This window comes from Embiotoca jacksoni, unplaced genomic scaffold (genome assembly GCF_022577435.1).
Source record: "Embiotoca jacksoni isolate LCO1_2020_lvr unplaced genomic scaffold, fEmbJac1.0.p SCAF_11, whole genome shotgun sequence".
Lineage (NCBI taxonomy): Eukaryota > Metazoa > Chordata > Actinopteri > Embiotocidae > Embiotoca > Embiotoca jacksoni.
Window position 1 is genome coordinate 10,623,810 of NW_027185241.1, and position 116,002 is coordinate 10,739,811.

Below are 116,002 nucleotides of genomic sequence, written 5' to 3' on the forward strand. Positions count from 1 at the left end.
TAATTAGAAGAGCTTGTCAAATGCCATTGTACTCTAAAACAAAGAAGTTGTAGGCCAAACTTGGCCCGCTCTGCTTTAACTCCTCGGACCTCATGTCTTCCTCCATCTCTCTTACACCCCTCAAGCCTTATGTATAGCAAGACAATTATTCATTCAAAAGCAAACTGCAGACATAAATATTATTCTCCATGTGACATCTTTGAATGACATTCATGTCTGTCAACAAGGCGGAAAGTATTTGTAGTGTCAAAGGTTCGGACACCCTGGGGTCGGGGACTGTGGCTCCATGACAGGAAGATGTGGGCGGAGCTTTTACCATGACATCACGGGAGAGAGGAGCAGTATAAAAAAAAGTAACCGAGTTCAAGCAGCTCCAGAAAACACCACAGTGGCAGCACATTAAAAACGCAACCGTACTGCTACCGATTGTAATCTCTGCAGCGCTCCATTCACCGGCGATCAACAATGTCTACTCATCGCAGCATTTTTCTCCTCGTCACTTTTTGGGCTTCAATGCAGGAGGGTAAGTCTATTTCTTAAAATACATCCTAAAAAAATATTCTTGCTCTAGTGTTATGTGCAGGACATGGAATGGAAGTTCATCAACAACTAAAATCATAATTAATATGCAAAAAGAGAATTACTAGAAACACTTTTGTTTTTGTGAGACAGCAGTGTGGACTGTGACTCCCATATGTACACCGGCATTAATGTCAGTCACACTGAGCACGTAGAAGGAATAGTCATCACTGCATGCTGGTGTACATACATGTTTTAGCAAGTTGAAGCATGTAAAATATAATGGGATCCACACAAATGCTTATTTCACCTTTCAAGAGGATTTTTTTTTTTCCTGTTGCCAAATGACATGTTGACATACAGTTTGTGATGGAAAAGTAGTAGCCGTGGAGAAGTGTTTTTCTAATGTTTTGCAGGGTTTAAAAAAATTGTAAAACCAAAAAGAAAAAGAAAAGGGGTTTGTTTGTGAGCCTTTAGGATTCAACCTTTTTTTTTTTACTGTTTCCTTTATCATTTTATTGCCTAAGAATATAATTCAGGAAATGAGTTTGTTGACTTTTAAAGAGCAAGACGTTTTTTTTAGAAAAGAGGTGGAATTTGTTAACAATATCCAAATACAAATAAAATAGATTAAAAAATTCCATGCATGAAGCACTAACGATGTAACATCCACCTGTATTGTTATTTTGAAACACCACGGAGTAGTAAATGATAAAGGGAGACAGGGCAGCTGACAGGTGGTTTAACTTGGATGGAGTTGAGGCTGTGTTTGGTTCACTGTCACAGAATGGCTCTTTGTCTATCTGACTAGGTTTGGGTCTTCCTGTGATGAAACAGCTGGAAGTGGAGGACAATGATGTCCCAACACACCATGTGAGGACCAAGCGCTGCGCCTGCAGTAATCTGCTGGACTCTGAGTGCCACTACTTCTGCCACCTGGATATCGTCTGGGTCAATACACCCAGGTGAGCATGAAGGACACACTACATAGATACATAGTGATTAAAATTCAGCACATCTTGGGCAGAAAGATTTGAATTGTAGCACAAAAGTCAGTGGCCTTCACTGAGCCCAGAAGCCGCTATCATAATTACTGTATAATTACATGGGCAGTGACAAAGTATCAAAGAGCAAAGTCTGCAGAGTGTTTATGTGATGAGTGTGACAGTGAGTCTGTCCTTCTGTCTACAGTAAGACAACAGTTTATGGTCTTGGCGGTGCTTTGTCTCGACGCAGAAGGTCAACTGGCCGCTGCACCTGCGCTAACCACGACGATCAAACCTGCACTCACTTCTGCCATCCCAGGTGAGTCGGAGCCCGAGCATCTCATAAAAGCCCAAAGCCACACTGTAAAGCATCAGTTAAAGGCTCTTATTAACTAAGAATGTTTGTTTGGAAAAGCAGGAATTACTGCCCTTTAAGTAGGACAGGGAGTGTTGGAGTATGAGGGAGTAACTCTTACTATTATTAGTCTAAATGTGTTATTATTGTGTCCTGTACTTGTCCAAGGGTGTGTCAAAACAATACAGCTGAGGCTTGAGGGAGTAGAAAAATGTCAGTGGACAAATTTCAGTTTTTTTTTAAAATTTGTTTTTGGCTCTGAGGACTAAGGAGTGACGTGTGTAGGGGTATATAATGTCACCACCTAAAACTAGTGGAGACAGTGAGTGACAAGTCAAAGACAGGAGACACCATGTGAGGTAGACAAGGCTTTGAGCAGTGACATTTTAAAACCGTCACAGAAATGATAACTTTTAAACCAGTGACTGTTTTATAGTCAAATATTTTGTGAGCCTGTAAAGATAAGACTTTTTTAAGGTTACTAAGAGTGTTACAAAGAAATAGCGCTGAATGCATGAATGCAAGTGGGATGTTCTTTAACTGCAACAGTATAGATAAACCATTTAATGTGACAGTAACTATATTTGAAAAGGTAACTTTATCTCCTTCTGCGCAGCCCTGAAATCAAATCTGTGAAGAGACATCAACTCCACATACTTGGCCTCCTGTGATGAGCTATAAAACACATGATAAATAAAAAAACATGATAAACACAACTTACAACTTCACTTACATTTTGATTATATTTAGCTAATGACGGACTTCTTCTCCCACAGAGCTGTGGCCAGCAGGCCAAAGACAGTTTGGGATGCACAGGACTCAGACAGAGACAAGTCTTCTCGGAAAACCACTCGTTAAACAATGAGTCTGCTGAGGCTCACTGAAAGAGAAAGAGAGCAGCGAGCACCTGAACAAATGACACTCCTTTGATAGAGAGTGGCTAACTGAAGGGCTGCTGACACGTGTCCAACGCAGGAAGGCCAAAGTGCCACAAAGACCTCTGTTTTTATCTGCAAATACGATGTGGAAAATGTGATGGAGGTCTGCTGACACATCATGGAAACAGATAGAGAGGATTGATAGTAGCTACTATCAGGTTAAGTTTAACGATAGTTGTCAAGTCTGTAAGAGCTGCAGCGATTGTCTTTGTATCACTGACAGACAGGCCAGTCCAGCAGTGACTCGGAAGAATTTAACTGAGAGAAAGGGGCGTGCATGCTGTACTAGCAAGTACAGGAATTTCTGACATTCATGTCATATTTTTGCTCATTTTGCAAATTTATAATCCATTTATTTCCTATACTGTAGACATTAACAGATATATTATTTTACAGTTCATAAAGTTACCTCTATCATGGGATATCTAAAGCATCTTGACGTTGGGGATATAATATAATTAAGATTGTAAGATGCTAAAAGTTATGTGTCTAATGTATCAATAACTATTGCGTGCAAAAGCAAATACTTTATATTATATTATATTGAATCAAGCCAGATATTTTTGAGTCTGTCAACTATTTTGAATGTAATGATTATTACAGTTAAAAAAAAAAAAAAAAAAAAAAAACATTTTAACTGAACTTGTTTTTGTCTCATATTTTGTAATTTATTGCCTTCTCTGTTTGCTTCAGGAATGTAAATAAAGTAATAACTAAAAGGAAGTCATCCAAATCTTATTGGGCAGCATGTGTGATGAAATTATGTGACGAGCAAACACATTTCTGAGTTCCAGAGGGGGCCTGACATGGATGAATGATTCAGGAATTCACAACTCACATCAATAATAAGTCTACCTGCTATTCAAAGGCAGTGCTGCCGGTGTTATCATATGGATCTATGGAAAGAATGCAACGTTTTGAAACTCGAGGGTGAGAGAGGTACAAAATGCCACATCAGCCCATGGTCCTCTCTGACTGCTTGCGCATTTGAAGCAGGCAAGGGTTGGAGCCGCAGAAAATAATTGCTAGAGTGGATTCATGTGTCAGGCGGTGCAGTGGTTAGCATTGTCGCCTCACAGCAAAAAGGTTCCTAGTTCGAATCCGGGTCTGGGCCTTTCTGCGTGGAGTTTGCATGTTCTCTATGTGCCTGCGTGGGTTCTCTCCGGGTACTCCGGCTTCCTCCCACCGTCCAAAAACATGCACATCAGGTTAATTGATGATTCTACAAATTGCCCATAGGGGTGAATAGTCTTTGTTTCCGTTTGTCTATAAGTGTTGGCCCTGTGATGGACTGGTGACCTGTCCAGAGTGAACCCAAAGTGAGCTGTGATAGGCTCCAGCCTCCCCCCCCCCTCCCCCCCCCCCCCCCCCGTGACCCTGTTCAGGATAAAGCGGGTATAGATAATGGATGGATGGTTCATGTGTCAACTGATTGCTTAAGCTGTCTGATGAAATAAAACTGACAATAACACCCAAGTGATGATGTGCCTCTAATTTCTGGGGAAGGTTTTCCTGCTTGACTGCATTTCATTTCATTCCTGTCAATCTCCTCCTTCAACATTTTCTGAAGAGACCCCCCTGCAGCCATCCCTCACACTATATCACAAAAAATAGGCTTTCTTCATTGACAGAGAAGACACTTTCAGACACAGCTTTACAATACTTTAGACAGTTATCCAGCATGCTCAACATCACTTGTATGTTATGTGTTTCATTCTTGTCTCTACTAACTTATTTTATCTTCTTTAGCACTCAACCATCATCTGCACAACAACATGGTAAACATGCTCTTCCAAAATTGGTATATTTTACTCAACATACAAATGCTGATTAATGATTAACTGATACGGGGAAATTTTACTTTCTCTGCTCAGCATTGAGAAACCGCAAAATACTGTACAGAAGCAAAGTAACGAAACGCAAGTCACAGTGAAGATTTCATCAAGTTAATAATATGCATATTAAGTATACATGTCGGTGAACAACATTCATTGATAGATCCGATACAAAACCGAGGACGTTCCCTCTGCAGGAGAGTCGTTACGTGACTGAAATACAAAATAAAACACTGCATCAGTGGCAGAACTCTGTCCATGGTGCTGAAACAGAAGCAACACCAGTGAACTATTTCACTTTTGTCAACACAGATGAAGTTAACTGGTTTCCAGCAAGGCTTTTGTTTCACCTTTTGTTGCCAGCTGAGTGAGTGAGTCTTTTTATAAAACTAAGCTAGGCCTATTCTAATGAACAAAACCAATTACATGGAGGTAAAAATAATAATTCTTAGTTTTTCTAATTGCTTTGGTATAGTACATTAAATTAATAAACATTCCAAAAAATAATATAGTGAAAATGCAGCGCAAGTTTCAAATTTTTTTTTAAAAGATTAATTTCCTGTCTCTTTGCTACTTTAATCTTATCATGAGATTTTGATATTACAGACAGTGCACCTGAGTCATAACTGAATATCTAATCAGAATAAATGTTTCAGTGAGTAACATGTCTGGCGTTGACGGTAAGTCTTCTACTGCAGGTACAGAATGCACTGCGGGTAAAAATTGTGTACTTTGTAAAGCAGAGGTCTCCAACCAGTAGATCGCAATCTACCCAGTAGATCAAAAGAGCTATCAGATGGAAAATAGGTTGGAGACCCCTGCTCTGGGTTCTGGTGTAAGTGCTCTACAGCTATCACTAACGTGGTTCGATGAGTTCCAACTTGCAGCTCTCCAAACATCAGTTATGTAATTGATAGATTTGTATGCACTGTGGTTCGCTCCATGCATGTGTAACAAACACAGACTGAATTATTTTATGCCTGCATGTATATTTTTTTATTGAGGGGAGTCACCGTGGTCTAAATGACATCTGTTTCCCCAAATCAGATGTCAATTATGCCCAGCAGAGTATGCCCAAACAATTTCTCCGAAGTTTACGAATGCGTAATGTTATGTATTCATATTGTGAGTTTGATGCAGTTAAAACCTCTAAATGACTCATTTACCGTAGCAGCAATTACCCCTGCGGTATATTAAGCGTCAAATGGTAACATTACATAAGACATGTACAACCTGTACTGATTCAATACCCTGTGTAAACATTCTTTGAATGCTTCAGTGCACTGCATTCGGATTTAATCAAAAGGCATTTTTTTGGGTCAACGCCAGCTGGCATTGATCATGATTGGTAACAGCATGTTCTTTCACTTAAAATAGCCTGCTGTATCATACATCTTTTCAGCTGAGGGAACTGAGTAAATGCTCTGCAATAAATCAAAGAAATGCTGCTCATGTTAAAGTAGTTGCTTTAAAATCAGAAATGTGCCTTCAAGGATCACTTTGTCTTCTTTGTATCCAGTGTAAGTTAGAGGTCCCCTGCCACTGTACTTATGAGTGTTTGGTATGATAAAGGAGTGTAACCTATTAAGCATCCATGTAGATCCATAAGCACCCATTCATCAGCATCTCAGCCAACGAGGACATGTCAGAGTAGAGACGGGGATCTGCTGTAAAACAACCCTGATGAGATCAAATACTCCACAGCTGTTGCCCGAGAATGTGTACCGTTGCAGTAGTCTCACTCACCTACAGTACAGACCCAAAACACATGTAGTGTACACTCAAAGTCACACATGCACACAGTTGTTGTTGGAGATGTATTATGGGGGTTGCTTTCCAGAAAGACTCTTTCCAGATCTTACGGTAAAAAACATAAACTAACCTTTAAAGCAAAAAAAGAAAAGTGTTTGTTTTCCCCTCCACTTTGCATTGCAATGATTCTTTACCACCAGGGCACAAGATCATGTTACTCTATGTGGGCTGAAACAGCTGCCTGCTCTGTTAATGTCAACATCGGGACCACTAAATCCACACAGGAACAATTTCATACTGTGCAACACTGTCATTCCCCTTAAACCAAGTTAAAAACAGCAAGGTACCAAACAGAGTAGGACATAGGGCCGAATGCAATGACTTCCTTTTAAGGAGTGATGATATAATCCTTGATGGTGATGGATCCGTCACTGAAATCAAACTGTATTCAAGTTGTCACTCCCTTGAGGAGGTGTCATAAAAATAGGTTAGTCATCAGTGTGGGGTGATAATTAAGTAATTCCAAGGAAACTTCTTCAGTGATCAATTTATGATCTGTTCATCAGGTATCTGTTTTACTCACAGATAGCAGCCAAACCTTCACAACATCAGCTGACCAAGATAAGAATATACTCAAAAGATATTTCAAAGTGAAAAATGATATCCAAATTTGAGCATTACAAAATGTGGCATTTCATAATCACCTTACTGTTGAGAGGCTTTATTAGTGCAGATACTCAATCAGTACATTTATTTTACAAGGTACATGTGTGAGCTAAAGCAATCAAATATATCTACATTAAGGGTGTCCGCACTGTTCAGTTTTTGACGATGCATTAAGGTAACTATAGTCTCAGAAATAAACACAAGTAAATTTATGTATTTGTGACAACGTAAACAAAAACAAATTATTAAGAACTTCAAATATAGAATTTGTGGCTCAGCTTGTCTGAAATAAATTCAGTAGAACTGAATAAAAATTGTCAGTCCATTTCAGAAGAACATAATGCGTATAATAAAAGTAATAATATGAATTGGCCCAAAATTTCAAGCCTCCCCTCCTCTCATTCAAGTTATGGTTTGTCTTTTCATGTTAACCAAAGGAAGTGTTTTTTCGAATTTAACTGATATGATACAATGGGGATTTTACGCTCAAGTGAAAACTGTGTTTCTGTGTTCTCTTTGAAACAAGTGGAGATGCTTTCACTACAGTTGGCCAGTAGATGGCCTCTGGCTACCATTAACGGAGACTATAGGATTATTTCACTTCAACCTTAAATTGCCTGATAATTGCTGGAAATTCAGGAGTTGCTTGATTGCTCTGTAATAGGTTTGTCATTTCTCTTACATACGCTAAGAATGCTTTTAGAGCCATTATCACAATTACAGTTACAGTATTTGAAAAGGAGAATATCTACAACTGTACAAGTTGCATTATATCTATGTGATGTGTGATCGATGTGTGGATCATGGGATTATTTTCTCTGAATTGTTCCTAAAACAAAAACCTTTTCAGTAGCTTTTTCACAGCATTGCAATGCATTCATAGGCATACAAATTATGAAATGAAAAAAGTAAATATAAATGCCAAATATATACAGAGAAAGAACATTTCCATTATATGAAGAGGGGAAGTAAGACAAGTTTATTTATGTAGCACCATTCAGAAAAATGGCAATCCAAAAGTCCTTTACAGAAGCAAAGAAATACATTAAAAATAGGGTATTAAAAAATAGGAATTTCACAAAAAACAGTATAGAGGCTGATATTAACAATACATTTAAGATAATTAAAACCATGCCTTTGAAAGTTTGTTATACTGGCAAGCAGTACAAGATGACAATTGCATTTTTTGTTTGGTAAAAATGTAGCATCAGCAAACAAAGTTATATGCTTTAATTTATGTAATGATGTCATAAGGGAAAGAAGCGGAAGGCTCACCTATCAGCTCTCCTGCTGTTGGTTGTGAATGAGTTTTGTAACCAACTATTCAGCAAAGAGTGTGTACCCGAGTGCCAATGTTAAGCATATCTAGAGCATATAAGCGAGTAGCAATTAGTTTTACAGTTTTTTTACAGTTGCCATCATGTAATTTTTAAAAGTGGGAAGGGCCAACAGTTTCACTGGAAGGGACTCTAACATAGTCGCACAGCTGGACCACCAACCAAAAACAGAACAGAGACAGTTGGATTTAAACACAGAGGGAGTTGGACTTCATTCTGTAGTTAGGATGTCATTACTTCAGTTTCTTTGCGCAGAAAAAAGAGAAACCTTTAAGACACCACTGGGTCACAGAGGCATTGACATTCATGAGGGCACAGCACAGCTTGGCCACCTTCTTCACAGTAACCCAGGACGCAACTTCTGAGCGGCAGCATCATTTTCCTCTCGTAGTGTGGGAAACTCATGAATCCACTGAGGATACCATCTACATCCATGATGGGGATCCCAGATGAAGGCTTTTGCGTCCTGCAAATATTCTGTGAAATAGAGTGCACCAACTATGCATGGTAAATCAAATATTTGTAGCTTCAGTATTGGCTTGCTACAGACGGTGCTTCTCTATCGAAACTAGAGAAAACTTCCTCATGTCCACCGCCAGCATCATCCTGAGGCAAATCATAAAGCAATTTGTCAATACATGCAATATTTCAACAAGACATACACAAAGCTAGTCACTGTCACCTGTGGGTACATGGTACCGCGGAGCTTTATCATGAGTCAGCCCACAATATAATGTAGCCATTTCAGATTGGTCAAGAGCAACAGTGATAGTAGCAAGTTGTTTAATAGTTTAAACATGTTACACTTTGTGTTGTATTGTCATCACTGCTGTCATTGTCATCACCACTAGAAAGAAAAATAATTGAATATACCCAAATTTGGTGTCCGGTCGCTTTTTCAGAGTCAATGGAGCTATCAGAGGTGTCTACCTGCCAAATTAAGTCACAACCTCCACAATGAACTGTGGAAGGCTGTCAAGCTGCAGCTATACAAATAGCAGTTCAGTCACCTGTCAGGACCATGTACACACACATTAACTAACACAACATCAGTATGTGTACCCACTTTATTCAGTATAGGTTCAGAGAGCAGACCATAAGTAGAATCACAGGGCTAACACAGAGACTCTGGAAAAACCCATGCAACATACAAACTCCACTCAGAAAGGCCAGAGCTGACCAGTAGGTTTGAACCATAGACTGTGTATATAAAATGTTTGAACCCAGAACCATTTTGCCATGAGGCAACAGGGCTAACCATTGCACCACTGTGCTGCCCACTAACACAAATATATATTTAATATGGCCTATTAAAGTAGTGTTTAGTCACATTTAACACCAGTTTCTTGGAATACAATATGCCTTCTCCATCAAATCCTGCCTCACAGCGCCTCAACACAGAAGGCTACTTGCTCACACAGGAAAGGATTAATGTGCCTGGCTCTCTTTAGTGATGTAACAATAACACGATAGGAAAAACAATTAAAAAAAAAAAATCATAGATTTATACAGTGATTTTTAAATCTCTTGGCTCTATTTATGAAGTTAACCCCGTTAAACAGTATCATAACTTTTTAATGTGATAAGGTGTCATAAGGCGGCTAAAATGACAGCAGGCTCTGTCAGTGTGTGGAAGCTGTCTTTATTTTATTTATTTATTTCGTGGTAGGAATAGGAAATCTACACACCACACTTACACTTATTATAGTAAGAAATTAAGCTGTATAATATAACGGTATGCTCCTCCACCCCTTTCCCAAACCGGATCAGTGCACTGCAATGCTTGGTGGGTATTGGAGTCTTCACGACACAAAGAGGAGCCGTTTCTGCAACGCTAATCAGCGAGCTGCAGCCTCCGCCGAGAACTACCAGTACCAAGATACCCAAACGGGATGGTTTCCGGTAAGTGCATAAAAATGCTTGGACCGGGCACTGGAAGAGGGGGAAAGTGTGAGGTGAGGGAAATGACCGGGCTGCTATTTTTAAATCGTCTGTAACTCATTTTAAAGGAGGAGGAGGAGGAGGAGGAGGAGAAAGCGGAGGAGGAGAGTGAGCCGGGAGAGGGATGCGCGAGTGCTCATCCTGGAAGAACAAATCGACCACGGTGAGTTTGGAGGGAATGTATTCCCGCAGACAATAACCTGCAAGTTGCGCTCCAACTTGGCCGACACGAAACAAGCAACACATCGCGAGTAAAAAAAAAAAAAAAAAAAAAACCTACGTCCGTAATGCAATGCTGCGCGAGGACGTGTTGGTTTTCTGCAGATGGCGAGTGTCGCAGCGTCAATGTTTGCCTCCTCCGTCTGAAGCTCCATTTTCCACTGATGGTCTCTGCGCTGGCGTCCATGCACAACAAAGGATGCGTGTGATCAGCAGGATGTAGATGGTGTGTGTGTCCGTGGTTGCAGTCGGGTGATTTTTTTTTTCTTTTTTTTTTTTTAGTGGGATGCACCTTCAGGTCCGTACGCCGGTTTCTACGCTGCACTGCGCGTTGTGTTAGGTACAAATATAATCCTCTGAAATGCTTCTTCCTGCGCGATGTCTTTTCGATAAGGATGCTGCATGTATATCACTTATGAAGTGCTGGGCTTTGTGCATCGCTGTAGCCTACATTTAACGAGCAAAAACCTCTACTCAGAAATAATTAGCCTATTACCGTCAATTTGTGTTTCCTGTTTGTCTGTAAAAAAAAAAAAAGCAAAATGTGGTCAAAATGTCAATAACAACGACACGTCTATGCGTAACAAATCACACGTATTTGGCTTTGCATTTTATTGTTGTGTTTTGTCCAAAAAGGTTGCAAAATCCTTTCTTTGTCGGTGCTTTTATTTTGAAGTGCAGGACCGGAAGTGGCTGTTTCTGCTGTGGCTGACTTGACTCCGGTCTCCCATTCACTCATCAGCATCTTGAGCCCACTGGCGCGAGATCCGCCACTCGCGGAGAGAGAGAAAGAGCGAGGGAGATAGAGAGAGGCAGGTTGGTGTTGAAAGCCTTCACACACCAACACAGGGCTCCGTTTTCTCCTCCTCTCGGCAGTCACAGCTGCTTTCATTTGATGCTTTTGACACGACAGACCGAGTCCACCTCTCAGGTAATTTATCTTTTGCCTCAGGACAGGAACCGGTTAAATTATCAGTGCAATCTCGGTGATGCAATTAGAAAGCAGCCTCCATTTAGATCTAATTAGGACGTGGATTGTTAGGGCAAAAATGGAAGACATGATACACTTGGCTCCTCATCTTCACTGTGAGGAAGACTGGGCTTGCCTGGCTCTGATATTAAAGTATAAATGGAGAAATGGTAGTCAGGTAAAGCTTTTTTTTTTTTCTTTTTTTTTTTAATTCCTTGAAGCCTATTATGGACCTTAGAATATATATATTTTTTTCCCCCTTCAAGGACATTGTAAGATATTGCCACAAGGAAGATAGAGTAAATTATTCAGATTACAAGTGTCAGTAGAAGCGCAGGCGCATTTTCTCAAAATGGAAAAGCATCAAAAGTGTGCTCACAATTCAAAAAAATGTTGTCCGTACATCTCTGATTATTGTATTGATGTTGAATTGATGGATGCGAGACCTTTTTAATGCCCTGATCAGGTGCCTCCTCTCCTTCTTGAACCTGCCGCTCCTCTGCAGTAACATGCATTTCCTTTGGCTTCATCTGCCCTGTGGTGAAAAAGCTCCAGAACTTCATTTGCTCGTCCGAGGAAGAGGGGAAAAAAAATGCTGCCTCACGGCTCGTGTTGTAGCTCTTTCCACTTCCCTCTTTAATGGGCCATTACGAGGCAACCACGATGTTTAAGCTGTCATCTGGCCCTTGATTGATTCGGTTAGACCACAGATGAGGTTGATCTGTGCATGAGATTCCTCCAAAGCTCTCTGCTTAATGCCCCCCCCCCCCCCCCCCCACACACACACACACACACACACACACCTTCCCATCTTCCTTTAGTCAGCAGCTGCTGGCAGGGAGCAGAGGTGGACAGCCTGGATTGAAGCATGGGGCTGCAGAATTTGAAACAACACACGTGTGGACCGTGCTGCTCTTTGTGTTTCATCAATTGACTTCTGTTGCATGGTGATAAGTTCGGCTCGGTCCACCCTGCAGTGCAGCCTACACGCAGGTGGAGGGACACTGTAGAAGAAAAGTTTAGCATTTCGGGCTCCTTGTAAAAGTGGGCCACCGGTCCCTGTGGTGAGTGGTTCTTTTCTGGGGCAGGCTCGGCGATGACGCTCACCCAGTCCGGATTGGGAACAGACACCCTCGTCCATCCGTTTCGGAGAGACGTGTGGAAACAGTGTGGCTCGGGCACGCACTGCAGAAAAGGTCCAAGCAGCTCTGTCACTTTTTACCATCTGCAGATCTATCGCTGATTCCTCTCTGGAGCGGGACTGTAAGTATGCTTCAGCTCCGTCCACCTGTCTCGGGTAGTAACAGGTATTTAGTCAGCTATTCACCTTTTTTCTGTTCATAAGACGGTACTTGTAAGGATGTAGACAAAGGTCTTAAGTGTGAATGTGATGATTTTTCTTCCACTGACTCGGCGTCTTTTTTGTGCCCAAACCCGAGCCCCGGAGTGAGAAGCAAATTGCTATTTAAAGATGGCATAACCTAGCCAGCTGCTGCTGTTTCCGCTCCCATCGTAATTGAATCGGCACTAGTGGAGTGCGCCAGTGAGGGTGTGTGCACTCCACAGAAGATTACACAGTTGGGACTTCTAGGCGGTCTGTAACGGCTACTTTCACATACCTGATTGGTGGCTCCTATTCCTGGTGAGTTTGTGGTACGGAAGCTGGGAAGAGGACAAATGCATGTTTTCAGACTAGATGGTTCACCCTGATGGTACAGAGTTATAGTCACTTAGCACGAATAGTGGTCGAGGAGGTGTGGAGGTAAGATTGTCTCATTTATTTCCTCTTCTGCCAGAATGATTAAGCTCTAAAAGGGAGTCTGAGTCATGAATTGTTTGTGTGCATCATGTTTTCTTTGATCTGTTTGCCCAACACAGCGAAGGGACAGCCAGAGGCCTCGGATAATGTGTCTTTCATGATGGTGAAGACGCTTGAGTGACAGAGTTCCTGCTCAGTTTGGATAGACTCATCACTTTCATATTGATCTGCTGTGTACAGTGGAGGGCAGGGAGAGGGTTAACAACTCAAAAGGGAACTAGGGCATCAACATCCCTTTTTTATGGGCACATTCTGTGACTGGCTGTGAGCGTGACAGAAACAGCAAGTGAGACAGAACAATATTTAATTGTGGAATGTATCTGCTCAAGCCAGTTCTTTCTTTTTTATTTTGAAGGGCCGTTGTTGTAGTTCACATGCAGCGATTCAGGCGAGGGTTATTCATTTTTCTCGCATGAGGCTGTGGCTGAATTGCGAGGAAAAGGTCTACCCCCTCACTGCCTTTAATCCACTCTCACTTTTCAGACTGTTTTCTCTTTCCGTGGAACATTCAGCACTCGGCTCGATTATTTTGAGTCATCCAGCCAGGGCTGTGGCACTGGGCGGGAGTGTAAAAAATGTAATCTCCGACCACGAATGCATCTGCCTCGTCTCAGTGGTGTTAGGGTTCTCCTCCAGTCTGTTTGTATGGCTGCACTATGAAAACTATAGTGCTGTGAAGCCCATTTCCTGCGCTTTCAGGTCTGTTGCATTTCTACTTGTTGTTACTCGGGCTTCTTTTTTTTGACAGAGAAGTTCACCTTTGACCATGCCAGTAAATTGGCCTGGAAGAGGACTAACACAGAAGAAAAAAAAAATTGAAAAACGTTTCTGAGTTTTACATATCTGATTTGTGGATGTTCACTTCATGGTAGGACAGTGATCATTGATTATAGTGATGCTCTTATGAAAGGACCTCCTGAGCCATCAGCCTGGACACGGTCACAGAGTCCAAAAGGACTTTTCCTCTTATCTCGCCATTCGGTGAAGATAAAATCAGCCCACAAGGCAGCGAGGCCACAGTTTGTGTAGACCAGTAATTCACTCTAATGTAAGATGATATGGACCACCAGAGGGTTACTTGGCAATGAAATATTGACAGAAATGTTGAGAGAGAAACTGAAGGAATTTTGCAGGCCCATTTAGGGTTGGGGTTGTGGTTGCTTTTTTTTTTTTTGCTGACAGTTACAACCAGTAAAAAAAAAAAATTCTCATTATATTGCTTTTTGGGTTCTCAGGCAAAGCAAATATTTGTGCTTGTTTTTTCTGCTGCCCCCAAAAATGTGGCTTCCATAGTATTGCAGCTATTTCATTGCAAAGAATGAATCATTTGTACTCCACAGTGTAATGACACTGGAATGTCTTTTTCTGCCACTAATGATTATTTTAATTTATTTTAATCGCACAGTTAAAAAATAAACATTTATGTTTTTTTTAAAATCTGCAAATATAAACTGAAAAGTTACATAAATGCAGCAGATTGTCACTTTGAGAAGCTGCAACCAGTGAAAGTTTGGATTTTTACTTTATAAGCAGCTTAACTGATTAATCAACCCACAAAAAAGTTGCCTTGATCAATTAATCAAATAATGGTTCCATCTCAGGCTATAACTCATGATTATTTTAAATATTGATGAATACAGTGTTAATTCCTTTAATAATTTATTATCTATAAAACATCAGAAAATGGTGAAATAATCCCTTACAACGCATGTTGGGTCACATGTCTTGTTTAAGTGTCCAAAACATAGTTTAGTATTGTAAGACAGTAAATAGTATGACAAAGAATAGCATCAAATGCTCACATTTGAGAGTCCATACATTTTTGCCTTTTTAAAAAAAAAAAAAAAACAATGAAGAAAATTTGTTAACTATCAAAATAAGGCCAGTTCATTGTGTCTGCGTCCACACACGGTTCCACTCACGCTACAGCAGTCTGCATCACAGACACCAGCTGGAGTTTCTTTACCTCACTGTCCACCAACTGCAGTTTGCGGACACGGCACAGGAATTGTGAAGACTTTGGAACTTGCCACTGTGTTTCAGCTCCATTGATGGAAGGCATAAACAAATCAAAGCTCCTCCAAAGTCCAGCAGTGACTACTTCAAGTATAAATGGACCTCATCTGTTGCTCTCATGGCTGCATGTGATGCACATCACCGCTTCACAGTGGTGGACGAGGAGACCTACGGTTGTGACAGTGATAGTGGAGTATTTAAGGAGAGTGGTTTTGGCAGAAGTGTAATGCTGTCTGCGTGTCTTTTTTAATGATGAGTTATAAAAGTGTGGAACGGCAAATCTCCTCGCAAAGCCTCTCTTCAAAATATACACCCATTTTGTTTTCCTGGTGCATGTGCAGTGGGTGTGTTTGCTGAAATGGGCAGATTGGTCCACATGGACTAATCTTTTCAGAAAAACTTTTTTTTATCATCTTTGTGTCCGTCTCATCTCGCTGCCACCGTAGATCTCATCTACATGAACTGCCAAGTTGTAGATCTTTCCATTCTCAACAAACAGACATATTCAACATGTGCAGCAGTTGCAGAAAAGTAAATCTTTCTCAGTATGTCAGTTTCTTTTATGATAAACCTTTGTGATTCCATGGACTGGGAATTTTTGTTCCTAACAGCATCTGTCTTGTGATGCCAAACTCCCTCTCTTCTCTGAGTTGAGTCAAATCACGCCGACTGCTCTGCTGTATTTTGACGCTACATTTCTGTCCAACTCCACAAACAGGAAGGTCCTCCAAGGCCTCCAATTTAACCGACATGCTGAGCTATCCGTAAACGTACATATTTGTAAGGACCATGCAGTTCGGGTTCTGCAACATGTTCTCGAACAAGTTATCTATCTTTAATCCCAAATAAAACTGATTCACCAGTAACATACTTCAAATCCCCAACATGCTGTTGTTTTATGTAGCATCGGTTGCATAAAAGGAGGAGGCACAAAAAAACATGTGGAGAAGCAGGAGTCTTGCAGACTGTAGTCCTGCAAAGCTCAGTGAGGTGTGCTGCACCAGCTTTACTTTTAGAGACCTGGTATCAGCAGGATAATGGTGTCATTTCACAATTTATTGTGAAGGAAAGGGATCTTAGCCGTCTTCCATATTACATCTTTACATCTACTTTTCTAAAATTATTAAACCCCATTTATTTCGAATTTGTCTTGCCATCTCAGTAACTAGAATACTCAACAGACAAATATTTTTTTTGCCATAAGTGACCCACTTCAGTTACATGAAAGTGTTAAGTCTGTAGCTATGAAGTGATGCCCTCGGCCAGCAGAAGTGTGTAATTGCATAACGGAAGGGTTTTTATGACAGTGTTTTGACTTTTTACACGTGAATTGAGCAGCGTCCAGGTGGAACTAAAAGTCTGAGTGTGTGCCAGCAAAACCATTGTCCTACTACCATTAGCGTGACATAACAGACGCGAAGTCACACTTCAGTCCTCCATTTCTGAGGATCACTGCAGATCGCTGTTCTTTTTTAGTTGACTGGAGTAGTATTCGGCAGTAGCCCAGAGCTGTTCTTGCACACCGAGCTTCTGAGGGCCTTTGTTGTTTTTCCTGCTTCCCTTTTTGTCTTTGTCTACCGCTCGTTCGAATACACTTCTTTAAGTGTCATGTTGCACGTAGCACCAAATTTGTTTCATCCACGCAGACATATATCTTTCTTTTGTCTGCCCTTTATTGTCGTAGAAAAATATATGATCACGGCTCTAAAAATAAGAAGCAAACATGTTCGTGTTGGTTCCCGAGATGTAATATTGTCCGTCTGGCTCTAACTTATATTCACAGTGTTCCTGTGTTTTCAGGCACGGACACTCTGGTTTAATATGTTGTCATGTCATGTTAGCAATACATACACGTTTCTGGGAATCTGTGGAGCCCCATTAATTTTTCACACCTTCTTGGCTCTGGTTTTTGTTTATGAATAACCGTGATGTCATCTTTTTGTTTTGTCTCTGTCAGAGGGGTTAAGATGGGTGGAGCTGCCGTCATCAGCATGCTGGAGACCTGAAGAAATACTGCTACACTGCTGCTGAGGACTTCGACCACCCTCACCCCACCCATGACTTTCTATAGTGTACGTTTACACCTCTTTGATGCTGAAGTCATTCACAATGAGTATGCACATACAAAAATAAGCCATTCGGTTTTGGAGGATTAAACATAAAGCTGAAAGATTCCCATCATAGAAAAGCTATGAAAGCATAGTAAATGGTAAAATATTTAGTTGTTTGACACTTTTTTTAAAAGATTTAAAAGAAATCCAGACCTAATAATGAATATAGTGTATCTAAATTTTATTCCTTCAGCCAAATAGAATTGACTACATATGTTTTTTTTAATTTTTTTTTTTATTGATATTTAATTTAATTTGGTATTAAATCAAATAAATTTACGATTTGGTTTATCCTTCCCCAGATCAGTCTGTTTTCAATGCTTCAGGTATATTTATACTGGAGATTAATTAAGGCTGTTGGGTATGTAGTGCTAGCTCATAAATCCTAAACTAAATTGTTTGGAAATGCACATGTAACAAAGTTTTAAAGAAAAAAAATAATATTTCTCCACCTACTTTAACTGAAAGTGTCTCGGCTCACATCTTAAACTTAACGTTAATGCTCAAACTTTTGTTTTTCAGAAACCGTTGACTGGTGTGCCTCAACCTCTGTAATGGAAAATCGTGGTGAGTATCACATTACTCATTGTTGTTTGTTAAGTGCAGTGTTAATGCTGTGGAGAGAGCTGTAGATCCACACATCTCACTGTACATCCACTGTGTTTATGGGGTGTGTCTAGCCTCTGCACATTTTGTGAGCCACTCAGGACTACCGCCATACATCCTCTCAACATCAAGGCCCAGCTGAGGACCTGTTTCCCCTCGCAAAGCTCTGTTTTTCAGGGGTTTTCCTTGGTTGACGTGGGTGTGATGTGTGAGCTGTGTTGCAGAAATGTTTCAGTTGATTATCTATTGTGTCACTATTGTGTCAGGATTAGTTTTTTTCTTTGAGAATGTGAGTTGCTTTGTATTCAAATTAGTTGCTTGTTTTGTTCTGCTGTTAAGTGCCTTCAAACGCTTGTGTGGCCTCACTGATCTTTATTTGTCCTGTAAACCTAGCAGACGGGCAAGAAAAGGAAGTGCCAACTTTGATTGTTTGTACTGGTGAGTTTTTGGTTGAGCATCACCTGTAGTTCCTCAGTTAAGCAGTTCCCTAAACTAACCGTCCCAAAAAGCAGTTAAAAACGTCTGAATGTGCTATAGTGACTGTCAGTCGGGACTTCCTGTGGCTACTACAATAAAAGCCATGTTGAATTCATGACAAGACTGAAAAACATCTAGCAGTGTGGTGCAAAAGTTTTAAATTTGCATTAAGGACTAATGTGTTAATTATTGGCATCCTTACCGAGAGTTAGGTGAAAACATTTACCCCACATCTGGCCATCAAATATGAAGCTATTGCCAGCAGCACATTAGCCTAGCGCAACAGTTAACATTGTTCCGTCCAGAGATGACAAAATGTGCCTACTTGCACCTCTAAAGCTCACTAACTAATATCAAATTTAAATGTATTTATTTGTTTAATCTCCAATCCATCTACTGAGCCAGCGTGCTGATTAAAAATAAGTTCACTCTCTTGGCTTTACTCATTAGATTTTTTTCTGTTCAATTAATCTTTTTAACTTACTTTTTGTGCAATCAAAAAATAAACTTCTATTTATACTTACATAAGCAGTTCAGGCCCTTTCATATGTTAAAACATTAAAAAAAAAAAAAAAAAAAAAAAAAAAAAAAAAAGCTTTATATGATGTCCTTTATATTCCCGTCATGTTGGACACGGCTCGGTGCGTGTATGTACAGTATGTACCGTATGTGCGTACCTGACTCGGTCTGCTTGCCTGCTGAATTAGCCTGGCCCAGTCTGTTATCCAGGTCAGGCCAACAGGTTCTGGGCTCATGCGGATTGGCTCAGTTCTCTCTGGAAGCCGGCCCGGTGTGGAGACTGTATTTGGGGCACAGGGAGAGAAAAGGAACGCTGCCGAACACACTAGTTCTCCATCTTTAGAAACAGCCCGAGATGCAGCCAAACGCTCAGAAAACTCTGATCTATCCAGGCATAATGACACAGCTCAGTGCACTGGATTCCTCTGAGGCACAGACAGACAAAGTTTTCTGAAGACACTCAAACCTCAAAAGGAATCAAAGCACTAATTCAGGGGGTCTAGTCTGCACTCCTCCCTTTCTTCTAGTTTATAGAAAGTGATCCGTTTTTTCTTTTCTTTTTTGTGCTGCCTCTCTATATTCAACCTCCAAACAGCACAGCTCTCCTTGGCAAACATGTTTCAAAGTCATGCTAATGCCTCCAAGTCTGTTCAAAATGTGATAAGAGACTCTGAGATGTGTATAAAATGCTTTCTGGAGGCATAATGGGAGGCGAGTGGCATGATAAACACCCTCTGCCACCACAACATCAGTAACCTCATATTAGCGTGCATACCAGATACAGAAACGGCAGCAAATATCTGATCAACACATCTGATTGACTTGTCGGCTCAATTGGCATTCCTCCTTCATGGCTGCTGTTCATGTTCAAATGCTGAGAGGGAGCTGCAGCTCTGGCACACTTGACCTTTACACCGCTCACACAAAAAGTCATGTCTGATCGTGTGTAACATTTGCCCTGATTGTGAGTATTGATTGAAACTTCTCCGGTTTCTTTTCCCTCCATCCATCACATCAGACTAAATTAATGTTACTATTTTAATATTGTGTATACAGTTACTACATATATCTTCTGTTCGCTTTCTGTCATCTCGGCTCTAGAAAGGCGCACATACTGACACTTGTGTGTCAGAAGGATCATTATTTTGTGAGCATGCAGTTTGGTCAGAGCTCTGTGATTTCTAGTCTAGTTTCTTCTGTGTTGGTTGAATCTTTTTATCGTACAGTTTGGCCTGAGTCATGCAAGTTTTCATTCTCTTGTGAGACCCGCAACACTACATACTTCAAATTGTGCATTAATGGATGCACACATTGCACCACATACCGCAGCACACACGTCGAATTGAAAACATAACTCGTCTTTCTCCCTGGAATGGTAGGCATCTTTCACTGAATGCTGACCTGTGCTGTGAGCCAAGGAGGGAGGGTCAGTGAGTGTGTGTGTGTGTGTGTGTGTGGGGGGGGGGGGTGTCCAGCTCCAGGAGGGAGGGAAGGTCTTAAGAAGATTGTAAGAGGGAGGGACGGGGGAAGGACTAAAGTAAAAGGCGTAGAAGGGTGAGAGAGACACAGAAGAAGAAGAAAAGATCTGAGAGACCGGGGGACTTTGTTGAGGAAGAACGAAAGCAGGTGCAGCTGCTGATCTGTCCAGGGAAGAGCGCACGTTTCTGGGTGCAGGACAGGTAGAGGCCCCTCGGGGGCTGGATCATGGGACAGAGTCTTCGTGTGGAGATCCCAGCACAAGAACCACAACAAGACGACAATGGCGGTCAGTTTCTGTGCTCACTTATACACTCTGTGTACTTTAAACAGTTGTGTTTTCCAAAACCCCGAACATGCATGGCATAAATTGTTTTCCTATTTCATAGTTTTTGAAGAAATGAAAGCTTGGAGGAGAGATGAGGGTTTTAGATTGTGTAATCAATGTTGCAGTCTCCTCTCTCTCTCTCTCTCTGCCCCTCCTTCACTTTCACCACTGCAAGGAATGTTAAATCACCAAGATCACGTGGAAGAACCAACTGTGTTTTTACACACTCATGCAGGTGTTGCGCACTTTCATTTTCTTATCTTAAAATGTATTCACTCAGCATAATTTTATCATAATTGTTGTCTAGTTGAGATGTTTTACATAACTGGATTACCCTGATTATTGCCGTTTTTTCTACTTCAGACAAAATTATTAACTATAAAGTTTTGAGTTTCACAAAGTAGCGAGTAAGTTGTAGAACTCAGTAAAACATAGCATGCTCTAATGGTGTTTATCAGACATACTGTTCCTACGCTATTGGGTTTTAAATGGTTTAAGTGGTCTGAATGGCTCAGCTCGCACACTCAGTGAAGGCAGAGGTTCTTTAAAACACCAATCTGCTTTAACCACATGCTCACCTGACTAGCCCTGCCATGACTCATTTGAATCATGAGGTTAGAGGAAAATCAGGCTTCTCAATGAGATGTTTGAGAGAGTAGTGGGCGGGGCTTCGGGATGGGGCTACGTCAGGGGAACACACACACACACACACACACACACACACACACACACACACACACACACACACACACACACAGTCACACACCCCCGTGTTTCCTGACTGGTATGCCTTATCTTGGCAGTGCTGATTACAGAGCATTTCCACTGGAGTTCTGTTTTTGGCCATGTTATGAATGGCAGCATGTTTTATATCATCATTCATTAGTTTCTCTGTTGTCACTGTACCTTGAAGCACTGTTTCCACCAGCTGTCTGGTGGACTGTGTTATTGAATATGAGGGGAAGAGGCTGTCTTTGTTCTCAGGGAGGAAATGGCACTCCACCCTGATTCTGTGACTGTTTCCAGCCCCCCCGCCACATAGCGTCTATAGTTTTTCTGCCTTTGGACCTCTTTTTTTTTTTTTTTTTTCTACCCTTTACTCCCATTCCCAAACCCACAGCCCTGCACAGCTGTAGTGCCACCACACACCAGACCTCTTCTCACTGCAGCTGAAACAATGAAATGTTGGAGAGTTTTTCTCTGTATCTGTGAAGAATAATTTTGAGTGAAATCACAGCTTTCTTGAACGTGATAATTGAGTTGGATGTTCTGTACTTTTTCTCTCCGGTTTTTTTTTTATTTTTATTTTTTACTTTTTTCTGACAATGGAATGACACATTTGATCATCAGGGTTCATTGGCAAATGTACAAGTCTCTTAAAGATACGGTCAGTCATCTTTTTTAAACGGACGCCTGCTGCATGGGCTGAGTCCTCTGCGATCGTCATCTCTGCAGTGCTTTGGAGTGTGCAGGCCTGGCACAGCCAGCTCCTATCGTGCTTCACTGGCTTCAGCTGAGCCACTGTATCAGAGGCTTCTCTGACAGAGCAGTCTGCTCTGTGTGAGTGAGAACCTCAGTTGTGGATCACAGAGACGCTGCCTTAAGCAATGCTTAATCTGGATGTTATGGCAGCTGGTCTGAATCCTCCGATTTCTACTTCGCCAAGATAAACTGGATTTCCATGGTGTGGACATGTCCCTTGAACCCGGACCCTCTCTGCTGTAGTTTCGAGCAGCTTTCTGCAACTTTCTCTTCTGCATTTTCTGCGTCTACGGCTGGGATATACACAGGATAGTTGAGTTTTTGGGGTTGCTGAATGCTCCCTGCTTCCCCATGGCATGCTGTTTCAAGTCCCACCGCCATGGAAGCTGGACACTTGACACCCCTCTTCCAGGTAGATTAGTGTCTATTTTCTGAACGGCTTGTCAAAAATTTACTTTTGAAACTGGCAGCAGGGAATGAGTGTGAAGAATTTAGATTTGAACCGTTTTACAGTCCGTCAGGTGACTAAACTCTGTGTAAGCATTCAGTTCAAATTTTACCCTGCCAGCAGAGTGGAGCAGCGGTTAAAGAGTCTGTCCTTCAGCTGCAAAAATGGGTTTGAGTCCTGTGTCAGCAACCATCCACCATGCTAAAATGTCCCTTAGCAAGATACTGAAACCCTGCCAGCTCCAGAGGTGCTGGTCCGTTGCGAGCTAACCCTGACTTGCAGTGTGTTTTCCAAATGAAGATTGAGTTCCTATTCAGGAAAAAAAATTATATTGTTATTATTGTGTGGCCTGTGTTGTTTATGGATGACAAACTAAAAGTATTGTGTGTGAGCATACTTTTGTGGGAATCAGACTGCAAGACATTACTGTCGCCAAGACATCCTGTGTGCACATAAGACTGGATGTTGTAGATCAGGCTGTGTTCCTTCTCCCCTGGTAAATATTATGTCTGCTGAATACAGCAGCTGCAGCCTTTACAGAGAGCTAACATTTGAAACTCTCCTCGAGCTCAGCACTCTGTCAGCCTGTCAATCACGTAGCCAAGAATCTTTAGCCATTACTGCAATATGCCATTTAATGGGTGTGCTTCAAGCCTCAGCGACATCTCATAATGATCAGCGTTCTTTAAAAAGGTTTCGCCTCCTGACTCTTTGCTGTATGTATGTATGTGTTTATCATGATTGACAGTCTTTTTCTGCTACGTATGGCTGCCTCCGTGTGTGCCCCTCGTCTCCACAGTGGCAGCGAGGGCTGAAAGGCTGATAAGGCACTACTCTCCATCCAGCTAAGGAATGTGAGCACTTGACAGTGAAAAATTGTGGCTGAACGCCAATGTCAGACCTCTCCTGTTAACTGTGGATATGTGGAGGAGTCCATGAGCTCTCAGCATCACCCTGCCAAAGCACACTCAGTCCCCGAGAACTAACAGCTTAAGATAATAACAGCCGTAATGAGCCTGGCCCTCACAAAGGCAGCAGATGAGCTCGGTTAGAATAGAAAGCTCGACTGTGAGAAGATTGAGCCTACGGATCTATAATCTTGTTTTCCATGTTCTTGTTTCTTGTTTTAAAATCTTGCTAATGCCTTAAAACTTTTGGATTCGTATTAAATCACTGACTTCTGTTCTAGATGATGAAGCTGAGCAGCATCACAGCACAATGGTGGGAGAGGGGGGCAGCACGGAGGACAGCACCCCGACCCCGAAGCGTAAAGGCAAGTTCTCTACCCTCGGCAAGATCTTCAAGCCGTGGAAGTGGCGGAAGAAGAAAAGCAGCGAGAAGTTCCAGGAAGCTTCCGAAGGTTTGTGTTGTAAACTCATTGTGTTGTGTAGCTCGAGTGAACCCCCCCCCCCCTTTCCTTTTTTCACCAGCCGTATCAGTTACATTCAACTTTCATCAAAATTCCTCAGTGCTTGTGTTCCTGCCTCAAATGTTACAGGCCTGTTTGGCTCCTCTGATGTTTTCACAGAAGACAATTAGCTGCTAACAAAATATCCTGTGAAGTAATGACGTCTAAACTTGCATTACTTAAACTCAGGAACATGGGTTCAATGCATTACTGTTTTATCTTTGAGATCTTGGTGTGTAACATAAACTGTGTTTGTTGTTGTCAGAACTGGAGAGAAAGATGTCGACGAGGCGTACGCGACAAGAGCTGATCGAACAGGGAGTGCTGAAGGAGGTCCCGGACAACGGTAAGAGGGCTTCTGTGATTCATTTGATCTCTTTGCACACCGGTGTCTGTTTCTGACAGCAGCAGCCTTGAGGCTATCACACCCACACAGACAGTACAGTTAAGTCATCAGTACAGTATGGCAGAAACAGTGTCCGCCCATCCAGCAGGTGTCTGAGACATATTTAAAAAAAGACGCAAATTTACTTTCACCTTGCTGTTTTTCAAAGTAATGCAATATCTGTTTAAAATTACATGCTTCTCTCCAGAGCTGAGCAAAAGTGGAACGAATTGTGCCCTGCAGCAAAATAGCTCTGAGAGGGCTGTGTGCAAGCGCTATGCCAGCCCCACTGTTGCAGAAGCCCATTTATTAAACCTACAGCTGCTCCTTCATCACACCAGCAAACACTGACTCTGTCTATGGGGCTTGGGTTAAAGGCACCTAACTTTCTTTTATTTTTACTGTGGAATAGGGCTGAAACTGTCATTTTGATCATTTTAAAGTCTTAAAATATCAGGACATAAAACAAAAAGAAGAAGAAAGGAGCCAATCATGACATTTGAGAAGCTAGAAACAGCAGCTGTTTGATAATCTAATGGAGAAATTGTTGAATTATTAAGTTTTATTGGGTTTATTCTACAATTTCAGTATGTCACACTAGACTCTTTCTGTGTATCAAGTATTTAGTATTTTACTTTTTGTGATGCACTTGCTTGTTGGCTCAATAAAATTGGGTCTTCCCATTTTTAACACTGATTATTTTTGCCAGATGGAAATGCACAAAACATGAAGCAGTCCTACGTGAAGAATGGCCACACTCTGCCTGTCGGGGTCGGAGAAGGAGGAGGAGGAGGAGTCCTCAGCGGTGGCAGGAGCCCATGTAACCAGGGCAAACTCCCATCAGAGTCCGATTTTAGGATGAACCCTGCGTGGCTCACCCAGCCAGACGACCGAAGGGGTCGCTCTCCTTCGGACGGAGACCGCCGCGGAGTTCTGGGCTCCAGGGGCACAGGACTGCATGAAGACGGACGGAGAAGTGGAGGGACGGGGCCGCGTGCACACGGGGAGGGCGAGTGGAAGTCCAACATGGCCTGGCAGGGCCAGATTCACGGCCAGATGGAGGAGGGCAGACGTGGGGTCAGGCTTCACCCCGAGGATGGACAGAAGAGACCAGGGCTGCAGAAGGCCCCGTCGGAGGACGGCAGGAGGAGTCGGCCTGCAGAAGCAGAATGGAAGCCCACACTCCCTCGACATGCATCTGCTGAGGAGGGAAGGGCCCGCAGAGGTGCGTCATTTCCTGTGTTTCCTCCCTGCCATCTGAGTTTTTCCACCAATTTTCCTGTGGAGTTTTTGCCACAGCAGGACAGTCAAACACAATGCGCACATTTTACAATTTGACCTCCTTTATACATGTTTGAAGACAGTAGGTGATTCTTCAGTCCGTGTATTCTTTTTCTCCTCCCTCTTGCTGTCACTCTCCTGCTTATGTGCTGTCCTCCTAGATATAGACAGGATCCTGTCGGCTCCCAGGAGACCTGCTCCAGCTCCGCTTCTTATTTAGCAACATGAGGGAATAGCTCGTCCTCTCTTCTCCACTCCTAATTAATATGGCACAATCACTACCCATTATTGCCCTTTAACGCTAACACTGTCAGCTCAGTGATAATTGGTGAAGAGCCCCAGCTAATTGATTTCCCTGAAAATGAAAATAAATTGAGAAATAATGGTGTTTTGTGCTGTTTTTAGACCTCGTTTGTCCACTTATCACTCGTCTGACTCCTTGAACCCTTTTAATTTTACATTGTAAATTTTGCACGCGTGTAAAAAATATGTCAATAAGATGAAATCTGAATGAACCAGAACTGAAAAGTATAAAGATGATACAATGAGTCGCATCGAAAACAATTCAGAACTGCCATACAAAAAGAGAGAACTCTTTCTATTGACCGATTTGTAGGCTAGCAGATTTTTTTTTCTCCTACTTTCCTTCATGTGTCCCTGCTCGGCTCTCTTCTCCATCTCACCTTGTAGTTTCCTTTTTTTTTTCTTTCTTTCTTTCTCTCTCTGATACTGCTTTCTCTCCCACTCTCTTTCTATCTTTATCACATCATGCTTTTGTCCTTCTTTTCTCTCTCTCTCTCCTCTGTTCTTCATTCTCTCTTCCTGCTTTCCTCTGAATTATTTCCTCTTCTGCTGCATGATGTCACAGTGATAAAGGTTCATCTGTAAATAAATAACCCTGAACTTCAGAGCTGCAGCTTTGAGGAATGGCGTGGGAGCAGCAGCAGCAGCAGCAGCGCAGCAGCAGCAGCAGCAGCAGCAGCAGCAGCAGCAGCCACAACGTGGGGGCTGCTTTGGGGTTGCGCTGGGGCGGGCAGAGGGAGGTGGGTTTGTGGTGGTAATTGCAGCCGCCTACTCTGTTTATCTTCACAGCTGATCCCTAGATAATGCAATGTTCAAACAAGTGCTATCACAGAGAGCGCTTTGAGTGGTGAAGCAGCAGAAAAAAGTCCACTGCTCAGTCTGTGAGCTGAAACATTTATAGATATGCAGAGAGGTGTTTTATGAGATGCTGCTAATTCAATAATGGAAAATCTGAAATTATTCTTTATAAGTTCCTGCCATGTATTGGCTGTCATGTGCGGAGTTTGTAATCAGATCGCAGGTTTATTATGTAACATATCCCCTGTGCTACTTTGTTTTTTATAGAGTCAGACAGCCATTTCGTCCCTGACCCGGAGGCCCTGCGGGACACCCTGCGTGAACCTCTGCCTCCTAAACAGTCGATCATGCCTCCAAAATGGCTGATGAGTTCCACCCCTGAACCTGGCAGCGAGGGCCCACCTCGGACACCGTCCAACCACCCCACGTGCCAGTACCCTTCCCCCTCCGCTGTGACGTCCAAACCGGTTCGGTCTGTGTCTTCTGCGGGTGCCAACACTCAGCAGTCTTCAGTCCTGACCTCCACCTCTCAGGCCACCAAGCAGCCCCCTTTGCCTCCACCCAAGCCTGTGAACAGGCCCAACGCAGCCATGCTGGGTAAGAATAGAGCCTCCTTCTCCTCAGAGATGATGGAGGGAAGGGTATTCCTCTCTTTCAACCTACATCAACAGTCACAAATGTGCATTATGAACACTGAAATGTCTGCTCACTTAGCATGTAGTTTTCCCACTGGCGTCTACAATATGTACATTTATGAGTCAGTGCACAACTGATGGTAAAGAGACGTCTTGAACACAACTAGCCAGACACACACACACACACACACACACACACACACACACAAACATTCGTGTAATGATGTTATCTGAACAGCTTGAGCAGCTTTCCCCCAGCTAATTACTTATTACGCCTGGGCTGTTTTAGCTGCAACTTTTCCAGCATTTTACACTCTGAAGATAACAGGGACTCTTGTGCCTGTGGGCCGCCGCTCCCACAGATGGAGTGTAGTGGTTGTTGTTGTTGTTGTTTGCTGTGAATTTGTCCCACCTGGGATCTCGCCTTAAATCCCACTTGAGCAAGGCTGTCTACTTTGATTCATTTTTATCTTTTCTGCTCATCTGATGGTTTTGCTGCCTTTATAAACAGGTGCACTTCTTGTCGTGTGTTCAGCTGCATCTGTGTGATTAAATACTGCAGTTATGATACGCTGAGAGGCGTTTTCTTTTCCTTATGATTATCGATAGTGGCAGAAATTGAATTCAATGTCGCTCAATTGGACACTAACAGCATTTTTAGGTTTACAAAATTTAGACTACCAAAAGTACAACCGTTAAACCAGAAATCTAATTTAAAGAACTAAAATCTCAAAGTACACTTGTTGAGTATCAGTTTGATTCCTTCAAATACGAAGCTGGAGCCTCGAGACAGTTTGCCTTTTTTTTGTTTTTATGCCCAAGTTTTCATACACATTAAACAAATGAGACACAACCTGTTAATAAAAGCTCTAGAGGGGCAGGTAGGTGGATTTTGTTACATTTGGACAGAGCCAGCTTTTTCTCTTTCCTTCCTGTGCTGTAGCATCATATTTAAAGACAACAATCACAAGGATGGTAACAATCTTCTCATTTAAGTCTTGTCAAAAAAACTAGCAGGTGCACAACTGTACATATATATATGTGGTGCTACTCCTTTGACAGGGTAAAACAATAGTAATCACCTTTCCTTTAATGAATGAACATTTAGGGCAAGAACACCCTGCCTCATAGTGCACTCGATCTATATGACGACCTAATGAACAACTTATACAGTAGCACCATGTAGCTGCATTCATGAAACACTCCAGCTGAAGGCTTCCGTCTCCTCCCTGTTAGTCTCCGCCCTGCAGGGGGGAGAAAACGCTCAGCTTCCGCTCTACTGGTCCTGCTGGAAGCGAGAGTGCGACTATGATGTCTACCTGTCCCTACCTGTCTACCTGTGCCGGCGGGCCGGAGGCCTGCGCTCAGGTAAAAGGATGCCATCTGGTATCTCTTTTGACCAAGGTGCCAGTGTCTGGAATGTCCCCTTCGGAGTCTGCGTCGTGTCGCATCCCTTCTAGCTGCCAAAATATTTTCTCCCCAATGCCTTTAACCTGTTGATGGGCCATGATTGCTTTCCGTTGGATGTGGTATATAAGAGCCGCATGCACATAATGAGCTAATAATGAGTGTGCTTTGTGTGTAGAGAGACAACTTGACTGTTTTTAAAGCTGTACTCTGTGATTTGGCATGTGAATGAGTGAGAGCCTTTAGCGGGTTCCAGCTGTGGCCTGCAATGCATCAAATTAATTTTATAGCTATAAACCACTCAGCCTCCGCTCAACTGGGATGGATGGGTGGACATGTATGGAGGGGCAAAAGGGTTCAAACAGGACTTGACTTAATTTAGAGAGGAAGATGTAATCCATTACAGCGTAGTCTACTGCATGTTTTAAGTCTGTCAGCACTACTATGCCTCTGTAGCACGGCTATGCTTTTACCACTGGTTCTGCTTTTAAGCTGTTCTACTGGGTTTAAGAACCACATAGAAAATAAACACCTGTGCATGCAAATAACTGGAAGATTTGCATTTGAGCTTTTTGTTTAGGAGCTTTTTATGCTATCCTCTGCTAATAAATAAGGTTTGGTGGCAGGGTTAGTATATGGCTGTAAAGAGCATGTAGGCTGTGTGCTTCTCCTTTGTCTCTGTGACCTGGGGCATGCGCTCCACACTGGCCTTTTAGGGCAGTGTGCATTTATGGAACAGTCATGTGATCCGACTTACTGTATTTGTGCAGTAAAGCTCAGTCAGACTAATGATGTAATCCCAGTAATTGTTCATGTGTATTCTGCCATGTTGGGTACATTTATACATGTATGACTGATGGTTGTGCATTCATGTCACAGTGGCAAACTGGACTGAAAAATAAAGCACTTGCTAGCAACTCACTGTCATGCCTGAGTTGTAGCGAGTTCGCTCCATTGGATATGATTGGATGAACTGTTTTTCCATTTGCAGGTGACTTCACCCACGCCCCGGGCGGTGCCAGTCTTGTGCCAGCCAAGCCCTCTCCTCCAATGCCTCCTAAGAGGACCACCCCTGTCACCAAACGCAACACAGAGGACTCAAGCCATCCCATCAACCCCTCACCACTTTCTCTGGAGGACCACAGCAGCCTCCCTGTGGGCTTCCAGCTGCCTCCCCCTCCTCCCTCCCCGCCCCTGCCGACTCACATACCGCCTTCTCCACCTCGCCAACACATACACACCCACCACCTCCACCATCAGCACTCGTACCCGCACCCACTTCCCCAACCCATACCGATGCTGTTTGACCCACCGAGCCCGACCAACGAGTCTCCCCAGCGCCCAGCTCCCATACCGCTGCACATCATGATCCAGAGAGCCCTGTCCAGTCCCGGCCCCGCTCTGCCACATCCAGACGGGTCACAGCGGGCACACGCGCTGCTTTTCGAAACCCCTCTAGAGTACCAAGGAGATCGTGGTCGCCCCCTGCCAGTTAGCATCCAACCCCTAAAACTGTGAGTTTCTCTCTATATAATGAGATATTTTTCTGTAGAGCAAGGCTGTATATAAGACAAAGTCACAAGTCAGTGTGAGCACATACAAGGTTACCTAACAAAGAGGGAGCAGCAGAAATATGTAGTCTTTGTGCTGTATTTCTCTCTGCATGACATCCAGCTTTGCATGTGACCTTGAGCAGCCTCCACAACCATTTTCAAAGCTTTGTACACTCTGTTCCATTTAGAGGTGGAGAAAAGTTGAGCCTGATCATTGTTAGCTCAGGTAGAGTCAGAAGGCTGAGGGTGGGATACGTTTCCTGGTCAGAGTAAAGGTTGGCTACACATATTTTTTATTCAGTAAAAAACTAGTTTCAATTGTGTCAGTCTTGTTTAAGTGCAAAAGTGCGAATCATCGAAATCAGTTGAATAAAACAAAAGCTTTATCTGTATCCATAATGCTCATGTATACATTTATTTTGCCTTTCTGTTAGATCTGAAGATGACTACTCAGAGGAGGACGAGGAAGAGGAGGAAGATGACGAGGAAGATGAGGAGTATGATGGTGAGATCCCCCAGCCAGAGCTGGAGCCACGGAGTCGCCGGTGTTTGATCGGTGACGCCGGCATTTGTGTCATACCAGGGGGAAACAGCAGCGAGGAGGAGGATGAAGACGAGGAAGAGGATGAGGAAGAAGAACATGACATGCATGGGGAGGACAGTGACTCAGATGGTCCTGTGCTTCATAAAGATGAAGACTCGGATGAGGATGACGAGGATGAGCCCCCACAGAGTAAGTATGACTGGGGTTTTTTTTAATAAATGATTTTAAAGTGATTTATTGTGTTTTCATTTGTAAACATGTGCGGCATTTTGTCGCTCCTTCACAGCTGACTGCATCTCTCTGCTTGGCTTTTTTCCAGGTGCCCTGGCCAACAGGGTCAGGAGGAAGGACACCCTGGCTCTGAAGCTGAGCAGCCGTCCCTTTGCCCCTGACAGAGACAGGTTCACCCAGGAGAGGTGCAGCCGAGATGACCAGCCGCCAGGACAGACTGGCCTCACCTGGCAGAGCAGGGAGCAGTGGGAGGCCATTCGCACACAGATCGGCACTGCACTCACGAGGTAAAAACACAGTTTGCCATTATTCCTCTTCCTCTGTACCACTGAAACTGACAATAGTGAATGTGCATTTCCTGAAACAATTAGGAGCTCATTTCTTAGATCTTTGTCCTACTTATTGCCTGAATTACAAAGTGATGAAACTGTGTAAAAATAGTGCTACTTTTTTCTTTTTTTTCACTTCAGGCGACTCAGCCAGAGGCCCACTGCTGAGGAGCTTGAGCAAAGAAACATCCTTCAGCGTCAGTATTAACCCTTTATTTCCTTTTCATTTTTTTGACGTTTTTTTTTATACTTCATTATTTCTAAATCAAAGACTGGTGATTGGTTTAGACTAATTAGTTTCTTGGTTTTAACAGAATCATTCTTCACTCCTTCTTGGTCTGATGCTTTTGTCTTTGAATTGGTCTTTTTTATTCTAGCTCTGTCTCTGCATTCATTACAAAGTAATTTTCACATGCATTTTTCCCATCAGAACGTCATTTGAAACACTGATTACAGTTTAGAGATCTAATTTTGGAAACTGCTTTTTACTGTGCCTCTCCTGCACATCAAACCGAGCTTTCATACCTTAGTCTAAAATAAGCTCTGTTTCTCTTTCCTTGTCCTTTTTTATTTCCTCAGCCAAAAATCAGGCTGATAGACAAGCTGAGGTTCGAGAGATCAAGCGACGGCTGACCAGAAAGGTGAAGCAAAACATCGACTACAAACATCCAAATGTCAAACCATGTATTTGCCAGATATTAAATTACTTTAAAACTCTCTGTTGTATTGTAGCTGAGTCAAAGACCCACAGTTGCAGAATTGCAGGCAAGAAAAATATTGCGATTCCACGAGTATGTGGAGGTCACTGATGCCCAAGACTATGACAGGAGGGCAGAAAAGCCGTGGACCAAGCTGACTCCAGCTGACAAGGTAAAATAGTTTAATTCAAATGGCTTTATTGGTATAACCATATTCAGATACAGTATTGCCAAAAGCACTGTAAGAATACTGACTTTACTTGATATTCCAAACGTTGAAAAAGAGAAAACAAACAAACAAAAAAATGAATAATAATCTCCAGCAATGATTTGACAAACCTGAAGAAAGCACCCAACAAATTTCCCTGCAGGTTCGACTTAATATCAGCACCAACTGTGATGTTTGTCACGTTTACTTTTAAGCTGCCATTTAACCGAAATGTTGTTTCGTCTAGGCGGCCATTCGGAAGGAGCTCAACGATTATAAGAGCACTGAAATGGAGGTTCATGAAGAAAGCAGAATTTACACGAGGTACACTTTCATCGGCTTAATCTTATAATCCTTCAAATTACTGTCCATTTTGTCACCATGGTAACAAAAGGGGAGTTGGTTGTCTTGCTAAGAAGTTGACACTCTTCATATCAGTAACGTGGCTGTTTACCTTAATTCCTTTACTGTCTGCAATAATTTCAAAAATGCAGACAAAATATGCAGTGACGTGTTTTGTTTTGTAGAAAGTAATCTGTCAGTGCTCCTTGACATTGTATTTTTTGAGTGCTTCACAATGAAAGCCATCCTGTGTTTCACCTAAACACCTTTTAAGGTAAAATAGCAGCAGTAGAGTAGTGGTTTGCATTAGCAGTGACTTACTACAGTTTTGATGCAGTTGGGAGACGGATCAGTAAACAGTGAAGCTAATATTAGTCAGAAAGTTAAAAAAAAACCGTAACGATGCTTACATTCGGTCGTCGTTTCCTTTGAATTCTTAGTGCATGTGAAGGCAATTTGAATCATGTGCTAGAATGACTGACTGTGTCACTAATAAAGAAAACTACTACAGTATATAGAGATGTAATTGCAAAAATATAAATACACTGAATGCCTGGAGAAATGGGTCCCATAAATAGTATCAAAATGGGATTTGCTTTAATGAAAAGCTTAAGGATTATGAATGTTTGTTCATGCCTCATGAGATGTCTTTGTTTTGTTCAGGTTTCATCGGCCTTAGCGTCTCTGCTCACGGATAATGAAGCACTTAAGATCTCTGTGGCAAGAAGCTGCTCCCTGTGGGGACAGAGTGCCGTCTTAATGTTTCCAGAATGTACTGTGCAGTTTATCAGGGAAAAGCCTGGAATTGACTCGAAACAAGAATGCTTCTCGCTTGCCCTCCATCCATCGCCGTCTCACTGCATTGCTTTCACTAAACCGAGGTGGTGGTGGGTGAGGACCAGATGTAGTATCTCTCCCAGACGACAGGGGGAACCACGTGCCAATCAGAAGTGGCAGAGGACCTACAAGGCTGACTCTCTCTGCTGTTGAGTGGTACCCTTCAGGGACTCGGATCTAGTTACAGCCTTTAATGCGGCCTCATTCTGTGTTGCCTTTTTAATTCTTATGTATATGGAAAAGCTAACTCATCTTGTTAACGTAATGACATACAATAATAATAATGATGACCTATAATAGTTCAGACAGTAATAACAGATAATAGGGACAAACGGCTGCGTCAAGAGCGAACTGGAGGATGAAGACTGGGATATTCTGTTTTAGGACTGGACTCTCTGGGATAATGTGTTTTATAAATGTGTACAGACTGCTATTGTGATACCTTCGAACGAACCTGGGAAAGAACTAATTACAAACTATTCTGTAATGCACAAGATATTTTATATTGTAATTTTGATCACATGAGTAGTGACAGCTTTTCTTTGAGCCTTTTTTATTATTATTTGGCTTGCCTGTATTTGTGGTTGTGATGTGAGGTGGCCATTTAAGCGTCGAACTAGTTATAGAAAAAGTTGCAAGTCAGGAGGCTGTTGGTGTTTTTTATGTGTGCCAACATACCCGATGCCTAAAGGACTATAGGAAACTGTTTTTCATATCACTGATTTCTGCAATCCACTGCATGAGCCAATACTGAATCCAGCGCCGTTGGATCTTCATTTATACTTTTTTATGAGTTTTTGTACTTCCCTTTAAAGATCGAACACACAATGCATTCTGTAGCCATTTCGAATAAGGTCTTACTGATAGTGTCTATACTAAGAGTTAAATGTATTTTGCTGTGAGTGCAGATCAGGGATTTATCAAAAAATCTGAAAATGTATAAACGGTCAACAGGGAGTCCATTTGGCAGAAACCTTTTGAAACTGCAGAAGCGTTTTCTCTTGTATTGTTGTCTGGCCAGTAGCTTACAGGGTTCTCTATGCTATGTACAGGTTGATATAGGTTTAACTGATGCTTCTGTATATCTTGTCTTCCTTTCATTTGAAAAGAAATTTTAAATATAAAAGTATTATAGGTTGCTATTTTTTTAAGCACAGAATATTAGTTTATGATTAAATGCTACAAGAATGGGAATATGAAAGTGTACCTTTTCTGTAAAAACTAATTGAATGTGGAATTGTATGAGCTGACAGTTTTCTTTTTAATTGTAAATAGGCACATCTGGATCCAATTAAAAATCCTATAATTCCTTGAAACTTCTGTGAAATGACTCTGCACCTGGCTCTTTATTCTATTGATCTGTCTAATGAGTGGGCTGAGGTGGCGGTTTGTTGGGAGGATTTAAAAGTGGATTTCTAATTGAAGAATATGGGTTTGCAGCAACACCTGGTGGCAGATAGATTTTTTTTTGTTATCAATAAGAGTTAAACCTGGAGATGGGTTTAAGATGCTTTAGAATCATGATGGCGGCTATAAGAAGATTGGAATACATTTGGTATTTTTAGTGTACAACGTAGAGGTTTAAAGCAGTGTATTTTGTAAACGGTAAAACTACATTTTTATCTGTGGCTGTATTTGATGAGGTGATGCTGTAAGGTGAGGATGTTGTGCTATTACAGCAGCAGAATAAAGGCCAAAATAAATGTATAATATATCCAAACATAGGCCTATCTACAGATTGTTAAACAATGCTAAAATGTAGATTAAATGAGGAAATTCAGAATCTCCTGATAGCTAAACAAAGAATGTGAGCAAAATTTTATTATACAAAAAAAACCAACTCTTTATACTATCCTATTTATGTTTTTGAACAAATGCACTGATACCCCATATATGACTGACACAAACTCCTGAAATATAATACGTTAAGTTAAAGTTAAGTCTAAATACAACTATAGGTAGTAGAAATATATAGCACACTGTAGATAGAAATATCCATTCCTTGAGTTAGAAAATAATTAAATTTCTTCACTGTAATTAAAATTATGTATCAATATGTTTACTTTTGCATATTTTTTTTGATAATAATCAAAATAATTCATTTTACACTGTTGTATTTCACATTGTGTCGTTAGGCCTTTTGTCGTTTTATTTCAATAAGTTATTAAATGCAGTATTTTTCATTCATTTCCATATTACTTCTTTTAATGGTCTGTGTATTGTTCCACCACCGGGTACAAGTACTTTTACACAGGAAAAAAAAAAAAGATCGCGGGACATCTTGATGTTACTGTCTCTTTAAGGACACGCGCGTTCCAAAGGGTCCGAAGAACGTAACGCGTCACGTGCACGTCTCGAGACCGGGAACAGTCTGCGCATGCTCACTTTGTAGGCAAACTCCAAAACTTCCAGACATCACAGGTCAGTAAATTATCAGCTCCTTACGCTGTCGATTCAGAAACCCGAGCGACATTAAACACTCTGCTGCTGGTTCGTCCCGCATGTGATGAAATAAACGTCGTTACTGCGGTTCGTTCATTCATTCATTCACCGCCGAATATCGGGCTAACCACCGCTAGCTTAGCCGGCTAGCGCTGGTTAGCAAACAGTTAGCCGGTCTCAGTCAGAAAAAAAAAAAAAAAAAGCTTTAATGCCAGTTAATTAATTAACATCGATACAGCTGCACGAACATGTGTTTTACGTCTCGCTCTCTGAACTGTGTCGGTAGCTGATCGTGTCATTAGTTATTCACTGTCCAGAATCGAGCGGAAGCTCAGACATGTAACTGGATGTTAGCCAGGGCACATGGACGCTGACATCGGTGGATCACGCAACAAGTTGTTAGTATATATTATATATTATATATATAATATATATATATATGTATATATATATGTTGTGACTGAGAGTTCAGCTCGACTCCAGTTGAAGTTGTTGAACTCCTCGTGTCTTTGTGTTGAGGACGTTTGGTTTCACACCAACATGTGAGCAGCTGTCTGAAACAACCTGACTCTGTTCCTGCCATTCAAATGAGCCTCTCGACAGCTCGCGGTTCATATTACGACTAAAATAAAGGCTTGTTATTGACCGACGGGTCCAATTGGATTATCTGTAACCAGCAGTCAAGATATCCCTCAAACCTGTTCATCAAAAACCATCAACTCTGTAAGAGTTCATGTTTAAATGACAGTTATGGTAAATGTTGTTATTATTATTATTATTATAATTATTATAATACAGTGTAGGCCACACTGTACCTGTAATATCCCCTCAAATGCCCTGAGTGTCACGTGACCAGTAGCTCCTCAGACTATTATCGGTCTGATTCATGACACGTCTTGTGATTTTTCTCCTGTTGTCAACTGTTTAACATGTAAAAATTAGATAGGAGTTTAGATGATAGACCTCATGCAGGGTTTTCCCAAACATCCTTTAGTGCACCGCTGAAGCCAAAGGAACATGACATCCCTGTGTGACCTTTTCACGAAGGTTTTGCCTTTATGCTTTGCGGGTATTGTTTTATTTACAACTCACTCGAGCTTTCCCATTTAAAAAAACAACAACAACAAAAATGTACACGGTAACGGTTATATTAAAGGTCTAAAATTAAGAGTAATGGCATATTTCTAATTGAAAAATTTGATATTTTCTTGGAGGAGGACCTCCAAACCAAACGCTAATGTGAAATATTTTAGATTTGTTCAATCACATTAAATCATGTCTCCTTGTTTGTTGTTGTGTTGGCTTTTGTTTAAACTGGTCCAGAGTTTGTGGTCCATTATGTTGTAATTTACACACTTCTGTGGCATTTAACACTTATCCTGTTTTGTTTTTTTTATCTGTCTCATTCTCTAAATTCTTAGTCTCAAATGTCATACGTTAAACAGCGGTCATTCATTGCTAAAGCGGCCTAATTTGAGGTGAAGATATTTACTCGTCTCCTCTTGTGTTTTGCACAAAGTCCGCAAGTGTTGCTGTCATGCCTGCTAAGAGGACCACCACCAAGAGGAAGTCTGAGGCAATTGTGGAGGAAAGTAATGACTCCAAGAAAGTAAAAGGTAAATCCCTGCATATTTTATTTCATGTTACAATCAAGTTCGTGCCTGTAAGACGAATAATAATTATAATAATAATAGATCAAACTGGTGTGAGAAGACGTTTTGTGTGCTTGTGTACCAGTTTCCCACAGGAGCCATTGCAAGGAGGCGGGTCAGGTTCTTGTGTTGGGCCAGGGAGATGTCGGACAGTTGGGTTTAGGCGAGGTTACCATTGAGAGGAAGAAGCCGGCTCTTCTGTCCCTACCAGAGAAAACTGTGCAGGTGATAGCTGGAGGCATGCACACAGTTTGCCTGAGTGACTCCGGCAATGTAAGTGAACGTCGTGTCATATTTCTGTAATTGCAAGAATAATTCTCTGCTAACATTTGAAGGAAGAAGTCCTAAGTTTCTTACATAAACTGTTGTTTTTTGTTTAGGTCTACACGTTTGGCTGTAACGATGAAGGGGCCCTCGGTCGGGACACAACAGAGGAGGGATCCGAGATGGTTCCAGGGAAGGTGGCACTGGATGTGAAGGTGGTCCAGGTGTCAGCAGGGGACAGTCACACAGCTGCACTCACGGACGAAGGATTGGTTTACATCTGGGGCTCCTTCAGGGTTAGTTAGCTGCTGTTTTCAACCACCTTGTCCTGTACCTGGAAAGTGTGCATATTCGTATGTGTCCAAAATTTGTGAAGTAATCTTTTTTTTTTTTTTTTTTTTTTTTTTTTTTTTTTTTTCTAATACCTTCCTCCATATTAATCTTATTCATTTTTTTTAGTTTTTGTTCTATCTCAGCAATATTTGAAGTGTTTTTTCCTTTCAGTCCCGTAAATGGTCTTTACTGGAACTTGAACAAATGACAGAATATGCTGCTGACTATTTGGTTGAAACACTTTTTAGCACATTGACACAGAATATGTTGACGCTTTCCAGGCCTTTCTCTATCTGTATTCATATTTCAGCACTGAGAAAGCATGTGCTGTGTTCAGAAAAATATTCAGACGCCTTTACTTTTCACACTTTAAATGACTAAAATCTTTTACGAAGGTATTCAGACCCACTTTCTTAGTAGCATACACATCTTCATCTGACTGGCTCACCTGTATTCGGATCTAAACCCTAAATCCTCTCATATAGGGAGTCCTCTATCCCCACTATCGTTTGCTATTTTTTTTTTTATCATTTTTTTTTTTAATGTTTTCTGTATGTGTATCAGAGGAAATATGGCAATTCATGTGTTTCTAATTGCATCATCATTCCTGCTGAATTCACCCTGTTCGTGTTTGTAGCCTGCCTGTCTGTATCAGCCATATTTCCTCCTTCACCGTCCAGTCCTTTCCGCTGCAGTCATCTCTCTCAAGTCGGCTCACTTTCAACACGCGAAACCTTTTTTTTGCAGGATAACAACGGTGTTATTGGTCTTTTGGAGCCCATGAAAACGTCTCCTGCTCCAGCCAAAGTCCCCATGACAGAACCGGTTGTGAAAATTGCTTCAGGTGAGAAACCGTTGGTGTCGCTGTCATATTTTTGCATTTGTTCACTATATGTGAAGTTTCAACAACGTTTGCGTTTAAATCCTCTCGGATGCTTCACTAGGCAACGATCACGTGGTACTGGTGACACTGGGGGGACATCTTTACACATCAGGCACAGCAGAGCAGGGGCAGCTGGGAAGAGTTCCTGAGCATTTTTCGAACAGAGGAGGCAGGAAAGGCCTCGGTAAGTAACGCGCGCCTTTCTCTCTTTGGCAGAGCAGAAGGCAAAAAGATTTTACATCTGCATTAATCTCTCATTATTTCCGATTATCGACGATTCTTTCTCGTATGCGGTCTGTAATGTGTTTCACTGCGGCTTTCCTCACTGCGTGTCCTGTGATTTCAGAGCGGCTGCTGGTGCCACAGGTGGTGAAAGTCAAAGGGAAAGTTCACTTCATTGATGCCTTCTGCGGGGCCTACTTTACCTTTGCTGTGTCAAAAGACGGACACGTGTATGGATTCGGCCTCTCTAACTATCACCAGCTCGGTCAGTGTTCAGTTGTTATAGTGCTAATCGAATTTGCTTTATAACTCTAACTGTACTGCTGTGTGGTGTGGTTTTTTTTTTTCTAGTGTTGAGCTGTATTCATCCTCACACCTTTTTTAAAAAAAAAAATTCATCTGTTCAGGCACAAAAAGCACCAAGATGTGTTTTGTCCCTGTAAAACTGACGTGCTTTAAGAACTCCACCACCTCCTGGGTGAACTTCTCTGGAGGACAACACCACACAATCTGCCTTGATGCTGAAGGTAAGCAGACCGCGTCTAATTGAGATTTAACCCCCTTTTAAACAACCCCGTTGAAGGCGGGGACGTTGTTCTGAATGTTCGGAAACGTCTGCACGCTGTAAACCAACGCGTTGTACCTAACGGGGTCTTCTTTGTCCCCATCCCCACATACCCCGCCATCCCCCCTCACCTGTAGGGCAGGTATACAGCCTGGGCAGAGCAGAGTATGGCCGTCTCGGTCTGGGCCAAGGAGCTGAAGAGAAGAGTGAGCCCACACCCGTGATGGGGATGGAGCTGGCTAGAGAAGTGACGTGTGGGGCGTCTGTCAGCTACGCGGTCACCAGAGAAGGTGATCAACAAAGAAAATACAACGCAGGATTCAGACTTCCACTTCCGAGTCTTGTTTCATAGAAGCAGTTTATCGCTTGTGTTGAAGGCAGTCAAGTGCAATTCATCCTCGTACCATAATAATCTAATCAGTTCTTTTTTTTTTTACATTGCCTTCTTCCTATCTCGCATAACTTTTCTCGTCAACCATCACTGCGGCTTAGCAAAGGAAATTGGTATTATTTTTTAACAATACACACGTATAACCTTGGACATGGACACGGTGTTCTTTGTCAATGTCACACTCTTTGTATGCATCACCATCATCCACTCGGCACTTCCTCCCACCAGGTTTTATGACAATGAAATTACAGCTTTCTTGTTCTGCGTGTGCACTTCACAGAGGATTATTACTATTTTCTCAATTGCAACAGGACTGGAGAACACAGGCACTGACCTACTTAGGTACCGCTGGATACACTGTAAATATCCCTTATTGCATTGCGATAGAGACCCCTTTATCTTGTGCGATTAAAGTTTAACAATTTAAAGTTAAAAAAAAAAAAAAAAAAGGTCAAATCTTCGGCCGACAATCTAAATCGACGGGTCTAGAATTGCACCGAGACACTTTCAGCAACAACTCATTTGGAGCTTTTTGTGTCCAAAGACAGCCTGCAGCAAAATGGCAGTCAGTTATTTTGGATCAAATTGTCATCATGTGACTGCTACTGTGACCCACGTCTACAAACCAACCAGAATTCAACAGGAAATGACCTAAAATACACGGACTTGTTTTCAAAATGTCTCTTTTGTGTAAAGTTTGGGGGGTGGGGGAATCTCCACACGCTCCTCCTCCTTTTTTTTTATGGTTCTTAGTGGCAACACTACGGTCATCCCACACAGCGTGACAAATAGTAAACATCCACAATTGTTGTTGTTTTTGCACCTCTTAAAAAAAAAAAAAAAAGTGTCTCCCTCTTCTTACTGTTGGCTGTGATTCGTCCTGCACACTTCAGGAGCGGTGTATGCCTGGGGCATGGGCACCAACCTGCAGCTCGGCACCGGAGAGGAAGACGATGAGTGGAGCCCCGTGAAGATGACCGGCAAGCAGCTGGAGAACCGTACAGTACTGATGGCCTCCAGCGGAGGGCAGCACACAGTCCTTTTGGTCAAAGACAAGCAGGAGAGCTGATGCCCTTCTCAGACAGAGAGATGAGGACAGAGCTTGATCCGTTTCAAGGTGAGGACTTGTTCAGGGTGCCTAAATCGGGGAGGGGGTGAATCTATATGACTTCCTGTGCTGAGCGGAGCGGAGCGGAGATGCGAGGTTTGGCCTCTTTTACGAGAACTCTCCTGTTCTTAGTGTGGGGGAAATGTTCATGGAAGCTTTTGGTAGATCATGACAAATGAGAGACTATTTTTTTAAAACTAGTTTTTGATGTTCCTTTGGATCCTTTTCATTAAAGTCACTTGTATGACTGTAAGATGGTATATGTGGTGTTTGTGAATGTGACTGTGCATGTACATAAAGGAAGGTTTGTTCCCCAAAACAATAGTCTTTTTAATGTTTTCCTTAAAGCAATAAGTAGGTTGACTGGTTCAGACAGGGGAAGTTATACTCAGTGAGTGTAACATGTGTGACTACTGTTCATTTTACCCGGCGTGACTATTTTAGTAACAAATTAAACTGTAATTTGCATTTTATTGCTTTTCTTGTTTAAAAATAAAGATTTTTTTTTTTTTTTTTTTTTTTTTTTTTTTTTTTTTTTTTTTACATTTAAGCCTTTTCCTTTCATATGCAGCAATAATATTGCGACTATTTTGAGAAATGAGTGATAATAATTCATAGAAAATATTCCCAACAATTCATATGAACCTGTGCTGCTTCTTTTTTTTTTTGGCCCGTATGGTACTAAAATGAATATATATTGTGTCGAGACTGTTGTTCATATGAAACTTTTAGCTGTGGAATACTAAATGGCATTTTTGACCGTTTGTACAGAAACAAAACAATTGATTTAATCAACAAAATAGAAGTACAGTACAGAAGGCAATGTTCAGGTTTGCACGTTTGACTCTACAGTAACTGTTTATGTGCCCACAAGGGCATATCCACTCCCAAGAAATTATTCCCAATTAAGTCTGAAATATCATTCAGTCAGTATGGAAGACATTTTTCAATAAATGCAGTAAAACTGATTTCATTTTAAATTGAATAAAAAGGAAACTACTGGACTCTAGTCATTTTCATTGTAACCCGTGTTGAGCATATTTTGTAGTTAATGCTTTGAAGGAATAACTTTCAAGTTCCCTCTTAATGTTGACGTCTTCGCTATAAGAAGAGCGGAAACACAGCATTGTTGCCATTCAGTCAAATGTGATTTTGATGAGGGGCCCTTCATCTTTGTAATAACATTACACTGGAGTTATCATCAGTCATTTTTAGCCATTTAAAAAAAAAAAAAAATCAGCTTTCCCAGCGTAAGGGCTCAGCCATTGCACCCCAGTTGCTTTAACTCCTAATATGAATGCAAACAAAGCATTCTGTACGCATAGAGTCTTGAATACAAATCAGAAACACTTAAGGACGCAAATGACGGTGCAAGTCCATACATCAAAGCTGCACGCTTTTTTTTTTTTTTTTATGTTGGTGTGAAACGCACGGGGTCCTTGCTCTTCTCATTTTCCTTTCATCTGACCAAAAGGACTGAAGATGAAGTGTCAAAAGCTTTGAAAAGCTCGAGTATCTTTCAAAAGCAGCTATTTGATCAGAGTGAACCCCTGTACTTTTTTAAAACTGGAGTTTTAACAAAAACAGTTTGTTCTGTGACAATGAAGAAGAAATGTCAGGAGTACATTCGGGGCCACAGTTTACTGCTGATGGTGATAGCCGTGTGGCTGCAGGAGTCTCAAAAACAACAATGGCAGGACAGTTGATCTTAACTGTTTCTTATATTTTATATAAAACATCTGAAATTATTCTTGGTTTTTAAAGGAAATGCAGCCTGGTACACTCACCACAAATATAAAAGCAGTATTTTTCAGATATGTAGCATTCCTCTCCACCCAAACACTTAGGCTATGGTTTTTTTTCAGATGAAATGACCTTCAGATACTTGCAGATTTGTGTATTTCATAATTTATTCACGTTTTTTTGGTCACGCACTGTTCTCACACTTTTAAGTCTCGAGTATTTTTTTTTTGTTTGTATTTTGGACAGTTATAAACCTCCAGTCCGCAGAAGATTTCTTAAACCTGTCAAAATATAGAGAAGCTGTTGCACTGATGGCACCTCCACGACCTTCAACTATTTTAAACGCTTACATAAAATTTTTAAAAAAAACAGCCATTCACTGTGCAGACAGCGGTAGATGTGTTTGTGCTGTGACGTTAAGAAAGGTTGCCAACGGATGTCAAGGGTGGATGCTTTTATCAGACTTCTACGTGTTGATAATACTCTTAAAACCTTCTCGTACGCCCCCAGCACTAAGAGAGACGTTCATACAGGATCGTGCGGTGACATCCTGCGATTAGTTCCTTTCACTTATAGAAAGTAAAACGGGATTATTTTTTTTAAATAACGCATGTGGGCTCTAATCTTCTTCTCGTCAAACTAACCACAGAGGAGAGCGAGGAGTCTCGGGCGCCTGCCATGCGGCATATTCACTCTTAATAACGAAGGGAACCCAAATTTATCTCAAGAGTTGCACACACGGCTCTCGTAAGCTTTTGTTGCAACGGCCTCTGCGTGTGACGGGCTCGTCACACAACGCACGACGCGTTCGTGAGCCGCCGCGTCGTGCTGTTCAAATCACAACCTAACACCTTACCCGTCATTTAGCTCCGCATTGATTGAGATCTGGCAGCTCCTGAGACACTCTGCGGCTTTTTTTTTTTAATGAACTTAATTAACTCAGTTCAAATTGTATCGAGTGCTGTTTCTCAAGGGTGTCTTAATCAAGGAACCCAAAGTTTCTTGATGGCTTTGGAGAGGCTTTTCATCAATGGTTCCATCTCAGTGGCAATCTGTTGAACGTGGTGCAACAGGCAGCTGTTATCCAAATCATTCCCTCCGGCTTCACGCTTGCACAGTTTGGATGAAACGTTTTGAAATCCGTATTTGGTGTTTTTAGGATGTAAAAAAAAAAAGTCTCAAAGACGTCACGACACTAACCGAACAATTCAAAAAGCAGCGGTGTCCGTGTGTGCGTGTGTGTTTATTCAGCCCGCAGTTCTCAGGCTGCTTCTCATGCTGATTAAACACTTTAAAGACTGTACGAGAGGCTCATCCGTCGCATCTAATGAATCCTGATCTCTGAGGATATGTACAGTCACAAACCCTTCAAACATTGAATGTACACATTACCTGGCAGATCATTGACGTAACTACTGTCACCCTTTCTGTTTAGTGTTGTATTAAAACAAGAACAAGTGCCCCTGCTGTCACTAATGCATTATAACGTACTAGATGTATGAAGTACTCTACTGTTTCCACAGCAGATGTTTTTTTTTTTTTTTTTTGTGCTTGAGCGTGCGCACCGGAAACCAAACAGGGTATCATTAGAGGAAGAATATCTCCCTTGCTGTTAAGCTGCCGGTGCTCCATGCCTGCGGGTCGTACTTGTAATTACTGGCGATTGCCTTGATAGATTGGACTCCCCGTCCGGTGGGTTGAGCGCTTCCGGTGAGGCCCGCAGCATGAGGACCACCAAACAGCTGAGCGAGGACTTGAAAAGAAGACGGCCGATCCGTTGACGTTGTAGATGTTTACAGATCTGTTATGTTGACCGGACAACGCCAAGCGATTAACCCTGCTAATGAAGCACCACGGTGTGTGTGACTCATCCCTTCGCTGGATCTCCATATCTCTGTCATATTGATTGTGTTCGAATTACTTTTAGAGGCCCGTTTTGATTATGATGTATAAATCGCCTCTTAAGGATGGCAGCTTAGCAAAAAAAAAAGAAAAAGAAAGGAGCTGTGGCGTAAGCTGCTGTGAGATACAGCTGATGCACACAAACAAAAGATGGAGTGAAGGAAGTGGGTTAGCCTGGACTCTTATTGACTCGATGAAAATGAATATGAGGCAGTGAAGAGGCAGAACAAGGAGCTGGTATTGTAAATTGTTTCATTTATCACAGGATGATAATGGAGAACTCAAAAAATGAGCGCCTGGTTCATTTGATCACGTCTGATTTAAGACCGTCGTGACTGTTGGTGAGGAGTCATGAGCAACAAGTCTCATCCTTAAATGACAAGGACAAATCTTAATGTTTGCTCCATCAGACGTTTGACCTTCACTGAGGTACAGTCTGATGATCAATACATTTTCAGTTTGAATCCTTTGTCAAGATGCCATCAATGCATGCTGGCACTCGTGATCTCTGATAAACAACAGTGGGAGGAAACAACCTTTTGCTCTCTCATTGATTATCTCATTATCTTGAGATAATAAAGCTTGTTCTCTCAAGATAACAGGATTAAAGAAATAATTGCAAGCATGGCCATTCCTGGCTTCCGTATATTAATCTGGTGGCAGCTGATGTATCCTCGGACTACTCACCTCAAGCAGGGATGAAGAGTGAGCTCCAGCCGTCCCTTTGGCTCACTTTTTTCAACTCCGCACCCCCGGTTAGTTGATTTTTTTTTTTTTTTTTTTTTTTTTTTCAAACTTGAGTCCCAATGAATGCTGATTTAAGTAACATCACTTGAGGCATGCACCAGATTTTAAACCACAAAAGAATGATTTAACCCTTTAAATATGTATGTATATTAGTAGTTTCAAATGAGATGTTTAATAAAAGTATAAAGATGTAAAACAAGGTAGGCTACATGATTTAAAAAGATAGATTGTTTTGTGATGTTGTGGGGAGGAATTTTTTTTTATAAATCAGGAGAGATGCAACACCCTGGCAGAGTTTTTGCTTTCTTTTCTGAAATATAAAGTTCAGCCCGCTCACAAACTGCAAAACTTTTCGTGCTGTCCATTATGACTGCTGGCAGATGGCACCCAGTTTCAATCCCCGTCTCAGCTCTTCAGCAAAAAAAAAATATTTATATACAGACACAGTATTTGTGGCCCTGGGAAACGTCAAGATAAAGCAGCTTCACAGCTTTTGGTGACTCTGGCGTTTTGTAAACATTTCATGCAAGGTCTCACGGTCTGACGATCCGTCATCTATCACACAAAGCATCCAGCCAAATCGTCAAATCCATTTTCCAGAATCTCAGCATAATCATCATCTTCCTTTTGGGCGCATCTTCGGTTTTGGTTTACATGGCAGGTTGTGCACCGTCAGCCAAGATGAGGTCCGTGTTGCGTGAAAAGCCTGATTTACAATATGTAGGAGTCTTAACGCCAGCTGCATTGAGACGTCTGCTGTGTCTTTTATGTTAAAAGATGAATGTGGCTGCGGTGTGGTGGAGCTGTTCTGAATGCTTTACCAAGACTCCCTCTGTTCTCATTTGCCTCCTGTTAATTTCAGAGCAATGGGAACCATTAGTTGGGATCAAAAGATAAAAGCATTTCATCCTGCGTGTGCCACGCTGCAGCTTGGCTACAGTATGGGGGACTGTATTTTGTAGTAAATGATAAAGCTGTCAGAAAACAAACAAAAATCAATCCCCAAAACCCCAGAATAAAGCTGTTCCTGCAGGGAAAATGCCACAGCTGAGTTAACATACAGTGCTCTGGATCCGATTGCTCTGTCGAATAAATCACCTTGGTATTTAACATTTCATAAAGGTCAACATCCAGTCCAGCCATGTCAGGAGCAAGTTCACGGTGTTTGACTAAATTATTCATTTTGTTACTTTGTCTTTTAAACAGAACAGTGAACATATAGGCAGAGCCATGTATATTTCATAGTGAACATACTGCAGTGTTTGCTCTGCAGCCCAGAGGAAATCTTCAGCAAGCGCTGCCCCCCCCCCACTCACCCTCCCCATCACAAATGTCACAGCGAGAGAGAGAGAGAGAGAGACTGATGCTATCTAATCAAGGTTTCTATTCTAGCAGAGAGTGATTTCAGTCGTTTGAAGTGAGCGAGAAATTGAATAAAAGACCATTTGAACACATCATCCATCAGCCATAGCGAAAAAAAACAGTTACGAATTTGTCATGTTCAACACATCTTCCGTGGGCCTCCCTGGCATTTACACTAAACATGTCTCATCTAAGTGTTAACTGCATCTGTAATAATTGTCTTGTGGGTATGGCCCAGTCACGATATGTTTTCTTCTGCGTGTTGTCATTCTAGTGTGAACCGTGCAGCGCGGTGTACAACGGCCTCAATGAGAATCTCAAGGAGCGTAAAAAGACAATGCAGTGATCAGTTTGATTCTCTCACTCTCCGAGGAGAGTCATTGATGATTGAAGTGGTAGTCTGAATGATGCTTTTCTATATTTTATAGTTTTATTGTCCGCAAACTGTATGAAAAAAAACAATCTAACAAACCTGATAGGACTGTGGAGAACTATTGTCCAAAACGTATTAAAAACACACTATAATTGGTTAAATGCTCTTTTATTATCAAAAAAAAAAATCATTGTTTCTTTTGATTCAAACCACATACAATGTCCTGTTGTTGTAAAACACCAAATGTGCCACTAAAAAGTCCACAATAATTATACATCTCACTCCCATTTGACGAATGGTGAGTAACAAAGCAACAAAACAAAATAATGGTTTCACATCCTATCTGTCGAGCTGGGATGCGGAATTATTATTGTGATTTAATTAATTCATTAAGTCATCAGAGACCGACGTTGTTGTTGCTCTTCTCATGGGATTTGTTGATAAAAACATACAGAATATCATCGGCCTCATCCTTTAATTGATACGTAAACTGGGCTAATACCAGAAATCCTAGAATCCTCCCTGACTTATTGCATATTGAGCTTTCACTCATTTACACACACATACACACACACACTTTAGATGCGTCATATTCACCCCTGTGACCGTGGCCCCCTGGGTGCTGCCTATATTGACCCGATTGGTAATCCATTCTTGAGTCTACCAACTAATTACATGTTAAACTCCCACAAAGCCTGCATGTGTTAACAGTATCCGCAATAATGATCACAGAAAACCAATATCGGATTAACATTGAAAATAATCGACAACAATATTTCAAAATAAATGCATGAGATGCAACGCATGGCCTTCTATATGACGGCGCCATTAATGTATTCAAAAGACAAAATCCAATATTATATTTAAACAATAAGGTACTTTAATATATCATTTCTAACAAGATCAAGCACATGTTTTCCTCTACAAAACAATTCACTGTTTGCAAAAAGAAGTAAATACAAAGCTCAATAAGGCATTCAGTACATATTTTCATTCAGCTGAACATACTGCCAGCCACATCGCAGGACGTTTACAAATGCTTTTCTTACACTGAAGTAAACAAAAACAAAAAAAGTCAGTGATGGTATAGACAGGTGACAGGAAAATTCTTTTTTTTTCAAGATATGAAATGCTTTGCCTGATGTTCATAGTAATTGCTGTAAATAGTTATATAACATTGGATTTTACTGGTTGGTTACAAATGAAGCTTAATGGTACAACGGCTTGACGGCACATTGAAATCAAATTAATCACACTATCACTTAATATGCTGTCACAGAACAATATTATCTTTACATTTGATACAGTATGTACGGTACATGCTTATTTAAACCAATCTGCGGTGGCAGAATCTGAGGCATTGATTTGACTGTTCTCTAAAATTGTGCAACAGATGCCTCCTCTTCGACCAACTCTCCCCCCTTCTCGGTGTCCAGCAATCATCAGTAGAAGATTGTACATTAGCGTTAACATGTATAGGAGGATTCTGACTAGTTGCTAATGCGTGCGATCGCATTCAAACCTCCCTCCGTGCCATTTTGAGGTCATTCAGTCACCTCCCTGAGTTGAAACAGCAGTGCCACTTTCCGCCTCAGCTCCTCCCCTTACTGTCAGCTGAATATTTTGTTTGAGCAAAGACAGAGCAGCCCAACTGCTGGAGGAGAGGAAACATGGAGTCAGGCTGAGCACAGATGAGCAGTCATCACTGCTTACTCACGAAGGCCATATTTTCATGTATTATGAGTCGTCTTTCACAAGTGTATTTCTCGATGTATTGGTTCAATAAAAGTAGACAAAATAACAGAAACATGGCACTGTGGTCATACAGAATAGTATCTCCTTGATAATGTTTTTTAATTATATGTGTGGCCTTTGTCTGGAATCATATCTCCTCTTCTCATCGCAAGGACAAGCATGAAACTCAACTCAACTCAACAGCAGTTTAAGAAAAAAAAATGGAGCCTTCACCAGCTTAAAAGCCTGATATTTTTCTAAAAGGTTGCTGGAGACCAAAACAGAGAATAAATATCAATTACAATTACAATTGCAAGAAAATTGCAAGAGAAGCAGCTCTAAATGTTTGAATTTGATGGATTTGTATGGCCTTCGTCATATCAACTTCAAAAGGTGAAAATATATTGGTGTTGTGTGCCAGTAAAGTGGTGACCTCAGCTTTAACCTGAAGGTGTCAGATCAACAGTGTAGGATTTAAATGATCCCACGATTTTAGGGATTAGAAAGTAATTGTAGATGCTAAAATATACCTAAATAAAGTCCTCACGTGTTCTGGTGTCAGATTGTTTGCGTCGCACAGACATGAACAGACAGCAGTATCTTTCCCGCTGCTCCTCTGCCAGAAATGTGCGGCAGCGATCATCACTTCTCTCTGCCACAGTCAGAGTCAGTCTGGTCTTCATCAAGTAAAACAATCTGCTGGATTGTGGTCAGGTGACCGACTCGGCCAATCATAAATTGGCCACTGCTTGCCCATAAAAAGACACCTTGGCAGCACTGTGCTTAGAATCAATGTTTGCCTGACAATAAGATCATTAGGGGACCATGTACACGTCGATTGTTCTCCAAATATGGATGTGAGAACGTATAAATATTTCTGTAGCTCCTATTTCTTGTTTAACTGAACCGTCGGAGGGCCGAAACCATGAAAAACATCACGTTCCCAATACTTGACTCCGCCATGCGTGTTTGTTCATATAGGTGCATTTTGTGTGTGTTTTTTATGCTCCTATGTACATTTGTATAATTGTTTTATGCCCGGGCACACACAGGCATGTTTGAGATCATCCTGTTTCACAAACCCGGTGGGACACAGAGGTTTCAATGTGTGAAACCAAAAACACAATCGACCAGCAGGTTGTAGGTCAAAAGCCTACATCTGTGGACTCAGACTCCCGTGGTGGAGAACTGTGTGACCTCCGTCTGGAGGTCATCCTGGACTGTTCTGACCCCCGATTGATCCACGCCTAGTCAGACAGGCGGCCTCTCTCTTCCCGCGGGAGCGCAAACAGATGCGGGCTCTCGTGTGCTGTTGCGTGTCCTGGAGAAGCTGTTCTTCTCCAGGCGGGAGCGATAGGGCAGGCAGAAATCCCTGAAGCACCTCTTGAAGTTCTCATCCAGGAAGGCGTACAACACCGGGTTCAGGCTGCTGTTGGTGTAGCCCAGAGCGATGCACAGATGCCAGCTGGCACTCACCAGGAGGTTCTTCTTGTTAATATCCACCATGGTCGCGACGATGATGAAGATGTGAATGGGAGTCCAGCAGATGATGAAAGCCGCCACGACCACCAGGACCATGCGGGTGATCCGCCGCATGTTCTTGTCCTTCTCTTTGGAGCCAGAGAGCAGACGAACACTCTTCAGCCGCAGGATCATCAGACCGTAGCAGATAGTAATAATGAGGACGGGCACCACGAAAGCAAAGATGAAGACGGAGATCTTCATCAATGTGTCCCAGTACCATTCCGGTGCAGGAAAGCTGAGTGTGCAGGCAGTCTTTCCTGGGGAGTTAAAGCAATTAGAGGTTAATAGAGGGCCATGTGGAGAAGCTAATTTAAGTTAATAACCCAGCTCAAATGTATTCTCTTTTACTACGTGATTACTCCCTGAAATCATCACTTGCCTCTGAAAGTGCAAAAACCTCAGTGTGGAGAGGTGATGTTCTCACATGATCATGGTAAAAGCAAAAGTCCCTGACCTTTATCTGTCACCTTGGTAACAGCCATCACCATCACAGGCACCCCAACAGCAGAGGCGAGGATCCAGATACAGACGTTGATGAGCTTGGCTTTGGCGGGCGTGCGGAAGTCCAGGGCCTTCACTGGATGACATACAGCGATGTAGCGGTCCACACTCATCATGGTGAGTGTGAAGATGCTGGTGAACATGTTGTAGTAGTCAATGGCGATAATTACTTTACACAAGAGCTCCCCAAAGGGCCATGTTGTCATCAGATACTTAGCACTCTGGAAGGGGAGGGTGCTGGTGGCGAGAGCGTCGGCCAGAGCCAGGTTGAAGATGTAGATGTTGGTGGCCGTCTTCATCTTGGTGTACCTGGTTGATAGGAAGAGAAGTGCCGAGCACGTTTAAATAGATTCAAGCTCACAGTCAAAGAGATTGCTTGTTAGTTGGAGGAGATAGAATTTTTTTTTTTTTTTTTTTTTTTTTTTTTCAAGGTCTGCCTACTGCTGTGTCGCAAAGATGGCGCATGTGGTTGACTCACAAATCTATTTAAGTGTTTCAAGGTTTGGATCCAATTTACTGTTCGATTTAATCCATTCTTTCTCTCAAAATCACTGGGATCTGCTATTTTCCCTCAGAACATATTAAATTAAGCCAAATAAGAGATTTTTAGGTGCATAATAGTGTAATGGCAGTACACTAAATGAGCCTGCAAGCCTCCATTAACCAACATTTCAATGTAATGATTCGATTTCAGCTGAATAAAACATACTTTAAGAATCAGACTCAGTATTTTTTTCTTTGACCAGCGTGTTTTGTCTGAATGTCAACTGAGCAGTTGTCTGATGGATTCCCCCACATGACAGTAGCTGGATTACATTTAATTAGATTGTGTTTCCGAATGCTTTTGCTGTCCAACTTTACAAAGTATAAAGCTCTAAAAGGATAAAGGAAGACAGAGCGATGTCTTACCTTTTATATTATTCCCACATGTAAAGAGATGTATTACATTACACACCATCACTGACCTCTTTCTGAATGTAATTGCTTTGCAAGGGGATGAGTGTTGTTATTTGTATTTGTATATATATTTGTATATATGTCTCTGTAATATATTTGTAATATTTAATCTTCCACATATTTCTCAGGGAATTTAACAAGCAGTTTGTAAAATTATTGATTGAAGCTGGAGGCTCAACATCACATCATTGTTGCTCTTTTAAGTTGTTTAACAACAACTGACAAAAATCATCAGAATCACGCAGAGACAAATTTGTAAGACACAGTCGTTGCTTTGATGGTCCGACATACTTGTTTCCCCTTTCAGATTCATCATCCGAGTTCAACAACACAGTTCTTGACAGGAATAATTGGTGCAATGAAGTCATTTCAACGCTAAGGTGTATCTCAGTCCTCCTCCCCTCCCCTGGACCTCCTCCCCTCCCCTCTCTCTGGTGTGTAGGAGGAGTGTGTGTGTGTGTGTGTGTGTGTGTGTGTGTGTGTGTGTGTGGGTGGGTGGGTGGGTGGGTGTGTGTGTGTGTGTGGGTGGTGGTGGTGGTGTTGGGAATGTGGCTCATAGACACATTGGAAATGTGGGCAGTTACAAGGGACCATTACACATCAAGTCATACGGCAGTAAAAATGTATTTTCATGCAGATTCATATTCTTTAAGATTACTAGAATTGTCCCAACCAATTAAATATTCTAATACGTGAGTTTATAGAGCACTTTGATATATATATTTTAAAAAAAAGACATTCATAATTTAACTGTCTGGCTTTTACAGGCATTTCACTCATCAGTCAACCGAATATCAAATAGCCTAATTTGGCTTCTATTCAATATATATCTTTTTTTTTTTTTACTAATTGGTTTATGGCTCTCATATATTTCTTAGCGTACCTGACCACCCCGTACATGACAAGCACGTTTCCCAGCAGTCCCACCACACAGATGAGAGAGTAGAGAGCCGTGATGCAAACCGCAATGATGAGACTTGAGGTGTCCCTAGTTGTAAACCTGCTGGTCTCGTTGCTTCTTGAAGGCAAAAGCAGCAGATCTTCGGAGAGCGTAACATTGTAAGGAGTTGCGGAGACCGAGTAGCGCTCGATAAAGTCATCGGAAAGAAGAGTTGGGGACTCCATTTCAACAAGTCAGGTGAGATTTCAGTGCGCGGTGAAAGTCGGAGGTATCCAAAAGCAGGTGCACAGGAGCGCACGAAAACTGGACGGCGATTTAGTGATGAGGCGCTCAGAAGACGTTTAGAGCTTTTTTCTCTCTGTCTCCCTCCCTTTCTCTCTCTCTCTCTCTTTCGCTCGCTTCGTGTGTGTGTGTGTGTGTGTGTGTGCGCGCGCGTCTCTGCGCGCACCCTTTTGAAAAACGCACTGGTGCACAAAAGGAGACGTGAGGAGTCTGTTTTCCTGCTGAACTCTTGCCATGCCAGAAGGGATACCATTTTTCAAAGTGCTTTAATTAGATCTGGCATGTAATAATGCTTCATCACATCCGTTTTCGGATTCCCCCTCCCCAAAGTAACAACCTCTTGTTCCACCTGCCACCCAACAGCTCATCAAACAATGTCAGTCATAACCAATATGAACGTCTCTCATTGCTGTAGCTTTACAGCCCAATTAAACACATCTTTATTGAGCTATTCCTCTTATTGCTGCTGTGTTTTCATCCCTGACTTACTTCTTCCACTCTTCGGGGCCTGATCTGCGTAAGGGGAGCTCCATTAGAGGGCTGGCTGTTCTGACAGGCAGTCACCTTTGTGAAATGAAACCACAGAAGTGATGAAATTACCTGTACTTAGGCTGATGAAATATTTAAGTATCATTTTGATAGCAGCAGTCAAGTGTGTGGATTTTGAAGGGAGTTCCTACATAGTATCATGCATGCACTGCCCAGCTGTTGGTATCAATTATAGCTGTATGAGCAAACACATAAATGCAGTACAAACATGCAGAAACATTCATTTGAGTGCTCAGTATTTAGTCAGTGGAGGTTATGTTTAAAATATATTTTTATATCTTTGATGGTATTGCATCTGGAACATTTCTCATCCCATATTGGTAAAATGTTGACGTGATTTTTGGGATTACATTTATTGAAGCATTCAGTGTTTATTAATGTGGCTCAACGTGTCCACCATGAGCGCAGCACCACATGGGAACAGTGAGAAGAATAAAACCAGCGTGGAGAACAAAAGCTCTGAAGCCTCCCTTTCTATTGTTCCCTCTAAATATAGATCATGAGTATCTCCCTAAGACTAAGCGCAGTAATTGAAACGAATGGGTTCATTTATTTGAGTTCTCAAGATCATTTCTTTTTCATTTAATGAGGATCTCTTTTGTAAAATGTTTGTGGCTTTCAGGTGATATGGTTCACAAGAGGACTTTTGAAGATTAACTATTTTTGCACACTAAAAACATGGTTCTCTGGACGGCAATGCTGATCTGTCAGTTGTACAGTTGGTCCACCACTTTGGTGAAATATCCCAATAGTCTTTTTATTGCTATAAAATTTCACAGCGCTGTTCAGAGGATACTTCTATTCTGGTGCTATGTCCAATTACCCCCTTTTCTCATTTACTCCCAACTCCCAATATAGCGGACACAATGATAGCTAGAAATAGCAAACAATAATTTGCTCCACAGAGAGCAGAACATGTAGATTTTGGACGCTCATCATCATTACTTTGTGTCATTGTTATCAGTACGTTTTTTTTTTTTTTGCAGTTATACATATTTTTTGTATTCAACACATTTTAAGATCTTACTTCAGAACAGAGTTATAGGCAGTCAAATAGCTATTGTGAACTCGTGTCACTGGAAATTGCAAGAAATAAACCTTTGACAAATACAAATTCAAGATTTATTTTTCAATAACAAAAAGTTTGAACTAAAACAGCTGGAGAATAATCTCAAACAAACAGAACCATATCTGATTCAGATTCAAGGTCAGAAATGAAGTTAGAGCACACATAAGTTGTCTCGTCTGGGGGACACTTTACCTTTGTCGGGGTTGGTTGTTGGTTGGCACTGGCATCGCTGGGAAAGGGTGACGTGGTGCTAATCGGCACCGTGGCTGGGTCACCACTGGGATGTGGCAAGGCTTTATTGATAGCTGCCTGACTTTTTTTTTTTATTATTTTTTTTTTTATCTCATCTGCTTTTATCTTTGTTCAGTATCAGGCCAGGGTACGGTAGTTAGGCTAATATTAAAATCCTGGGCTGTACTACTGATAAGTTTCTTTTCACACTTCACTTGCCTCACTGCCCTTAACATGAGGACGTCAGGTGGTGTGCTGCCATTTTCTTTTTTTCTTTAATAATTCCTGACCATCTCTTGACTCTTCCTTCTGTCCTATTTTCTTTCTTCCTTCATTCTAAAAACATATTAACCCACTTATATGTTAAATATCGTTAAACAAACTGCTGATTGGCCAACATTACCTAAATTGAGTGTTGGAAATAAAAGCACTGTGACAACAAGCCCCAGTCTCCCCTTTACACACTCATGTTGTGGGACATTCACATAAAATGGCCAAGAATAAATGTAGTGTAATATATAAGTGGGGAGTGATTTCAGACAATCTTGATTTTTATAGCCAGATATAAATTATTGGTAGTTTGGAGTAACTTACAACTTAAAAAGTATAGTGTCGAGTGTGTTTTTTTTGTTACAGAAATCGGAGAGGTTTTTAAAAGAATTGTGAGTTGACGTAAAAGCAGATTTTTGAGGGTGAGCAGTGAGTTTTAGTTCTGTGCTGTCCTGTGCAGCACTATGGTCCTGGAGGAACATTGTCTTGTCTCACTGTGTACTCGCTATAAATGGTTGAAATGACAATAAAGCCACTCTTGTCTTGGCTCTCTTGACGATGTGAGGGGGTCAGTGGGGGCGGAGAGGTCACAGGGGTTATCAGCATGTGTTTCATTGGGTTCTTGTCCAGGACACCTCCAGAGGGTTGGGCAGTAAATTCTGGCCTCGCAGTTACCCAGCCTGTGTACCTCCACAACACTGACACTGAAGCTCTGATCACAACAGATAATATCAACAACAATAGTCCAACTGGGACAGCTCAGCTCACTAGCGTGAAATGACTTACACAGCAGTTCAGAAAGTAAATGGAATCAGTTTAATTTCTGTTGCAGCTGGGTGGGAGAACAATGTCTGCCACCTGTTTCTGCTGCAGGAAATATGATGATGTGCAGGGCTGCTTTTGAGGACCATCTATCCCAGTAATGAAGAGGACTAAAAAAATACTATAATGAATGAGTGCAAGGTAGGTGCTCTCTGTAATGGCAGCAAGCTGAGTATATATGATGAGCCGCAGCTTTCCCTGTACAACATTTTGGGAGCTGGTGGAAAATGTGTGGTAAAAGAGAGACAAATAGGTCCGTGCTACAGTAGCCAGCAGTAGTATAAATGCTACTGTTGCTGGTGTTGTATTTATATTTTCTGCTCTACGCTCAGGAACAATCACTCATGATTAGTCTGTACAGACAGCATGATTACCCGCATCACTCATCAGCCCAATGGAAACCTTGGGAAGCATTTTGCTGCTTCTCCTGAAAACATCACATTCATGGCAGTGAGTACAGAGTGTAGACAGTTTAAAGTGGAGTTGTTATTGTGTTTTTGTAACAGGACGCAGTGATGATGATGATGCATGTTTGACTCTTTCGCACGAGATAAGAATCAGCTGCTTATGATTGATTTAATCGTTAATATATTGATTCATTGGCTTCTATTAATTGTATTGTCATTTATATATAGTTATATGTTGCTGCTGTTACAAGTGTATGTGTTTTACATCTTCTGTCGAGTTGCAATAATATCAGCCAGGAAAATTCACCACTCCTGAAAGGTCAGACAATAAAGGAAGACATAGTGAGTTTTATCTTGACATTTTACTTCCCGCATCTTTCCATGTATATACAGTATTACACAGATGAGAAACTACGAGGAAACAGGTTTGCTCAAGCATGTTTTAAGTTATCTGTTTGTTCTGCAGCTGTCAGGGCTGAAACGTAGTGTAGAGCTGAGCCTCTGCTAGCTGTCACATTGCATCAATATTTAACAATCACACAGATATATATCAGTCTGCCCCGTTCAATCTTTAATTCCTGTTATCGTCAGACTCATTGAAAGACAAAGACTTCTATAAATACATTAGAGCATTTTCTGTGTGGTCTATCATGTTATTGTTTCACCACAGCGATGTCTCGTTGTTGGTCAACAGCTGTGTGAGGGTGACCTTTCACTGTTATTGATGCTCCTCTGTAGGACAGACAAAATAAGTGTCAGTGACAGAGAACTAGTAAATCAATAGAAGGAAAAGACTGAAGCAGATGAAGACAGAAGGCTGCCTTTCTTTCACAGCACTGAGACTGTACCGACAGCAACCTGCGTTATTTTGGACTTTGGGATAAAGTCAGGATTTTGTAAACCAAATATGGTGTGGCAAATGAAAACTGAATGTGGGAAGTGTCAACAGAGCACAGTCAGTAACTGCTGCAGTGACAGAACCACTTAGACATAAACAAAAGCGCCATGTCATGTTGTCGTTGCCTTATTTCATGTTTTACATTTGTCAGCAAAAAAAAAAAGCTATTTTCTTGTGACACTATGTACAATTAAGCGTTATTAATTTGTGGCGAAGTCACCGATGCCCCGCTGTGGTATTATGCAGTCATGGTGCACAACTGAGCGGCCCATGCTGTGGCCTGAAAATCTGTGTCACCACCGAGATGTCTGCTCACTTGTAGAGAAACACACATCAAAACTGAATAATTATTTTAAAGAATAATTAAGGTTGAGAGAGATATGGATAACTGCAGCACGTTTACATCATACCAGACTGTTCAAGTCGTGGATATAAATAATCAATACACTGTTGGTATAATATTTGCAATAAAGATTAATTACCCCAGAGGTATGTTTAAAAGTGAGGATTCAGGGGCAGGAATATGGAAATTCTTTCTGGGGTGAAGTCATTACAGTGCTCATGTCCATCAGGACCATGAGAGAAGGCCTTGGTGCCTATATTTCCATTGTTGGCATAAATATATCATTTTGCGACCCTGTGTCCTAGAAATAGAATTGAATTATTTTCCCCACATACATTATGGTGCCCAGAGGCAACTTTTTTAAGTACTTTTGTTAAGGCTAGAAAAGATGGTGGTTTCACAACAACACAAACAGACTGAATTCCTAACAATCATGTGGTTAAACTAAACCAAAAAAAAACCTATTATTTTTATTTCCACCTGAAACAATACCCAAATTCAGTCAGCAACAATTGGAAGGCCAAATTGAAAAACCTTGCAGTCCATGGATAAGCAGCACTTGTGAGAATTTTGAAATACAAAAAGGTCCCTCGTCCCCAAGCTGATATTTGAAAAACACCAGTAAAAATGGAAAATTCACTTCCACCTACTCAAAATTCAAGAGACTCTAGTCAACTCTAATGCTGTTGAATCTGTTCTGCAATTCAACAACAACAACAACCAAATTTGATGCAAAAGAAATGAAGGACAACGATGCTACACCCATTTTAATCACGGTAGTATTAAGGAACCTCTCCATTGAGTGTGCCAATCTTCTCTACATGATGGGGGGTTGTGATTTTATATCAGATAATACGACCTGGACCAGTGCAGTGCAGTGACTGCCAGGGTGGGAAGGGTTAATAATGCTGGAGTAGATATAAGCCAGTAATGCAATACTGGATGGTTAATATTGACAAAACACAAAATGAATACATTATCAGTGAACATTTTTCTGATATGTTCACAGCATTTTCTCAGTATGTTAATAGAAAATAAATCTGGTCAGCATTACATTTCCTTCAGAACATTTTTGCTGTTGGAGAGTAGTCTTCTGTTTATAAAGATATTTTTTTCATCAGCATTGAGGGTATTTTTTTTAAGTCAGAGAGGGTCCAGTGACAATATAAATAATGCTGTGAAGTGCCATCCCTTTTATTAACTAATATTTAATATTCAGCCTTCTCCGTGCCTCAATCATTTTCATAGAGACCCTGTTGAGAATAAGATTCACGCATACTTTAGTCACACTGCTGCCATTTTTCCTCTGCACAAGGTTTTTGTGCTAATAATTGAACTGTGGAAAAGAGAGAATATACAATTTCAGGAAACCACAAAGACCTGGTTATCAGGCTTTTGATAAGTCTGCAAACTTGCTGTCAGCACAGCCTGGCAATCATTTCAATTATTTGTGTAGTGCCACAGTGTCGTTGGAGAGGTGTAGGCTTCCACTGCACTTTGTGTTTGTAGCTTTTTTTACCTCATAAGAAGTGAACAGACATAAATACAGACCTTAGACGTGAGTGATATTTAAATGTAAAAAATATACGTAGAGTCGGTTGACTGGTTAATGGGAAAATTAATTAGTCACACTAATAGGGGTTATCACTTTGCCTCTGATTGCAAAGCTACTGATGCTTGCCAAACCCATTTAGCATTTTCTTTTTTTTCCTTTCTTCACATTATTGAGGTAATAAATCCTTGTGCAAACTAAACTCTTCACAGAAGACCTGCCCTGCTATGATAGCTGTGACTGTCAGGTCTGTAGCTGCTAAATCAAAATCTGAGATGTTATTTTCCTGTTTTTTTTTCTTTTTCTTTTTTTTCACAGCAGTACTCTGCAGTAATGGGTGGAGGTTCAGCAGTTTCAGCTGACAATTAGTTATGCAACAGCAATTTATCTGAGCCTTGGACTTGATTAGTTTTCTGATTTCCGTCTGGCGGAGGCAGCCAGCACAGTTTCTGATATGACAAGACAGAGGCAGCATGCACTGATTGAAAATATAACTAACACACATTGTGTCAGTCATTAAATAAACAGACTTTTCCAGACAGCTGCCTTTAGAAATAAGGCAAGGGTAAAGCGAACACGCTTTATTCATTGTTTCTGTTCGAGGGGAAATGATGTCATGGGATGATGACTGGATGGAGGCAACAAAGGTCTACATCTACTCTTTAAATATTTCATTTTGTAAGTTTCTTCTCCCCAGCCAATTTTTAGGCAGCTCATTTTATGAGAGTGCAGTTACTCATCGCTGTCATCCACTGAAGGGTTATGTGTGATGGCAGAGCCTCTGTCCTTGACCCATACAAAGCCAAATTGTCTCACTGTTTTCTGTCTGTTACTGCCAAGAATGCTACTTATACATGATAAATAATTGGCTGTGCAGAGCTGAGATGAGCACTGATGCAGCAAGCCGATATTCATATTCAGTCTGTGTTGTCCATCCATCCATTATCTATACCCACTTTATCCTGAACAGCGGTCATGGGGGAGGGGGGCTGGAGCCTCTCCCAGCTCACTTTGGGCAAAGGCAGGGTACACCCTGGACAGGTCGCCAGTCTATCACAGGGCCAACACTTATAGACAGATGGAAACAGGCAATTTGTAGAATCACCAATTAACTTGAGGTGCATGTTTTTGGATGGTGGGAGGAAGCTGGAGTACCTGGAGAGAACCCATGCAGGCACATGGAGAACATGCAAACTCCACACAGAAAGGCCCAGACCCAGATATGAACTTGGAACCTTTTCACTGTAAGGCGACAATACTAACCACTGCACCACTGTGCCCCCTTAGTCTGTATTGTATTGATTAAAAAAAAAAGGCTTGAGGGGAAAAAAAAGAGAGGGTATAAGTGAATACACAGTGTGAAATGAAGATTTATGTTTTCAACACAAAAAGAAGATTGTAATTGCTGCAGCCTGCAGTACATACAATAATTCAAGGCTGCCAGCAGGTGGTTGTAGTCTGGTTTGAAAAAGTCAGTCTGGTTGTAAATACATTCTAAATGTCTGTCTAATTAGTCAGATGTTTTGTTATTGGACAACTATTAATTTAATACACTTTATCTTTAACACAGGTAATTCAGGTGTGCTGCACGTTCAGATAACAGAGAAAATCTTTATGTAAATCTTTGTGCTGCCACCTGTAGGTTTTTACAGCGTGTTTGTCCTCAACATTCAGGACTCCACGCACACAGGTTCATCTCACTAACACAGCGACTGCCCTTATTATTGTTACTGTCACTGCACAATCTCCTTGAGGGTCACCAGATGTCTGCACTAATTCAAAGTGAAGGTGTGGTATAGGGGTGGGCGTCAGATAGGTGTGAAATGAGATGGAAGAGAGTACAATGTATTTGAGCACTGTTGGTTGACGATTCTCAAACACATACACACAAACACAGACACTCACAAACATGTACAAAACGCAGTTATTACCTGAAAAAATACAACTCGCACGATAGAACATGTGCGGAGGGAAAGGCTTAAGTAACACGGCAAAGATCTCATCTGAATATACACACACAACTGTGGCAGATGATCATCAGCTTTCTCTGTGACTCATTAAAACCTGCCAAAAGAGTGAAAATGGATCTGACTTTCATCTGTCCTGATGCCGATGCACCAGCACCAACTTTTAAAAGTTTTATAATTTAATACAAGAAGTGTTCAAGAATCTGTTAAAGTTGAAGTGTAGAGACATTTTTTGAAGCTTTTTTGTCTGATATAAACTTAAAGCCATAACATGAGCTAACGTACATCTTATTTAACATATTTCTGGATTTTTGGAAATGGAGATGGAATTTTTAACACTGTTATTGATATAACAAGTGACTATTACTGCAATATTTTTCATAAAAATATTTAATAAAATATTGATAGTGGAATTGTGAATGTTCAGGTTTACTCTCTGTTTGAGTGGGTGTTGTCAAATTTGGATTTAACCTTTTATTCTTAAGTGTAATCCTAAATTCCTGATACTGTTTTAAAACATCCCCGCACTGAGATTTCTTCAGTTGGTGGGCGGTATGTCCTCTGCAGTTGACCCATTTTAACATGTACTTAATTGGTTAATTGGTTGTAAAAATAAAAGTACTACAGTTTGGCCTCTAACCAGTTTGTAAATGTGGAGTCATTAAAAATTAGTGACATTCGGAAATTGTTGTCTTTTTGTGATGTTTGTGGAGGAGCAAATATTTGATCCCTTTTGAAAGAGTGCCTACAGATAGAGTAAGAACACCTGTTTTCAATCAGTTATCCAACAAAAATATGAATAGATGTAATATCTTTCTGTGGAAAAATTAACTACACCCTTACTATTGTTTTTTATAATTATGCACCGGACCCTTACTTTGGCTCAGAAATTTCTGACCAGTCTTTTATGTAAAGTTGCTTCAGCGTGTTCAATGTATCAAGTTCCACTGAATTGAGGAGTGAAATATGGAGATGAATCAAGGCAACAAAGGAGAAATATTGATCAGGCCAACTGGCAGAAACAAAAAGATAATGACTTCAGGATAACAAAAGGCTGAGAGAAGAAATAGAGGCAAAGACTATGAGGTGATGAACAGCAGCAGCTAGAGATGAATTTGAGTTCAGATTTTTAAAGAAGATTGACAGAAAAGTGCATTTACACTCGGTGGAAAGGAGAGAATAGACTGTAGGATTGTAAGGACCTCACTTATTGTGACAAAAAAAAAAAATCTAAATTGGTCAAACGTGGTTGTCAAGGAAACAGTGGCTAATCTTCATATGAAATCCCCCTGAATGGGTACAGCACTCCTATAATTCTGTTGTCTCCTGGGAGGTCTGCTGCTTTCACTGTGACATCTGGAGGATAAGGACACACGCTGAGATGTTTACTTCAGCATTCAGCCAGCAGGGACACTGCATGGTGAATGTGTGGAGATGAAAGCTATTATTTAGCTGAAACCCACCTGAAAGCTTTCTCAACAAAATGATGAAATTAAATAAAAGGTTGTCTGTAGCCCACAGGGGCACTTTGCTTTTAGGCAAGGCAAGACATGGCAAGTTTATTTGTATAGCACATTTCAACAACAAGGCGATTCAGAGTGCTTCACATAAAGCCATTAAAAGCATCAAAACATCAGGCAAAAGAAAAGGACATTTAAAAACAATTAAGAACATTGATTAAAACATTAAAAACAGTCATTAAAACATTAAGCAAGCTAAAAAAAAAAAAAAAAAAAAAATAGGATAAAAGTTACAGTGCAGGTTACAGATATCACGTTCACAAGAATGTAATGGACTGATGGGACAGATTTGAGGTCACACTGACCTTTGACCCCTAAAATCTAATCAGTTCACCTTTGGGACCAAGTTAATGTTTTTGCCAAATTTTAAGAAATCCCTTCAAGACTTTCCTGAGATATTCTATTCTATTCTATTCTATTCTATTCTATTCTATTCATAAGGTAGGAGGGAAAAACTCCTCTTTCAGGGAGAAAAACCTCCAGCAGAGGGAAGGAAAAACTCCCTCTTAACAGGAAGAAACCTCCAGCAGAACCAAGGTCAGAGGTGGGCGGCCATCTGCCTCGACCGGTTGGGGTGAGAGGGGAGCAGAGAGAGAAAAGGACAGCATAGAGATACAAGAGAAGAACTGTTGGTGGAGTCGACAATTGCAGAGCAGAGACATGTAGCTCCATGACGGGACATCTCCAAAAGAAAGAATAGAAACCACGCGAGCGAGGGAACTGAATGGAGACAACAGACAATAAGCAAAAACTATGGGAGAGAAAAAGATGGTGAGGTATGAGTCTATCGAGAGTTAAAAAGTAGGAGGAAAGAAAAGAAGCTCAGCGCGTAACGAGGTCCCCCAGCAGCCTCGGCCTATAACAGCATAACTAAGGGTTGGTTCAGGTCCACCCGAGCCAGCCCTAGCTATAAGCTTTATCAAAAAGGATATCATGTTTCTGAGAATGGGACAGACAACCTGGAAATCATAAAGCCTGTCATCAGCATGGAGGCATGAAGTAAAGACAACAAAATTTGCAGCATGGACAGGACAGAAGGGTTGATGTTACAGCTGCTCCACCATGTTAACAATATTCCCTGGTGTAAAAAAAATTAGTTGGACAGAATTCAAATTGAGTCACAGCTCACACCTATAATCAACTGAAACTAAGCCAGTGAGCTGAAGAAGAAGCAGTGGCCTTCACCAGTTAGGAGGGCAGTTGAAGGTAGAGGACGTCAAGAAAGCAGAAGATGAGAAATAGATAACGACTCAAGGGGAAGCTAGATATACGGAGGAGATTCAACTATATAAATAAAATACATTTTAGAGAGGAATTGTCGTCGAGACCTTCACTGTCCATGCAGAAAGCTTCAGGTCCTTACGTCATTATAATTACATTCGTGTCGCCTCTGATGGTTACTGACATTTGCGGCTGATTAAATGCCAGGGTGCCATTCAGCCTCAACAATGTCTCCTTATTAACACAGAGCAGGCTCAGTACGCAAATTGGTACTGTACTGGCTGGTACTGTTGCACAGGTTTGTCAGCAGTCCCATTCTGCCTCCATCTTAAGCTACATCGTTGGCACACCTCAATAATTCAACCTTTTTTTTTTAGATAATTTCAAACTGGGAGGAATAGGTCTGGTTCTAGAGTCATTGGTCTCTCAATCAGAGAGCTTGATTACAACCAAACGGTCTAAAACAGGATGGGGGAAATACAGAGCGCAGGAAGCAGTTCCCAAGACCGGAGTGACATATAGCTGGGTTAAACTCTGGAGAGAGGAGAGGGGATTGTGTGATCGAGTTTCTGCAAATCTAGGATTGACAGAATGTGCCAGAACAATAAACATAAAATGATAAGATGAAACTTTGATGATGAATGCGGAGAAACTGGGTTGATGCAGTATCAGATAGTGACATGGAACAGACAAGAGAAAAATAACATTAATATTTTATTCCAGCAATGTCAACAGCACAATAAGTGCATGAATAAAACAAGATAAATAATTGGTGGCTTGAAAATGTACCAACATATTAATTCTGTGCTAGAAGCAAAAGAAGAAATAAATTATCACCTAAGATTTGATGTGAAAGTTATGGAGGATATACAGTGCCTTGCACTGGTATTGACCCCCCTTGGCGTATTTCTTTTTTTGTTGCCTTACAACCTGGAATTAAAATTGATTTTTGGGGGGTTTGTATCATTTGATTTACACAACATGCCTACCACTTTGAAGACGCAAAATATGTTTCATTGTGAAACAAACAAGAAATAAAACAAAAAAAACAGAAAACTTGAGCGTGCATAACTATTCACCCCCCCAAAGTTAATACTTTGTAGAGTCCCCTTTTGCAGCAATTACAGCTGCAAGTCTCTTGGGGTATGTATCTATAAGCTTGGCACATCTAGCCACTGGGATTTTTGCCCATTCTTCAAGGCAAAACTGCTCCAGCTCCTTCAAGTTGGATGGGTTCCGCTGGTGTACAGCAATCTTTAAGTCATACCACAGATTCTCAATTGGATTGAGGTCTGGGCTTTGACTAGGCCATTCCAAGACATTTAAATGTTTCCCCTTAAACCACTCGAGTGTTGCTTTAGCAGTATGCTTAGGGTCATTGTCCTGCTGGAAGGTGAACCTCCGTCCCAGTCTCAAATCTCTGGAAGACTGAAACAGGTTTCCCTCAAGAATTTCCCTGTATTTAGCGCCATCCATCATTCCTTCAATTCTGACCAGTTTCCCAGTCCCTGCCGATGAAAAACATCCCCACAGCATGATGCTGCCACCACCATGCTTCACTGTGGGGATGGTGTTCTCGGGGTGATGAGAGGTGTTGGGTTTGCGCCAGACATAGTGTTTTCCTTGATGGCCAAAAAGCTCAATTTAACTAATTACGTGACTTCTGAAGGTAATTAGTTGCACCAGATCTTATTTAGAGGCTTAATAGCAAAGGGGGTGAATACATATGCACGCACCACTTTTCCGTTATTTATTTTTTCGAATTTTTTTGAAACAGGTTATTTTTTTCATTTCACTTCACCAATTTGGACTATTTTGTGTATGTCCATTACATGAAATCCAAATAAAGATCAATTTTAATTCCAAGTTGTAAGGCAACAAAATAGGAAAAACGCCAAGGAGGGTCAATACTTTTGCAAGGCACTGTAGAAGCATCATGTACTATAATATATTATCAGTGTGCAGAGAAGGTCACTATTGACTATTGAATGAGGGAAGATTTAACTGCAGCCAGTACAGCAGCTGATTGCAAGCTGCCTGTTTTCCTTCAAAAAACAATGTTGAAGGTAAAGTGTTGGATGGGAGAAGGACGGCAGAAATTAAAGCCCTCATTAGATCCCTATTGAGTGACAACTGACGGCGTTTGGGAGAAACAATGCAGCTAGATTAGTTAGCCAATAGAACAGAAGTGAGGATGAACACCTCCTCTCACCCGGCTCCTCTGCAATAACAGAGGACCAAGAGGAACATTGAAAACATTGTCTTCCCGTTAGCAACCAGGCTCTAATCTACCTGCAACCAGATATTGTTGGCTCTACATAGATGAGATGTATCATCTGATTGTAGGGACTGAGTTTTAAACAAGGTTGTGTCACGAGGATCCATTAATAGTCCTTGTGTCATCAGAAACCATGTCACATTAAGAACATCTTCTCTCTTGTGAAAGGAGACACAGACATCCCAACGTGTGTAATAAACCTGACTTGTGAGGACGTGCAAAGAAAAGTGAGACTGACTGATGTGCTGAATTTCTGTAAAAATCTGAAATCATAATGGCAAACACATACAGCTAAAGGCACATTTTTATGTTAATATTGACATCTAACTTAAACCGCTGGCTGCAGTTCTTTCCCTTTTCCTGCTCTTGTGAAAAGTCTGTCAGTGTTTCACCTTCTCAATGCTCAATGACTCCTTGTCAACAGGAAGAGGAGAGGGGAGAAAGATTTCCATGACAATGGCTTCAGCCTCATTATAATTGATAATAGTGGTGTTGAGCACTGTGAAATGGGAATGACATGTTGGCCATCATTCAGCAGCATTTGTACATTTAAATTTGGGTTGTTTGTATTTAAAGGTCTCATTTAATTTTCTTAACCAAACAGCTGCAACTGGAAAAGGTGACTTCATAGGCAGACTTATTTTTTTGTCTATTTAAAATTCGTACGTTAGATGTGATGACAATGTTTCTGTTGGATTGATCACCATGAAATTCGGCACAAATATGATGATCTTCCCCCCTCCGGGGTCAACCCTATAGACTTTGATGATTTTAGACCCCATCAAATGTTGGCATGCGCACAAATTTTTCAATTAATCCATGTGTTGTTCTGGAAAAGGGTCGGTAACGCAACAGTGAAAGAGGGACCAGCATGGGGATTGGCCATTAATAGAAAAAGAAAAAAAAAAGAAAATGACGACCAAAAAAAAATAAAATAAAAACATAGCACACAAACACCTGCCCTCCCCAATTTCTCCTGAGTGAAGTAAACCGGTCTGCTGTCTTCCAAAACCTTTTATACCCTGTCACCTGCTGGGTGTGGCCAATCAGAGAGGGCACTTTGAGCCAGGTGGAATCAATCTGTCCTTGTTTAGAGCCAATCTGGAGGCACTCGAATACATCTACCTTCACAGGAGACATAATCAGAACATAAGTATTGTTGAGGAAATTGCTAAACAAATAAATATGTCCTTCTTTGGAAATAAGTAACATTACAGCAGAAAAAAACAATCCCCCATAAAGACATTTTAAAGGCTAGTTGATTTCTTACATGAGGTCAGGTAATTAAATTCCTCCAGAAAACCTGTGTGAGCAGAGAGACAAAAAAAAAAGTGAACAAACATTTGACTGTCCCCAGCTCATATAAATGTTGATCAAATGAGGGAGAGGAATGTTTGCCTTCCTTTCAGCATTTACTAAAAAAAAGTGAAGGAAATTACACGAGGAATGTAGAAAATAGGCTTCATGACAACATGTGTCTAAAGTCTGACTGTGTTTTCAAATTTCTTGCATCAGATTTTATTGATGTCTTGTATTGTTTTGTGTCTACTGCTTCTTTCTCTCCTGTCTAGTGAATGGTTTAGTTCTTTATTTACTGCCCTCAGATAGTTCCTGATTGTCTTTATGTTTTAAGTCCTCAGTCATTAGATAAACATGTATTTCCACTAATGTATCTTGACAAACTGCTCGCCTGAAGGCCCTATCTCTTTGATGAAGTGGAAATGAGTTTTTCCCACACCCTGGACCTGTTGCACAGTTGTAGAGAAAACAGACAGATCTCAAATGTGCCTTGTAAGCATTAAAGATATCTAATTTTAACTTGTGCATCTCTGTGGGCTCTGTTGGTTAAAAACAGACAATATGAAGTTGATGCAGCAGGTTCTCTATTCTACTTTACATGAGGGAACATTATGATTTGCAGGACTTTATGGAGCTCAGTTATTTAAGGCAGCCCCAATAATAAATAATTTAAAAAAAAAAGCCAGCATAATGAACATAATGAAGAAAATGCAAAGACACAATGACAGAGCAAGAAAATCGGGCCACGTCTGGAACATCAACATTTTCCTCAGACGCATAATTTAAGATATGATGGAAAAACTCTACATGACTAATATTACAATATTATTCCAATGAAAATTTAACTTCTATAGCCTCTGCCATTTCAATAAACGACATCAATCACGTCACAATTAATGAACTCGGGGCTTACTGAAAATTTTGAGTTCCGGCATTGCAAATACCACAAGAGTTGGTAGGCAGTTGGTGGGCTTAGACTTTGCATTCACTAAATAAATGAATTCTCGAGCAAAGAAGTCAGGTGTATATTCAAGAAATAAAAATCCCATCAGAGTCTGACAGTTCTCAACATCAAATGCATTTCATACCACGTCTCATTAGCAAAGACAGTGAGACAGATGTGTTTATTTGAAAGTGGGGGACTGAGAACGAGGCAGTCAGCTCCACGTGTCCAGACGTATAGATCAGTCATTCCCTCTCTTCCTCAGCACTGTTTCCTTACAGTTTAAGGCGTCTTTCAGCCGAGATGCTTTCATCAGCCTCAACAGCGATTAAGAAGAACATTTAACATTTTACGCCAACTCACAAGGTTGTTAACAAGACTGGAAACACTAAGTATTGAAATTACTGAAATGCTCCTAATTTCTATTGCTACATGTTTATGTCCCTTTATTTTTAACAATGCGAGGAGCAGATTTAGTTTTAGTTTAAAATTGAGCAAAGGGGATGCAACTAATGCAGTAAAAATGTTCAAACATTTTGTTTTTTGGATGTTTTTTTTAATTGGGCACTATCTTCTGAAGAAAATGATCTAATGCAGCCTACAAAAAACAGTCACTCACTTTGTTATAGTTTAATTTAAGAGCATCAGAAGCTTTTCAGAAGATAAGACAGTCACAGAGGAGAAAAAAAAACCAGCAGGTGCCCAGAATTCAGGATGGCACAGTTTCAAAGGGTGAAGACAGTTTGGATGCTTTAGAGACGGTAGACGTTAAAAATTTAAAAAAAAAACTTCACAGGGAGATTATCTTTCCTTGCAGCAGGTTGGCACCACTGCTTTTAAGAGGCAATGTAAGAAAGAAATAAGATTATAGGGCTCAAAGTCGAGGCCTTTGCCTGCATGAGCGCTTGCTATATTCACTAAGTTCTACAAACTGGGGAAAAAAAGAGTCACAACAGTCTGCAGCAGATCTTCCTACAAGTGGATGCTGTTTATCTCAGAATTTAAGAAATATTGTATGATATTTTAAATGGCTTGTTATTGTGTGTTTGTTCTCTAAAAACTTTGACTTTTAGCTCTCTTTGTGAACTAGTGTAGAAAAGCCTATATGTACAATTTTAAGGTACTTTCCTTTTTCATTGTACTTTATACTTCTACTACAGTAGTCCAGGGGGAACATACTGCTTCTACACTGCATCCATATGACAGAAATCGTGAGTAACCAGCTTGCGTAATATGATGTATTGTTATTGATTGACTACCCCATTATGAATTACAAAAGAGTTTACTTCATGTTACTTTTATGAGTTTAATGAGTTTATTGTCCAGAGGGAGACTGGAACCTCCCGCAGGCCACTGCAAAGTGAGCAGCTGGTGTTGAGGAGAAAACCAGTGACTGGGTCACGTGGCCAGGAACAGAGTCCGGGTTGAGGTCTGAGACCAAAGTTCTGGGTGCCACAGGAGCGTATGTGGGCTTGGCCCAGAGTCTTTAGGTGAGGAGGAGACGGATCTTCTGTGGTGGCGAACTGGCGAGAGAGCGTGTCAGGCTTTATGTTTTTGGAGTCTGGGTGGTAGGTGATGATGAAATCTAATCGCCCGAAAAACAGAGCCCATTGGGCCTGGCGGGAATTCAACCTTTTGGCCGTCTGGATAAACTGCAGGTTCTTGTGATCAGTCCAAACTACCAAAGGATGAGACTTAAGCCAGTGTCACCACTCTTCTAGGGGTAGCTTGACGGCTGGGAGCTTATCCCCACATCGTAGTTTACTGCTGTTTGAATGTTATAACTCAGTCATTGATCCGTATGACTGAGCACAAACTGCCCACAAATGTTATATAACGTTTGCGCTACAATTTTAGGCTTTCTTTTGCCACACTAGTGTCTTCATGACAATGTTGCTCTGTCGCTTGGTTGAGATTCCCATCTGTGGTCAATGCTTTGTGCCGATACAAACGTTAGTGTGCGCACATTAAACTCAGGTGACAACACCAGCATGTTGCTTTGTCATTTTCCTTTATCTTAAAAATAAATATTTACACTATATTGTTGTATTAAGTTTGAGTTCTGATCTTAATACTGTTCCAAGCACATTTGTATTTCCAGGGTGAACATTAAATTGTGATTATGTTAGGGGACACTGTATGTCTACCAAGTCTCATTTATTTCTGTTTATAGAGAGGCTGCGTGCAGCCGCAAGAGACACAGATTACAAACTCTTCATAATACTGCACACCAGGAAGACTTCTACAAGTAAACAAGGAAATAAGCTTTCAAGGACACAATCAGTATGAGCCATGTAGGCCACATCATTACAAGAGGTATGAATATATTAACAGTATCAGAGGCTCTCCCGTGTAAGCTTTCAATTTAAAGCCTTTTGTGTATCATGCACCATTTAACCTATCATTAACACAAGACTGAAACATTGTTTAGAGTGTGAATATTGAAACATTCCAGCAATGTCTGTTTTCCTCCAAATATTGTGCAGTGCAGTGAAATAAATTCAACCTGACTGACAGTCACTTTAACTCCTGAGGTCTGGTTGTTTTGAAGCGCACAGAGTTATCTGATTGGTTGATGCCTGTATATGGCCGACAGAAATGGATTGGCAGAAATGTTCCCAGGAGAGATTGTAACATTTATACATCACAGAGTGACTTTGATTTACTTGACATGCGATGCGGGGCTGCACACAGCCAAAACCCTCATGTATCGTTTCTGTCTGAGTAAAAGCACATACTGTACAGTATAATAAAGGTGAGCAAAACTTCACCACAGCTGTCTCAGAAAAGAATAAGCTGAATTTACACAATGTAATCTCATCATCAGTTTTTTTAAAGCAACTTGATGCACATTTTGTGACGTAAATAAAACTTTAGGTGAATAAAATAGACAGTTTGCCCATCAAAACTAGACTCAATAAGATATAATGCCAAAATGAAGACATAGGTCTAAGTCTGGGCTGCCTGGGTCACTGAAGGACAATCAGAGATCTTTACTACAGTCTCAGGTCGCTAAACTCTTGAGCTGGTTGGTGATTTCAATTTTTTTCCATTTTACAATTACCGAGGCCACTGTCCTCCTGGGAACATTCAGAGCTTTAGAAATGGCTTCATACCACCTTTTAGGTCTTTTAGGTCTGCAGAGACACACAAAGTGTGAATTGTGAAACCTTAAATTCCTAAGTGTTTGTCTTTCTAAACTTGGTCCAATTCATAAAATGTTCCCAAGGTGTATTCAAATGACGTTCAAGGCGAGGATTATTGAAGCCAACAGCAGGCACCTGACTGAAATTTGGAGCCTTTTTCCATATCTAAACAAATTGGGAAAAAAAATTCTAAAATGTTTGAACTTTGTTGGTTATTCCCTTACAGAAGAATCACATGAATTTCACATGAGCAAAAACTAATGTGACCACATGACACATTTGACTGTGAACATGTGGATCCCATTTCGATTCACGTTTTGTTATCACGTTATATGTTATCATATATTGCAACATGTGGTAAATGTGGGAAACTGGATTTTCTTTTTTTATCTAAGGGTTGAGAGTCATGATTTGAAAAATGGCAATTTTAACCTTTGAAAATTAAAGCTGATACTAAATCTGAAGCCCCTGCAATATTGCATCATATTGCAGACATTGGTGGTATTGAGTGCACCAGCTGTATACCTTATGTTTATACCAACTTGCACTGATGAATTTAAAAGGAGAACACAATTACTTTGATTTTCAGACGTCACAAATTTTTGGGATCATATGTGTACTGTACTGTATTTCGTAATAACCTGTATACATTGCTTTAACAGTTCTCTTTAAATCTACAGCATAATGGACTTACTAGTTTCTTTTCATTTTTAGACAGCTTTTTGAAGGACATCTTTATGATGGCATTAAATATTTAGCACTAAAAACTAAATTGAATGTAAATTTAAGGTTGAGGTACTTGTGAGCTTTATTCATTTGAAAAACAGTTTGGAGATTGTTTCAACAGTTTGTTTTTTTTCCCCTCAAAATTTACCAACTGTTGGGGGACTCAGAGGTTGCAGAGCCGAGCAGCTGCCACTAAATGAGAATATGGGGAATTATGTAGCGGAATCCAATTAACCAATTATAGTGAAAATTTGGGTTTTGCACAGATTATTAATCTTTACGTGCTTGTGTGATCATTTCCAGAATGAAGTGCAGGTTAATGCACCATTCATTTTTTTAATTTTTTTATTTCCTGTTTATCTGTTAAGTTTAGGTTGAAGTTCAGGTGACATTTTCCTGCTTTGGTGTAACTTTAAGCTCAGAGACGGATGTTAACAAACCAGAGTAACACAGTCAGTGGTTATGCTTTCCGAGCGCTGCCTGAGCATCACCAGAGGACTTTTAATGGTGGAAATGATGCAGAAGAAGAAAATTAATGCGGTTTAAACTCCAGATGGTAGATACCCAGCCAGAGGGCAGCGGGGAAGATTTTGTCTCTCTTTCTTCTCAACCGAAATAAAGACAGTGTCTCTGTCATCAGAAGCGAATTTTACACATTAGCTGTATGTGGGAATTTGTTCAGATACATCAGATTAATGGAGTGTCATTTAAGATATTGTTCATCACAAAATAGACTTCTTTTCTGATTATATATACAGTTGAATGGCTTTAATATTGTCACATTAAGACTTCAGTAGCACCTCTGTTCTACTTCACCAATCTTTTAGAGCAGCACTTACAAGCAAGCTTCTAATTTGTGGTCAGTAACCTCTGAAGAAAAAAAATGTAATCGTGGGAACTGAGCTTTGAGTTCTGATGAACTGCTGCCATCTACTGTCTGTTCTCAGTGGTGCAACAAAAAAAGCTCCTGTTACACTTTTCTCATTTTAAATGTGTTAAATTTATCTGTGCATAAAAGGTACAAAGGATTAATACCACATACTAACAGTCAGTATCATGTCTGTTCGATGTTGCATCTCAGCCCTCGTGATATTTTAGAGGACTGAACATACGATGCAACTATTGAACAATTGCTCAGCTTATAATTTTCTTGCTGCAGTAATGTGCCTAAATACAAAGAATGAAATCTTAATTAATATTATTTGTAAATAAATCATGTTTTGAACTAAATAATATTATATAATAATAGGATGATAATAATAATAAAAGTGTAAGAAGTGACTGAATGTTCTTATCAAAAAGTTTAAAAGGCAATCATTTTGATTATTTATGCGTTTTATTGGAATTAGATATATACAAAGTTAACAGCTGCAATGTGACATAGCATGATAAATGCATTATGAGTCTCTCCATCGTGACAGCACCATGATCATTATTGATGAGTTACAACTGGGTTGATTTAATGACTCAGTCTTCAAACTGACATTCATCCTCAAATTGTCAAATAAGGCAAACTCTGATTAGCACATGCGTATAAATCTCTAAATTTCAAGTAAAAATTGTAAATACACCTTTTTCGGTTTAAATCACTAGCTGCAATCATTTATAAACTCCCTTCCCTCTCATTATAGAAAATAAGCAGTTCAGTGGGCACAAAAAAAAGTGGTTTCACCTCAAAGGCATCAGCAGAACTGAAATTTAGAAAAAAACAAAAGCATTAAAAATGGTTCAACAAAGTATAAAAGATTGTAAGAGATGAGTTGTTGAGAGCAAGACGTACCTTCCAGCGGTTACCACACTCATTGCACAGAACGAACGTGGTCATTGGCTCATCAGCACTACGTGTCTGCACCTAAAATAAACATAGAGGAGGTTTTCACCTAAATCAGACTTTACGCTGAAAAGAAGCAATTTACACCATCCAGAGAAGTCAATGAAGCTGAAACGCATTACTCTCTTCATTCTAATTAGTTTGGAGTATTTCCACCAGTGCAGCACAGGCTTCTCATAACTGCACCCACAAACTACCAGTTATTAACAGGCTCAGCGTGGGTCTGTAACACTGTGTGTAACAATAATTGATTTTTCATTATTATTGTAACAGCTGGAGAAACGCTGTTCTGAGACTGTGAAAAAGGTCATTAAAATCACCATCTGCTTTACTTTAATATAACACACACACACACACACACACACACACACATACACACATCGTAATGTGAAAATGTATTCCTCTCCCTTGCTGGTTTTCCTCTACGTTTTTGTGTTCTGTCATTAAATATTTTGAAATTGCACCTCAGTCTGAAGTTGAAGGTACAGTAGGATGGAAGCACGACATAAATGCGGGCACAGAAGCAATAACCTACACACCTCTGTTGCACACACTCACTTCGACAGCCCCATTAAAGCTAAACTTCATTTCACTTGAGTCTGTGGAATTTGTCTTTAGTAGAGCATGTGAGGTTTGGTTCACATGTACTTCGAACTGGTACATACTGTACGTGCCGGTCTGTTTACCTGGTTGTAGGTGCAGTTCCTCTTCTTGCACTTGCCGCACTGCAGCAGGTCAGTGGAGGTGCCCCCAGTTTTGGCCATCTGGTGCTCCCTGATGGCCTCCTGGGTGAGAACGTTCCTCAGCTGTTTCAGCTCGTCGCTGGCCATTTCCTAAATAAAGTTGATGTGTCGCAGGAGCAGAATGGGACAATGTGAAGTAAAGAGAGGAAGAGACGAAACAGGTAGGTGCGTGAGACACAGAGCTATGCATGAACTAGTAACGTGCATAAAAACAAATCAGAGCATCACAAGAGTTCATTAATGAGTAAAAGTGAAGTCGCAGCACTCTGTACCTCGGCCGACATGGTGGCGATGCGCCTTAAGTCAATGCTTCCAGCGAGTACATTTCTGCGAAGCCCGGGGTTCTTGGGGTCCTTCAGGTTGCTGATGCGGCTCCGCACTCTGTTCTTATATTTCATGTCAGTGGCCCTTATCTCCTGGTAGATATGTGCGGTCACACAGTCAAGGAAGAATTAATTCCACTGTGGCACATATCTGGTGATGTTTATAATGTCAAACGGGATGCTTTCCAATTGGTCCATCACTGAATAAACTATAGATAAGTCAAACTGGCCATAATGGTAAATAATTAGCTCAACTGAAGGATATGATCTTCAATCTCTGCTGCCATGCCATCACAGTTAGATCCAAAATCTTTGTAGTCATCTGTGAAGACCGGGAAATATAATTCATCTTAAATCAACATACTGCATGCATATTTCAGTGTGTTTCTCCTGCAGCCATTTGGTGCTAAATGGCACTTTGCAGTCTGTTTCACTATGTATATCAAGACATAAGCTGCTGCAGAGTATACTGTTGATGGTAAAGTGTAATCTTAGCCTCACTGTCTGTGCGCAGGGCAGCTGCCAGCATCCCAATGCACTTGTCTCTGACGGATTCTCCGGTGGCCAGGTGAGGGGACAGCGGCGCCCCAGGTGAACTGAAGCTGGGTGACATGGGGCTGGTCGGGGTGGTGGGAGTTTTTGGGGCTTCAGTTTTGCCCTTTCTGTAGAAAAAAAAACACAGAAGTATGTTTTAAGTGTCTGCGTTTTCCTAAAGCTGGTTCAACTTTATTATGGATTATTTAGAACATTTAATCAATCACAACGCTGCACCCACTCACATAAATGAGGCTTTAACCTTTATCTACAATTATTTATTAACTTTCATTATATAAAGCACTCGTCAGAAAATTGTATCAACAAAGCTGTTGTTGTTGTTGTTGTTGTTGTTGTTAAAGAAGCCACATTAATTTCTATTGTTTATTTTGAGTTGTTTCTTGCCATCCACTGAAAGTTACCGCCAGCTACAAGCTAACTTTTTCCTGTGTGTCTTTTTTCACCAAAGACAGCTGCATGCTGCTGCTGAAATCCAGACTGACAGGAGCATGAAAACTGACACAAACAGTTCAAGGCTATAAAAATTTTTTTTTTTTTTTAAATAACTACAAGGTGCTAAAATACTCAGTACAGCTGAAGGAAAACTGCATAGTTGTATTATAGTTCATGGTTTCTGCAAACTCAACTCAACTCAGTTGAATTTTTATAGCACTTGATCTCCTCTTCACTTTATGTTATATTTAGCTGGAATGATTATAAAATAATGGTGACGATCTGCAGTATTAATTGTAATGAACCTACAATGACTTGAATATTGTGAAAAGGATGATATTGAAATACCTCTCCATGCTGTCAATAGAGGGCTTCCTCTGTGGTGGTCCAGGCTGAGCAGGCTTGGAGCTCTGAGACTCTCTCCTTTGATGCAAAGTCAAAGTCATTTATGTCATTTCCACTTTGACAAAGAAAATCATTTACGCATGATCAGTCATTTATAGTGAAATGGAAGTGAATCAGCACCTTTCAGCTGTTAGCTTCTTTGCTGGTGGTGGGCTGCTCTTCTTTGAATCAGTGGATTCCCATCTAAGTAAAGAGACACTTTCAGTAAATCTGAGTTCAATCGAGATTTGATGTTTCACTTCAAAGTATGACTGAGGTTTTCGGTGCATCTCACTCGTACCCGTCAGGTTTGGAGTCAGTTGAATGGCGTTTCACGGGTTGGCCGGACTTCGAGTCAGAGGAATCCTTCCTGCAAGAAAAGAGAGACAGTTGTGACACAAATATCACATACAGTGTAAAAAGTACACACTTGGCTTTATGTTGTACTGTGGAAGTTATTTCCTGGCTCCTGCAAACCTGTGTTTTTCTTTTTGACCATCTTTTTTGACCTCCAAACTGGGCTTTTTAGGAAGAGGGGGTTTAGAGTCAGATGAATCTTTCCTGACAAAAGGAAACATTTGTGGATGATTTTGAGCCAAATCCAGCCATTAAAAGTAAAATAAACTCATATCCTCATGTGCAGAAAACCAACACAGATCACATAGAATGTGACACCCACAGTTTAACAGGCATTTTCACACACATGACTTGCCAACCTTTCTCTCTTGGCTTCATCTGAGTGTTTTTTAGACACTTTGCTCTCCACTGAGTCTTTCCTGCAAAAAGAAAAACGTTTTGAACAGGCTTTAACGTCAAGTGCCAATGGCTAGGGGGCTCCCAATAACATGTCACAATACTAATCCAACACAGCTCTGTTTTATGTAAAACCAATGAAAAACAGAGATGACAGTGTGAGGTCACTGATCCTCCAGAGGCAACAGCAAACTTATTTTTCAAGGATGACTGAGACAGAACAATTTCCAGATCCTAGACCTTTCTTTTTTCACGTGCTCTGACGTCTTTTTCTGTGGAGGAGGCTTTGAGTCTGTTGACATCTTCCTGCTGCAGCAAACAAAACAACGCAGAAGAAGAAAACTCCAAATGAAATTCTAGGATTTTTTTTTTTTCCCCAAATATTCCCTCTGACACTTCCAGGCAGGACCGCATGCAGGCTGTAATGACAACTCAAACCTGTCTCTCTCCTTTTTCCCATCCAGCTTCGGAGGAGGAGGAGGAGGGTGAAGGTGAAGAGGGAGTGGAGGAAGAGGAGCATTGGGATCCGGAGGCTCTTTTCTAAATGGGAGGACACCTGTAAGCTGAGGTGACTCGTTTCAAAATGAGAATAAGTAATAGCAGCAGATATCACTGTGATGCAATGCAAGTCAGCATGAGCCTGACCTCAGTGGTGGAGGATGAAGGTGAAGAGGAAGAGGAGCAATAGGAGCATTTGGGTCCGGCGGAACTTTCCTGAGGTGAAAATCAGCATCTGCATGAGTTTTGCTGAAAATCTCTTTTTTCATCTCATCTTACAAACATGCACCAAAGCACGCCTGACCTCTCTTTCTTTACTTCCACTGACGGTCGCTTGGCCTGCGGAGAGGCGGGCCGGGGGACGTGAGGGTGAGGATGTCGGGAGGAAGAGTCTTTACTGTCCTTCCTGAGCACAAGTCACAACAATACAGATCAGAGCAAGACTCCGCGACGATATAGTAAGCTGTTCAGGCACATTAACACACACCTGACAGATTCATCACAGCATGCACCATGCACAGACACCATCCTGTTCGGCCGTGTGTCCAGCCATACAACTGTGGGGAAAAGTGTCGGTGCATATGAGTAACTCAGACCCTCATGCAGTAGCAGCAGCAAAACTTCTAGTGCTCTTTAGCTCAGGCAGCATCAGAGACCTGACCTGTCTTTTTTCACTACCAAAGCCGGACGTTTGATCAGAGGAGGAGGCCGCGCCCGTCGAGGAGGAGAGGGGAATTTGGTGGGATACAGAATAGTGCCGTCCAACACTCCTCTCCTGAAATAAATCATTCACACTGAACCTCTGCTGGACCTTCATGATGTGTAATGATCAGTTTTCAAGCCACCACCTTCTCACCTTTCAAACATTGGTTTGTGAACATCCGCAGGTTTCTCTCTCTGTGGTTCACTCAGCGGTCTGTCTCGCGTGATGGTCGGCCTCTCGTGTCGGCTTTCTTCTCTGTGTCTGTCCTTCTTCATGTCATCTGCACAGCTGTGCTTCTTCAGCTCCTCAGGGTGTTTCCCTTTTTTGATCTCTTCCACGTGTCTCATCATTTTTGGTTCTTCCAACAGTCTTTCTTTCCTTGGTTCTGATTTGTGTTTGTCACTCTGTGGATCGTGTACAGACTTCTGTGTCTTGTTATCCATGTCCAGTTTGGGATTTTCTGCCGGTGTTTGTTTCTCCTTTCTGCTTTCTTGTGGCTGTTTCTCATTTTGGAGGTTATCTAAATGCTTTTCATCCCTGGGGTCATCTGCGTGTCTCTTTTTGTGTTTGTCATTTTGCGTTTCTTTTGCGTGTTTTTTGTCTGGCTCTGACTTATGTTTCGGTTTGACATCCAGTCTCCTGTCACTAACGGAAACAAAATGAAGTGTCATTTTTACTTCTGTTGAAAAGCCAAAAATGTACTTGGTTTTGGTTGTAATGCAACCTTGGCCCCATTCAGAGAGGATTAATATTAAGGGTTGAGATGGGTAAAAAACAAAAAACAACCAACAATCAGACAAATTCACTTGTATAGGATTTAAATCTCTGAATAGTACTATTTAAATCAGCACACCTCCACCTCAAATGTGAATGGGGAATTGGAAAACATTCAGTGGTTTAGTTAAAAACTGTTCATGCAAAAATTAAAACATTGAAGAATAACACTACTTTCATGGCTTTTGATCTATAAACACACTTGTAAACATGACTGCCTTGAAAATGACTTTGAGAATCTGTCAAATTACTGCCTTATATATTTCATATCAGGTTTTGGTTTATGGGAGGCTGTAGCTCAGTCGGTTGAGTGGGTTGCACACTAATCAGAAGGTTGGTGGTTTAATCCCAGCTCCTCCTATCCACATGTCTAAGTGTCCTTGAGCAAAACACTGAACCCTAAAATTGATTGGTGTTGTAAGTCACTTTGGATAAAAGCATCAGCTAAATGAAATGTGAAGTTTTGTAAATGATTTCTGTATTGTATAATCTGTTACAAATCTCTAACATGAAATAAGGCCTCATTTATGTTTATAGTATACATCAGACCATTCCTACATTTTTGTATCTATGAAATGTTCTCATTTAATATTTATTTTTTTACCAACAGGTATGAATGAAATCAGTCCATCTGGAGCTGAAAAAAAAATGATGATGCAACACCACTTAAATGACAAAGATGTGAAGACACGGTGGTTTAAAAGCCACCATTGTTAAGAAGCAAACTTCTTTATTTAAAGTTTTGTATCATCTTTAAACGATCAATAATTTAAAGTGGATAAGATGCTAGATTGTGGCCTGCAAGCAGCAAACTGCCTCGACACTTTTCTATTCTATGGTTTGGGCCATTTTTCAAAGCAAATAAGAAAATGCAGAAATAGTGTAGGCCAATTGTAATGTCAAGTCACACTCGTCACTCTGGGTGCGACAGGTGTTGCCGATCTCCATTTCACCCTAATGTGTGAGGTCCTTGTTAAATGTCATGTGAACTGCACCTGCATATGTGATGTCTGTGCAACAGCTGTGAACCAACTGACCTGCTGTGTGTCTCGGAGGGGGAGCTGTGGGGAGACGCTGCTGTTTTGCTGGAGTCCAAACCGTTCTTCAGTTCAGCCGGTTTCTCAGAGTGAGGATGGCCAGAGTCTGTGTGAGTGTATGTGGGGGGAGGGGGGGGAATCATATCAGCAAATCATTCTGTCTGTGAATGTATTCATTGCACAAACAATTAATTAACTGCCTTGTAAATTGTGTGTATGTAAATCCGTGTGACAATGTCAGTACCCAGAAGTCTTTTCCAGTCTTTAATGAGGACCTTTGCCAGGGCAATGACTTCTTCATCTGTGCAGTGCTTCCTGATACCGTTCACAGACATGCCGATTCTCGTTTCCTAAAAATAAACATGCACACAAAAAGTCCACCGTGAGCTTTAACTATCATGGATTTAATCTGTCAAATTGGTGCAGGACTTTGTGTAGAATGGAAATGATAAATCTGTACTCTGGAACACACCTGGAGAAGATTGAGTGTCATATTGAAGCCTTTCAGTTCCTTCAGAAGGTCCATGGCACCCTCCTGTACACATGAAATAATGACAGTCAATGTTATTGTTGTTTTTGACTTGTAATTCTTGTTCATTTAGAAATATATAATAACGATGTAAAATACAGATTTGAAAAATATGAACATAAAAAAACTCAAATCTGCGGAGTAAGCAGTAACAGTTTCACTTCTGTATTGTGTTTTCAAAAGCATTCAAGACATACAAACTAATGGCACAGCCTACATTTAAAATATGCACGACACTGGGCATTAAATAAGCTTTCCTGCTGGCTCTGATCACAGGCTGGAAGTTACTACAGCGTTATAGTCTGCAGCCCTCTGTGTACGAGCGCCATGAAACAATGTCGTGTTTGCACATTCAGTCACAACACACGCACGACCTTCCCTGCAGGCCGCGTTGTTTACTTTCTGTTGCACACTTTGATTACCATTAAACACGACAAACAGCGGAAGATTTGCATAAAGCTGTCGACAAACAGGCAAAAGTTGAGCCACAAACTGCGGAGCTGAATCGTCTTACAGGAGAAATGTAAGCAAACACCTGTTGATCATTTGTTACAATACAGTCAGGCTCGTGTTACACGAGTGCAGACTTCTCAAATGGAGAAGAAATCAAACTCATTTTCAACGTAAACCGACGTAGTGGAAACCATTTCACGAGAGCTATTGACGGGCCTTCAGCGCTGCACGAGGTGGCAGGACAACGCGCCACCTGTGGGTGTCAAAATAGAGTCTCACCGTGTTATTTCTAGACACCATCTTGTCCAGTTTTTTTGCAATCCGGATGAGATCTTCCTCTCGAGTCATTGCTGCATTTAGTCGACCATAAACCAATCAGTAATGTCGACTGGATATCGATTTAAAAACTCTTTCAAAATAGGAAAGTTTTGATCCGCTGCAGGTCGGACTTCACGCACGGCGCACTCCATTCAGCCCCAGAGGCGTGTCTTGCTGCAGGACCCCAGCTGACCAGCACTGCATATGACAACAACTAAATATAAACGTTGTAGTAAACGCATGGACAACTGAAATAACTACGAGGCAATTCAATTCAAGTACATAAACTCTAAAAAAAAATACTTCCTCATTTCGTCCCTTCAAGTAGAAAATCAATTCTTTTAATTTCAGTCGTCTCTACGGTCCTTCATTTTATTGTTTTCTTTATTATTTTTTTTTTTTTTAGCTAATTCTTCATATTGTGGCCGAATTATATCACTTGTTGATTTGTGCTTCAGATTCTCCACTCAAACGAGTTCATTGTGTAATGATTAATCTTTCCAAATTGAAGGCAGGACACAGTGTGCACTCCAGTTATTTGCACGCATGCTACTGTGCCAAAGAGGAACGTGACACTGAATCACAGTTTACCCCCAAAATGATTATCTCACACACTACTTCAGCACGCTACAGATACCAAGTTTACTTTGGCACACTATTATTTTGTTTACATTTATACGTTTAGATTAACCGTTCTTGATTTGTTTCTACGTGTTTTCCACCAGAGGGGGCTGTCGTGTAAGTAAACTAGACATGACTAATTCATGAGAATTATCTTACCTTATGTGTGCTTCTATTTGGTTTTGCAGTGCAGGACCTCTCAAGACTTAACACATAATTTGATCCCATATTCAGATTTGGTATAGATTACGTTTTTTCAACAATATGTTCTTCTTCTTTTCAAGAAACCTGATTGCTGAAACATTTAGGGTTTGACAATGTACAGTTTTCCAAGAAATCAAGAGACACCTTGTGATACTATGATATCCTACTATTGATCTAAAAATGTATTATTTAAAACGTCTTGAGCCTGTAATTGCATCCGTGTGTGCTGCTCACGGTCATCCTCTGAGTCCTGCAGTATACATAGTGAAATTGCTGAGTTCAGTTACACAAAAATTCAGGGAACAAAATGACTTGAGATGACTTGAGCAAGTGCTTTCCACAAGGTCCTTTGTATCCTTGTAAAAGTGTGTTTGTATCTCATCTCTGACAACTTCTTGGAAGCGCTCAACTACAGACTGTTTTCATAGGAAATCTCTTCCAAAGGGAAACACGCTCCCAGAATTTAAAGGCATCTCGGTTTACTCCCACAGTCTACCGGGAACCGAGCCCCGGTACAGTCCAGATATTAGAGACGTCCCTGCTGCTCGATTTTCCAACTGTTGTGGGGAGCGAGAGCATTTCACAAGTTTCTGCAGTTTGTTTTTCATGTTACACCAAATATCAGCGGGATGAAGAGACTAAATTGGTTTAGATCTCTCTTTCTCTTGTCTGTAACAGTTTATGGACACAGTAGTACTCTGACTTAATTGTATATCATTACAGAACAGTATTGGTTGGAAAGGTTAAATGCCTGCCCTAAAGGTAAAGTTCAGGATTTGTTATATGTTGAAAGCCCAAAATATGAAAGGCCCATTCATCTGAAAGCAAACTGTGACACGCTTGTTTGTAGTGCAGGGATTTGAAGATAACTGTGTTAATGACGACAGGTGAAAGTACCGGCTAAGAGCTTGTCTTGAGCAAAGCGCATTATCTCTTTACACCGCTCTTACACAACAGGTACAACCCACCCCTGCCTCTGCCACAAGACAGCATTATGTCTGGCAAGTACAGGTAGAGGCAGAGGCGACCAACTCGAGAAGTGGGACAGCTAAAGAGAGGAAGCAGACCAAGAGGAAGAACCAGCAATCAAGATCAACCTGCCACATCCTTTAACTCCTAAACAGTGCGGCTTGGGATTGTGGAAATGATGAAGAAGGAGAGGGAGAAGACATTTTTTTTACAGCCCTTCTGCAACCTCTGACCCCTTTCCCAGGCGCTCAGACAAAATAAACTGTCTGATCTCTCCAGCAGCCTTGTTCTCAAACCTTAGATCTTACGTTATCCCAAATGTTTCCAACAATGTTCAATCCAGAGAAGAACTATTTTAATCAAGATAACTGTCTGCTTCATTAGGTCGCCTGTTAATGGCGTCATATCCACTTTACACCTGCTTTCTATAACTTGGGAAAGACCAGATGATACATCAGAGAGTGAGGAAGGGACTCAACAACTAACGAAAGCCACTCCTATCACACTGTTGTTTGTGTTGCTCACAAGTGATATAGCACGATTATTCAATGCTATTTGCTGCGCGTGAATATAAGTTTAATGAATAAATTTGCCTTTGTCTGTCATGAGTGACGTCAAATCCCTTTCTTTCGGCAATGGTGGTTGTTTAACAATAACAACAACTCCCAAAATCCCACACTGTGAGATCATCAAACGCTGTCTTTTATTACCGTTTAGACACTTAGTAGCAGAAATGATGTACTGTGTGTTTAAAGCAACAAGTCGATACCACTCTTATATCTGTCCTTTAACCCTTTGCACTCAGGAGGTCCCCGTACCAGTACCAGGCTGTATTTTGTATTATTTTTCAAAGGCTGGCGAGCTTTGCTCATTCATTGAAGAGGCCAAGTGTTAATACGATTTAAACGGATTTGGTGGTTGCAAATTTGTAGTTGAGACTTTTTATTAAAGGTTGAATAACACCGGCACATACTCACTCATTGTTACAAGGCCGGTATATAGTCTCTCATTTACAGTTTCGATTAGATGAAATAAAAAAAAAATGAATAGAGTCTTTTATATGTCACTCTATAAAGAGTCTGTAAAGAGGCCTGGTGATGGGGACACAGAGATGTATTGTTTTTGAAAATTATCCCTGTATCTTGTCTCCATAGCACTCTTTATTTTGACTTTAAAGGTAAGCTGTTACTGCATTTGGGGATATTTCTTTCCAAGTGGAAGTTTGAAAAATTAGCCAGGCTTAAATGGGTTAATTATGAAGCTTCAGCCGTTAGCAGCTCAGCACAAGGGTAAAGTTAGCCTGGCTCTTCCTGAAAGTCCAAAGCAAGAAACAGCCGGCACATAACATCCAACCAAACCACAGCATGCCATTTTTACAGTTTGGTAACCTATTAAACAAACAATATAATTTACTCATGCAGTGAGCATCAGAGTTTTTCAGTCTCTGCTTTGCTAACTGGCTGTTCGCTGTAACTTCATGATTAATGGACGAATTCTCATTCAGCTCTCAATGAGAGAACAAGTAAGCAGTACAGTTTTTTTTCCATAACTATGCATTGCACAGTGGAGCACTAAGAAGAGCATCTGAATACTTTATCCACCTCTGCATAGGAGAAACATGTACAGAAAATCCTACATGTATTGTTGTTTGCAGTGAATCTCCCTCACCCTGGATTCCCAGCGGTGCTCAGGCTTTACATAGTTGCATAACTGCATCTGTGTGCGTTCCCATACATGCATTGAAGAACCCTCAGCCTCTGCGACTGGGTTTGAGACTCTATCATTAGCCTCTCAGGTCTGACCACATCAAGTCCCGTCTTGTCTTTGTTTGTGAGTGCAGTAGAAAGTTAAAGGCGAGCTGTGTTGGTCGAGCAGACAGAAGAAAGTGGTCGTTCGTCCCTTTACTGTAGCCTACTGTACGTCCCTGCACCTCGCCCAGTGGTACTGTCTCTGCCAGTCAGACCAGAGACGCCAGGCTGGGGCAATTATGGTAATTTTTGGATGACATCAGACCAGAAAATGAATGATTTCATACAGCTGTCAATTTTTTTTTCAGGATCTGGTGTAGGATGCAGAACCTATAATAGAGCATGTCAAAACAGAGTGGGAGAATTGTTTAGACGTTCACATCTGCACTTGGTAGGAAGGTAATCCCAGGCTGGTGGGGCTGGTTTGTCTGCTAATAATGACCACTGTTCAGTGTCGGCACTCACAAAAAGTAGGCTGGAGCTCCCTGAGAGGTTGGACCACCCAAAGACTTTAAGAACATCCTTGTACCTTCAGCAGTCTCTATTTATGGCCACACACACACCAAATCTGCCATATCCAACACTGTTTTGGCGGTGCCACGGTTTTAGGCCACCTTTGACCAAAATAACTGGTGGTGTCACCGTTAAGACTCTATCCAACCGAAATAACTAAATGACTAACTAGACTAAATCTGAATTATGCACTGAGAAAGAGATGTTTAACCTCATTCCTGACTGCAAAAAGTACCATCGCTGTGTCACCCAAACTGCAGATAAGGAAAAAATGAGACACAGAAAATGATTCACTCTATAGCTGCACAGTGAATATTCCAAAGATTCCTTTAAGAGCAGAAAAAGGTTGGAAAAGCATATGTAAAATATGTACTATAACTTATCCACAACCATCAATTACACACTGGCACACTGGACAGACACTGAGTCATTTGTATAGTGTGTCTGCAAAAAGATCCTGTGGTTCTTCCCAAGCCTGCGATTTGATCTCTGGGCTCTTTTCGTTTGTGCTTGAGCTTTGGCCTCATGCTGACAAACAAGTGCATAACGTCTTTGGTTTGAGACTGAAAAGGCAGAAAAAAATACTTTTCAATAAAAAAACAAATCAGTCATGAATGGAAAAGCAGCTTGAAAAAGCGCTGCGGTTTTGTACAGCGATAGCATCTTAATTCAAAAACTGGGACTCCGATTCAATAACTGCACTAATTACTAAAAAACTAAACCGAGCATTTAGACAAAACTGTGCTAATTGACAAAGCAGAGTTCCCATGCAAACAGTCTGAATTGTGTTTGTGTGTAAATCCCCTCTTAGTCTCATTTCCTTTTCAACTGCCCACTAATCCAATCACTGCACCGTAGTTCAAAGCCTGCAACCTCTGCTGCCCCCCCCCTCCCACACACACACACACACACACACACACACACACACCCTCCACCCCTGCTTTGGCAGCTTTTGCACTGCTCTCTGTTGGAATCACATTCTGCAAATGAGATTTATGAGAATCAGGAATCAGATTTAACACCAAATAAACTGTTGACTGTACAAAAGCAGCTAAATCCTCAGTCACACACTTGTCCAGTTTGTTGTAGTTTAATTTAAGAGTTTTGACACTTCAGATCTGCTGAAAATTGTTGTATTCATGCCTTTTTTTTTTAATACAAACTGGTGTTCATGCGACCTCTGATATCAGTCACTAAATATCATTCTAGTAATTTATAGATGTCAGAAACAGTCAAATACAAAAATCAAATGGAAACCAAAACGCGTGGTAACAAGAGAGAAGATATGTACGGTACCTCTCCCTGCCATAGTTTAGAATATCCATAATGTAAATTACTCACATTTGTAAAACAACCTTTTACCAGATGATCCAGCTACTAGATACAAACAGAAAGTAATAACCTGGATACATTTTATGATGTCTTGACTGTAACACTTCCTCTGACCTTTCAGATTTCACTGACAGTCTTCAGGTAGTAGACCTGTGAGAGGTTGTCATACTGTCTCATTTCTTTTTCATCAGCTTATCAAATGTTTTCTGTAGTTTGCACTGATGGTTTCACAACTTATTGCACCAGGTGCTGTCTTATTGCCTGTGTGGCCTTTTAAAGCAGAACTCCTCTCCATTGATTCAAGTCTGTGAAAACAGTTGTGTAATGTCCGGGGGAGCTATATTTGGGGATTCAGAGGTTGCTGTAATAAAGCCACATGCAATTTCTAACAAAAATCCTGTAATTTTAATTTGGGTACGTAATATAAAATAGGCAAGAGGTATTTGAGATGAGACGAGAAGATGCAGTCGTACTGAGAATTGCAGGTTCTAGTATTTTTGAGCATGTGTGCTTTTCCCATTTGATCAAGTGTATATTAATTGCTGCAGTCTGAAACGAAATACAGCAAATGTTATTATATTTTATTTTTCTGATTACTTTGATGCCTGTTATTATTTAGATTATTTAAGGGCGACACCCACAGCCAGAGATATTATGTTTTCAGGTTGGCCATACTGTACGTCCTGTTCTTGTGAATGTGATATCTCAAGAACGCCAGGAGGGAACTTCTTTAAAACTTGGCAAAAACATTCACTTGATACCAAGGATGAACAGATTTTACTTGGGGGTCAAAGGTCAGGGTCAGTTAGAGCCCAATTTGACACATTTACATGAACATGATATCTCAGAAAAGCTACGATGGAATTTCTTCAAATGAGGCACAATTTTTCACTTGGCCTGAAGGATTTACTGATTAGAGTTTGGTGGGCAAAGGTCAAAGTTCAGGGTCAGTGATCTCGCCTCCTCCTCATTCATCTGTCCCGTTCTTGTGAACACAATAATCTCAATAACACTTTGAGAGAATTTGTTCAAACTTGGGAAAAACATTCATTTGCTACCAATGTTGACCTGATAAGATTTTGGTGTTCAAAGGTCAAGGTAACCGTCACTTTGTATTGACCCATGGTTGTGAATGCAATATTTCAGGAAAGCTTTGAGGGACCTTCTTCAAATTTGGCACAAATGTTCAGTTTAACACAAGGATGGCGTGTATAGCTTTAGGTAAACAAAGATCAAGGTCAACAGGACCTCAGGTCCCTCTTTATCCGCCCCATTCCATTCTCATGTACGCAATATCGCAGGAATGCCTGAAGAACATTTCTTCAAATTCAGCACAAACATTCACTTTATTCAAGGATGAACTAATAACATTTTAGTGACCGAAGGTCAAGGATGCTGTGACCGCATGATCGTCCTATTTATTCATCACACTCTTGTGACTCTCAGGAACACTTTAAGGGAAATTCATCAAATTTGGCACAAACAGTCACTTGGATTCAAGGACAAACATTTGTGGCCATAACGCAAGAATTCATCTGATTATTATGATAAAATTTCACACAAATGTTTAATAGGATAAAATAATGAAGTAATTACATTTTCAAAGGTCAAAGGTCAACTTCACTGTCATTATAATGTTCTACAAAAACAATTTAAGGTCCTCTGTGTTGTCGGGCGGAAGAGATGATATATTTCATGAGTCTGAAAAAACATGGAGGTAAATTGCAACTTGACTGGTTGGCAGAGGTATACAACCTGTGTTGTATAATATCATTGAGTCTTTCAGGAGTTATTTCACCTCTCAGCGAACTTCTTTCATTCACCTCTTGCTGCCATTGTTTATGAGGTGTTATTTCTTTTTTTGTTCCTGTTTAACTGAATGAAACATTGCACACTGGTAACTAAAGTTATTGTGGGAGCAAAATACAGTGATAATTTACATTTTTTCACAATCTGAGCTTTGGCCAAAAAACACAGATCACAATATATTGTCTCTGCTGACCATTTACGGTATATTTCTTTCCTCAACTGGATTTATGTGGGAGGAACAAAAACAGTCAAATCAGGCGCAAAACAAATATGTACATCCAAAATAAAGAAACTCAGGTTGTGATAAGAAAAAAAAACAGCTTGGCTTTCTCAACATCTTTCAGCTATGTTCGTTTCAAGTTTTTGTTGAATTTATTACGACCACATGAGACTTCAACAGCCCAAAGGAAAAGGAATCCTGTCCAAGAGCTCCAATGAAAAAAAAACCTCCTGATGGCCTTGGAGGTCACCCCAAAGTCAACACAAGCTGATTGTTAAAGCGTGGGCGATGTCGTGACCAAGGGGTCTTCAATGATGATGTCAGGATCTTTACTAATGGCTGTACATGTGTGTGTCTGTGTGTGTTAGAGGAAATGCATGCCCTGTGTGTTTTTCTGCACCATTTGGGGGAGGTTGAGGAGGCTGATGTGGGTATTTGTTTCTGTTCTGGTTCACTGACAGCACACAATCGTACTCTGTCTACGTGGGGTCCAGGAAGTTACAGTCTCAAAGCAGAGGAGGCGTCTCCGCCGACCGGATGCCTTAATTCATCTGCTCAGCTTTCCTGCGAAGCAGATCACGTGACAACAATGTGTGCTTTACATTTTGCACTTTTATTCTTACAACACCACGGTAATGTTGTTGCATGCATTTATTTATTTATTTTTGACTGCTGACATGTAGCTTGCTTTATCCAGCCTTAAAGAGAGGGGGGAAATGGACATAAAGGACATCTCTTTGTCCTCAGGAGGAAATAGAGAAGCAGAATCAAAACAAAAAGATCACGAAGATGAGGAAAAGTAAAGTCATCCAATCAATTCATTAATGTATCTGTGCTACAGAGCTGTGGAAATCAGGTTATTGTGTTACATCACTTGGCTGAATGCCAAAGGTTACAATTAGCTGCCACAGGATACTTCAGCAGGCCTGGATCACTCCTCTTTAACTCTACAGTTACAGGTGGAGAAGTTTTGGTGTAAATGTCGCTTTTAGTTTGTAGTTTTTTTTAGTCACATTAATACAAAAGTCTGTTGATTTAAATAACACAATAAAAAAAATTTTTTAAAAACGTGATATATGATCTAAACAATTATTCAAAGGTAAGTAACATAATTGTACAAAGGTGTGTAAAAGTAACACTGGATGGATGAGGAGGATCTGACTGAGTTCAACAGTCTGGCAGCAACACCTCCTCATGACTGACCGGGAATGGGGAATTGGGATTAGGTATAACTAACAGAGAAAAACAAATTAAAAGAATAATAAAAAATGAATTCTTTACGTCACCGGTAAGTAGTGAAGAGAGGTCAGTACAGATGATCTGCTCTTGTAACCAGTGAGGATTTGACCTGCTGCATTTTGAACTGTAACAGCACAAACAACAGCGATTCAACGTTTCGGTAATTAAGTCTAAGTGATAAAAGCATGCAAGAGATATCTTACTTACAACAAGACTGAGCGAGCTAAGCAGTTTAGTGTTTCCATGTGCTGTAGTTATTCAGTTTGAGAAACGACCTCCGGGAAGCAATAAAAAAAAAAAAAAAAAAACGGACTGGATCGCGTCTGCGTTGCTAGGGTCGTTACTAAGGGTCGGCCTACTTCCTGGAGTGGTAAACATTGCGCACGTTACGTTCACACCCGACGTGTTGCCATGGAAACAGAGATCACACTTAAGTACTTCAGCGACGCTTACAGACCTCAGCGCGCGCGCGCCCCGGTCCTGAACGCACCACCGTCGCGACAATGATCACGTTAAAGCACACCCTCTCGTGTAATATTGATTAATTATATCCTCTGGAAAAAGAAAGAGGCTTGTATGAGACGTAGGCTCACACGAGTAGATGGAGCAGGTTGTTTCAAATCTGCATGTTCTGGTGCTTCACTTCCAGTTTAGTCAGTGACTGGAAAATAAATTGTCCAAAGCACACAACAGACTGACCAAAGTCAGCACACCATGCGGAATAACTCAAACCTAAAATAAGTTTTATTGATCAGAAAGTACAGCGAAAGATGGGGGTTAAGTTATTAACAATATCACACAGGAACATTTTTTTTTTTTTTTTTGTATTTTTCTTGGTGTCTTCCTGCCTGCTCCACAGCTTTTAGCAATAAACTTTAAACCTTTTGGTAGACAGACAAAATTATTTCATGAGAAAGGGAACTGCTCGGTTTTATATCTCACCATAAAAACTTGACTGACACTACAAGATTTACATTTATCAACAAAACAGCTGGAACACAATGGTAATTGCATGCACATAATTCACTCCCACTGACTGTTTAACGAGTGCGGTTTGATGTTTGGAAAGTCATTCAAGTAATAATTTGGAAAATCCACTGTGTTCCTGCTCAGGACCAGAAAAGTTTTGTCTTGGGAATCATTAATTGTATGCCATCAGAAGTATATTTCCAAAGATTAAACATCCGATTCGGCTTCATTATCATATTATTGTTTTAAATAAATGCAAGCAATTTATGTGTTTCCTGAAATGGAAGTTCTTCTTTTGATGAGTCATGAACTTCATAGCTGTAGTGAACATGGATATATTTGTATGTTTTAATATAAAACTATGTTGTTAAAGACCCCCACAACAAACAGTTTGTCAAAAGGATATACAATAAAGTTTCAAAACCTGTAAACAGTGTAATGTGGTGTTGCTCTGACAGGTTGTTTACATCTCAGACCAGAGAAAAAGCACATGTGAAATTTTTTGTGGAGACAGCCCTGACACTTTTGACAGTTTCCTGACATTGTTGATACTAGTTGCAGATGCACGTGATTTGGAGCAAATAGCATAATGTTTCAGAAGTGAAACGTATACTGGCCAAACAGATCGCTGATTTATGTGTTTTGATGAGGCCTCATTTTCCATCTCATCTCAGTTTCAAACGGAGAAGAAATGCAGTTTGATAGAAATGCTGGTTTTGAGTGGGAAAGTTGCCATCCTCAAAAGTTCTCCAATAACCTTGGCGCAACATCAATATGTGGAGCGTTTAACGATTTTGCTCAGATTAATATCAACAAAAAGCCATGGAATTATTAGAACCAGATCAAGCTGATGTGCTCAGCGTACTGGTAGCCAATAACCCCAGTCACTCGCAGCAGGAGGCAGATTGTGGGGGTTGAGCAGCCAGACGACTGCGGCGGCGGTGGGGATGAAGAGCGGCTGTGAGACATGTGGAAAATCTGAAATGTGGAACAATGACTTTTACTGGGCCCTGAGTAAACAAACCCACATCAGATTGGACCCAGGTCCTCACGCATGAGTCACCCGTCTCTTGAAAACCCCACATGGAGATCTTCAACAATCCTCTCTCCACTGGTGTTGATGAGGAGCACAGCTAAGCCCCTTCGCGTGACATTACGCTTCCTGTCTTGTTCCAGGAATGCAGGAAGGGGGACACCTGTGAAAGGACCCTTCTTGATGAGCGCCACATGACATCCAATTGGTTTGACTGTAGGAGGCTCTCACATGGTAACCATCACTTGATCCCACTTCTGAAACGTGTCTCACATCACCTCAGACATTTGAAACTTCAAATAAGAGAGTAAATAAGAGCCATATAACGATGAGTCAGCAAACAGTGGTGTGATTGAACCGATTCTAAAAATTCTCAACTGTAACTGCTATGTTTGTTGCAACAGAAATAAAGCTCAACAATGCTCCACCCATTTTAGTCATAGTAGTACCAGCTGGACTTTTTAGTGAAATGTGCCACGCTCAGTAACCAACAGTCCCGATACAAAGGACCTCCACAGTGTAAAGGGTTAAGGACTTATCAATATTGTTAAAAAGATTAAAACAAGAATAATATTTGAGAATATATATTGTAATATAAATATTTGAGAATAAACTTTCAGTCTCAGCCTTTTAAGTCAACATGAACATGTCATAACCAAATGTAGGACCCAAATGCACAACAGAGGCACGATTGCAGCAAACAAAAGACTTCACTTTGAAAGATACGAAACACAAAGGGAACTACGAAGTCCAGAGTCCTGGCTGGGTACATGAAAAACTGATCGCAGAGTGGCTGCAGCTGGGGCTGATTGGGGAGCTGGGAGCAGGTGAGGTGGGTGTGGCAGGCAGGGAACTCGGCATGGAGGGAGACAGATGTTCTGTGTGGACTATATAGTGGGTGAGATCCATTCGGATTGGCTACTTGTCAATTACATAGTTCACAATGTACTAAACGATCCGGACACAGCAAGCGAGTCATGAACTTCTAGAGGGTGGAGGGATTGAAACACGGGGCAAACTGAATAATACAAAAATATAAACCATGAATATATAAACCTCGAAGATTGAAAATTTAGCAAAGCTCTGCCTCTTTGGTTACTGTTGTTATGTCTGTCAAGCTTTCTGTTCTCACACAGTACTCCGTTTACAGTGATAACAGTGGGAGATTCACCACTTCAAATTCTCATTGTTCCAAGAATTAATCATTTTGAATTATTTTTTTTAGACAATGGCGCCACGTAAACTCTCTTCAGGTTCATGCAAACCAACAACTCTCAAAGGGAAGTCTTCTGAGATCTTTTCTTTTTGATGTGTGGTACACATCAGCAGATTCTTCTTGTGAACAATGAAATTAGTGTTTTCAATAAGTCAGTTTAGCCTATGGTTTCACATACTTTTTCCAACCAACATTGTGAATGATATTCAATAAGGACAAGAACAATGCAGTGATTTGTGTGCTATTAGTTAAAATATATAGTTCACATTTGTAACATTGTGATAAAAAGTTGCCCATATTTATTCACATTTCTATTTGCAGGCAAATAATTCAAAAGACTTCTATAACTTTTTCGTGTCACTGTACTAAACAGACCATGTGGTGATTTTGTCCAAAAAAAGGGGGAACTTCTCAGTCTCAACTACATCCATTTTGTCCTTATATCAACGTGAATTACATGGTTGTAGTGTAGACTTTCGTCACGTGTGTTTGTGTGGGTGTATGATGTTAAAATAACAGGCAATAGTTTGATCTTTGCCGCAGAGTGAAGGGTGTTGAGCTGTTGCGTTCTCATAAAATCGGTTTTATAGTCGAACGAGGCAGATGTTAATTTGTGCTTTCAAAATCTTTTTAATTCCAGCTAAGAGAACTTTTTATTTTATTTATAAAAGCAGACATGTACTTATGTATCTGGCCGTATTTCTGAACATGTTTTAGGGAATAAATCTTAAAACCTAGGCTGCTGCTGCTCCAACAGCCATCACAAACAAATGTAAAAGGCAGGAGGACTTTCTATGATTTCTAACAGGGATTTACACTGTAGTCTTAGTAAATAATTGGTTTATGGATTGAATGATGAAGAGAAACTGAGCTGACAGTCCTACCTCAGACATTATAGACTTTGGATTGGGACAGGGTGGAGGATCGGGCCGGGCATTGCTCCCCTCAGTGGGTAAACTCTACACACTGCAGCCATTCAGTTGGCTCGGCTCACTGGATAAAGTTAGGATTGTTTGTCAGCGGACTGTAATGCCAGGAATGCTCAGCGCTGGCTCCCCCTGTGTGCAAGTGTCTCTCACACTTTTGCCTTTCCACCGGCAGTTTGCATATGCGGTGACACCCAACGCTCCCTGAACTCTGAAGTGAAATAACAGATTCTATTTCTCTCCTGCAGGCTATCTTGGTATGAGGCACACACTCCAAACTTCAAACCACCACGCCCTTTGCCTCCCACCTCCCCAACCGAGGCTGACCGGTCCATACTCTGCACTGGCATTTTCGAGCATGTTCCATCTGGCCGTCGTGACATCACTTTCTAAATGAGCGCAAACACACACACACACACATGACACACACACACACACACACACTGGTCTGATGATTCACAGCAATGGTCAAAGCAGTGTCCAGCTGCATCCGAGTCCCACTGAGTTCCTCTAAAAGTCTGCTTTCTGGGGTTTTAATAGAGATTAATTATGTTTGACCCGAATACAGCATACAGTGTACACACTCATACTGGATCCACTGGAGCTTACTCAGAGGAAGAAAGCTTGAGTGCATCCAGGCCAAAAACCTTTATTACTGTGCTGCTGTCCAGAGTTCCATGTTTCCATCACTATCCCGTGCAAACCGGATGTTCAACTTTGGGGATTTCTAGGTTTTTACAAAAGGATTACGAGTGTATTTGGTGAGTAAACAAAAAAAAACCTAAAGTCACATGCTCTTCGAACCTTTTCTAAGATGAGTGGATAATTTCAAAATGCCTGAAAGTTAATATTTTGGAGAAAACTGTGTTTTAGAAACTCAGAAACTTACTTTAAAGTCCTAACAGGTATTACTGCAATCATGATGGTTTTAAATTATAGCGTCGCTTTGCCACAGCTGTATGGAGGCTCTTCCCTTGTGCAGAACTGCTGATGAACTTGTGGACATTTCTCAGTGCTGTACCCCAGCAACACAGCAACACACAGACGGCAACACACACATCTCCACCAGCTGAAGTTGAACTGTCATCTTGCTCCAATCACGCAGACATGTGTTTCCTTTTTGCACACTCGGGATGATGTCACATCCACAGAGACATGTGCTCCCCGAGTACAGCTTAATTTAAAATATCTTCCTTATCCTGACTCAGGTCAGTGTGATCAGGATGAAGTCTTAAGAAGTTTGTACTGCACCAGGGGACACAAACACGGAGAGAAAATATACAACAAACAGTAGGGCAGAAACTCCCCGCGGATAATGGCTAAGTGGGACATTGTAATCGCTCCCTTGGGTGAATAAAGCCTTTCTCAGGAGAGGTAATAGCACACATACTAGGCGAGGGGTGTTTGATTTGTGTTGTGGCAAGAAATGGTGAAATCTCTGTCATTACTGCGTCTCTGGCCTGTCATCACCCTGGTTTCACGCAGACATATGCACAGAACCTCAGCCCACACACATCCACATCTCCAAATTAAAGCCCGAATTAAATGTCTCGGAGATCTCATACTATTATCCCTGGGAGAAAATTTCCACCTCTGTCATCTAGAAATGGCAGCTGATAAAAATCATTTTAATCGGCTGTATTGGTTCAACGTCTGCTCCTTGGTTTTCAAACATTACTTTACTTTGAATTCTGCTGTTTTTTTCAGTATCATAAATAGATCACAGTTACAGCTAGAAGCCAGGGAAACTATCTTGATATAAGGATTAATATTGTCGTAATAACCATAAAAAACATTTGCGTGTCAGCTTGAGTCGTGTGTAAACACACACACACACTCTGAGGTAGTTTTGGTACCTTTTTGCTGAAAGCTCATCAATGAAAACCACAAACATTGTTCCAAAACAAGCAGTACAGGTGATTATGACAAGTTAACCAGGATGTTAAATGCAAAATCCTCATCAGGACAGGCTTCAAACCAGCAAGAAATAATTTCCAGTGTGTTTACTTCAAAATTACAATTACACCGAGAGCAAACCTTCACCATAGAGCATTTCATTGATCCTCAAACATTTTCATCCTTTTGTTGAAGCAATATGCTGTTATTTTATACAGTGGAAGGAGAATATTCATGTTCAGGGATAAACACGTAACAAGGCAATGAATATCAATTGCTGAAATTTTCCATGAACTGCACGTGACAGTGGAGGAAGGTAAATTAGGAAAGCCCATTAGAAAACATACGGTCATTTACGATCCTGAATCCAGCATCATGAAGAGGTCATGACTTCAACATGCAAATGGGATTGTGTCATTTTTTTACAACCTGCAAAGATATATATAATATCAGTACCCTCATTAACCATTAAATGCATTGTTACAAATGTGGAAGCAGGCTGCATCACCTCTACTATTTGGTATAAATAGATATGAACCATCTTCAAGCTCTGACTAATGCAACTGTAGCCAACAAGACTGGAAAGCCTGTAACTGTCCCAAGATGCGACACACCAAGGAGATTCAAAAGCCCCTTGTTTACTACATGTCACTTGGTTTGATAATTTAATCAATTTGTCAGGGAATTTTCACAATATAATAATATCTCATTACAATCAACCAAATGGATACATAATAATAATAATAATAATAATAATAATAATAATAATAATAATAACAACAACAATAATAACCTTATGAACAGCATCTTTCATACAAGAAATGCAGCTCAAAGTTTTTTACAGCAAAAAAATTACAAGCAGCGCTTCATATACTTTGTATAAAAGAACATAAAAACGTGTTAAAATGGAACTTTAAAAACATAGAAAAGAAATAAAATGCATAAGACCAAATGAAATTAAACACAAGACATTAACAGAGTTAAAGAATAAAATAAAGCAAAACGCATTTTAAAAGCACAGTAGTGCAAGTGCAAGAGAGCTTCAGGTAGAGTTAAAGGCTGAAGTAAAGAGATATGATTTAATATATTTACTGAACTAGCATCTCTTATACAGTGGGTACGGAAAGTATTCAGACCCCTTTAAATTTTTCACTCTTTGTTTCATTGCAGCCATTTGCTAAAATCAAAAAAGTTCATTTTATTTCTCATTAATGTACACTCAGCACCCCATCTTGACAGAAAAAAACAGAAATTTGTGCAAATTTATTAAAAAAGAAAAACTGAAATATCACATGGTCATAAGTATTCAGACCCTTTGCTGTGACACTCATATTTAACTCACATGCTGTCCATTTCTTCTGATCCTCCTTGAGATGGTTCTACTCCTTCATTGGAGTCCAGCTGTGTTTAATTAAACTGATTGGACTTGATTAGGAAAGGCACACACCTGTCTATATAAGACCTTACAGCTCACAGTGCATGTCAGAGCAAATGAGAATCATGAGGTCGAAGGAACTGTCCAAGGAGCTCAGAGACAGAATTGTGGCAAGGCACAGATCTGGCCAAGGTTACAAAATAATTTCTGCAGCACTCAAGGTTCCTAAGAGCACAGTGGCCTCCATAATCCTTAAATGGAAGAAGTTTGGGACGACCAGAACTCTTCCTAGACCTGGCCGTCCAGCCAAACTGAGCAATCGTGGGAGAAGAGCCTTGGTGAGAGAGGTAAAGAAGAACCCAAAGATCACTTGGCTGAGCTCCAGAGATGCAGTAGGGAGATGGGAGAAAGTTCCACAAAGTCAACTATCACTGCAGCCCTCCACCAGTCAGGGCTTTATGGCAGAGTGGCCCGACGGAAGCCTCTCCTCAGTGCAAGACATATGAAAGCCCGCATAGAGTTTGCCAAAAAACACATGAAGGACTCCGAGACTATGAGAAATAAGATTCTCTGGTCTGATGAGACCAAGATTGAACTTTTTGGGGTTAATTCTAAGCGGTATGTGTGGAGAAAACCAGGCACTGCTCATCGCCTGCCCAATACAATCCCAACAGTGAAACATGGTGGTGGCAGCATCATGCTATGGGGGTGTTTTTCAGCTGCAGGGACAGGACGACTGGTTGCAATTGAAGGAAAGATGAATGCGGCCAAGTACAGAGATATCCTGGAAGAAAACCTCTCCCAGAGTGCTCTGGACCTCAGACTGGGTCGAAGGTTCACCTTCCAACAAGACAATGACCCTAAGCACACAGCTAAAATAACAAAGGAGTGGCTTTGGAACAACTCTGTGACCATTCTTGACTGGCCCAGCCAGAGCCCTGACCTAAACCCAATTGAGCATCTCTGGAGAGACCTGAAAATGGCAGTCCACCAACGTTCACCATCCAACCTGATGGAACTGGAGAGGATCTGCAAGGAAGAATGGCAGAGGATCCCCAAATCCAGGTGTGAAAAGCTTGTTGCATCATTCCCAAGAAGACTCATGCTGTACTAGCTCAAAAGGGTGCTTCTACTCAATACTGAGCAAAGGGTCTGAATACTTATGACCATGTGATATTTCAGTTTTTCTTTTTTAATAAATTTGCACAAATTTCTACATTTCTGTTTTTTTCTGTCAAGATGGGGTGCTGAGTGTACATTAATGAGAAATAAAATGAACTTTTTTGATTTTAGCAAATGGCTGCAATGAAACAAAGAGTGGAACATTTAAAGGGGTCTGAATACTTTCCGTACCCACTGTATCTACATGTGGTGTGTTATTAGCTAGTTTTTTTTTACCTGTCTTTTAGCAGAAGTTATAATTTCTTCTCATATAGTGCTCACATTCTTAGTAAAGTTTAATCTAACAACCACCAACCAACGAATTCCAGCATAGAAGCACTGACCGCTCTGGATTTACAGGTAAATGAGAGATTAAAGTCTTTACACACATTGCTTTGAAGGTATCAGGGGTCCAAGGCCCCTTAACAATTTAATCTGACCATGGCAGCAAAACAATAGAACAAAAGTGAAAGAATTTCGTATTAGAAACATTAGCAGGCTTACTGTAGTTTATATTGGCTCTGTTCCTCCAGAGAACCGACGCCGTGACCGAAAAACCAATACCCCGTGTTAAACAGATTTATTCAAAGATAGGGAAGCGCAAAAAAAAAGTCTTGAATAACACCACATTTCTAATGCTGCCTTTCAACATCAGTGTGGAGAGCTCTGTGAAGAAGAAATTAATGCGAGTCACATATGGTAAAATTAACTGTGTTTTTTGTTCTGTCTTCAGAGTAGATGTTGACTCCCATAGAGACTAGCACGGCTCGAGAAGATCCGAGATCTGCTAATAATCTGTATGAGCGGTGTCAATCCTAAACCTCTTTTAACAAACTTTAGGCTATGCCTGTAAAGATTTTGATTTTGACTGAGACAAAATGACATGGATATAGTATCAGTCCAGCAGACTGGGCCGGGTTTCCAGTGGTAACATGGGTGGGAGAACAAGCCAGCCTTTGTTGAAAAGCTTTGGTATCACAGAAGAGAGAGAAGTCATTGTGCTTTAGAAAACCCTCCTTATGGTTCATGTCCTCAGATTGTAACGGATCCTCAGCTCCAGTTTAACAAATGAAACTCACTCCAGCCAGTAGTATATGCATTTCAATGGGTCTGGTTACTGCAAATGAACCGGCTTGTTGTCATCAACTTATCAAGTGTAGGACAAACAAACATCCGTCCCTACAGTGGAAACCATGACAACATTTGAGTCGATCTGTGTGTGTCAGTTTTTAGTCAAATCTTCTCACATTTAAAGGAAGCGTGCAGTTTATTGTGGCCTCGTGACAGAAAACAACTTGACTGTGCGAATGGAGAGGCAGATGAGATAATGACCGGTTTAAACTAACTGCAGCCCTTAGAAGCAAAGAATAAAATGTCAACAATCATTACAGGCCAAACTGAACATAAAATAACCACAATACAAAAAAACTGGGGATTTTTCCTTTTTTTTTTTAATCTCACAAAAATGAATGCTTCTGTTCCTGAAAAGAGAGACAGAGTAATCTAGAAAACACTGAATGCACAGTTCTCAGTTTACAGATGTATTTAGAACATTTTATGGTTCATTTCAGGCACTTGGAATTACAACAACATTCTCTCTCTGAACAACAAATACATCTTTGGTCCGGTATGTAATTTAAAAAAAAGATAAAGCCAGAGTATGAAAATAACACCAGCTTCAATGTTTGTTTTCTCAAAAATGTATTTCTCACACACAAAGTTTTCCAAAGACTTCTTTTTTTCTTTTCTTTTTTTTAATACTTAAATAAGATATTACCGCTACATCTCAGAAATGACCAGCAATCTTACAGATGTTTTGCAATGTAGAGAGAACAAGTGAGAAAAATGAATGTGTCGGCTCAATTAGATGTACAGCAGTACAGGATTGTTTTAGTCAAGTCACATTTGGCAAACATGGGTTTCTATCTTGTGTGTTTTCATTCTACGTCCTGTTAAAGGGCGACCTGTGCCCTCTGACGCCAGTTCAGCTGCAGGGCAGCCACGTCTGATATGAATTACTGCATGGTGTGACTTGTGGCAGCTGCACATGTGCAATATAGTAATTACTGAAGTTGATGTCCTGTACGTATGGCGCTGGCTGGTAGTAACACGTGACGTTCGTCACAGTGGGGATGGCATTCTGCTCAGCTAGCACCTTCAGCGCCAGCATGGAGATGAGGCTGAGCGTCTGGCGCCGCTCGTGGCCCATCAGACAGACGGTGCTCTCGTTCACGACTTGGTGCAGAGTCATCAGGCACTCGTACCGTTTGTGCTCCATGCCAGCAAAGTGGTTCTGCAGGTAAGCCTCCAGCTTCCTGTGCTGCTCACCAATGTCGGGGAAGTCAATGAAGAAGCGTGAGCACATGTAGCGCTGCATATGCTTCATGTCTCCCTCTTGAGAGGCGCTGAACCCTCGCACCAACAGGTGGCAGTACTTCAACAAGCCGCCACCTCTGATTTCTTCAGGGCTGCGTGTAGCTATGGTCCTCTGACACAGGTGCTCCATAGCCTCCTTAAAGTCCCCGTACACGCTCTCCCCAATCACGGTGGGGTGAAAGCTCTCGGACATGGGCGTCTCCGAGCAACGGTCAAACAACAGCAGAGAATCGAGGCAAATCTGGAATGAGTCCACGCTGAATTCGAACTGCCGTCGTAAAGAGTCCACAAACTTAAGTTCCACGTTCTTGCCCGTGTTGTTGGACAGCGAGATGAGGCTCCAGCGGTCTGTGTCGTTACAGACTTTCACCAGTTTCTGTACGTAGACCTCTTTGAGGGTCAGTGCCGTGATGCGCTCCTTGGAGACCCCGGCAGGCAAGAAGTCCAACAGGCAGTCCAGCACGACGTCTTTCACCAGACGGAAGGCCTGATCGTCTTTCAGCGGCACACCGAAGATCAGGTCGAGGTCCTTGTAGCCCAGTCCAGTGTCCTGATGGAGCACGTGGCTGGCAGCCGAGCCATTCAGCCTCACGTCCTTAACGCACACACCTCTCTCCTCCAGCCTCGCTCGCACCACCTGGACAGGGACGACATTATTAATTCATGACAGAATTCATACAGGTTCTTTCCAGAAATGTTTTTTTAAATGCCCTTGTAGTTTCAGAGATGACACACACACGTAGAGATGTCTGTGAAGTCTGTGATCCAGGTCCATCTTCCTCTCGGTCAGACTGTCACATTTGATCAAAGTCATAGTGATAAGAATTATAATCCTGACCTGTAACCAAGAAAGAGTCTGTGTAGGACCAGTGCTGTCCAACAGAAACGGCAAAAAAAATAAAAAATAAAACTTGTTAAATGCCAAAACCTCAGTCAGTAACGGTCCCTTCCTCTGTTCCAGTGACCTGCACAATGTTTAAATGTGGCTATCTCGCCTCAGTGCAGCCTTTAAACAGGATGATCTACAGCTGGAGAGGGAATGCCCACTGCTATAAAGGTGCAAAGGGGAACATGTCCTACAATAATGCATCAAAGTAAGTAATCTTCCCTGAAGCAAAATCCCAATCTACATGTGCGATTAAAACTTGCTGTCCTCAGGACATTTAGACGCAATTAAAGCATTCAGTGGAAACTATTAGCGTCCACATCCTTGTTGTATCTGGCAAACCCTTTGGAGAAGTTAGTCATATTACTCAAATCAATATACACGGCAGATGGAACTGACGCAGACTGTAAATATGTGCTTTACTGACTGTGTGCGTAAGCTGCATTTGGACTCCACAAATACTTCTATTATGCAAATAATAACTGCAGACAAAATGAAACAGTGAAACCTGCTGCAAAGTTCAGTTGTTACATCTCGCATGGAGTCCTAAATCTCCCTACTGGCAGTGACCTGTCAGATTAGTGTCTATTAACTCTCTCCCAGGGTGATCAGATAACATGATGGCTCTATTTATACATACTAGGTCAGGCTATAGACAAACAAACTAGGGCTTTAATAATCATTATCTATAAAAATCGATTGATCAGTCAATTATTTTTTTGATTAATTGATCGGAGGTTTGGTTTTTTTTAAATAAGTGTTTCCCAAAGCCCGAGGTGCAGCCTGAATTGTCTTGTTTTGTTTAAACCAACAGTCCAAAACCAAAAGATATTCAGTTTATCATCATGGAAGCCTAAAGGAGACAGAACATTTTAACACTTAAGAAGCATAAACCCTGACTTTTATCGGTTTTTCATTTTAGAAATGACTCAAAACAATTAATCTATCGGTAAAATAGTTGGATATTGATTTTCTGTCAATCAACCGATTGATAAATTGAATACTTGTTGCAGTTCTAGAACATGCATTTAAAGTTAACCCCACACAAGGGTGGAGGAACAAATCATCACAGCAGTAATTTGTCGGTCGAGAGCACTGTGATCATTCGACCATAAAGTGCTGCAGATTGGGTTCAAATTCCAATCAGAGGCAGAAATAACTTGGTCGCTGAGTGTTTCCGTCGCCTCCCTATCAGATCGGTCAGAGCAAAATTCATGGTCACACTTTAACACCTCTCCTTAGTCATACATGCTTTGATGCTGGCGAGTAGCTCAAGCACAGGTATTATTCTGCTGGTTTTACACCAAATCCTGCCAAAAAAAACCAGCCTCCAGCCTCTTTCCGCTCTGTCTCCCTTCTTTAGAGAATTTGTTTTTAATTAAAAAAAAAAGCAAGTGAAACAAATTCCAGGAGGAGTTGTACAGCACAGTCTGATTCACTTATAGGCTGTGGGCCGCAGGTCTGGGAACAGCAGGTGCTGCTATATTGGCTACAGTGTTGTAACTCCTTGGACTTGAGCGCTACATGCTGCAGTGGATGCTCATATAGCAGCATGTTTATCCCTCTAACCCTGCTGGCGGGACAAAGGTCCTCACTCTCACTCATGCCGCCAGTGATCCACAGAAGAGGCACAATTACACAATAAAAGCCGATTCAGAGATTTATGATTGATCACTGCCAGCTCTAAATGAATCCATGTAACAGATGGTAGATTTTAGTAAAACTAAATTATACAGCGTTTCCACAAATCCAGATGAAACACAAGTCCCCACAGTCAAACCTGCATTTAAGCCTTCTGCATGTCCAATAGACCATTCATCTTCCACAGCCACAAGCATGAAGCTCTGAGCTTCACAGGCTTGTTGAAATCATCTTAAATATGTCACCATGTGAATAAAATGGAGGGTAGGAGGGGGCTTGGGGTGGGGGGGGTGGGGGGGGTAAAGACTAACATGGCATTTTCTCTGCACTTTAATGCAAAGCCAGCAACTTGGGGATACCACAGGGGAGGTGAAATGTGATCCGGCCACAATGCAAGAGAGGCTGGAAATGTGGAGGGACTTTGGCATCTGTGAGAGTCCAACCAGGGGAGCTGTAAAGGCAGTGTACTCTTCACTGCATGTCCTCCAGCCTGTTCTTTGAATGTGATGGACACAGACAAATCAACGACAATCAGCAATTCTACATTTTGTTATCATATATTAAAGAGACTACAGGGATAAAGTTACAGAGATATATAGTTTACCTGCAGAAAGTTTGAGACAATAACCTCTGGAAATAAATAGCAGTGCCGTTAATTGGGGGAGAAGATGCGAGATTCAAGCTTGCCGCAAAATGAGGAAACACAATTGTGATCCACTGTGGAAATACAATTAAGTAAGAAAGGTCCCCGGGAATGTCACATCTTTTGTGGATCTGTGGCTCAAAGTGAGGTTTGGAGACCACCAGGAGTAGTCGAGGGGTTTCCATGGAGTTAAAGAAAAACAAATTACTGTGTCATTTTTAGTTGTTTTTTTTTAATGTGACCGAGTGTGGGTCGGTACCTGGACGATCTGGCGGGGCTGCACGGACAGAGTGGGGAAGTTTCCACGGCCGTGGATGGGCACAGCCTCCCCGAGGATCGAGTCCAAGCGCTGCACCTGATCCCAAGACAACACACAGAACCGCCGACTCTGATCCGAGGCTCCAGACATGGCGACGTGAACTTTAGGTCCCCCCACCCCTCCAAAAAATAAAGAAATGAGCAGATGAACCGGCGCTTCCTCCTCGATGAGTTCTGTATCTGCTCTCTCCAAGACGAGCCAGATATCCCTGAGTTGTCAGCGGCGAGCGGGGTGCGTTTATTAATCTTAAAGTGAAGGGTAGAAAACAAGTTAGTTCAGTCTCAAGTGCGGAGGCTCGGTAGTGTGATTAGCCGCTTCCTCCGGTGTGCGCCGCTTAAATCCGGTCAGTCTGCAAAGAGCCTATTCATGTGGACGGTCCAGAGTGTTTAAAGCCTTCTCATTAGCATGAGCCCCCGCGATTGGCTGCGGTGTTTGGTCACTGATTATTGGACGCCCCGCCTGCAGGAAACACCCATCGTGTGACGTACTTCGCAGCTTGCTCTCCAGCAGCCATCACTCTGACGAGGTTTTCCCCTCAAACAGGTTTTATGGTCTAATGATCCAGTGATGCGCATCAGCACCACTAGAGATAAGCACTTGTTTGTCATTTACGTCACGGTGAAACAGAGTGACTGATTATGAAGTTCAGATTATAGCTGGACAAACAACAACTGTTTTATTTGAATGATTTATAGAGACTTGTAAGGGGGGGGATAATAAATCATTTACACATAAAAGGACAAATAATAGAAGAAAGTCAAAAGGAACATAACGTTATGAATTGTAGTTTTTATGCTTTTCTTTTTTGTTTATCATCTCAGCCTCGTACCTTCTGGCTCCAGTTTGGGAACCACCGCGCAAGACTAGCAGTTTGTTACTTCAGTTTGTCTTTTTCCCTTTATACAATATGTAATGTTATAAACACTGAAGCAAAAATGCAACAAAAAAAAATTACACATCCTTCTCTTTAAAGACTTTGAAGAGAGTACGGATCTTACAGGGGAACTTTTTTTTTAAGAAAGGGGTTGAAGTTCGAGGACTTTTAGCCAAATTGAGTGAGTGAATTATATTTGATTGTAAAAGCTTGTTTTTTGGGGTTTTTTTTGCCTTTTCAGGCTGATTATTAATCACAATAATAAAACAAACATTTAGATACTGAAAAATCTAAAGGACACAATATAATCAAGCAAAATATAATATGTTGTAATTTCTTCTTCAGCTTTCTTGCATATAATATGTGATTCAAAGGTACTTTCATAACGTTGTGGTGTGTACCAGGAGGCCCCAGAGACGTCTGTTACTACCTGTCAGCTAAACTAGGCTAGTTCGCTTTTAGCTGGGTTAGTTTTATCACTGTTGTGATTAAAGTTCGACTGCTTCCTTATTGATATATGGTAGCCTATTTCAAATTCAATTTAAGACATTGGAACACAAAAATATAAATAATGGGTAAATTATCTCACTGGCTAGCCAATTCCCGTCATTGCTGTAGTTTTCGGGGTCTTGTTCCACATGCAGTTTATTTTAAATTTCTTCAAAAATTTCCCAAAACATTTCTCAAAAATTTCCCAAAACATTTCTCAAAAATACAAATTTAAAAGAGCACGTATACAACCACCTACCCTATCTGGTATTAATCAGACACTATAAAACAAAATCCTGAAAAATGTTTTGCTGAAATCCAGAAGCTGGGTTCAAACTAATAAACTTGTAAAATGCTGCTAACCACACATTGTAAAACAGTACGTCTTCATACCTTTGAGTTGTGTGTTTACTCAACCAGTGGAACATTAAAGTCTACAACCACATCATTCATTGAATGTGCTCATGACTGCGTGGGGGTTCATGAAAAGGCTTAGATAACCTGTCAGCTATCCATTTTACGTTTTCAGATACCTCACTCCCATCGTTTTCCACTCTGGCTGCTTATCTGTGAAGCAGATTGTGTTTTTATTTGTATAGGTGCACAGACAAAGACATTCCTCTTGTCTGAGTAGAAGAAATTTGTCTGCTTTTATGTCCAGTACCGGAGTACGTAGTGTTCAACCTGAGGAGGTCTGTACACGTTAAAATTGCTTTGTTTTACTGGTGAATCTGTTGTCTGATGTCAATTCCCTCAACTTTTTTTTTATTCTCTCTGAATTTACAAAGTCTCTCAGGAGTGGACTATGGCCACTCTGCCATTGTCTTCATCCCGTATCCTGTCCTGCGCACAGCCTATTATGTGTTTAAATGCACTAAATATCCCTTAATGAGGGACTTCACACAATGGTAGACATTACTCACAATAGCAGACGTTACTGCTTCAGTGATGAGAAAGCCTTTAGATTGTTCCACTGTATAATTTTCCAGTGAAAAATGCAGGTGAAAAGTAAAGTAATTTCCTCTTTTGAGATATATCATCATGTATAAAGTCCCATACTTCTCATATTTGTCCACGCAGCATGTTTGTGCTCCTGTAAAATGTTTACAAGAGAGTAAAGTTATATTATGATGGACCTGTGTGAGTTTTTAGCGACGCAGCAATAAAACACAAACAGACAGAAACACTTGCTCGTAACTGTTTTAGTTCACACACTTTTCAGCTGTTGTCAACAAACCCACATCTGGAGGTTGACAATGCCTCACAAACCCCTGAGAGGCCAGGTGGTGGTCTCCACAGAAGATCAACTCAAATCCTGTGATGTCCACATAATCCTGTTTCTGTGGCAACCGCATCCACGGTTGTCGGGCAGCTGGGCAGAGGCGTCTCCAGCTGAGGGTCCTGCCAGGTACCGATGTGAGACATCTGCGTCATCTGACTATAAATAACCCACCATGTGGGAGCTGTGCATCCTGGGAGCAGAGCCAGCATTTATACCTGAATGTGAAACACTTAGGGGACAAAAGAACAATGATGGCAGATAAATGTCAGTCCTCTTGACATTCTCAGGTTCCCTCACAGCCCCGTGTCAGAGGGAGACTCTCGGATATGAAGGCAAGACATTCATGCAGTGGAACAAAAGCAGCTAATACAATGAAGACTTGATGCCTGTATCCACACACTTAGTATACTGTATATTCCATTACCTCTATACCTTTTGTTAATGCATATTACTGTTATTGTTACTGGATTATCTGTTTATCCCTGAGTTGTCATCCTGCGGGAGCCATGTCAACAGAGACTGTGAGTCTTACAGGCGTGGTGATATAGACAGTATTTAAACACACCTTAAACAACTAATTCATGAGGCAGGAAGCAGTCTGAAAACATAACCAAACACCACGAAGCAAACAGTCTTGAGTGCATAATATTTAAGACCTTACATTAAACTCTGAAGACATACGTGCTCCTTTTTTTTTTCTCTCTCCTTTGTATTTTAGCTCATTGGCTGATAAAAGATACCCGACTGTGATTTTTGTTGCTGCTGTTGTCAATGTGTCCATCTGTCTTTGCCTCATGCGCAGTCAGAAGAAGAGGAACAATTGGAGCTGAGCGGGTTTCTCCCGAGTGCGAGGTCACGATCGGACGTCACGACATGTCATAAATGCTCGGCTGAAAATTGATGTTGCCGAACAACAAGCACAGAAGTGTCACGGTGATCAATTGCACGAAGACAGACAGCTCCGCTGTCACACTGGATGAGCTGCGAAGCTCTTTTTTTTTTCCTTCCTCGTCTGTCGGGGCTCCTCCAATCCGAGTGAGTTATTTCCCCCAAAAGACTTCTTTCGTTACACAAGAAGACCAAATGGTCTCTATAGTTAGCGTGCGCATCATGCGTAACTGTGGACAGCGTTGCCGGAGCCAAAATAGCGATGCAGCTGCTGCTCTTACGTCGCATGACCGACATTGTACCGCATGCTTGATTCTGAATCAAATTCCGTTTCGATTTTTTTTTTTTGAGACTTAAGTAAAAGTAGCTTCTTTGTGTTGTTCAGGTTTGTTGTGCCACTGCAGCCAATAACCGGTCTACACAACCAGGTTATGCTGACCAGTCAGCCTGGCCAGCGCAGGGGGGCCTTCCTGTCATCAAGGGAATGGGTGATAAGGGTACGTTTACTTTTCCGGATTGCTCCATATGACAAATCCACGGGATGGAGGAGCGAGGTTACGCAAACAGCCGTGCCTCTGACGTCAGAGTCCCTCTGCTGCCTGCTTGATTGATTACAGTAGTGCTACGCCGAGCAGACCAGTGTGCTGCTGAAAGAAAAATAAGGACACACTAGAGGTTCAAATGCGATCACGCAGTACACTCTCCGCCCCGTCCACACCTGCACTATCACATAAAAAAAAGAAATACTGAAATGTGTAAAAAAAAATTTTTATTTTAATCAGAGTAAGCTACTCTGAAACCTTATCGTGACTTACTTTGCCTTGTTGCTTTAAAACTTAATTTTAAGCGTGTAATTAGTGATCGTACGGTATGTTACCACCAGAACAGCCTTCTCATCTTGTTGGGTTTTTTTTGTTTTTTTTTTACTGGTTTATAATTATTGTTTGAATGCTGATTCAGCATTTACACCATTGAGATCCTGTTCCTGACTTCTTCCGTACCTTTTTCCGGTCGCTTCTGCATACTTTCACCGATTTCAACCATTCAAATTTCAGCTCTTTCAGCACATGCTGAACATTCAACTTTTTTTTTTTCTAACATTTATAATTTTGAAAATATGAAGCATATTTTTTTTTAAACATTTCTGCATACCTTTACCTAGAGACACCATTCAAACTTTAAACGGGTCACACGCCCTTCGTCTATTACCCTGACATTCACTTTTCTTTTCTTTTCTTTTTTGATATCTTCTCCAGTTTTTTCATAAACACAGTTTAAGCATGACAAGGTTTTGGACCATTTTTCAGTTTGTACCGGGTGTGTATTGCAGCAGTGAGAAAGGGTGACGTCATCGCCGGTGTGGAGGAAGGTAACAATTTCTCTGCCCACAAATTTTCAATGTGGCAGCGCAATTTATACATCAAAACGGTAGGGATTTTCGTCGGCTCTCACCCAGAGCGACTCTCATATTGTCCAAAATAGTCTGTGTGTGTAGAGTGGTCCCCACCAACTCTCCCATAAAGTCCCATTATACGAGCTCTGAAAGATGGAGTCGACGTCTGAAAACCTTGGCGTCTGTGGCTTTGGAATAACGCCGATATAATACGCATGGCCGACGTGAAAATTGGTACAGCCAGCAATGACCCGTGTTTGCTGCTTGTGCTGAAGTCGTTTTTTTTTTTTTTTACGATAGGACCGCAGGTTTTTTTTTTTTTTTTGCGTAATGAGGACTTGTTTGGGAGTATAAAACCCATTGTGTTCAATGGAGGGTCAGTCTGACATGGAGCGCTGTGCTGTTGCTGGGTAACGGATCTGCTCCCTCACGCACACCTGCGCCTCGTCTATAATGAACCGCTTTGATGTGTTTATAAAGATGTGCTGTACATGAACATGTGCAAACCGTTGCTCCTCCAGGTGTTTGATGTTTCAGACTCGAATCAGCTGATTTTTAACTGTCTGATAACAAAATTCTTTCGTCGCATTTTCTTCAGCTCTCGGCTTCTGTATTTGAATTCTGCAGTTTGTTTCGGTGATTTCTTCCAAATTTTAGGTCCCAAGCTTTGAGTCGACATTTCTGTCTTCTCAGCTATTTTGCATTGTTTCGAAAATATCGTTCAGCTTAAAGCTTTTGGTTTTGCATTTCTGTATTTGGTCAGATGCCTTCAGCTTATTGAGCTCAGTTTTCAGCGAGAAATGTCAGCTTCAGCATTCACACAGCCATTTTCACCAGTAAATGCATTTTGTTTTGTTTCTAAAGTTACAAACTGCAGTACTTTTGTAACTTTTTTGTTGTTGTCATTTTCCCTATCGCAAATGTTCTGCAGATCCATAGTTATGTCATCGTCCCAGCAGTGACTGGGGGTCAAGGTTATTGCACTGTCGAAGTGCTCTGAAGCTCAACGGTCAAATATAGTCTGAGACTGTGTATTACGTAAGACTGGGATCACTTTTCTCTCTGAATGGGTGGAAAGAAACAAAGTTGTGTGGAATGTTCAGGGAATCATAGATAGGGAAAATAAATCAAACACAGTGTGTCTGAGTGTTTGGGAAATATACAAAAGTTTACAGTAAAGCCAGCAAGAAATTCCATGAGGAAGATTTTTTTTTTCCCAGAAAATCAACTTCCCTCATCTATTTCACGTAAAAGTGAGGAAACTGGTTGCATTGTCATACCCAAACACATTTTCTCCTGCGGATCTTTTATTTATTTATTTTTCTCAAACTCTGAGTTAAGCACGTGGATATCTACACATGCCACTTATCCTTACCCAGAGGGGTCTATGTATAAGAGAGGAATGTATGGGCCTGGTGATAAAACACCCTCACCTCTTTCTGTGCGTCTGGGACTTCGTAACTTGGACAGTTTCCTTAACTGGAGCTTACGTTGTGTTTGCCCCACCACTATCCTCTAAATGCTGCAAATGTCCTTGTTAAATGCAAAGAAAGTAAACCCTCAGGCCACATTACTTCACATTTTTGGTGTTGGTAGATGTCTGGTATTACTCTCAACTGAAAACATACTACCGACTATACTGCAGGGACATAAAAACAAGTTGACAGCTGCTTACAATGTGCAGATAGCGCTGAGTCACACAATTTAACCATAAAAGCAAATAAAATAAACATGTTCTGTAATTTTCTCAACACATGTGCCTGTTGTGGACGTTTTATATTAAAAAGCTACCAGGGGGAAAGAACTGGCTGCCTTCATTCTCTGGAGTGTTTACCAGAAGTGAGAGGGAACCCCTATTTAGCGCTGAACTCTGGTTTCATTCCCAGAAATCTTTGCGCCTCGCCCCCATCGAGTATCAGAGAAACTCTCTCCGAGGGGAAGATTAAACGGGAAAAAGTAAATTGTCAGAGAGTAATTGTGTTGACTCACTGAACAAAATTGGGGTTAAGCAAAGCACATATATGCAGCAGCTCCCCCAGAAATGAAGTTTGTTAAGGTCATGATCATGACAGCACAGTGTAACTAATACTACTCGACATCTGAAAACAGCAGAGCCTGTTTTATCCAACCCTTCAGTCAGGTTAAAACCTCTGTCCAAATGAGTGACTAATAAAAAACACATGTCAGCAGTAGTTTCACAGATCGCCATCCAGACCACATTAAATCTTCCTGCTGGAAGGATTATAGGACTGGGCAAAAGTGAATTCCCTCTAGCTTCAGGTTAGAGAGGGCCAGCTCAGGGGGAAACGAGATTTTATGATCATCAGGACAAAGTAGCTGCACGTATTAGATTAAGAGGCATTTTTGAATATTGACAAAACAAGCTTTTGAACAACAGTAAACTTGTCTGCAATAGTTTAAAAGATGCATGTGAGGTTTTGGTAATGGGTTGAGATTTATGTGATGCTGTCATCCAAAGCAGGCAGGAGGCAGTTATGTTGCACACATGGCCCCAAGCTGCTTCATACTGTAGAGCAACGACTGGAACGCAGACATTGTGTTGCCCGTTTTAGATCAACAAATCACTCGCCGTTCACCCAACAGGCACAAAAAGCATTTTACCAAACAGTTTCAACCCCTGTGGCCCGTAGCTATAAGTAACAGAGGCAAACACGATAAGAAATATGGAGCAGTGAAGCCTTTCTTTCTTCATACAGCCGTACTGGCTTCAGCTTGAAGTCAAACATGCAGAGACTACGTCTGGTCATGCCCTTTTAGTGACTCAGCATCCACTATCTATCTCTCCGTCACCTTGCTCCACCTCTTTTTCCCCTTCGCGCTTTATTGTCATTGTTACATAAACCAGGGCCATGACCAAGTACATGAAGTTCAGAGGCCTTTATTGGTTATTGCACAACCCTCATCTGTATATAACTAGGTTCTTACTGTGTATTTCTGCACTACAGCCGCTGCTATGGTCTGTTATAACACCAAAGTTTGCATTCAAAATGTGACTGCAACAAAAGTGAAGAAGTGTCATCAGATAAATGTTCGCAGCATAAATATTAAATTACTCAATACACTTGCAAAACACATTTTCATTATTATATATTATATCAAACTGCATGAAACAGACATGAATATGTAATTTGTATATGTCGTTTCAACTAATTTTATATCATTTTTATATCATTTTTAAAATTGATTTAAATTGAAGGTCATGGCTTCATTTTTGAAAAGGACTAAAGGTACAAAAAAGGGTTTTTTTTGAAGACAGGCCTTTAAAAAACAGAAAAGGGAAGAAAAACAGGATGCTTCACCTCTCAATGAAAATTTGAATAGCCTTGGATAAATGTCACATTCCTCTGACATGAGAAAAAAGATATATAACACTATTGTAAGTAATAACAAGTTGATAACACTGCCTCATATGTTATCAGGAACTGTCATGATGGGAGTCTTCGTCAAACCCAGTGAATAATGTTTGATATGAGGGTTTGTGTTACAGAGAAATGTCCACTTAGATGTATTTCTGTTTGTTGCGTGTATCAACTAACTTTTCTTTAATGTTACAGAGTGTGAATCATGTGTGAACACAGGAAAATCATTAGAATATCATTTCTTGCTTTAAAAAAGAAGTTTATCTGCTGGCAGGTACCTTCATGTGATGAAAAAGACTTGTAAGCAACCAAAGTATTTTTCAGCAGACTGATTATGGCCATATCAAACGGTCCTCTTTGATAATAGCTGCTGTGATAAGGTCTGACCCTGTGGTACCCTGGTGCATTAATCCAGCTTCATGGCACATATTCAGGTTTCCATGGGGAGCTGCTTCCATATCAACACACAGAGCCGACACCTTCCACTGCAAGAACTGGCAATATCTCACGTCTTATTACATATTCACTTATCTAATCTGTACACCAAATAAAATATGGCGGTTTTAAAGTACGCCGTAATCTTGGAGCAAGGGAACTCATTTTCATAAGGATTCGTCAGATATGTAGATAGAGGCCTGAGGAGACTTTTTGCACAATGTATAATAACAGTGATTGTTACTACTCTAATACAAAATGCAACAATAAACAACAATAGAAAGAGTGCATCATTTTACCATTACTCACCATTACAACCCAAGATAACGTGTCAAGACCTGCATGGTTTGCTCCTTCTTTATTGTGAAGGTGACACATGGTCAAACACACAGATAATCAAATCCACCCATGTTAACACCCAAAGAGCTTCCCAGAAAAGTAGAACACAAATACACGGATTAGTACTGAGCCAACTCTGCAGAAACATAGACACAATCATCAGATTATATTATTTGAAGAAACCTTCACGCTTTTAGTGTCATCTTGGGTTGAAGAGGTGCAAACATTTTGATCTGCTCGGACATTTGTCAGGACGTCAAATTCGTCCTGGTTTTATCGAAGAGATTTTGCAGCATATATCCACTTTCGTAACCCCCAAAGTATGTGAGGCTAGCAGGCTGTTTGTTTGTATTGCAGTCCAACATCCAGAATTCAGACATTTTAACCACGGTGTGCATGTTGCCCACAGGATTCGGTCGTTTCATGTTTCACTGGCAGTGGCAACAAACTAAGCTCACTGGCAGCTGCAGCCTCCTGCAAGCTGGTTTGTTCTGCTCAGCACAGGGTTAATTATATCCAGCTTCACGGCCCAGCAGCACAGAGATGCACTTTTAGCTCAGCGGTGATGCTGACAGCAGCCCTGACTGTGAGTCACCTGTTTTGTTCACGGAGGCACTTCACTTCTGCTCCGGTCAGACCAGCGAGCGATGAGAAAACGACTTGTGAGAGTGTGACACACGGCTGCACACATGACAGCAGAGCCAAAAGTGGCTCAGTGAAGAGGAACGGGATACAGTGAATCACACTGTGGATGACATCCGGAGGTAAAATGGTAGTGGATCATTTCTTTGAAGAGCTGGAATGTATTCGTTTTAAGTGAAAGACCTGCCTTTCCCTGCTGTTTCTAATGCACGTTGCTCATGCAATCTAAAAAAAAAAAAAAGAAAAAAGAGATGGAATCAGTGTCACATTAGACAATGAAGTTTTTGTTTAGGCTAAATCCATAATGGCCACATACAGTACTGAAAACAGTGACCCTGAAACACCCAGTTCACTGATGTGAATGGATTTTGAAGTTTTGTCTCTGATATAACCCCTCCTTTGAAATACAATATTTTTTTTTTTTTTTTTCCAATACATGCTTTTATTCTGAAATCCATCAGTAAAGCAGGGCACTCACCCCTGCTGACTGGGTGGCCTGCTCTGTGTGTGTGCCACACCAGTCGGGGTTAGAGAGCATGATACACTCCAGCAAGCGAATAATCACCTGCAGCCAGCAAGGAATCCTCATGTGAACGCTGCTTACAAATACACCCACAACATACTCATGAACTGGTACCTTTACTGGCTAAACAGGCAAAATCTAAATTTGTATTTAGATTTTTTTTTTCATCTTCTGCACGGAGGGCCGTGGACAAAATGTTTTTCGTCCAAAGACGAGAGTCCAATCATCTGTTTTACGTTAGCTTAAAGGTTTCCATACTGACATGCCTCAGCAAAGAGTCTGTTTGAAGTCAAATGAGATCATATGTATACTATATAAAAATGTCAGACACAGATTCAAGTTACAATATTTACGTATTGTGTGCGCAACATTCTGTACCTTGCAAGCATCTTCTGTCTGAATCCAGTGAGAGCTGAAGAAAGATTGTGTCTTCAGCCATCTT

The 116,002-nt window shown here is 41.0% G+C and overlaps 6 protein-coding genes across 18 annotated transcripts; 3 read left to right on the forward strand and 3 right to left on the reverse strand.

The window, feature by feature from the left end:
• Positions 1–400: 400 nt before the first annotated feature.
• On the forward strand, positions 401–4,097 carry LOC138192431 (endothelin-2). Of its 2 annotated transcripts, none has more exons than XM_069139821.1 (4): positions 401–523; positions 1,331–1,484; positions 1,711–1,824; positions 2,637–4,097. In XM_069139821.1, the coding sequence occupies exons 1-4, from the start codon at positions 466–468 to the stop codon at positions 2,716–2,718; spliced, it is 408 nt and encodes a 135-aa protein (XP_068995922.1). In that variant the 5' UTR covers positions 401–465; the 3' UTR covers positions 2,719–4,097. The 2 variants fall into 2 exon arrangements, with proteins under 2 accessions (XP_068995922.1, XP_068995931.1); XM_069139830.1 differs by having other exon boundaries at positions 2,477–2,712.
• A 6,219-nt stretch (positions 4,098–10,316) lies between these two features.
• On the forward strand, positions 10,317–35,079 carry phactr4b (phosphatase and actin regulator 4b). 8 transcript variants are annotated; one of them, XM_069143114.1, is made up of 17 exons: positions 10,831–10,888; positions 11,225–11,364; positions 17,311–17,425; positions 17,987–18,031; positions 23,990–24,160; positions 24,474–24,554; positions 25,303–25,818; positions 27,243–27,572; positions 28,847–28,978; positions 30,009–30,531; positions 31,005–31,303; positions 31,434–31,632; positions 31,816–31,871; positions 32,254–32,315; positions 32,407–32,544; positions 32,828–32,904; positions 33,586–35,079. In XM_069143114.1, exons 4-17 carry the CDS (start codon positions 18,019–18,021, stop codon positions 33,599–33,601), a joined length of 2,613 nt encoding a protein of 870 aa, XP_068999215.1. In that variant the 5' UTR covers positions 10,831–10,888; positions 11,225–11,364; positions 17,311–17,425; positions 17,987–18,018; the 3' UTR covers positions 33,602–35,079. The 8 variants fall into 8 exon arrangements, with proteins under 8 accessions (XP_068999214.1, XP_068999219.1, XP_068999215.1 ...); XM_069143113.1 differs by lacking the exons at positions 10,831–10,888; positions 11,225–11,364 and adding an exon at positions 10,317–10,492; XM_069143116.1 differs by lacking the exons at positions 10,831–10,888; positions 11,225–11,364 and adding an exon at positions 11,377–11,479.
• A 1,047-nt stretch (positions 35,080–36,126) lies between these two features.
• On the forward strand, positions 36,127–42,623 carry rcc1 (regulator of chromosome condensation 1). 2 transcript variants are annotated; one of them, XM_069143119.1, is made up of 10 exons: positions 36,127–36,180; positions 37,721–37,817; positions 37,939–38,126; positions 38,234–38,413; positions 39,198–39,294; positions 39,395–39,517; positions 39,680–39,820; positions 39,963–40,082; positions 40,258–40,410; positions 41,405–42,623. In XM_069143119.1, the coding sequence occupies exons 2-10, from the start codon at positions 37,739–37,741 to the stop codon at positions 41,578–41,580; spliced, it is 1,257 nt and encodes a 418-aa protein (XP_068999220.1). In that variant the 5' UTR covers positions 36,127–36,180; positions 37,721–37,738; the 3' UTR covers positions 41,581–42,623. The 2 variants fall into 2 exon arrangements, with proteins under 2 accessions (XP_068999220.1, XP_068999221.1); XM_069143120.1 differs by lacking the exon at positions 36,127–36,180 and adding an exon at positions 36,268–36,288.
• A 5,980-nt stretch (positions 42,624–48,603) lies between these two features.
• On the reverse strand, positions 48,604–53,738 carry oprd1b (opioid receptor, delta 1b). The gene is made up of 3 exons (XM_069143121.1): positions 53,346–53,738; positions 51,459–51,814; positions 48,604–51,261 (listed from the first exon to the last, which is right to left on the reverse strand). The coding sequence occupies exons 1-3, from the start codon at positions 53,585–53,587 to the stop codon at positions 50,732–50,734; spliced, it is 1,128 nt and encodes a 375-aa protein (XP_068999222.1). The 5' UTR covers positions 53,588–53,738; the 3' UTR covers positions 48,604–50,731.
• A 20,465-nt stretch (positions 53,739–74,203) lies between these two features.
• tcea3 (transcription elongation factor A (SII), 3) lies at positions 74,204–82,380 on the reverse strand. Of its 4 annotated transcripts, none has more exons than XM_069143123.1 (21): positions 82,181–82,380; positions 81,392–81,454; positions 81,164–81,269; positions 80,920–81,025; positions 79,262–79,753; positions 79,067–79,177; positions 78,710–78,811; positions 78,553–78,621; positions 78,346–78,447; positions 78,148–78,216; positions 77,871–77,930; positions 77,632–77,715; positions 77,456–77,524; positions 77,296–77,358; positions 77,119–77,193; positions 76,285–76,445; positions 76,044–76,105; positions 75,733–75,882; positions 75,404–75,550; positions 74,667–74,738; positions 74,204–74,577 (listed from the first exon to the last, which is right to left on the reverse strand). In XM_069143123.1, exons 1-21 carry the CDS (start codon positions 82,247–82,249, stop codon positions 74,569–74,571), a joined length of 2,241 nt encoding a protein of 746 aa, XP_068999224.1. In that variant the 5' UTR covers positions 82,250–82,380; the 3' UTR covers positions 74,204–74,568. The 4 variants fall into 4 exon arrangements, with proteins under 4 accessions (XP_068999224.1, XP_068999225.1, XP_068999223.1 ...); XM_069143124.1 differs by having other exon boundaries at positions 78,148–78,213; positions 79,067–79,180; XM_069143122.1 differs by having other exon boundaries at positions 79,067–79,180.
• Positions 82,381–100,879: 18,499 nt separating this feature from the next.
• On the reverse strand, positions 100,880–105,679 carry tent5ba (terminal nucleotidyltransferase 5ba). Its single transcript, XM_069143126.1, has 2 exons — positions 105,256–105,679; positions 100,880–102,463 (listed from the first exon to the last, which is right to left on the reverse strand). The coding sequence occupies exons 1-2, from the start codon at positions 105,403–105,405 to the stop codon at positions 101,435–101,437; spliced, it is 1,179 nt and encodes a 392-aa protein (XP_068999227.1). The 5' UTR covers positions 105,406–105,679; the 3' UTR covers positions 100,880–101,434.
• Positions 105,680–116,002: the final 10,323 nt, after the last annotated feature.

What these genes read in the sequence shown, in the direction of transcription:
- LOC138192431 (XM_069139821.1), top strand. Translation starts at nt 466, where the DNA reads ATGTCTACTCATCGCAGCATTTTTCTCCTCGTCACTTTTTGGGCTTCA. An exon ending in GTCTGGGTCAATACACCCAG is followed by an intron (nt 1,485 to 1,710) that starts GTGAGCATGAAG and finishes TTCTGTCTACAG; the next exon opens with TAAGACAACAGTTTATGGTC. An exon ending in ACTCACTTCTGCCATCCCAG is followed by an intron (nt 1,825 to 2,636) that starts GTGAGTCGGAGC and finishes CTTCTCCCACAG; the next exon opens with AGCTGTGGCCAGCAGGCCAA.
- phactr4b (XM_069143111.1), top strand. Translation starts at nt 20,771, where the DNA reads ATGGGACAGAGTCTTCGTGTGGAGATCCCAGCACAAGAACCACAACAA. An exon ending in ACAACAAGACGACAATGGCG is followed by an intron (nt 20,832 to 23,989) that starts GTCAGTTTCTGT and finishes CTTCTGTTCTAG; the next exon opens with ATGATGAAGCTGAGCAGCAT. An exon ending in CGAGGATGAGCCCCCACAGA is followed by an intron (nt 31,304 to 31,433) that starts GTAAGTATGACT and finishes GCTTTTTTCCAG; the next exon opens with GTGCCCTGGCCAACAGGGTC.
- rcc1 (XM_069143119.1), top strand. Translation starts at nt 37,739, where the DNA reads ATGCCTGCTAAGAGGACCACCACCAAGAGGAAGTCTGAGGCAATTGTG. An exon ending in CTCTAACTATCACCAGCTCG is followed by an intron (nt 39,821 to 39,962) that starts GTCAGTGTTCAG and finishes TCATCTGTTCAG; the next exon opens with GCACAAAAAGCACCAAGATG. An exon ending in AATCTGCCTTGATGCTGAAG is followed by an intron (nt 40,083 to 40,257) that starts GTAAGCAGACCG and finishes CCTCACCTGTAG; the next exon opens with GGCAGGTATACAGCCTGGGC.
- oprd1b (XM_069143121.1), bottom strand. Translation starts at nt 53,587, where the DNA reads ATGGAGTCCCCAACTCTTCTTTCCGATGACTTTATCGAGCGCTACTCG. An exon ending in GTCATGTACGGGGTGGTCAG is followed by an intron (nt 51,815 to 53,345) that starts GTACGCTAAGAA and finishes CCTATCAACCAG; the next exon opens with GTACACCAAGATGAAGACGG. An exon ending in TACCAAGGTGACAGATAAAG is followed by an intron (nt 51,262 to 51,458) that starts GTCAGGGACTTT and finishes TTAACTCCCCAG; the next exon opens with GAAAGACTGCCTGCACACTC.
- tcea3 (XM_069143122.1), bottom strand. Translation starts at nt 82,249, where the DNA reads ATGACTCGAGAGGAAGATCTCATCCGGATTGCAAAAAAACTGGACAAG. An exon ending in TGACACTCAATCTTCTCCAG is followed by an intron (nt 81,270 to 81,391) that starts GTGTGTTCCAGA and finishes GTTTATTTTTAG; the next exon opens with GAAACGAGAATCGGCATGTC. An exon ending in GATGAAGCCAAGAGAGAAAG is followed by an intron (nt 77,716 to 77,870) that starts GTTGGCAAGTCA and finishes TCCTTTTGTCAG; the next exon opens with GAAAGATTCATCTGACTCTA.
- tent5ba (XM_069143126.1), bottom strand. Translation starts at nt 105,405, where the DNA reads ATGTCTGGAGCCTCGGATCAGAGTCGGCGGTTCTGTGTGTTGTCTTGG. An exon ending in AGCCCCGCCAGATCGTCCAG is followed by an intron (nt 102,464 to 105,255) that starts GTACCGACCCAC and finishes GTCCCTGTCCAG; the next exon opens with GTGGTGCGAGCGAGGCTGGA.